Source organism: Ursus arctos, unplaced genomic scaffold (assembly GCF_023065955.2).
Source record: "Ursus arctos isolate Adak ecotype North America unplaced genomic scaffold, UrsArc2.0 scaffold_23, whole genome shotgun sequence".
NCBI classification, from domain to species: Eukaryota; Metazoa; Chordata; class Mammalia; order Carnivora; family Ursidae; genus Ursus; species Ursus arctos.
Genome location: NW_026622908.1, coordinates 34,730,493 through 34,874,671, shown reverse-complemented (window position 1 = coordinate 34,874,671; position 144,179 = coordinate 34,730,493). Strand labels below are relative to the sequence as shown.

Here is a 144,179-nt window from a genome sequence, read left to right as displayed (position 1 = left end):
CTCTGAATAGCAGCTGACTGAGTGTATTTATTAGTGTCTCTGTCCCAAAGGATCTTACCTCAAAGCACAATGCAAGTAAGATTACCAGAAAAATTATAATCCATGCTCAGCTGGGTTCTCAAGACAGGCTGAAGATCTACTGAGTGATTCCCTGTTTTTAAAGAAACGCATATCTATAGCTCTGCCTTTAGTATGATGTAATTGCTCTAAGGTTCTCCTAACTCTTAAAATAGTATTAGTTAATTTTTTGAAAAAAATTACTTTTTATAGTAGATTATGAGGGCCAATGTTTGAAATTGGCTTTTAAGGGCTGGTATGAATTACCTTTTTAAAATTCTTATAACTTCCTATGAAACCTTTATCTAGGGGCACCTGGGTGGCTCAGTCGTTGAGCGTCCGCCTTCGGCTCAGGGCGTGATCCCGGTGTTCTGGGATCGAGCCCTGCATTGGGCTCCTCTGCTGAGAGCCTGCTTCTTCCTCTCCCACCCCCCCTGCTTGTGTTCCCTCACTCGCTGGCTGTCTCTCTGTCAATTAAATAAATAAAATCTTAAAAAAAAAAAAAAAGAAACATTTATCTAATTCCTCAAAGGATCTACCCCTAAATACTATATACACAAGACATTTGGTAAAAGTTCTGGGCATTAGCTTGCATCCTAGTCACTCTGACCTAGATGATGAATAAGAAGTATATTTCCAATTTAGTGTGTGGGGAAAGACATATGGATATGTGAGTTTTATATACTGGCTATGAATTTAAAGTTTGCCCCTTACTTTTCCTTTAATGAAAATTTAACTATAACACTGAGTTATAATATAATGAAGAAGGGGATGGAATCTTACATTTCTTTTTCATGATGTGTAAACAGGACACTTTGACTGAAGGAGAAAATATAGCAAATGCTTAAAAATCACAACCTGCTTACATAGTGTAAAGATCAAGATAGGGGTCAAGATAGGGAATTATATATGTTTGAATTATATGTTCCAGATATTAAATAATTCTTTTTTGTATATTTAGTGTGTCCCTCCCCTCACTCCCCCCATTAGGGAACACATCTGGTACAATTGGCTAAATATCCTGTCTCTGCTTGTACCTTGTTATAAAATGCTATGACTTGTGGTTTGGTATTGAGATGCTTGACCATTAAGTACAGTACTATACTTAACACAAAAACAAACAAAATCCTTAGGAGTACCAGTAGTGATTCCGAACAAGCCATTCAACCCTAAATGTAATTAAAAGGAAACTCTTTTTTTTTTTTTTTAAGATTTTTATTTATTTATGTGACAGAGAGACAGCCAGCGAGAGAGGGTACACAGCAGGGGAGTGGGAGAGGAAGAAGCAGGCTCCCAGCGGAGGAGCCCGATGTGGGGCTTGATCCCAGGATTCCAGGATCACCCCCTGAGCCAAAAGCAGAGGCTTAACGACTGCGCTACCCAGGCGCCCCGAAAAGGAAACTCTTTCTAAATTAGTCAGAAATATTTAATGAGTCCAGAAATTACATTTGATTCCTCAATCCTTTTTTGTTTTCTTTCTTAAAGTATTGTATCAAGTTAATTAAATAAAATAGAACTGGTAGAAGACATTTTAAGGAGGGCCATAGAAAACCAACACTACATTTTCTATGGGAGTTTATAAACTTTATTCAGTGAATCCTGCATGTACTTCACATGATGGTCTTGTTTAATGTCGGTTCACAGCTTTCTATTCAGACTTGTAGGGACCACTGTAAGCATCTGTATGTAACTCACGGCTTTGTTCCTCCTGAATATCCATTTTCTCACTCATGTCTCATCACAACGAGATTTATAAGGCACAGTGTCTGTGAATAAATGGGTAATAAAGACCATGCACAGTGAACAGAGCTTGGCTGCTCAAACAAATGTAGTAAATTAAGGATTTCCATCTTGTAACATTAGACTCCATCAGTATACCAACATTTTTTTAATTTAATTTTTTTATTATATGTTCCTCACCATACAGTACATCATTAGTTTTTGATGTCGTGTTCCATGATTCATTGTTTGCGTGTAACACCCAGTGCTCCTTAATACTTAATACATGCCCTCCTTAATACCCATCACTGGACTAGCCCATCCCCCCACCCCCTTCCCCTCTAAAAGCCTCAGTTTGTTTCCTGGAGTCCATATTTTAACATTGATTAACAGTGGGCATGTACTAAAAGACTCTACATAGTTTTATTCTTTCCTATTATTTAGTGGATCTGTAAGTTCCCATACCTAAGTTCAGGGTAATAAGAAGATTCCAAAGGACTATGTGGCCTCCTTACTTACTAAAGCATCTACTCTAGCTGTCCATTCTAAAACTAGGACCATTCTTCAATAATTTTATAATAAACTAAAGGAAAGAAGAGACTATGTAAAGTATCAATTAACGGTTTTGTCGCAATATTAGTGCAATTGACAAAAGAAACATTTCTTTGGGATGCTTCGTATTTCTTCTCCTTAAGTTGGGGATTTTAGAACTAATTTGACTTGATTAGTAAGGAAATTAGTAGGGAATAGTTTAAAAAGGATTTGGGGGAGTAATCTAAGGATACCCCAACTACAATGTTTTCATGTCTATGAGTCTAATTTTGTTTTGTAGGATTACATTTCTTTTCTTATATCATAATTATTGTGACTAAAGATTTCACGCCTATACTTGAAGAGAGTCTTCAACACTGGAATTCATGTATAAGGAAAGTGAACATACCCATAGAATAGTAATATGATTTTCCAGATACAGACATATCCCAAAGATATTGAGGGTTAGGTTCCAGCCCAATATAATAAAAAGTATCACAATAAAGTAAATAAAATGAATTTTTTGGTTTCTCGAGGCAAGTAAAAGTTATGTTTACACTAGACTGTAGTCTATTAAGTGGGCAATAGTAGTACATCTAAAAAATGTACAAATCTTAATTTAAAAAGAAACAACTTTATTGCTAAAATATGCTAACCATCAACTGAGCTTCCAGTGAGTCATCATTATTGATCACAGATCACCATCACAAAAGTTTGAAGTATTGGGGCGCCTGGGTGGCACAGCGGTTAAGCGTCTGCCTTCGGCTCAGGGCATGATCCCGGCGTTCTGGGATCGAGCCCCACATCAGGCTCCTCCGCTATGAGCCTGCTTCTTCCTCTCCCACTCCCCCTGCTTGTGTTCCCTCTCTCGCTGGCTGTCTCTATCTCTGTCGAATAAATAAATAAAATCTTAAAAAAAAAAAAAAAGTTTGAAGTATTGCGAGAATGACCAAAATGTGCCAGAGACACAGAGTGAGTAAATGCTATTGGAAAAATGGTGCCCATAGACTTGCTCACGCAGGGTTGCCTCAGACTTTTTTAAAAACTGCAATATCTGCAAAGTGCAATAAAGCAAAGTGCAATGAAATGATGTATGCTGGCCTCTCTTCCAGTTTAGTTCTTTGATTATTTGTCAAGACATTCTTAAGTTTTGAATGTCAGATCACCCATAGAGCAGATTAAAATATGGGTTTATTGACCTTTATGTGGTGATGCTGATTTGGTAGTTCTGAGAGGCAGGCTGGGTACCTCTATTCAAATGTGTACAACAGATTTTGGTGTACACTCATAGATCAAGGACTATCAGAAGACAGAACAAAAATGTTTATAAAAACAATTTAAAAAAATAAAAAATAAAAAAAATAAATAATTAAAAAATTTTAAAAAGTTAAAAAATTAAAAAATTAAAAAAAATAAAATAAAAAAATTAAAATGTCCCTCTAATGATATAAGGAATTATCACAAACATGATTCCTGGAATGTCTGATGATATCACGATACAGTGCATATATTACACACAATAAAGAAGGCTGATATTTAGAGTAGGGAGAGAGGAAAATCTTACAGAATCTGTTTATGAATCAACATGAAAATATCAACGATTGTACTCTAGGTCTTTCACTAATAAGTTATATACATTATATTAATTGCATTAAAATAATTGCAATCATATTTGGTTAGCATTCAGAATGTTAATTTTATCAGTGGTATTTTTTTTAATCAAACAATATTAAGAAAGAGTTAGAGAGTTCTGTTTTATATATACTTTTCAGTTTAATTTTCCTAACTTGGCTGTGGAAAGGATTTTAGCCATCTGTAATTACAGTTCCTTAGATGGCGTGATCCACTCTACCCCAACATACCCAGTCAGAAAGCAAAAAGGAAGCCAAAGGATAAGAAAGATCAGCTTACTTCTCTCAGCCATGTTGTATTGCTCTGTTCAAACCTATTTAAATTTTTTTTTTTAACTTCTATCTCTCCTGACTCCTGAAAATATTTCTTTCAAATTGGGTACCTACGTATGAAGTTAGTGAATAATTCTTGTTTCTGTTTTAACCTCATATTTCCAAGAACTTCAGTTTACTTTTTAATTCAGTACTTCCCAAATCCCAGCAACTTTTAATTCCTGGAGTTACTTGTAAGCCTATGAGTCAGCCACCCAATGTTTGTTTTCTCTGACATGTGGTACCTTATCTTAACGATCTCATCATTTATCTATGGAGCTCTAAAATTACATTGATTTAAAAGAGCAGCATGAATTTGCCAGAAATCTCTGTAAGGCAGCCTTCACATCCTTATTCCGCAGGCTATAGATCATGGGATTCAACATGGGGATCACCAGTGTATAAAACACGGAAGCAATTTTATCAGTATCCAATGAGTAGTTAGTTTGAGGCTGCAAATACATGAATAGTAGTGTCCCGTAGAAAACCATGACTGCCATCATATGTGACGCACATGTGGAAAAGGCTTTCTTCCTTCCTTCTGATGAACGCATCCTTAGAATGGACAAAACGATGTTGAAATAAGACACTAGAACTATAATCAAGGATAAAACCAAATTTGTAGCTGCAGATATAAATACGATGGTCTCTGGAAGGTAAGTATCAGAACAGGACAACGTCAACAGAGGGACAATATCACAGAAAAAATGATTGATTACATTGGAAGAGCAATAAGACAGAGAAAATATACAAGATGAAACCACAAGAGCTGTGGAAAAGCTGTAGAGGTACGTGAGGGACACCAGCAGTATGCAGACCTGTGGAGAGACCACCACCATGTAGAGCAGGGGGTTGCAAATGGCCACATAGCGGTCGTAGGCCATCACAGCTAACGTGAACACCTCAGCCACAATGAAGACCAAGAACCCTCCCAGTTGCGTGGCACATTCATAGTAGGCAGTGGTTTTCTTCTTTACTAAAAAATTGATCAGCATTTTAGGGGCAATGACAGTAGAATCGCCAAGATTGATGATAGCCAAGTGCCGGAGGAAGAAGTACATGGGTGTTTGAAGTTGAGAGTCAATACTGGTGAGGATGATGATGCCCAGGTTCCCTGCCATAGTTATCCCATAGATCAGCAGGAAAACAAAGAAGAGTGGAATCTGGAGGTCTGGATGGTCTGAGACTCCTGTGAGAATAAACTCGGTGACCTGGGTGAGATTTCTAGGAGCCATGTAAGTGTTTTCATAGTCATCTGTTTTGAGAGGCAAAGGAGAATGGTTACAAACTTTAAGAAATTATTTTCGAGGATGGTCATTAGATGGTATATTCCTTAGGTGAGATTTCCTGGAATCATGTATTTATCCAACTCAGTTATTACAATCAAGGTGCAGGGACTAGGAAATAAATTTTGCAATCATTTGGAAGAGAGAAAAATCAAGTATAACAAACAGATGATCCAGGGTCATGCATTATTTGAGGATTTACTTCCTCACAATCTCATTAAATTGTGAGTATCTTATTAGCTTGCAAACATTGAAGATTCATATCTTCATATCATGTCTTTTGAGTGTGAGAAATGTCTTCTTGTGATTTCCTAATCTAGGACTTGCTTTTTCTGAAGATTGGATGATTCTAGTCTCTGTCCTGCCTCATTCTCTTCATCTTATTTTTCTATAATTTTTATTTGACAGACATTGAATTTGTAATTTCTACCATCCATGTTTGTCAATTGCTTTTTCTCATTTTCCATTTTGTTAACCCAGACAAAAATACATGGAGATATGTCTTTTATTTTTCTGATAACTGATTTTTTCCAGATTTCAGAAAATGAGATCTGTGAAAATTACAAATTTTTGTAAAACAACCAACTATGCTTTATTGGATACTACTTCCTTTGCCTTCCCTCTCATAGCTTTTCTTCTTCTTTTTTTTTTTAAGATTTTATTTATTTATTTGTCAGAAAGAGAGAGAGAGAGTGCGCAAGTGAGCACAAGCACGGAGAGTGGCAGGCAGAGGGAGAAGCAGGCTTCCTACTGAGCAAGGAGTCCATGTGGGACTAGATCCCAGGACCCTGGGATCATGAACTGAGCTGAAGGTAGATGCTTAACTGACTGAGCCATCCAGGTGTCTCATAACTTTTCCTTCTTGTCCCACAAGTTATAAAATTCCTTGTATTCTTTCCACTATGTTTATTTTTAAGTAATATTTTTAATTTATAGAATTTTGTAACATTATTTTTTTAAATGTCTAATATATCTAGACTTCTTTTTCTCAATATATTTTCCTAGTTTTGGCATTTTTCACTACTGTAATGATGATAAACCTCCTTACATTATAGAGCTTCTATGATGATTTCATTGCATATATTTGTCAAAGAATCAGCATGCTATTTTAACATGACTGAATATTCTCCTAGACATGTTTTTTTTAAAAAGATCATCATCTGTTCATAACTAAGCCAATTAGAATCCCTTCCCAATCACAACTGATAGTTCCCATGGTGGGCACCTGGCCCAAAGAAGTCCTATGATTGTGTCTTATCTGAAGACCTGGACTTAAAGTCCAGAGAGTCAAGACTATATCATCATTTAACCTAACATCTACACTTTAACAACAGTTTAAGTATGCATACACACAAAATAATAATAATAATAATAATGATAATAATAATAAAAGTGGGTGGAAGGAAACATTTGGAGATGATGGATATGGTTATGATACATTGTGGTGATGGTTTCACTGATGTATCTTCAAACTCATCACATTGTACCCATCAAACATGTACACAGTTTTTTGTATGTCAACCTCCACCCACCCCCAGGCCTCTTTCTGATCTTATCCTCTCTGTATTTACAATTTTTAATATTTTATCTGCAGCTTTCAGGCTTTCCATTGTCTTCCTTGGTGAACATATCAAAATGTTAAGCAAAATGATAAGCAAAAAAGAATGTCTCTAAATTATATCAGCTCTTCTATTTCTGCCGAAATCTAATGTGTTGCTGGTTAAATGCTCTATATTAAAGGGCAATAATAAATGTTAAAAAGCAACCATTTTAAAAGACAAACATCCTATTCATCCTCTAATTTTCTCTTTCTAAATTCCATATGTATTACTGGCCAATTTCCATAAATACTTTTCCATCCTAAACATTCTTCTCTTCATCTTCCTTGGATCAAGCTTTCATTAACACCATCATTGACTATCGCATCCTTCTTGCTTTCCATATCATAATTCTCTCAGATTAGCTGCTAGACAAATGGCAGTCATTAAAGCTTTTGAATCATTAAGGTATGCAATCTGAGCTATTTTTTAAAATAATAATTGCAAAGCACTTTAGCTTTATTTTCAGTGCATTCCACAATCAGGCCCATACCAACTTTCCAGTCATCCTATCCTATCAGCACACACTGAACATAAATTTTCACCTCTGGCCCTCTGTGTTGATTCTTCTGAGATTACTCCATTATTGTGTGTGAGAGGTGACATGTTACCGGAAAGAAGTTCGCTCATCCTTTGTAGCAGGGGCCCCATGTGATCAAAAAGTAGAAATGAATATAGTGTCAAATGAAGCTAGCAAACTTTGGATTTTGGAGTATTTAAGAATGTCATTTCTGATCATTCTCTAGATATTTCAAATCTTCTTATGAATACTAATGAGTAACAGGGAGGGTAAAAAAGCGATTTATCTTTAAATTAGTACCAATGTATAATGGCTAATGAGTAATAATAATAGTCTTAAAGTATATATGGAAATAGTTTTCATGCATTTGGAATTTTCTTGTATTATAAAATTATAAGGCAGAATTTTTTAAAAAGCAAATTTATTTTGGGGGCACCTGCATAGCTCAGTCAGTTAAGTGTCTGCCTCCTGATTTTAGCTCAGGTCATGATCTCAGGGTCATGAGATTGAGCCTCAGGTTGGGCTCCATGCTCAGCAGGGAGTCTGCTTGAGAATTTCCCTCTGTCCCTACCCCCACATGCTCACTCTCTCTCTCTTAAATAAATAAATCTTTAAAAGAAAGTAAATTTATTTTTAAATGTCTTATTTTGGGTCATGTGAATGAAGGACAACCCAGCAAATGAACATTTTCTTCCTGTGTTGTATTTTCTCCTTGAGAATGTTATAGAAGTTCTGTCCTATCAGACCAGGAATCGAGGTTTGTCTTAAGTCTCACTCCCACTTATGTGTGTCTTTCCTCAAATAGAAGGGTTTTTTTTTTTTTTTGAGATCTTTTTAAGTGAAATGTTGGCAGATTTATTTTACTATAAGATCGATGGCTTATCTAAATATGTTTTACTATTGCATTGATTACATATTATGCTTCTATACATATTTTTGCCTGGTATTATCAGATTTAATGGAAATTTTCTTGTGAAAATTTGTAATGTTATATTCTCAAAAATCATTTGGAGTTTGGGTAGTTGTGAATCTAGTTTCTTTTCACAGGCTGCCCTGTGAAACATGCAGTTTTCATTTTAGCTAATATTGCAGAAACAAAACTATGATATAAATAAACTCAGTGAGCAAAAATTCATTGTTTCCTCAGAGATATAATTTATTTAAGTACATAAGACATAAAGATTCCAGTTCTGATTTGGAAGCATAAATAGTTGGATCATATTTAACAACATGTATTCCCCCCATAGTTACAAATCTTGGAAACAGACTACTTTAAGTATTGTATTATTTGATTATACATAGTATCAAGTGCCTTCCAAAATGGAAGTGAAACAGTTCAGTGTGAGGGATAATTTTGGATCTTTCGAAGTCCATTATACAAAAATAAGATAAGTATTTTCTACCTACCTCTAACGGGGAATCTGCTTTAGGCTCTTCGTAGGAATCTCTAAATGGGGTTCAATAAAATACCTGAAGCACAGGTGATTCTAGGATCGACAAATTGCCTTTTATATCCTTGGAGCAGATGCCACTTGGGAATGGCTCCTTAACAAGATTTGCCCCTAGGAATTCAACCAGACCCCCCTTGAGTCATCGTAGTGTCAGTATAGACCTACATCACTGAAGTGAATTCAATTCCCTGACAGCTAAGGGACATGCTGATTAAGGTGTATCTGCCAAAATGACTCATTTGCATTCAGAGATTCATTATTACAAAATGCCAATATTAAAGAGGTAGAAGCCTATGGTCTAGCAGTGAACTTAGAACAAACTCTGTGTAGGGCACCTGGGTGGCTCAGTTGGTTAAGTGGCTGCCTTCAGCTCTGGTCATGATCACAAGGTCATGGGATCGAGTCCTGTGGCCGGTTCTCTGCTTGGCCGGAAGCCTGCTTCTCCCTCTTCCTGCAGCTCCCTCTGCTTATTCTTTCTCTCTCTGACAAAAAAACAAAAAAAAACCCTCTATGTATAAGTAGTATTTTTGTTATGCCACCATTTCTCTTTTTCCTTCATTTTTACTTCAAAGAATACAATGAGCATAGTCCTTATTTCAGGGAATAGAGTGGCGTGGATGTTCAAAGGAGTAAGTGTCCTACAAAAACAATCCAGAGGTAATAAGATTATTATTTGCATCTTTTACTAATGACTGTATTTCAGGTGAGAAGAGGTAGAACATAACTAGTAGAGAAGAGTCAAACACAGTATTTAAAATGGAAGCGCCTCAGTCATGTTCCTAAACTTCCTGTCACCACATAAATGTTTTAAGCACTGAATATTATATACATATGTTTATTATTATATATAATATTATATATAATATATACATGATATATATATAAATATATATAGTTATATACATATACATAGTTATATACATAAATATATATAGTATTCAGTATTTAAGTATATATTTATTATTATATATAACATTTATGTAACATAAATATATAAGTATATGTGTATATATAAATATATATCATATTCAGTGTTTAAATACATATGTTTATTATTATATATAAACATATAAATAAATATATGTGTATGTATAATATTTAGTGTTTTAATATATATTTATTATATACAACATATATACATATATAAATAAATGTGTGTATATATATAGTGTGTGTGTACATATATGTGTGTGTATAAAAAAAATATAATATATAATGCATGAATGACTAACAGGATTATGTAGAAAGGAAACTGTCCTATAAGAACACAAGAAAAACAGATTCACATGAAGTACGTCAAGATGGTTGCCTGGTGGTGGTAGAGGGAACTGAATAAAAAATAAAGATGAATGATGTAGAGTTTGCTAGAGCAGCATAACAAAATACCACAGACCAGGTGGCTTAAACAACAGAAATATATCTTTTCAGTTCTGGAGCCTAGAAGTCTAAGATCATGGGGTGAGCAAGTTTGGTTTCTTCTGAGGAGTCTCCTTGCTTGTAGATGGCCACTTTCTTGCTATGTCTTCACATGGTAGTTGTTGGGTCTGGGTGCATGTCTGGTTCTCTGGGTGTCCTAATCTCCTCTTCTTATAAGGACACCAGTCAATATTGGATCAGGGCCCACCTTCCCAAGCCATTTTAATCAAATTACCTAGTTAGAGATTCTATCTCCAAATATAGTTACATTCAGAAATAATGAGGATTAAGCCTTCAACAGGAATTTTGGTGTGACATAATTCAGCTCATAAAAAATTGGAATGAAAAATAAATTAAGAAAAGTAGGAAGTCTGCTTGGGATTCTCTCTCTCTCTCTGCACCCCTGCACTTGTGCTTTCTCTCTCAAATAAATAAATAAATCTTTTTTTAAAGGCCATATTAAAACAGCATAGATATGTCTCCAAAAGTTAAATATAGAACAACCCTATGATCCAGCAATTGCACTACGAGATGTTTACTTAAAGTATACAAAAATACTAGTTTGAAGGGATACATGCACCCTGATGTTTATAGCAGCATTATGAACAATAGCCAAATTATGGAATGAACCCAAATGTCCATTAACTGATGAATGGATTAAGAAGATGTGTGTGTGTGTATACACACACACACACATATAGACACATATATATGAATATTAGCCATCAAAAAGAAAGAAATTGTGCCATTTGCAATGACATGGATGGAGCTAGAGTGAAATAAGTCAGTCAGAGAAAGACAAATACCATATGATTTCACTTGTATATGGAATGTAAGAAACAAAACAAACAAATATGGTGGGGGTGGGGGAGAGAGGTAAACCAAGAGACAGACTCTTAACTATAGAGAATATACTGATGGTTACAGAGGGCAGGTCGGTGGGGGCATGGGCTAAATGAGTGATGGGGATTAAGGAAGGCACCTGTGATGAGCACTGGGTGTTATATGTAAGTGACGAATCACTAAATTCTACCCCTGAAACTAATACTACATTGTATGTTAACTAACAGGAATTTAAATAAAAATTTAAATTAAAAAAAGGCCATATTACACTGGTTTCTTTTAAAACAATATATTTTTAAAAATAAAATGAAAAATATAAATTAAACAGTATATTTTTAAGTTATAACTTAGGTAAAATCAAATGCCAAGTATGCATGGTTAGTACTTGAAAAATAACAAATCCTGAGTTACTACTGCTTCCAGTAAGAGAATATTTCAAGACCTTGAAATGCTCCTCAGCATCTCTTCGCAGCAAATTGTCTCACATTATATTCTAAGCCACAATTGCTATGATTTCTGTTACCGTAGATTCATTTTACCTGTTTTGGAACTTCATGTAAATGGAATGGTATAGTTTGCTTGTATCTGGTTTCTTTTGCTCCACGTAATGCTGTTGAACTACTTCCACTCTCTTGAATGCATGGATAACTTACTCCATTTTACTGCAGAGTCACAGTATACACTGCAATTTATCTTCGTGTCGATTGATGGACAGTTGAAATATTTCCATTCTACACTCTCATGAATACAGTTTCAGTAGCATTAATATACACATATCTTTCTGGACATCTTTTCATTCCCCTTGGGTAAACATACAGGAGGGCAATTCCTGGGACTTTGATAGTAACCTATTTCTAAAGTGAAGGACTTCTGTACACACCTATCGGCAACATGTGATAATTTTAGGAGCTAAACACAGCAGCTGATAGGATTCTTCGTACTTGGGAATCTAGTTTTTTCAATTTTATCCATGCCAGTGGGTGACAAGTGGTAGCTCATAGTTGTTTAATTTCATTTCTCTGGTGACGAAGGATGTTAGGGTTTTTGGACGTGTGCATTGACTTTTCACATTTCTTCTGCGAAGTGTCTTTTCTGATCCTTTTCTCCAGTTTTATTAGGTTGCCTTTTTATTGATTTGTATATATATATCAATATATATAGCATATATTTTATTGATTTGTATTTATATCTATATATCATGGATCTTATTAAATTATTTTGGCTTCTTAGCAGATAATTGAATATACATATGTGCTCATTTTTTGGGCTCTCTATTCTCCTGACTGATGTAGGTTTATTTATTTTTTTTTTTTTAAAGATTTTATTTATTTTTATGACAGAGAGACAGCCAGCGAGAGAGGGAACACAGCAGGGGAGTGGGAGAGGAAGAAGCAGGCTCCCAGCAGAGGAGCCCGATGTGGGACTCGATCCCGCAACGCCGGGATCACGCCCTGAGCCGAAGGCAGACGCTTAACGACTGCGCCACCCAGGTGCCCCCTGATGTAGGTTTATAGTTGGTCTTACAATCAGTATTGTAAGTTCTCTAACTTTGTTCTTTTTTCGAAAAATTGCTTTAGCTACTTTGGATCTTTTCTGTACTGTATAGAAGCAGGCTTTAAACCAGACATGAGGGACTTATTTATATATTATGAAGTTAGGTTTAAAATTTTCAGATCTGAAAAGGGTCACATTTAGTAGCAGTTATTAAATTATTTTCATATGAAAACTTGATCCTTAACTTAACATTGAGTCTTGTTAAAAGTTGTACTTTGGTCTCAAACCTATGGTGTTAAGGACTGAACCACTTGGATGCTTAGGATGACATATTCAGACATCATTTTTCTTTTTTGAGCCAAGCCTCTCCAGCTTCTTAAAGCCAGAATGGCTTTCTGTTCCACATGGGAAACTTGAAGTGTTTGAGAAAATCCCTTCCAGAAAGAGTATATCTTGCTCTTTTTTAAAAACAGATGTAATAGGAAAGGAATTCATGAAATCAATGCACAGTCCACGTAGGAAATCAATGTCAAGGACTTTTAGAAATAATTGGAGTGTGAGCTTTTTAATGGAGTCATTAGGGTCTTGAAATTATTGCCATTTAATAATTGATGCAAATATATTCCAATTTCCAAGTTAAGAGCTTGGATGTATGAAGCTATTAATTTGATATGCACTAAAAATACTTCAAGGAAAACTAAAGTTTCTAGCTCTGGGAAAAAGTTTAAGAGTGTACAAATACTAAAGGATTTTCACGTTAAGTTGATATCATTATTTCTAAACTATTTATCATTATAATTATGATAAGAATATGTACTTCATGGCCATTAAGGACAATGGCCTTATCCAATGAAATTGGAAATATGACACATTTCCTGTAGAAAAGAGGTAATATTTTAGAATCATTCATGTTGTATTTAGAATATCCAATAGCTCATGATATCATCACGTGATGATAATAATCACCCAATTATGCTAATAACCCCCTATTATTGACATTTTGCAATTTTATCATCATGCAATTGCACAATGAAAATGAGATGTCAGGAAATGTTAGTATCCCTTTTTAAGAAATAATAAAATAAAAATACTACTTGGAAAAAATCACAATGCATAGCACTTTTCTTCTGTATTTTCTTTTTTATTTCAAGTTATTATGCATATTTATGAAACATCTACCCAACATATCATTAGACTGTGAGAGAACTCTTACACATTTATTTTAGAAATAAAAAGCAATAGTATATCATGTCATAAGTACAAGGCTATTTATTATGGCTTTTTTTTTTTAATTAATGGTGAAAGAAATAAAAAGCTGCAAACAGTCAAGTGTCCATCAATCAAGGGAGGGCAAATACAGAGTGATTGATGGATACTCCACAGTTGTATGCTGATATTAAAAATTATATTTTATGTTTATTGACCAAGAAATGCTTATGATGAATTCTCAAGTAAGAAAAGTAAGTTCAGGGGAATGCTGCATTATGATTTTTTTAAAGCCCTTTTTGTAATGGGTGATATAGGAGAATGCTATGAATATTATTTGACTTTATTTTTAGTTCATGGATAGCAATGGAAAGGATAGAATTTGGGAAAGAAAAATGTATATGACTAAAAAGGACTGTGTAGTATAATATAAAATGTTACCCTAGAAAATAAAATGTATTCATAACAACATATATGCTTAAGGACAGGATCCAAAGCCAACATGGTAAACAAAATTGATATGATCAGAGAACAAAACTTTGTATTTCTTTTATTGTGTTCAATTTATGTTTTATTTTAGTCAGTTTTTTAATTTATAAAAATTTTAGAAATCCAGCTTTATTGAGGTTACAAGTGATAAATAAAAATTGCATATAATTAAGGTGTACAACAATGATGATTTGGTATATGCATATATTGCAAAATAATCACCACAACCAGGCTAATTAACATATCCATCACCTCGCATAGTTTTTCTATTTGTGATGAGAACACTTAAGATCAATTCTGTTAACAAACTACAATGCATTAAAGAAGGGAAAAATAAGCAAAATACATGGATTTGGGACAGGGAGGCCATGGTTCAGACTTGATTTAATTCCCCACAGTTTTAACTTTGAATACTAAGTAAGATTAAAGCGAACACTATTAGGATAGTGTATATATTTTAAAAACCTAAAAAGTGCCCAGTAAACACCAAGGAGTATACAAAGATATAAGGAATCTGTTCATTTGCTGAGTGAGGGCACAATGTGAATGAAGCCTTGTGTTAGCTTAAATCCAAGCAAAATATCATCACTGTATATACAGGCTGATGAAGGAGACAAAATAGACACGAATGTCTCATTTATCTTTAGTTTTTGCTATTACTGCTATAGATTTTTCAAAATGTTGATGTCATTCCGGTAGATGACCAGATAAGTCGTTTATGATGAGTTTGTCGATCCTAAATCAGTTTACCAGCAGGCTATCGTAATTCAAAGTTAGCTGTCTCGTGTGACGATCTGTCAGACTCAGCCAATATTTGTCTCATGCTCTTAATGAAAAAAATCTTCCCACAGGACCACTCTATCCATGAGATAGAAAATATGAACTCAATCCAGTTGAAAATTTCACTCTGAGGTCGTATACTTTATTTTCCATTTAGCCTAGATTCTTGAAACAATTTGTTCACGTTATGCTGTAATCATACATTTACTTACTTTCTTGCCTCCTGTCTAGCTTACACATTCCTCGTGATTCGATCTTACTTATTGTTAACACAAAGTGACCGCTATAAAATATACATTACTAATTTTCCGATTAATTTTATTCTACTTGGACTAAGGCTTTTTTTTTTTTTTTTTTTGATGTCTACAAACCTACTTTCAACGTGATTTGTCTATAAGCTCCAATATGACGTTGGACATCACTTGGGACTTAAATTATCTGACTATAATGTTTATTTATTCAGTTGGAGTGGAGAAGAATATACAAGAAGAAGTGTTTTATTTGGAAAAAGAGAAAAACATCGGGTAAAACGCTTCTACTTTCTGATGCAGTAATTGGACTGGCAGAGTATTAAACAAAGATTTTTGGACCCATCTTTGCAACTGCATAGTAAGACATTAAGTGGGAATTTTGCATCCATTGGTTAAAGTTCTCTTCAGAGCATTTTTTACTTCTTTGTTCCTTAAGCTGTAGATCAACGGATTCAGCATGGGGATCACCAGGGTGTAAAACACAGAGGCCATTTTATCAATATCAAAAGTATGGCTGGATTTGGGTTGCAGGTAAATAAATAGTAATGTCCCATAGAACACTACCACCACTGTCAGATGGGAGCTACAGGTGGAGAAGGCTTTGTATCTCCCCTCAGTTGAGTTCATCCTGAGAATGGCCACAAGAATAAACATGTAGGAGATAAGAACAATCAAGAGGGAAGAGAGCAAATTACAGCCTGAAAAAATTAAAATGATCAATTCTAATTCATTTGAGTCAGAACAGAGCAGGGATATGAGAGGAAGGCAGTCACAGTAAAAATAATTGATAATATTAGAGCCACAGAAGGACAATTTAAACAACTTTATTGTGAGAAAGAGTGACACAAATGTGCTGTAGAGATAGGGAGCAAGGACTAGCACCCAGCGTACTTTCTCTGCCATGATGACCGTGTAGAGGAGAGGCTTACAGATGGCTACGTAGCGATCATAGGCCATTGCTGAAAGAATAAACAGTTCAGTGATAATGAAAATCTCAAAGACTGCCAGTTGGATAGCACACCAATGGTAGGAAATTGTATTTTTGTGCACCACAAAGTTTACCATCATTTTTGGGCCAATGACGGTGGAGTAACCAAGATCAGTAATTGACAAATGCCTAAGGAAAAAGTACATGGGAGTATGTAGCTTCGAGTCCAAATGCGTCAAGATAACTATGCCCAGATTGCCTATCACTGTGACCAAGTATATGACGAGGAAGATTCCAAAGAGAGGTGCTTGCAGCCCAGGGTTGTTGGTGATCCCCATGAGAATAAATTCAGTCACCTCACTCACTGCAGTATGATTCTGTTTCTCCATATGGTTCATCTTGGTAACCTGTGTAAGGTATAAAATCACTATGTATTATATTTGAGATGCTATCTTCTAAGAGAGTTTAAAATATTATGCATGAGATACAGATATCCTTTTTTAAAAGATTTTATTTATTGATTGATTTGAGAGAGAGTGGGAGCAGGGGGCGGGAAAGAGGGAGAGGGAGAGAGAGAATCTCAAGCAGACTCTGTGCACTGAGCACGGAGCCCCATGCAGGGCTGCATCCCAGGTCCCTGAGATCATGACCTGAGCCGAAATCAAGAGTCAGATGCGTAGTGGACTGGGCCACCCAGGCACCCCAATTCAGACATAATTTCTTTATCATAAAACATAAATGGAGACTCCTCTTATCATCAGGCCCAAACTAAACACACCTTCACTCACATTGTAGGGTAAGTGCCTGACAGTCAGCTTTTTTGATTGTAATGTAAATCCCTGAGATTTAGCTTTTCAGCCATCAATTTCAAAAACACAACTAGGTAAAGAGCCAGGCCACCCCACCCATGAAGTCCCCCTTTTGGAAAGCCCTGGGTGACCTAGGGGGGCAACTGCTGGAGGGACCCTGCATTTCCCTTCCCAAGCTTTAATTCCTGCTTCTATGTTTTGACTTCACCAAAAAAGAGCAAACTCGTGAAACTCTAGACATTCCATCCTTGACCCCAATAAAGGTAGAACTCCAGGTCCTCCGAGCCCTCTGACGCCAAAAGTAGCATGGGCCCACTGGCATCCCTAGCTGATGGCACTCCTATGATAGACTGAGGTCTATCCACAACACATAGTGATGGAAACTTTGCTCAAGTATTCTTCAAAGGGGCCAAATACTTTGAAGTGGTTGTTTTGATACAATGATCTGCTCTTCTGATCCCAAAGTTGTTTTAAATATGTCAAAAGACCTATTATACATCAGTCTTTTAAAATTTTGAAGCAAAGAAAATAAATATCCACACCTAAACCATTAGCCTTTCCTTATTGACAATAATCATATCTGTTTAAAGTAGCAAGACATAAAAGAAACAAAAAAGCTTTTCTGCCTATTGAATCACTTTTTCTAATGATCTTCCAATAATACATTCTTCTTTCATAAAAAGGATTTGACCATTCTAATTACTTATGAATTCTTCATGGAGATTCATCTAAAGAGCCCCAGTGGGAAGAAGAATATGTACGGATATCAAGCACTGATAGAGAACTCATTATGTGCTGGACACTCTTCTGAGCACTTTACATATATTCACTTGTATGATGCACACAATACTTCTAGAAAGTAGAGAGTATGACCATATCCATTTGAAAGTCAAGAAAATGACTTAACCAAGGTCATTCAGGGAAGTGGTGGAGTCAAAATTCAAAAAGTTATTCTGTCTTCAGAATTTATTCTCGTAAATACAGTAACAGTCTTTCTCTTAAGGTCACCCTGAGTCATTCGATAGGAAATGAAAAGTGAGACAAGAGGACCATCAGGTTACACAATAAGGATACACAAAGATTCTTGTTAAAAAAGATGACAGAGGCAGTCAGTTAGGTGAAAATGAAGGTGGTCTAAAAAGCACAGCTCAGAGTACCAGAGAGTATAGAACAGGTCTCTCCAACACATCAATCGTCCGATCACAGAAAAGTATACTGCAAAGGAAGAAACAGTTTCGCAGAGCGTAATGCCTTTCGAGACTTTGGTGATGACCCAATTTAAGCTGTATGTCCTGACATTTTCGAAGACCAGTGTTTTGTACTCACCTTACTGGAGAATCTACTTTGACTTCTGCTTTAATCTTCACTGCTTGCTGCAGAATGTATTTAAACATTGTCCTACTCCCTTGAGACTCATTTTGTTGAAATTTTGATCTAACTCTAGGATAAAAAAAAATTGCATGTAATTACTTGAGGGAGAGTACCGTGGGTCTCTGTTTACTCTTGGAATGTCCCATTGAGAAAAATCAGAAAGTATTCTGTGCCTCTATCTAACTGAATAAATAAATTAGATACTATCAGGAACGCTGGAAATCATAAACATGCTTTTGTCAGCACCTCCGTTATGTACCATCATGCATGTATTAGGTATATTACACACACACAATGCATGAGTAAATGAAAGAATGACTTCCTAGAGAAATATTATTTAATATTTGATAATACAGCATCCATTATCCAAGATATTTCTACTGGATATATAATTATGGGTTTATATAAGATAATGCTTTATGACTTGTCTTGTTTTTGCCAATGTATCTGTGGTAAATCTTTTCTTCATCTGTTCATAAAGTATCTTTAATCTCTGTTTTTAAGGATTTCTCTTTATGATCGGTTTGTAGAAATTTGAATATAATGTTGGTATAATTTCCTTTCTATTTACCCTGCTTAGACTAATTTTAGCTTCTTATATCATATATATATATACACACACATATATATACATGTACATATATGTAAATGTATCATATAGTGGTTTTTTAATGAATTTGAAAAAAAAATTCTGGCCAACATTTCTCGCAGTGGCTTTTCTGGTCTACATACTCTTTTTTTCCCACTTGAACCTACATTTATTTATTTATTTATTTATTTATTTATTTATTTATTTATTTTTAAAGATTTTATTTATTTATTCGACAGAGATAGAGACAGCCAGCGAGAGAGGGAACACAAGCAGGGGGAGTGGGAGAGGAAGAAGCAGGCTCATAGCAGAGGAGCCTGATGTGGGGCTCGATCCCGGATCGCCGGGATCATGCCCTGAGCTGAAGGCAGATGCTTAACCGCTGTGCCACCCAGGTGCCCCTGAACCTACATTTAAATGTATAGTGTGCAGATTGTTATTGTTCTGCACTTAGTGTTTCTCCAATTTCTGTTTTCTCTCTGGCTTCATTGGGGGTAGCCTCTATTGTGACATGTGTAAGTGTAGTTGTCATTTCTTTTTCCGCTGCTTTACTCTCATCCCATATATATATTTGTTTGCATCTATTATTGTACCTTAATTTATAGAAATTCCATTAGGTCATTTTTTAATTTTTCATTCACATCCTCAAAAGGTGAGGGTTTTATTAAATCATTCTGTATATTGGACATATTTTTAATATATTTTAAAATCCTTGCTTGATAATTCTATAATCACTGTCATTTCAAGACCTGTTTTAATCATCTCCTGGTGGGTTCACACGTTTCTGCCTTCACATATGCACAGTATTTGTAATTGGATGCTAAATATGTGAATTTTATAGTAATGAGTACTATAATTTTTGTGTCTTCCTCAGATAATGTTAAGTTGTAAACCATGTTAAACGATGTTAAGAATGTTATGAACAAGGGTTACTTGGCTTTTTTTGAGACTTGTTTTCAAACTATATGAAGAGAACTTTTACCTCTGAGATTTCTTTGGATGCCCAGGGATTGAACATGGACTCTACACTCCAGCTTTCTGAGATTCTCGTGTCTTCCTGCCCTGTGTGATCTCTGGAATTGTTCAGCTTATATTTCCATGCTCATTCTTTTAATCACCAGCGGACCTTCTCTGTTGGCATGCCCGAGTTGGTGTTGAGCCACAAACCAAGAAGACCTTGTAATCTAATAACTTTAAATGTAAATAAATTAAATTCTCCCAAGACAGGGATTGAAAGAATGGATTAAAAAAATTATGATCCAACTATACATTATCTGCAGGAGACTCACTTTGTTTACACTTTGTTGTGGGTTCAGAAAATACAGTGAAAACAAGATTGAGAAGATACCTACCTACCCCCACCAAAAAAAAAAAAAAAAAAAAACCTGACAGAAACAAACACACACTTGGTTTACTGATGCAGTCTTTAATAAGGGTTTTCAGTGGGACAAATGTGAGGTTCTATGGGATAACTAAAAGAAACTTTGAATCAAAAGCAAGGAACGTTTTGGGCGGGTGCATTTTATCAAGATTCAAAATATCAACTGAATATATATAAATAAATTGACTGAATATAAGAGAAAGAATTTGTCTGTACCTTACAATTAGTTTCTGTTCTGGAGCCAAAAAGAATGTAATTATATCTATTAGATTATTAAGTGGCATTTGCCTTTATCATAGTTTATTAGAACAATATTCCATATTGAATGTTAGATACAAGTTTTGCTTGATTCTTAAAGACCCTGTGGAAGGCATTCTTTACCTCTTTGTTCCTTAAGCTGTAGATGAAGGGGTTAAGCATGGGGATCACTAACGTGTAAAACACGGAGGCCATTTTATCCGTATCAAAGGAATGGGCAGATTTGGGCTGCATGTACATAAATAGTAGAGACCCATAAAACACAACCACCACTGTCAGATGAGAACCGCATGTGGAGAAAGCTTTTTTCCTGCCCTCTGCAGAATGCATTCGAAATATAGATATCAGAATTAGTATATAGGACACTAGGACTACCAGCAGCGAAGAGATCAAATTAAATGCTGAAAATAGTATGATCAACAATTGTATTTCTTGTGCATTTGAGCAGAGCATAAGTAACAAGGGAACATCATCACAATAGAAATGACTGATAACATTAGAACCACAGAAGGTCAATGTAAAAATCTTAATAGTGAACATTAGAGCCTGAAAGGTGCTATAGAGGTAGGCAATGCCCACCAGCACATGGCAAAGTCTCTGGGACATAATAACATTGTAGAGCAGAGGGCTGCAGATGGCCAAATAGCAGTCGTAGGCCATAGCTGACAAGATGAAAAATTCACTGATAATGAACATAAGGAAGAAAGCCAACTGTGTGGCACATGCACAATAAGAAATGGTATTTTGATCCACAACAAAATTTACCAGCATCTTGGGACAAATGACAGTAGAATTACCAAGGTCAATGAAAGCCAGGTGCTGGATAAAAAAATACATAGGTGTGTGGAGGCGGGAGTCCACCTGGATCAAGGTGATCATTCCCAGGTTGCCCACCACTGTGATTGTGTAGATGACGAGGAAGACCCCAAACAGGGGAACCTGAAGCTCAGGCTGCCTTGTGATTCCCATCAGAATGAACCCAGTCAGGGATGTGAGATTCTGTTGGCCCATTTAGTCCAGTTAGCTCTTCTAGGAAGAAACAGAGAGGTTGCTATCAGCTTTCATGTAGTATCATTTAAACATATTATAATATTTGTAGACAGAGTATAGATTTTTCTGGGGGTAGAAAAACAATTCCCCCATCTGATTTTGAAACTAAAAGAAATGATAGAATCTTCTACTTCTCAACAGGAGGGATCCCTATGAAACACATGCACTGATATGGCTGATTAAACTCTAAATAGAGTCAACAATATTTGGAACATATCCACTGATTTTTAAAAAGTCACATAAGTATTGATATAGATTTATTAGGCTTTATTTCATCTACACAATGATATCACGATTTTTCTTTAGTATGCTTCCAATTTTGTATGAGAATTCCAGTGAAATTTTGATATTCTTAAAGAAAGAAGCGGAAGTAATATGGAGCTAATGAAGTTTGAGATTTAAATTCCCTCATTAGCATTTTCAAGGCCCTCGGTGGGGACTTAGCAATGATCTAACAAAGTGATATATCTTTGTAAAAGTTGAAAATGTAAAATATTTTAACCTTTTCGCCTTGATCAATTAAGGCCACTTTCTCTCTCCATTCCAGCTTCTGCTCCATCATGCTTCAGCTAATATCAAGATGCATTGGCATGTCTGCAGGCATTTGTGGGGTCCGGTAAAGGGAGATTGAGTAAATAATACTTTATTTGATGGTTAGTGAGTATATCTATATGTTTCAGAATCAGTGACATTTATCACTGAATAGTGCTATCCATTTTGGTGTAAGAACAGCTTTTAAGAACACTACCACCAATACGCTGAGATATATGTAGAATTTCATTAATAAAAACATATTTATAGATTTTATGATGCTTCGACTATTAGTTTGTTTACAAGTGAACTTTTAAGATTTTTTTTTACTTTAAATAAACATTGACATTTACGCCTCAATTTACATGTGTAATTTTTATTTCCCTTTTTTTTTTTAAAGAAAACTCTCAAATTAGTATAAGCTTCAAAATGCACAATATTTGGGTCCATTCCTGAGGTGCCTGGTGGCAAAGTTGGTTAAGGATCTGACTCTTGGCTTCAGTTCAGGTCGTGGTTTCAGGGTCCTGAGATCTAGTCTTGCATCAGGCTCCCTGCTCAGCAGGAGTCTGCTTAAGACTCTCTCTCCCTCTTACTCTGCCCATCTCCTCCACCAAATAAATATATCTTAAAAAAAAAAAAAAGATTTATCTATTCATTTGAGAGAGAGAGAGAGAGAGAGAGCATGAGCAGGGGAAGGGAGCAGGCAAAGGGAGCAGGGAGCCCAACATGGGATTGGATTCCAGGACTCTGGGATCATGACCTGAGCTGAAGGCAGATGCTTAACTGACTGAGCCACCCAGGTGCCCCAATAAATAAAACTTTCAAAAAAAAAAAAAAAAGATGTAGGTCCCTTTCTGCTAAAATATACAATTTAAATCAGTATTCAGGGATTTTCAACATTGAATTTTACATGCTATATTTCCTCTAATATGGTTATTTATATTCATGAATTAATTCTTCCACTGTGGATATAAGGTCTATAAAGCATTTTAACGTATTTATTTGAGCATTTATTATATCAACTTATTCCTTGAATTGTAGAATGGGATATACGTAGAGTATAACACTGTGATTTACAGGGGCGCCTGGGTGGCACAGCGGTTGAGCGTCTGCCTTCGACTCAGGGCGTGATCCCGGTGTTATGGGATCGAGCCCCACATCAGGCTCCTCCGCTATGAGCCTGCTTCTTCCTCTCCCACTCCCCCTGCTTGTGTTCCCTCTCTCGCTGGCTGACTCTATCTCTGTCGAATAAATAAATAAAATCTTTAAAAAAAAAAAACACTGTGATTTGCAAATATTTCAGTGATAAGTCTCTCCTTTTTCATTTCATAAAATTTACATGGAAAGTCAGTAAAGCAAAGTGATTGAAGACAGTGAACCTGCTTTAGCTTAATGTACCTGGATTCCCTTCCTTTCACACTCAGTTTCTCAGTGAACATGTAGAATTCTGTAAGCATGATTTTCAACTGAAGAAGTAATTGGAATTGAACATATTTAGTTAGTTAAATGGAGAATAGAATTACTATAATGTAACAAGATATGTAACTTTAGCTTGCCCAGCTATCAGTCTGAATGGGTCAAGTTAGACTCTTCTACTGATCCTATGGAACTCCTGGGGACCTACCTCAAGGTCAGCTGGAGTCTGAAGCTACTTGGTGGCAGTTGGCAGAGTTCTAAGAATCTGCTTATTTTTAGTGTTGATTTAGCCAGTTTCATCCCAGGAATGGGCACGGAGGAGTGAAGACATACTGGAGATTGGTGAACCACTTCTATCCCATTTGGCTTGATGATATTGTCTACTGTTCTTCCATTGGGTCTCACCGAGCTTTCAGGGCCCTTCCTCTTTCACAAACAAGCACCACGTGTTGCAGGACCTGCTATCATGGGTTTTCCCACAGAATGGAAAACGCACTGGGCTAACCAAGGAATTCAGAATTCCAGTACCAATCCTAACACTTTGAAGTCTTTAATGTGTTGCAAAGAATTATTCTAGTGAGTTTATTGAATTTATCTCCTTTTCCAGTGTCAGTTATTACCTCCCTCTGAAGACGTCTGGATTATTTTACCCTGCCCATTCTTTTTTTCATATTAATTCTTATTTTATTGTGGTAAGAATACTTAACGTGAGATCTACCTCATGAAAAGTTGTTTAAATGTGCAATACAGTATTGTAAACTATACGCACAATGTTGTATAACTCATCCCTAGATCTTCTTCATCTTGTGTTAACTGAAACATTATACCTGTTGATTGGCAATTTCCCATATGATCTAGAAACCCTACTTCTTTTTTTTTTTAAGATTTTATTTTTTTATTTGAGACAGAGAGAGAGAGAAGCACAAGCGAGGGGAATGGCAGACGGAGAAGGAGAAGCAGGCTTCCCACTGAGCAGGGAGCCCGACATAGGACTCGATCCCAGGACCCTGGGATCATGACCTGAGCCGAAGGCAGACGCTTAACCGCCTGAGCCACCCAGGTGCCCGAGAAACCCTACTTCTGAGTATTTATCAAAAAGAATTGCTATTAAGATCTTAAAGAGATAGTAATACCCTGTCCATTCTTCTTTGTTGAAAAGGATATCTGATCAGTTTTGAACACCATGATGGAAACATTTTAAATACTTCCATTTAGGGCTAACTAGTAGAGTACACAGGATATAAAAATATGCAAAGAGATGACTTATTAATCTTTAGGCATGGTAATATTAGTAAGGAGTTATTTGAAGTTCAGGGCTTTGTCCATAACTCTTAGAAGTTATTCTATTTTTTGCCAGTCTACTCAATCAGTTTGTAAAGCCCATTCTGCACAAATAAAACAAGTAGTAAGTAGCCCAGTTAGGAAAACAAAGGAATAACTAGAATATCTACACGCTCATGCCTGTGCGTCCTTAAATAACAACTATTTGTAGTTTATAAAATACTGCATGGGACCTATATATATCTTAAAATACTCTTTTTCAAATAATTTCACTGGATATATTTATAGGAAAGGATATTATTATTTTTTTTTTTAAAGATTTTTTATTTATTCATTCGACAGAGATAGAGACAGCCAGCGAGAGAGGGAACACAAACGGGGAGTGGGAGAGGAAGAAGCAGGCTCATAGCAGAGGAGCTTGACGCGGGGCTCGATCCCATAACGCCGGGATCATGCCCTGAGCCGAAGGCAGACGCTTAACCGCCGTGCCACCCAGGCGCCCCTAGGAAAGGATATTATTAAACATTATATAAGACATATACTAAAAATTATTTTCTGTTTATCTGAAATTCATACATAACCTTTTATTCTGTATTTTATCTAGGAATCCTAGCCTTAACAGTTTCCAGTTGATGAGACCAGTGATGATTTTCTTTAGATATTTCTAACTTCCTCTTCACTTGTTCCTCTTCCACTATTGATTCTCACTAATCAAATGGATCTATGATATCTAGTCAATTCATAGGATTTAGTGCCCTAAAAAGACCATTCCACCGCAGGAAACCACAGTTAACAAAAATGTAATACATTTTTGTGGTGTATTAGAAAGAATCAGCTGTCAGTGACCGTAAGAGTGTCCATGGTTGGAAGCCAGGAATCATGGGAAATTGCCAAGACCCTGGTGATAATCAAAATTAACAAGTCCTAACCACTCACCTTTAGTGAACTGGGTTTTCTTCTTCTAAATTACTTTTGCTTTTTCTTTGGGTAGGGAGAATTTATGCTTCTCTTCTCCTTGTGAGGCTCCCGGAGGAAGTAGCATGTAATTCATCCAGAGGATGATGCCCAAATCATCTGAGACATTTTTAAAAATTGTTATGTGTTACCTACCAATTATCCAGGACACCCTACATATTCCCTAGCGAAAAATGTAAATGCAAGGGACAACTTGAGGAGAAGAACAAACAACATAAATGATCTGGAGAGTTCCATGGAGACTTACATGATACAAATGCACTCATTTACACATTGTTGATGATTAAAGTAACAACGGAACATACTTTGACACCAGCTTTATCCCAGTAAAACTGGAACAGTTCCAAAAACCATGGATAAATTTGAAAATAACATCATAATCAAACAGGATTTTTTTTCTTTGAATTTATTATTCAAATACAAATATATCAGTGGCCACTGGGTTAAAATATGTCATTTAATGTCAGTAAGATAGATATTACTATTGCCATATTCAGAGGACACCAAGCTCAGATAATTTGCCCAAAGTCACATGGTTGACAACTAGAAGATTTGAAATTAAAGCCTCATCTTTACATGACTAATATACATACCTTGTCCTTTCATATGGCAAAGCTGTAATAATATTGTAATGCAGTGAGTTACTATAATGTTTACCTCAATGGTAGTGTCTCCTTAGCTGAGATCCCACCAGCTTTGGATGTTTAGTGCAACCTCATTAAGAGTAAAATCTATTGACTTGTTTTCAAATTCACTAATTCTTTTTCTGCAATGTCTAGTCTGCTGTTAAAAAGTGAATAATAAATGTTCATGTCTGATATTACCTCCTAATAACTCATTTGGGTTCTCTATCATAATTCCTGTTTCTCTTTTTAATATTTGTGTTTGCCTTTAAATTCTTGCAAACATTTGCAACTGTTTTAAAGCCCTTATCTGCTAATTCTATTATTTCTGTTATTCCTAGGTCTAGTACTGATGATTTGTTTTTACTGGGGTTATGGATACATTTTCCTGCTTCCTCAAAGTGCAGAGAAATATAACTTTGCATGCTAAACATTGCAAACATTCTGTAGTTGAGTAGGGAATTTTTAAATCTTTTTAAAACAGTGTTGAGTTTTATTTTGGCAAGGAGTTTGTTTACTTTTATTTACTTGCAAATAGACTTAATCCTTTTGAGAGTTAAAGTTGAGCTCTGTTAGAATGGAGTATAGTGAATCCTTTCCTCTGGGGCAAGTTCTCCCTTTCGGTGTCTCCACTGGAAGCCCTTAGATATTCAATGCTTCCTCACTAAGATTTGACAGAATTTGAATTTATCTCGCCCTGTGCGAATCACTCCTTTTCATCATACAGATCCCTGGTAGGTTCTTTCTTCCTGGTAGTTGCTCCTGATCTGGGCTTATGGGGTCTCACCTTAATATGTGCACTTTAGAAGTCATCCAAAGTCTCAAACTCCATGCTAACACCTTAATCACTTTGCTTAGGTCTTGCTACCCCGGTACTCAGCTCCCACATTCCAGCACCTCAACCCTTCCTGATGATTTTGTGCTTTCATTTCAACTTGACTACTGTCTTCTCCATGCGCCCCAACCACTGCCCCACGTCAGAAATCAGTTAATGCGCCCCTCTTCTCACAGATCACAGTCCTGAACCTCCATTCATCAAATATCTGAAAACATTTGTTATATGTGCATTGTCCAATTTTCCAGTTGTTTTCAGCAGCAGAGTTATTAAAATCCAAGATTCCAGTTACAGAGATTGACAAAAGCCCTGAGGAAACACATGCTACCAATTTTCCCTTATCAGTCTGATTTTTAGCATCCATCTTGATGTAGGAAAGACATTACGGTTCGAAGCCAACAGCCAAGGAAGAATTCTTGAGATGTGTTTGTTGCAAAAAGGTGGTTTTATTAAAGCACAGGGTAGGACCCATGGGCAGAAAGAGCTGCACTGGGGTCGTGAGGAGCAGCCCATAATATACTTTCGAGTTGGGAGCTGGTTAGGGATAGCATAAGCCTCCCAGATATTTTGGAAACAAGGTTTTTAGGACCTTAAGAGGGCAAGCTATTGTCAGGCAAGGTCATTTATTGCTGTTTAGTAAAAACTCAGTCCTGAGACCCTTCAGATGTAGATCAGTGGGTCATATGCTTGGAGGATGATGGTTAACATGCACCTTGGGGGGTTTAGAGATAAAGGAAGTTTCCAAAGGAATTTTTATACTTTAAAGTAGACTTTCAGGATCCTGGGGGGTTGGGATAATGCTAAGCTAAGATTGCCTTTTGCCCTTAGCAAAGTATTAACATCTAGGCAGCGGAGTTCCTAGAGGAATGTCCCTCTGCCTGTTTCAAGGACTTGTCAATGAGCTGTTAGATAGTAAGGAAATTTTATAATTTTTCTTCTGCCTTTGTTTCCCACGTCATTTCTCATTATGCCCCATGATCATTATCCACTCTTTTTCAGATCAGATTTCTACATATTCTGATGTAAGTGTCTTTGGGAAGATATTTATTCTTCAATCATTCTAGAAGTGAATATTCCATTATTTTTTATAACCCCTTATCTCCAGTGCACAACATAATGACTAGAGTCTATCATCCATCAGTGAATATTAGTTTGATGAGTGTAAGTGACTTGGAAAGCAAAGGCAAAAGAAAAAAAATAAATTTCCTTACTTCCTACAGCCCATTGACAAGCCCTTGAAACAAATATTGAGTAAACTTCCTCCGGGAGCTCAGCTGCCTCAATGTTAATACTTTGCTAAGGGCAAAAAGCAATCTTAGCTTAACATTATCCCAACCCCCCAGGATACTGTAAATCTACTTTAATGTATAAAAATTCCTTTGGAAACTTCTTTTATCTCTAAACCCCCCCAAGGTGCATGTTAACAATCACCCACCAAGGATGTGACCCACTGATCTACATCTGAAGGGTCTCAGGACTGAGTTTTTACTAAACAGTAATAAATGGCTTTTTCCTAACAATAGCTTGCCCTCTTAAGGTCCTAAAAACCTTGTTTCCAAAATACCTGGGAGGCTTATGCCCCCCCAACCCCCTCAACTTGAAAGTAAATAATGGGCTGCTCCTCACGACCCCAGTGCAGCTGTTTCTGCCCATGGGTCCTGTCCCTGTGCCTTAATAAAACCACCTTTTCGCACCAAAGATGTCTCAAGAATTCCATCCTGGCTCTCAGCTGCAAAACCCAACATCTTCCCTACATCATAAACACAGACTCTGAACAGGATTTCTAGCAAGGTTTCTTCCAACCCCTTCTGCATGTTAAACTGACAATAGAGATAGGTGTCCCAACCGTCAGAATTTGCTTGTTTACCGTGTGTGTCTGTGTTGCTCTAAAGTAGTAACATTTGTCAGTTTCCTTATCTTGAACATCTGCGTAAAGACAAAGTGTGTAACAACCCTAGGAACGTCTATTTATCATTTCAGTAATTTACTTTTCTATTGAACAGATTATCTTCATTGTTGTTCCTATTACATTTTACTGATTTCAAAAATCTCCCCATCTTTTGCTTGATATTTCCTTAAGTTCTTTCTAGCATTTTAGTTAATAACACACATTAGGGAGGTATATGAACCATGGGAAAATGTAAAGTCCCTTGAGAAGCAGTGCTTCCTAAGGTTTCATTAGTTACCCTATAACGTGGAAGTGGTACTAGAGGTCATTAGGGGCTCATGTAAAGGGTGTATTAATAAATAGCTGTCCCTTCTATCCAAATGTGTCCTCTTAGAGGAAAAAATTGAATATGTTAAAACTGTATTTATTAGTTTGTTATTCTGCTTGTCGTTCATTCATAGATAAGATTTGCCTTCAATTATTTTACCTGGGGTTATCTTCACATATATACTATTAATATAATAACTCTGTATATCATATAATCATTAACTTAAATTATTTTTGACTAAAGACTGAAAAACAGACAAAAGGGTATGAAGTTTCTAAAGTTGAAAGTTTAAAATATTTTTTGGTAAGTTCAATTTATTTTGTAATTTTTTTTTCTTTTTCCTTTGAATTTCCTCCTATGTAGTAGATCAATTAGAAAATTTGTTTTAAATCTGATAGAATCATATGAGTCTTAAAAATGTTAGAGGTCGTTTCATCTAACTCTGCAGCCTATCATTCAATTCTATTTCAATATCATCTTTAATTTTGCAGAGGACGGGCATCGCTGAAAAAGCAATGTAATCAAATTTCTAAATTCCTTTTGGAAGTGCCGTTTTTTAAAAATTATGCAAACTCTAACCAATACAACTTTCTGCAGCAATGGAAATGTCTATAATTTGTGCCGTTCAGGATAATGATTACTAGTCATATATGGATATTGAGCACTTGAATGGGGACTAGTTCACAGAATTGAAATTTGATTCAGTTTCAGTTTCTATGTAAATATTCACTTGAATAGCTACTGCATAAGATAGTTCAGATGTGATGGACAGATGTTATATTCAGTTTTGAAAATCTGAGATTAACATTATTTGCTGAAAGGACTCATACACTTGGCAAATGTTTAGGTAGTTTCTAAGCAGCATATGAGAAATTGTGAAAATTTATGGGCTAGTAATTTATCAAAGGAAATGTAAAATCATCCATATGCATACATTTAAATGCCATTTACATAAAATGGACCAGAGATTTAAAATTGGGGAAAGATAAATTGGCTGATTAAAGTATTTTTTTCATGATTTATATTCAACCACATCTTCCTTTTAAAAAAACCTCACATAGCAATTGCCTATCAATATATTGCGTACCTACCTACTTATCTATCATCTATTACCTATCTATCATCTATCCATCATCTATCTCTATGATCTTTCTCTTACATATCTATCTTACTATCTTATCTATAATTTGAGTACTTATACACTCAAAGCAACATTTAACATTTTGCTTGCAGTATCTCCTATTTTTCTTCAATAATCATGTAATGTAGGTGGAATTATATTCGGTCTGAGAGAAGATAAATGTATTTGCTAAAGTCAGTAAGTGATAGCAACATATTTGAATCATTGGGTTAATGTTAACCATTTCTTTTTCATGGCAAATAAAATATATTAATTAAAATAAGTCAAAAGAATATAAATAAGCCAAATTTTATTATTGTTTTCATTTCATTTCTAAAAACACACTTTTAACTTTTAAATGTAGAATATGGGAGAGTTCTATTCTATTATGGATCTATCAATTCTTACAGAAATAGAATACAAGTTGAATAAAACTAATGAAAATTGGATTTAGAAAACCAAAATTGTCATATATATTTATCATTGTATGAAGGATATGAGAAAAGTGTTCCAGAGCGATGATTGTGGCTACATGCATTTTAAATCTTATTTTTTCCATATATATATTGTGTGTGAGAGCTTGTATACACATAGACCTATATTTATATATACATGTACATAGCAAATAATTAAGTACATTAAATAGTATACACTTTATCTGTATAAACATTTATATAATGACAAGTTAACAGCAAAAGTAAATATATAATTTATTTATTCAAAGCCTCAGGTAACTTCTGAAATCTTCTAACTGTTCCATTTAGGCAAGACGTAGTTTTCAGTGCTCTGGATCTCAGAGAAACTGATTCCACTGAGGGTGTCTTTCCATGTCATGTGCTGTCACCTGCCCTATAGAGGCAGCACTTCAGAACAGACTGACATTTTGGAGAGCATAAAGGCTTTTGCACATATTTCCTTATGGGATAGAATCATAAGTAACACTGAAAAAAAATTGAGAATCTAATCAAGTCCCTACTGTTATAAATGAGAAGACTTCCGGGCTCCTGGGTGGCTCGTTGGTTAAGCATCTACCCTGGGCTCAGGTCATGATCTCAGGGTCCTGGGATCCCCAGAATCTGGTTCCCTCCTCAGCAGGGGTCTGCTTCTACCTCTTTCTCCCACTGCCCTTCCCCCCTATTCTTGCTCTCTCTCTTTCTCTCAAATAAATAAATAAATAAAATCTTTAGGGGAGCCTGGGAGGCTCAGTCGTTAAGCATCTGCCTTCGGCTCAGGGTGTGATCCCAGAGTCCCGGGATCCAGCCCCACATCGGGCTCCCTGCTCCACTGGGAGCCTGCTTCTTCCTCTCCCACTCCCCCTGCTTGTGTTCCCTCTCTCCCTGGCTGTCTCTCTCTGTCCAATAAATAAATAAAATCTTAAAATAAGTAAATAAATACATAAATAAATAAAATCTTTAAAAATAAATAAATGAAGAGACTTAGATTCAGCAAAATAATAATTTATTCAAGGACACACCTCTATGTATGTTTCTACTCGTCTTTAATAAATACCAGATTGTCCTGTTCCTTCTAATCCCTTGTTTTTTCATCCCAGATTTCAAGATAAGGAATTACCAAATGGCTGAAGAGAATTCCACAGCTGTTACTGAATTTATTCTTTTGGGACTGACAGACCGTGCTGACCTGAAAATTATATTTTTTGTGTTGTTCTTGGTGATTTACGTCATTACCTTGGTGGGGAATCTGGGCATGATTTTCTTAATCCAAACCACTCCCAAGCTCCACACACCCATGTACTGTTTCCTCAGCTGCCTTTCATTTGTAGATGCCTGCTATTCATCTGTTATTGCACCAAAAATGCTGATCAGCTTCTGGGTTGTGAGGGAAACCATCTCATTCTCTGGCTGCATAGTGCAGCATTTGTGTTTTGGGGTGTTTATCACCACAGAAGGCTTTTTGTTGTCGGTGATGGCGTACGACCGGTATGTGGCCATTGTCAACCCTTTGCTTTACAGTGTAGCCATGTCTAAGAGGAAGTGTGTAGGACTGGTCACTGGGTCCTTCGTAGGTGGAATGATTAACTCATTGACACACACGATAAGCTTGGGCAGACTGTCCTTTTGTGGGTCCAATGTTGTCAGCCACTTCTTCTGTGATGTTCCCCCACTGTTAAAGCTGTCATGTTCTGATACTTCCTTGAATGAGCTGTTGCTCTTAACCTTCTCTGGAGTCATTGCCATGGCCACCTTCTTGATTGTGATCATTTCCTATGTGTTCATTGTTTTCGCTATCCTGAGGATCCGCTCAGCGGCAGGCAGACAGAAAGCCTTCTCCACCTGTGCCTCCCACCTGACTGCGGTGACCATATTCTATGGTACCTTAAGCTTTAGTTACATCCAGCCAAGTTCCCAGTATTCTGTAGAACAGGAGAAGGTGGTTTCTGTGTTCTACACGCTAGTGATTCCCATGCTAAACCCACTGATTTACAGTCTGAGAAACAAAGAGGTAAAGGATGCTGTGGCAAGGGCCATAGAAACGAAACATTTCCCCTGTTAATTTCAACTCCCTGCTAATCCTACAACAGTCTATCAGTCCGTTCTTCACTTACTAACATTCCCATGAATTTAACTAAGTGTAGAGTTTCCAAGTATAGTACAAACCATTTTATTCTGCATGCTCATTTCCATGTGAGGAAACAAGAGTACAAAGTAGAAGTGATTTAATTCATAACTGTATTTGAGAATAGATAACTCAAATCTCAGCTCATGTGAGATACTAGACTATTGATAATCTGCATTGATTTTAGTAAGTTCAATAAACTATTTTTTCAATATATAGAATTATAAATTTTCTAATATCTGGAAACCTAAAAGAAAAAATATGCATATACTTTTGGAGATATGAAGAATTAGGGATTTTTCTAAGATATATAAAATTATTTGCTCAGAAAATTAAGATAGTTGTATATATTTTTCTTTTATTTTCAAAACTTGCTTTAAATTTTAAATATTGGTAAATCTCCATGTTAACAAAAAAGGTGTTATTCCAAATGATATTTTCAAACTAGTAGTTACTTGTCTATTCATCTTCAACTTGTGTATCAGTGACCTCAGCAACAAAGATGGGGAATGAGACAATTATAGTTACAATCCTCAGCTTACAATAATGAGCTTGCCCTCCCCTCCCAAAAAAATCCATCCAAAAAGATAGACACATGTATAAAATGATTCCATTTTAAAGTAGGAAAAATTCAGCACTCTTCCCGTCTGTATCTCCCTTCAAGGTTCTACTTCATGTTCTTTCCTGATTAAAAAAAAAAGTCCAGCATTCTGAAATGTCATGTGATGGATATTAATACCCGCCTAGAAGTTTAGTTCTACAATGATGAATTGCTTGATCATGTAACTTCATTACTTCCCTCCATTTTAGAAATGCTGATCTCTTACCAGAAAGTGCTGTAAATAATATTATAATACATTAAAAATAAAAAGTATTTCTGTTATGTACAGTGTTCTGTATGTGGAGCTCTATTACTATGGATATCAGAGGAGACAACCTGAGGTGTTTAAAACTAGTGAGGAAGTTTTTAAAGTAGCTAAACAGTTTTACATTTGTGAGTTCATACCTGACGGTGAAGACATTGCCAATATGCCAGAAGAGTGACAAGATCTAGAAAAGGAAAAGTGATTTTTGTCTTTCCTATGAACAATGACAATAACAAAGCTATTGTAAAAGTAGTTGTTTTTATATATTTGTGTTGTAAGACCTGGGGCAGGAAAGTAGGTTTATTTCAAAGAAATGTGCTGTTCATTCAAAGAAATGTGCTGGGATATAAGTCACATTCCATGTAGGTGTAGTCTCAAATAGAATAATCATCTTCATCATTGTAAAGCTAATAATACATCATAGAATAATGTGTTTTTTTTTTTTCCGAGAGAGAGCATAAGTGGGGTGGGGGGAGGGGGCAGAGAGAGAGGGAGAAGCAGGCTCCCTGCTGAGCAGGGAGACTGATTCTGGGCTCTATTCAGGACCCTGGGATCATGACCTGAGCCAAAGGCAGACTCTTAAACCAAATGAGCCACTTAGGTGCCCCTAAAATAATGTGTTTTATTGAAGTAACACCCTGATTTCTAGGACAAGCAAACATATATGCATACAGATCTCCATGTATATTCCTATAACCTAAAAAGAAGAATTAATATAAAAAAAAAGATCAGTGGAAGAAAATCAATTTTCCCATACTCTATTTTTTAAAAGATTTAAGAGAGAGAGCATGTGAGTAGGGGAGGGATAGAAAGGGAGGGAGGGAGGGAGAGAATCTTAAGCAGGCGCCATGGCCAGTGCAGAGCCTAACATGGGGCTCATCCGAAGACCCTGAAGTCATGATCTGAGCTGAAACTGAGTCAGAAGCTCAAGCGACTGAGGCAACCAGACAACCCTTCCTATGCTCTTTTTAGATAACCTCGTTTGTCATTCATATTTACAAAGAAATCTGGTACAGTCACTATTTTTAGTATATTCCTGAAAAGGGAAATTTACAGATCCCACTAATTAATTCAGATGCATCAAAATTTAAAATTTGAACATATGCCTAATAATTTTAACCTTTAGTTATTTTATTTTAATCATCTTTTAACATTTTTCTTGAGCCCTCTTTGTTGTTAATATAGGTATGCTATTTTTCTTCATTTAATATTTCTTAGTATGCATTTCTTATTCTTTATCTTTCAAATTGGTCATGTCATTAAATTTTAGTTTTTGCATTTATTCATGTATATTTTCTCATATGTATATGTTATTCAAATATCTGAAATTGTTTTTGACTGAAGTCCACTTTTTTTTTTCTTCAGGCACACGAAGGCTTGCTTCTATGCCTAGTTAATAATATTCATGCAAGTACATTTTTTTTCCCCTAAAATTCTGGGAATCCTATGGTCTTCAGAGTAACCAGCTTAATAGGTTTAATTTTTTAAGAATTATTAAATCTGCTTCTGCTGAGTGCCAGAAGTACTCCTATGTTTATCCTGGAGTCTCGCAGTCAACTCAGTCAGACATAATCTCATTCCCATGCTGATTCTGGTTTTATTGCTATGGCAATAACTCCCCGTTTCAGCTCAAAATGTTTTGTTTGCTTTATTCTTTTTGTTTGTTGGCTTTTTTTTTTAAAGATTTTATTTCTTTATTTGACAGAGATAGTGACAGCCAGCGAGAGAGGGAACACAAGCAGGGGGAGTGGGAGAGGAAGAAGCAGGCTCATAGCGGAGGAACCTGATGTGGGGCTCGATCCCATAACGCCGGGATCACGCCCTGAGCCGAAGGCAGAGGCTTAACCGCTGTGCCACCCAGGCGCCCCTGTCTGTTGGCTTTTGAGGGTCTTTGGCTTTCATTCAGCACAGCTATGTTTTGAAATCCATGGCTCATCCTGGATGCAGTTATAGTGTGACAAGGGTATCGTTTTGGAGAACTTGTCCAGTATACAGTTAGGAGGGTAAATCTTGTTACAAGTTACCGACATTCTCCTCTGATCTTTTTAAGGATGCGTAATACACATGTTAAGTTCCTGATTTGTTTCTTTGGTTATGTCAGGGTTTTTCTTTTTCTTTCTTTTTCTGTTAGAGGAAGTAGAATTAGAAATTTACCCTTTTCATTTTTATTTTTTAAAGATTTATTAATTATTTATTTCAGAGAGAGAGCACAAGCAGGGAGGGGGCAGAGGGAGAGGGAGAGAAGCAGACTCCTAGCTAAGCATGGACACTGATGTGGGGCTCAATCTCACGAACCTGAAATCAGGAACTGAGGTGAAATCAAGAGTTGAACACTTAACCAACTGAACCACCCAGGTGCCCCAGAAAGTTACCCTTTTTGAGATGCCTAGTTATTTCCCCTGTTGAATTCCTCTGGAGAATTCTTTTTCTGGAACCACCATCTTTATCTTGGAGAAAGGGGATCAAGTCCTAACTCAGTGTGCTATGAAGGGAAAGCTCTTCCTCCTGGCAAGAGAACCCCAGTTGTCATTTAACATCCCTCCCATAATGCCATCCATCTTATTACACTGACTGTCCCCCACCAAAAGACCTCCTTTTAAGTTTTCCCACTATACTTTTAAAAACCTTGTAGTCTTCAAGGTTAATGAGAGGACAGAAAGGACTATCAGAAAGGAGAAATATGCAGTGCTCCTCTACTGAGTCTTATATGTTACCCTTTTTGTCCACAACCTAAAGTTTGCTATGGATCCCAATGGCCAAACTGGGTTGGCCTTGCCTGATACCAGAGTCAATGGTGATAATCTAATAAATTCTGCCAGAACATTTTTGGAGGGGAGAAAATGAACAACTTCACATCTCTTCCTCAAACTAGTTTCTTGTTATGGTCTAATCCGTCTCACAACTCTGGGCCAGTGTATATTTCCCACACCAAGACACAACTTCTGTTTAGCTAGATTTTCTCACAGGTATCACTCATTTATTCTTTCTTCCTGATTTCTTCTTTAGTACATTGCCAGTCAACCTACAACCCTGGTCTTTTTGGAAGATGTTTTTTCCCCTTTGCTTTTTCCCTTTTAACAATTTGACAACTTTATTTTGTTTTTATTTTATTTATTTATTTATTTTTATTTTTTATTTTTTTAAAGATTTTATTTATTTATTCGACAGAGATAGAGACAGCCAGTGAGAGAGGGAACACAAGCAGGGGGAGTGGGAGAGGAAGAAGCAGGCTCATAGCAGAGGAGCCTGATGTGGGGTTCGATCCCAGATCGCCGGGATCACGCCCTGAGCCGAAGGCAGACGCTTAACCGCTGTGCCACCCAGGCGCCCCTTATTTTGTTTTTAAACATTTTAAATATATTTATTGTTTTCTAGACTCTTCATTTAGGAGGCTTTCTTTGTCATTGTGTTTTGCAGTTGAATGGTGAGTTCATGTTTAATAGGATCTTTGCTGGGTAATCCTGGGTGGCCGATTCCATCAGTGGTCCTGAGTGGTACGACTCAGACCACTGTATTTAATTTCTCAGCTAGAAGTTTCCTCACTTAGGCAGACAGCAAAATCCAAATGTCCACCCATATGAGAAAAGACTGTGGCTACTGATTCTCAGGTGAGATGTTTTTCCTACAAGATGCCAGATGATGGTAGGCAAGTTTATTTATAATTTGTTCTGATAAGCAGATTTATTTCGTTAGAATTTGAATGAAATGCCAGTCTTTCAAAGATAGTGGATTTATATTTGGGTTTTAGTGGAGTTCTGTGTTGTTCATGGACCCAAATTCTTACCATCTTTTTGAACAAACTGAATATTACTTATAAAGTTATAAAGTTTTGCAAATGTCCACAGGAGAGTCATGGTGTCAGTGTCTATGTTTACATTTGATTTTTTTTTACATTTTTTCCCTTTGAGCCCAAAACAATCCCATTTACTTATTTGTTATCTACAAATGTTATGGTATGTTTTATTTTTATATTCAGCATTTCAATGGATTCTCTTTCAAAGTATTTTTTGAGGATGGTAGAGTTATATCTAGTCTTCCATTTGCTAGAAGCAGAAGTACAACCATGTTTGCTTGTTTGTTTGTTTTCGATAATGCCAATCTTTCTAGCACCTAACACAATGTCTAGCTTTCCTTGGTCCTCAAGAAATAGTTGTGAAATAGGGGTGCCTGGGTGGTTATTTCTGTTAAGCATGACTCTTGACTTCAGCTCAAGTCATGATCTCAGGTCATGATCTCAGGGTTGTGAGATTGAGCCCTGCGTGGAACTCTGCTCAGTGCGGAGTCTGCTTGAGAGTCTCTCTCTCCCTCTTCCTCTGCTGCTCCTCTCCTACTCATACACACACACTCTCTAAAAAAAAAAAAAAAAAAAACAAACTAGAAAACAGCCCTCCAAAACCCCTCAAAAATTACAAAAAAAATCTTTAGAAAAAGAAGTATTGTTAAATGAATGAAAATATTGTTGAAGCTAAATATAATATCTTATAGGAATAAGACATGGCCTTCTTCCAATCCTTATATTCATTATATTCATTATATAGAATGAAGAATTAGACTCTGAACAGAATTGTGTGGATATGGGTGATGGGGTGCTGCTTCCTAACTTTTTAGAAATAATATCCATTATGAAGCAGGATTCTGCTTGTGCAATTTTTCCTTGCTAAGACTTGGCCCAGTCCATATGATATCTTAATGAAATGTTATCCATTTTATGCAAATTATTTATAATCAATATTTCTATTTTCTCACACTTGGTTCTCTGTTCCTTTCCACTCTTTTTAACATTTTTCATGTTACACATCTTAGAGAAACTAGTCTCATTGGAATACCTTGAGAGAGTCCCTGAGAAACCAGAATGCAATCAAAGGGTAATTTTGTTGTTGTTGCTTTAGAGTAATTGGTATCTGAACTATAGGGCTTCTGGCCTAATTAGAAAAACAACAAGAAAATACATATTTATATCCATATGTACTTGCCCCTTCTTTCAAATTTGTCCTCTATGAGGAAAGAATTAAAGATGTAAAACTATTGCTTCTTTTTTCCATTATGTTTGTTTTGTAATGTGTTACCTGATATATTTTTTAACCTGGAATTATCTTCAGTTATCTATCATTAAAATATTGATCATTCTGATTCTCAGAAAAAATATTCATTGATTTGATTTCTAAGAAAAGAGTAAGAAACAATGGAGATAGATCTGAGTATTCTAAATAAACTAATATCCTAAAATTTTCCATCTTTGGTAGGATAAATTCAATCCTTTTAATATCTTTCTTTTTAATTTCTTTCTTTTCTTCTCTTTTTTACTATTCATCATTCTTTCTGCAGATAATTGAAAATTTCAAATATGGTAGAATCATATCAATGTTTTGATTCTTAAAGTTTATGTAAGTCAAGTCCATATCATTTTATATAATTCAATTTACAATATTGCCATCACCTTTTGGTGCTAAAGTTATATAGTTTTATATTTGGGTAATTAATTTAATTTTTAATTACTTTTAAATATGCTTTTTCCTAAGTTATAGTTTATAACAAAATTCATATTTGTAAGTGATCCTTCTTTGTTAACAAAATCATTTCTTTTTTTTTTTTTAAGATTTTATTTATTTATTTGACAGAGACAGCCAGCGAGAGAGGGAACACAAGCAGGGGGAGTGGAAGAGGAAGAAGAAGGCTCATAGCGGAGGAGCCTGATGTGGGGCTTGATCCCATAACGCCAAGATCACCCCCTGAGCCGAAGGCAGACACTTAAAGACTGAACCACCCAGGAGCCCCAACAAAATCATTTCATTTAATACTCTAAGAGCAGCAGAAGAAAGAGCAGGTATAAGATCTATGAAAATGCAGTTTTGAAATACTCAGACGTCATTTGTTGTACATACTCTTCCATATTGTGATGGTAATCTTTAAAGAGCATGTCAGAGATCATGAATATATTTTCTATATAATATCTAGTATATATATTTACTATACTATATTAGATAGCATATAGTATATATAATATAGTATTATATATACTATAGTATATATAATATATACTCTATATATTTACATTATATAGTGTAAATTATATATATTTTATATAAAAATTATATATATTTATATATTATAATACAAATAAATATATATATATTTCCCTAATAAACTGTCATTCCTCTATCTTTTTTCACAGCAGCTTTAATGAGAAGAAACAAACAAATGGCTGAAGAGAATTATACATCTGTTACTGAGTTTATTCTTTTGGGACTGACAGACCGTGCTGACCTGAAAATTATGCTTTTTGTGTTGTTCTTGGTGATTTACGTCATTACCTTGGTGGGGAATCTGGGCATGATTTTCTTAATCCAAACCACTCCCAAGCTCCACACACCCATGTACTGTTTCCTCAGCTGCCTTTCATTTGTAGATGCCTGCTATTCATCTGCAATCGCTCCAAAAATGCTGATCAACCTTCTAGTTGTGAGGGGAACCATTACTTTCTCTGCTTGTATGGTACAACATTTGTGTTTTGGGGTGTTTGTCACCACAGAAGGCTTTTTGTTGTCGGTGATGGCATATGACCGGTATGTGGCCATTGTCAACCCTTTGCTTTACGGGTGAAAACCAGAGGTGTCAACAGAGACTAAGTGGGGAATCTGGCCTTCTTTTTTCCATCTGGCAGTCATAAGGCGGTTCCCTCCGTCCCCTGCTAGAGCATTGCCAGAGAAACTCAATTAAACAGGCAATGTAATATAAAATCCAATGTCTTATATAAAAATGTTCAAGTTTCAGATCTGTAAAAGATCCCAGACACAAAGGTACCAATATTGTGTAAGTACATGTCTATGAAATGCCCCGATGGGTGACATCATAGGGACAGGAAAGAGATTGTTGTTGCTTGAGGCTGGGGTTTGGAGGTGTTGACAGGAAGTGAGGACTAGCTACTAATAGGTACAAGGCCTCTTTCTGGGGTAATGAAAATGTCCTAAAATTGATTGTGGTATAGGTCATACAACTCTGTGAATATACTATAATCCTTGAATTGTACACTTAAAATGGGTATAGTGTGTGGCTTCTAAATTATATCTCAATTAAACTGCTATAAAAATAAAATTAGCAACAGGAAAAAAAATCAACTTATGTGACTATTACTAGATCTGAAATCAGGAGGTTAATCTATATAACCCACCCTGCAAGAGACAGAAACCACATTTATTTAATAAGTATTAAGTTCTTTATGGCTAGATGAAATATGCGAAGTTTGATAACTTCATAAAAAAATAAAACCTTGAAAGATATCTTCATATTCTTCTATTCCTAAATCATTTTTTTTAAAAATAAATCTATAATATCTATGGAATCAATGTGCACTGTGACGGCTGCGGAAAAATTCTATGAATAGGTAGTTTTTAAAAATGCCAACATTTTCTTTTTTTTTTTTTTAAAGATTTTATTTATTTATTCGACAGAGATAGAGACAGCCAGCGAGAGAGGGAACACAAGCAGGGGGAGTGGGAGAGGAAGAAGCAGGCTCATAGCAGAAGAGCCTGATGTGGGGCTCGATCCCAGATGGCCAGGATCACACCCTGAGCTGAAGGCAGACGCTTAACCGCTGTGCCACCCAGGCGCCCCCAAAATGCCAACATTTTCTATGACAGAATAAAAACTGAATTTTTCCTTTGTCTACTCTATGGTTGATCAATTTCTATTATTCTGAGTTATAAACAAGATATTGAGCTATGAATTATATAAATAGGCAGATCTCTCTGACCATACAGTTTGCTATTATTTCATGCATCCTGTCATGTAAGTTTGTTGGGATTTAAAGAATATCATACGATATATTTTAATCCTTATCATCAAGGAGACAATAAAGGTAAGACTGACTGTAAATATAAGATGAAATTCTTTTTTTTTTTAAAGATATTATTTATTTATTTGACAGAGATAGAGACAGCCAGCAAGAGAGGGAACACAAGCGGGGGGAGTGGGAGAGGAAGAAGCAGGCTCATAGCAGAAGAGCCTGATGTGGGGCTCGATCCCATAACGCCGGGATCACGCCCTGAGCCGAAGGCAGACGCTTAACTGCTGTGCCACCCAGGCGCCCCTAAGGTGAAATTCTGCTCAGATATGACACAGGAAGGATTGGGAAGGCATGCCCATATAGTTCCAGAATGTGTCATTCATACATACTAGAAATTCGAATAGAGTTCCTCCTGTAATATGACATCTAAGTCTTCTCTATCTCACTGCATTCCTATTCTGCTCTTCAGTGGTTCCTCTATCTCCAGGGAATTCTGAGATATATGTGGTACTGGTTGTCATTTCCCATAACCTTCTTTCCCAATGGTGCCCTTCTCCAATTAAGAAATCATATGCAGATGCAGCTTGACACCTGGGAATATTATGATTATAGTGGGTCATTAAATATTTAATGAATCACATATTATTCTTTATTCTAAATATAATAACATTTAACTTTCATACTCAAGCTTCTCAATTAGTAATCTCTCTCTGGTATTTTCAGGAGCTCTTTCAATACTGCCTGTATAGGTTGATTAAAAAACTTTTTTTGTTTTCACGAGGTTGTTAGAGCTATAGCTTATTCTTTTTATCTGTGTAATCACTGTGGTGGGAAGCCGTTGGATGCTTACATGAATCAGGGCAATATTCAAAATATTGTACTTCTTTGGGGAGGTACTTTTCACATCTTAGTCTATACGGATGGCACGCTCTAAAATAACATGGTGGCCAACCTTCACAACTGGATGTGATGGTCTGCCTTTCCCCACTGTTCAGAATGTTTATTTCCATGTGTGTAATGGGTCACTCCACACACACTGGCTCAAGATAGAGGGTTTCATTTAAAAAAGTGATGGACTGTTGAGCTCTGTGGCTTTCCCTAGCTCCATAGCACAACAGTGTCAGAGTCAATACATTCTTTCGTCCTTAAGTTGATTTCCCGAATGGCTGAAGCTCAGATAAAATTTCTGCAAAGCCTAAGGAGCAGAAGATGATAGAGAATAAATATTTCCCTACAGGCCTTTCTTTTCTTTGGGAAAGAATATCTATCTCTCATACTGCCCTGGTAGGATTCCTACTACAAATCATTAGCAATAGACTTTTTGGTGTTTTTTGGAATTCTGCTTCTTCTCCTTACCCTTCGTTTCTCGAAGGTAGCCGAACATCTTAGAACAGAAATCATTTCTTAACATAGAAACCGCCTTGTTTGTTTCTTTTTAGGAAGTTTCTGACAACCTAATGCTAATTCTTGTCCCTCTGATTTATTACAGATTGACTCAGGCTTTGTCCTGCATTCACTTTGCGATGGCTTTCTATCTGAGCAAAATCACTCATATGAAATGCCTGATTAATTACTGTGAGTCAATTTATTTCTTTTTAATTGACTAATTTTATGCTTCTTGAATTCTTTTTCTTTTTCTTTCTTTTTTTAAAAGATCTTAGTTATTTATTTGAGAGAGGGAGAGAGTGTGAGAGAGCTCAGGAGCAGTGGGGAGGAGCAGAGGGAGAAGCAGACTCCCCAGTGAGCAGGGAGCCCAGCGTGGGGCTCGATTCCAGGACCCTGAGATCATGACCTGAGCTGAAGACAGACACTTGACTGACTGAGCCACCCAGGCGCCTCTAGAATTCTTCTTCTATGCAGACATGGCTTTCACTATTTTATGAATTTCTTTGCTGTTCCTCCTCTTCTAATCTGACATCTGCCAAAGTGAAATGTTACTCTCTGTCATCTCTGGGATGACATAAGTGGAGCATAAAAAGGACATTAAGAGACAATATAGGATACTTCTTAAGGGCGAGAAGTCTCGAGTATGAACTAGACCACCTGGCTTTGAACCTAACACCTAATGCATTGTGTACTCTGAGAATTTACTTAACCTTTCTGAATCAACATTTCATAATATAAAAAATAAAAACTTTAATAGACTCTATCTCAGACAGTTGTCATGAGGAAAATTAATCCAGACGTGAAGGATGCCTGTCATATAGTACCCAAAGATGAAATGTTATTACCCAGTAGTCTTTATGACAATCACAAAGGTTCTTTTCAAGTACATCAACAGTTTGATAATATTTATCCTCACATGACACTGTTGATGCAATATTTTTTTTTTATCTTGAGACTTTATTTTTTAGAGAAGTTTTAGGTTCACTGCAAACTTAAGAAGAAGGTACAGTTTTCCCATATATTCCTTGCCCCCACAAACGCATAGCCTCCCATCCCATTATCCACATCCCCCACTAGAGCGGTACATTTGTTACAATCAATGAACCTACACTGTTATATCATTTTCATTGAAACTCCATCATTTACATCAGGGTTCCCCTTTGGGATTTCACCTTCTATTGCTTTGGACAAATATATAATGACTTGTCTCTACCATTGTTGCTTCAAACAAAGTATTTTTACTGCCCTAAAAATTTTCTTTGCTCCTCTATTCATCCTGTCCTCTGTTCTAACTCCTATCAGCCATTGATCTCTGTACTGTCTCCATAGTTTTGCCTTTTTCAGAGTGTTGTATAGTTGGAATCATACAGCATCCATTCACTTAAGGTTGTACCATATCTTTTCATGGCTTGGTAGCTCCTTTCTTTTTAGCGCTGAATACTATCCCATTGTCTGCATGTGTCCTAGTTTACTTACCCATACATCTACTGAAGGGCATCTTGGTTGCTTCATATCATGCACTTTTAAAATTTTATTCCAATGAATTCTTTTTATTAAATGGTCATTAAACAGAAAATTTTATTGCATCATGGTGAACAAAGCAAATATTACAAACTAATAACTACAGTAAAATCCCAGAACTATTAAGAAGAATAAAAATAAGCAAAAGGAAGATAAAAATAAAAATAAGTGCACAGGAAAATGTGGAATAATGTATAGCAACTGTGCACAAAAGTCAAGGTCAATATCTCTTTGCCATGTATCAGTCCTCATTTACCTTAGAAATGTGGCATAGTGCAAATGACAGGATTATTTTCCTCGGCTTCCCACAAGTAGGACAATCAATCAATGTAATTAAATGATGACAGCCAATTAAACTATAGTACACAATCAATATTGATAAATATTGGGAAACATCAATCCTAGGAAAGAGAGGCAATGCAATGAATGCACTGTAGAATAGTCCTCTTATGCAAGGATACAAAAACAACTGGGGCATACTTGTTAAACATGAATAATTACTCTTTTATAAAAAGGTAAGGAAATGTTACAATACTCTAGACCAAAGAGCCAGTTATTAAGAAAGAACAGGGACTCCTGGGTTAAGCATTGGATACTTGGTTTTGGCTCAAGTCATGATCTCATGGGTCATGAGATTGAGCCCCACATCTGGCTCCACACTTAGCGTGGAGTCTGCTTGAAGATTCTCTCCTTCTGCCCCTCCTCCCCATAAAGAAATAAATCTTAAAAAAATAAAAGAAAAAGAAACAACCATTGAGGGAAAAGCACAAACTGAGGAGCCCTCAAAATATGACCTTAATCTGAACATTCTCTGATATCAACATGGACTTTTTGAGACAAACCATGTGCCAATTAGATTGCTGGATTACAAAGTATGTTCCGCCAATAGACTTACACACTGATGAGGAAAAAGATGGGATCCCAATGCTTGTAGTAAGGGTGTTTGAACAAGCTAATATGAGTACCTCAAATCATTAGGTATCACAGAAACAACCAGTACTAACTCTAATTCTAAAACATACTTAGGGAAGAGTGTGGGTAAAACAGAAGGAAAGGACTTACACACACACACAGACACACATGCACACACACACATACATAGGGATGGCAATTTTATTCTAATAGGTGAGAAAAACACCAAAACCTTGACAGCTTTGTGTGTGCACGTGTGTACACCCATCTAACACATTCTACTGTACTGTAGTATTTACTTGATTAGCGTATAAAATCTACCTTTTGCTCTGAAGGAAGGCAATTTTATTTTAGGAAGGCAAAGCTTTCTACGTTGTTCACAAATCAATTTACAACAGTTAGAAGTGTCTAGCACATGTAAGACAATCTATAAATAGATAATATATCTTGAACTCATTTGTATTTGCTCTTTTCTTTGGAGGCACATAGAACACAATTTAAAGTCCACAACCGGGATGCCTGGGTGGCTCAGTCGGTTAAGCATCTGCCTTCAGCTCAGGTCATGATCCCAGGGTCCTGGGATCAAGTCCCCCATCAGGCTCCTTGCTCAGTGGGGAGCCTGCTTCTCCCTCTACCTGCCTCTCCCTATGCTTATGCTCTCTCTCTGTCTCTCTCTCTCTGACAAATAAATAAATAAAACCTTTACAAAATAAAGTCCATAACCTAGTTTATAGGAATCATATTAGATAGTGAATTTTAAGAAAAAATACTACATAGTTTTTTCCACATCCTCCGTCTTGCATATTTTACATCTTTGTTCCTCAGGCTATAGATCAAGGGATTCAGCATGGGGATAACGAGGGTGTAAAATACGGACGCCACTTTGTCAGTGTCAGAAAATGACTGGACTCGGGTTGCACATACATGAATATCAAAGTCCCGTAGAACACTGTGGCCACTGTCAGGTGGGACCCACAGGTGGAAAAGGCCTTGTGCCGCCCCTCAGCTGAGTTCATCCTGATGATGGCTACCAGGATCAGCAGGTAAGACACCAGAACTATCAGAAGGGATGAAATCAAATCAAAACCAGCTAAGATCAGAATAATCATTTCAGTTTCATGTGTATTTGAGCAGAGCAAAGTTAACAAGGGGACACAGTCACAGTAGAAATGACTGATGACATTGTAGCCACAGAAGGATAAACTAAAAATATTTATGGTGACTATGAGAGACACAAATGTGCTGTAGAGGTAGGGGATGGCCACCAGCACGTGACACACCCTTTGTGACATGATGACAGGGTAGAGCAGAGGGTTACAGATGGCCACGTAGCGGTCATAGGACATTGCGGTTAGAATAAAAAGTTCACTAACAATGAACATAAGAAAGAAAGCTAGTTGTATAGCACAAAAATAGTAAGAAATTGTATTTTGATCCACAACAAAATTTACTAACATTTTGGGTCCCACGGTTGTTGAATAACCAAGATCAGTGAAAGCCAGGTGTCTGAGGAAGAAGTACATGGGTGTTTGGAGCCTGGGGTCCACCTTGGTAAGGATGATCATGCCCAGGTTCCCCACCACTGAGACTGTGTAGATGATGAGGAAGAGCCCAAATAATGGAGCCTGCAGCTCAGGTTTGTCTGTGATCCCCATGAGAATGAACTCATTGAGCACTGTTAGATTTGGAGTTTCCATGCAGGCTTATCACGAAACCTATTCTGGATGGAGACATCAGCATGGTCAGTAGATTTCATGCATTATCACCTGAGTGATTTTTAGCATGCAAAACTAGCACAAATAAAATACATCCAAACTTTCCAATTTCAGATATTTGAAAATAAAACCATCTCCCACAAAGACTAATGTAGATAAACACAGATAGGCAATGGTTCTCAACTGAAGGTGATTTTGCTAACCAGGTGACATTTTATCAATGTCTAGAAGACATTTTGGTTGTCACACCTGGAAGGTGGGGTTCTACTGGCTAATGATGGTTAAAGGTCGGTTATGTTTCTAAACATCCTACTAGACCCAATATCCAGTCCAAAATATCAATAGTGCCAAGTTTGAGAAACCAAGATGGTATTGATAGTTAAATAATAAAGAGGAAGAGAGGGAGGGAGAAATAGAAACATAGGTAGATACAGACATGTATAGATATATAAATATAGAGACAGAGACATAGAAACATATAGGAATAATTAAAAACATCAAAACTATATTAAAATTTGGGTGTAACATATAAACTATATGGTGCTATATTTTAAAGTTTTCTATTAAAAATAAAGCTTTCTATTAGTCATTTATATATTTGCAATTACACAACAACTTTTATAAATTGCACTTAATAGTATGACTCTATACATATGTCAATATATAATAAATTATATTATACAATTACATAATGATTACAAATAAAAATTTAAAACCACAAATTCTAAAAATACACAGAACTCGCTACTCCAACACCTAAACCAATAAAATGCTTTAGCCCCACAGGTGATACGGGCTGAAACAGTTGACATCCTTGACAGATACTGGACAAGTGAGTAAATAAGAAAACTATAACAAATCGTAGTTGAGAATTGTCTTTATCGCATAAATATATGACATATATTTATGTAGATAGAGTGTGTGTTATGCCTCTACTTATGGCATACATGAAAGTTACTTTGGGCCAATAATTTAAACTTATTTAAAACTCCATTCTCATATACAAAACAATACTTCCTTACATAGGGCTATTGAGAGGGATGAATGAAGATGAAATGATTCAGTGTGCCTACATAGTGGTTCTTTGTTTTTGTTTTTTAAATGGTGACCATAACTTAGCTCAAAGCAGATTTCTTTACATAGTTGTATGTAAATCCTTCTGGGCTCTGAGATATCTTCTTTGCCTAGGCTATGATGATGAACAGGAAGAGGTCAAGTAAGATGGAATGTGACATAATGCAGGCCCTGCCCGATCCCTTCTCTGTAACTAAATGGAACCATCAAGGTGCTATTCTTTTAATTACTTATCTTCTAATTTTCTAACTATTTTAACAAAATGCCAATATAAGTTAATTTTGATAGAACTTTTCTTAAAACGTTAATCTTCCCCTAGGGGCCTTTTCATTATAATTGACATGTACTCACTTGTATGTGACAAATCAAAAACATTTCATCATACAAGAACCTAGGAGAAAATGAAGAAGTCATTTTCATGGGCAAATTGGGAGAATGAGGAGCACCTGGGTGGCTCAGTTGGTTAAGTGTCTGACTTTGGCTCAGGTCATGATCCCAGGGTTCTGGGATTGAGTCCCTGCTTCCTGGCTCCTGGCCCCCCTTCTCTCTGCCCCTCCCCCTGCTCCTGTTCTCTCTCTCTGTTTATTTTTTTATTTTTATTTATTTATTTATTTTAAAGATTTTATTTATTTGTTTATTTGACAGAGACAGCCAGCCAGTGAGAGAGGGAACACAGGCAGGGGGAGTGGGAGAGGAAGAAGCAGGCTCTTAGAGGAGGAGCCTGATGTGGGGCTCAATCCCAGAGCGCTGGGATCACGCCCTGAGCCGAAGGCAGACGCTTAAGGACTGCGCCACCCAGGCGCCCCTCTCTCTCTCTATTTAGTAAATAAATAAAATCTTTAAAAAAATTGGGTGAATGAGCAGACACTGGCATTGTTTTCATATGATAAAGATTCATAAAAAACTTCCTTTGGATAAAGAGATACTGTACTTTAAAAACTGAAGAAAGTCACTGTGTTATAGGATACCATAGAGGCAAAATAAAATACACTAAAGATGAGATATTCATGGATTCTTTGATATTACATTAAATTCTCCTATACCTTAGGGCCACAGGAACTTTTCCAAACTATAATACAAAACGCAGATATACACTGTAATCAAATAAAAATGTATCTATTCCTAATAATATACTGATTAAGAATATACCACTAAGAACTGAATGGCAGATTAAGATAAGAGAATTCTTAAGTTTAAAATATTGCAAGCATGAGTCCTTTCTTAAGAAAAAAATAAATAGAGGGGCACCTGGGTCAGTTAAAGCATCTGACTCTTGGTTTCCGCTGTCATGACCTTAGGGTTGTGGGATCAAGGCCAGAGTCAGGCTCCCTGCTGAGCGTGGAGTCTGCTTGTCCTTCTCTCTGTGCTCCTCCCCTACCCATGTGTTTCTCTCAAAACTTATTAATTAATTAATTAATCTTAAAAAAAGAAACAGCAATGTACTGGTTAAAATGAAAACTTACATTAGGAGATGTAGGGACATTATAATATAGTTGCATTGCATAATCACAGCAGTCTCTGCTCCACAAGAAAATAGAAATATACAATTTTAGGACATTAAATATAGAAGTGATTATATAAACTTTGCATTTAATTCACTTAAAATATTGCTTCTAATGTTATGAACTCCTGATCACGTATCCTGCCTTGATGTGTGCGACTTTCTTACATCAGAAAGATGGAAATGTGTATCAGTAGTTAGTAATTTCAGAAAAATCTCTTCAACAAATGCGGTAAGAAGTGGTATAAACCCTGTTTTTCCTTGTTTCATTTTGTTTTGCAAATATGAAAGGCTGAGAAAAATCAGACTTGGCAAGTTCCACTTTTTCTGTAACATAAAGAAAGATAAACATGTCTTTTTATTTTCCTTTCAGCTTTCGAGTTCTAGGAAAAGAACCAAATTGCTTTTTCATAGTTTGACATCTTTGTTGAAGACGGATTGTTACTTATTGTTTTTAAGGCTACATTCTTGGAGATAATTGTATCTGCTTCTTGTTGGATCCTACCTAAAACCGAAGCACATGCTGAACATTGTACCATTACCATAAAGCTGGGTACTTAAAAATCTGCTAACATCCAAAGAATGCTTTTCACATCCCAGTGGGAAGTTGAAATCCCCTTTTGTGTCATCAAGCAATCTGGAAAGCATCATATGTATATTTTATTTAAAAAATCGTTAAATCTTAAATTATGTTGAGAGGGTCACAAAAAAGAACCTGGGGCAACTAAATAATGAAGAATTTGGAAGGACATCAGAATGCAAGACTGAATACAGGCAGCTTCTTAATTTGCCAATTTTAAAAAATGAATCTCTCTAGTTATGCTTCATTCGCTCTCAATTTTGGCCTGCATTGGAGATGAAATTATTTATATAAAATGAATGGTTTATAAGCAATAGCATGATGTTGCTTCAGAGATGTTTTTGAATGGTTAGTCTGTCGATCCAGGCGAAAATAGTAAAAAAAAATAATGTGGATAGAAAAGGACAAGTGTCCTATTCCTGCTCAGGCATTATGGAGTTCTAGAAAGCAAAGCAAAGCAAAGCAAAAACAAACCCCAAAACTAAATCATAAATGGCAACTTTTTGCTAGAGCTTTGCTCTTGAACTAAAGCAGAACCTTGCTATGCCACTTGATCATTGTCGATCTTAGTGCATAAGACAGCCCATGCAATATTCTATCATTTTACCTGCAGTGAAGCCTCTGTCTTGACTCCCTCATGTGTTTCTTATGGGGCATAGTGAGAAGAATTTATGGATTTGTTTTTACCTTTTGAGACTCTCCCTGAGGAGATTCCAAGCAATTTGTTGATTATCCCTAAAGTATTTCAGAGCATAACAAAATGTCTGGAGGTTGTCCTTTAATTATCAGAGAAAATTTGTGTTCACTCTTGCTTTCTCTTTTTTTTTTCCTATTTCTTTCTTTTTGACTTCCTTCCTGACTTGCACCCTTCCTCCCTCCCTTCCTTCCTCTTTTCCTATTTTTCACTCATGGTTAACTTTCCTTTTGTAGCACATGGGACTCTTGATGAAAATATCACATCTATAGGACACGCCATCAAGAATCTGCATTTCCATGGTGGTCTCCTCAAATGAATGGCACAGTGTAGAAGAGTTTAAACACTGCCTTGTCACATTATGTTAAAGTTCATAGGGAATTAAAATAATACATTATGAAGATAGGAGCTGCCTTGATTTGTTGCTCAAGTTGTTTTCACTTTTCCTTTAGGGATAGAAATTAGTTACTGTTACTTCTCATTTCATTGTGAGTTTCCATCTGTCTGTTCACCATTTTTCTTTTTTTGTTTTTTGTTTTTCCTTTTACTGCATATTGTACCTAAAATTTCAGTGATTTCATTCTGTGCACCCCCCCTCCTTAAAAACGGATCTCTTCCCTTGACATAAAGTTCAATCCGGCTGCCCCTTTATAGGGACACCCCCTGACTCTGCCTCTGTCACTGTTCCTAACTCCTAGTAATCACTATTCTCTTTTCCATCATTCTATTTTTGTCATTTAAAGAATGCTTTATAAATAATACACTATTTGTAATCTTCTGAGATGGGATTTTTTTCATCCAACAGACTTCTCTTGAGATTCACTTGTGTTTTGTGTGTACACCTCATTTGTTCCTTTATTGTTGCTGAGTAGTATGCCATGATACTGAGGACAGAATTTGTTTAACCACTCACTCACTGAAAGGCATTTGGGTTCTTTCTAGTTTTCAACTATTATGAGTAAAACATCTCTAAACATTCACTTAAAGATGATTGCATGAAGATAACGTCTCATTCCCTTCAGGTAAGTATCCAAGAGGGTGACTGGTGGGTTGTTTTAATTCGGACCAAGTCCAGTTTACCAGCATTTACTTTAATAGATTATGGTTTTGATGTCATGTCTATAAACTCTTCACTAGTCCAAGGTGCTGAATACAGGCTTTCCCCTATGCTTTTATCTAAGTGTATTATATAGTTTGCCATTTTATACTTCAGTTGTCATTCAATCTTTGTATAAGGTTTAGCCTAGCATTGTTTGTTAAATTTCATCTCTGTATTCCCGATTACAATATCACTAATTTTTTAGAAGATTTTTATTTATTTATTTATTTATTTATTTAATTAATTTATTTATTTTAGTGCAAACATGGGGAGGGGCAGAGGGAGAGGGAGAGAATCTCAAGCAGATTCCATGCTGTACAAGAAGGCTGTCTGGAGGCTTGATCTCAAGGCCCTGAGATCATGACCTGAGCTGAAGTCAAGAATTATTTGCTCAACCAAATGAACCACCCAGACATCCCAACACCACTTTTTTTTCTTTTTTTTAAGGCTATTCTCCTGCTGTTGAATTATCTTTGCATCTTTTGGAAAACTGGTAGAAGTATTTCCAAAGGTCTATTTCTGTCTAGTCATGTGACATTGATTTATGTGTTTGTATCTCCACCAAGGTCACGTAGTCTCCATTATTGTGGCTACGTAGTGAACCTCAACACGGAGTAGATTTTCTTACTTGTTATGCTACACTTTAAAATGTGTTTTATCTCTGCTCATTCCCTGAACTTTCATGTATATTTCAGTATAAAAGTCTTGCCAGGTTTGCATTAAATCTATAGCTCAGCTTATAAAGAATTGATATTTTTAGCATATTGTCTTTTAATCTATGAACTCAATATGTCTACTAATTTGTCAGATCTTTTTCGATTTCTTTAATCACTATTTTGTACTTCTCTGCATTCAGATCCTGTACACAATTTGCTTGTTTCTATCTCCATATTTCAGGTGGGGGACTTTTATGTGCATATTTGCCATCTTTATGTATTTGGTGACATACTTTTCAAATGTTTTGCCCATTCTGGAGGTCTATTATTGTTATCATTGAGTTTTGAGACATCTGTGTATATTGTGGAACAAGCCCTTTATGAAATACACTACCTAAATACACTATTGTCTTCCAGAACGTAAACAGGTTTTACACCTTCTTAAGAGTATCTTTTGAAGAGTGAAATATATCATTTTGATGTCTTACAATGTAAGAAATTGTGTTGCGTTGGTTTTACTCTGGGTATCGTACTTAAGAAATCTTTCCTAACCTGAGATCATGAATATATTCTACTATGTTTCCTCCCGAAATTTTTAGATTTTTAGATATTACATTTACATCTAAGATCCATTGTTGGCGAATCTTTATATGAGTTATTTGTCAACATTCAATATTTTATATATACCCATCTAGTTAGTCCATCATCATTTGTTGAAAGGTCTAGTTTTTTTCAACAAATGACCTTTTTCTTTTGCCCTGTGGAAAATTTATTGTTCATACCTGTGGGGGTCTGTTTCTGGTCTATCAATTTTGTTTCATTGATCTATTTGTCAATTTTTATACCAGTGCCACACCCTTTTAACAACTGTAGCTTTGGATAGGGCTTGAAAGCAGTTAAGAGTTGCTGTAATGTTTTTATTACAACTCTGTTTCTCTTTTAAAGTTAATTCAGCTATTCTAGGTCTTTGCGTTTCTTTCTATTTTTTAGTTTCATACAATTTAGCATTAGCTAACATCTCCATCATGTTACTGACCTAAACATACCTACCAAAACATAATGCCTGCTTGAATTTTTATTTGAGTTACATTGAATCTCTAGGTACATTTGAGAAAGTTTGATATTTTAGCAATATTGAATATTCCAGAAACTAAACATCGTATATCTTTCACTTATTTACATCTTCTTTAGTGTCTAATAGCAATGTTTCTTAATGTTGTGTACATGTAATTTTCATATTTATCTTTAAGTAATTTCAGTTTTCCATACACTTTCAGCACATATTTTAAAATCTCATTTTCAGGGGTGCCTGGTTGGTTCAGTTGGCTAAGCACCTGACTCTTGACTTCTGGCTCAGGTTGTGATCTCAACGTTGTGAGATTGGGCCCTGTGTTTGGCTCCCTGTGGGCTCTGCTTGATATTCTCTCTCTCTCTGCCCCTGCCCTGCACTCTCTTTCTCTCTCTCTTTCAAATAAATAAATAAGAAAATAAATATTCCATTTCTAATTTGTCCTTGGTAGTGTAGAGAATTAAACATTATTTTGTATCCTGATCCTCCTTTTGAAACAACACTAAATTCACTAGTATGGTCAAAGTTTTTACCTTTAATGGACAGTGAAACTTTAAAATGTTTTGCTGCATTTATTGAGAGGTTAGCATTTTTTCCCCTGTTTCTTTTTTTTTTCTTTTTAAGATTCTATATATTTATTTGAGAAAGAGAGAGAGAGAGAACACAAGAGGGGGAGGGGCAAAGGGAGGGGGGACACTGAGTGGCTAGCCTGTTGGGGTCTTGATTCCAGCACCCTGGGATCATGACCTGAACAGAAGGCCTATGCTTAACCAACTGAGCCCGTCAGGTGCCCCTTTTTTTCTCTTTTTAGTTTTTAATATGGTGATTTTATTTTTAAATGTTAAATCATCTGTACATTTCTGGGGTAAGCCTAATATGGGGCATTATTGTTTTTACATACTGCTAGATTTCATTTGCTAAAACTCTTATTACAATTGTTGCATAAGTGATCATGACTGATATTGCTCTGTTGTTTTCTTTTCTTATGAAGCTTTTGTTTTTGATATCAGGGAAAAGTGTTCCTCAAAGAAAGCCGAGTTTTCACTTCAATTTTCTAGAAGAAAATGTATATAACTGGTTTCTTTATTTTCCCTAAGTACTTGGAGTTCCCCAGTTAAGACTCCTAGGCGTGATTTTAGATTAGTGAGAGTTATTTTTCATGTATATTTCCATATTGAGATCCTTTCCATCTTGGATTTTTTTGTACAGTGTTTCTTCGTGTCCGTATACAAATGTGCCCTTCTTAATACCTGACCTGAAACATGGATTTTTTTTTTACATGCATCCTTAGTGTCTCTAAATTTCTTGTACTTTTAGTATTCTAAATTTTGTTAATTTTTCTGAATCATCACTGCATATCTATAAAATTCTAATATTCTTCATAATTTCACATAAAAGTTTCAGTTACGTACCAATTCTTTATTTGTTTGAATTTTTCCATTTTATGGGAAAATACTAAACTTTCTGAAATGTAAATGTGATAAAATATGCCAAAAATAAGGAAGAAGGTCAAATTTTAGAAGGGTTAGGAGGAAGTCTTCCAGAAGATATAACATATACTATGTAAATTGTTGCATATCCTACCTAAATTCCGCTAGAAATATACTATAGACCAAATTATGGGATTATCTCCTATTGCTTCCTAAGGAGGGATTATCAAATTGATGCAGTGAAACAATGGACCCTAATGAAAATATTTTACACATTTATACGAACCAATATTGAGGAAAGTTATCCCGTGAAAAGGCGACAAACCTAATTCAACATAGAATAGACCTCTTATGCAAAGATACAAAACCAATTCAATAACTAATTTTAAACAAGAAGTATTCTTAAGTTTCAGAGATGAGAAAGTGTAACAATCCCATTAGACAAAAATAAGCAGTTAGAAATCAAGACCCCAATCAAACATAAAATTGAAAATCAAAAGTTGGAAGCTTCTATGGGAGACCTCAAGAAATTTGTTTTTTTCTCCAGCTTTATTGAGATATAAATGACATATAACAAGTGTAAGGTGTAAGAGGTGTTGATTTGATACACTTCTGTACTGCAATATGATTACAATTTAGCATTAGCTAACGTCTCCATCATGTTACATAAGTATGATTTTTTATTCTTGCATTGAGGACGTTTAAGATTTACTCTCTTAACAACTTTAAAGCATATAATGGTGTACTGTTAACTATAATCAAGAAAATTTATCTTCATTTGTATATGCACTGGTATAAAGAAATGGGTTGATTAAGACAAATGAGATGTTGCACTGATATTGTGAGTTCCTGAATTGCCAAGTATGTTGAGTTAATAGATTTCCTAGGGCTCATAAACAAATGCACTGATGAGGACAGCAGGACCCTGAGATCCCCCACATGGTACTGGAGTATTTGAGCAAATTCACATGACTGATGACTTCCAATCATAGTTCTACACTGAGCCTCCTTGAAATCCACAGTAAGTTTGATTTCAACACATGCCATAAAAAGAGTATAAAGACAGGTGCCTGGGAGGTTCAGGCAGTTAAGCATCTGCCTTCAGCTCAGCTATGATCCCAAGGTCATGGCATCAAGTCCCACATGGGGCGCCTTGCTCAGTGTGGAGTCTGCTTCTCCCTCTCCCTCTACCCCTCCCCACTGCTCATCCTCTTGCTTTTGCTCTCTCTTAAAAAAATAAAAAAATAAATAAATAAATAAAATAAATGAAATCTTTAAAAAATGAAGAGTATAAAGGCTAAAAGAGAAGAATGAACTTACACAAACACATGCACGTGCACAATGACACACGGTCACTGGGATATTTATTCTGTTAATTGGGAATAACACAAGAATCATCTGAACCCCCCTTTGTGCCTCCTATTCTTCCTCACCCCCACACAGCAGACCCACTCTCTTATCTGCTTTTATGGACTTTGGTGTCTTAACCAATTCAACTCTACTATAAATTGTACCTAATTATTATATTTATAATTTATCTCTCCCCCTCAAGGAAAGCAAGCGCTTTTCCTGTTTTATATACTAATGTATTTACAGCCCATAGAATGGTGACTGGCCCTTAGAAGATAACCTCTACATGTATGATGAACTCATTTGTGTTTCCTATTATTACTTCTAGAGACATACAGAACAATTTTGAAGTCCATAACCTAATTTATGGAGACTGTATCGTATATAAACTTAAAGAAAAAAGATTGCATAGTTTTTTCCACATCCTCCGTCTTGCATATTTTACATCTTTGTTCCTCAAGCTATAGATCAAGGGATTCAGCATGGGGATAACGAGGGTGTAAAATACGGACGCCACTTTGTCAGTGTCAAAGGAATGACTGGACTCGGGTTGCACATACATGAATATCAAAGTCCCGTAGAACACTGTGGCCACTGTCAGGTGGGACCCACAGGTGGAAAAAGCCTTGTGCCGCCCCTCAGCTGAGTTCATCCTGACGATGGCTACCAGGATCAGCAGGTAAGACACCAGAACTATCAGAAGGGAGAAAATCAAATTAAAGCCTGCTAAGATCAGAATAATCAGTTCAATTTCATGTGTATTTGAGCAAAGCAAAGCTAACAAGGGGAGACTGTCACAGTAGAAATGACTGATGACATTGTAACCACAGAAGAATGAACTAAAAATCTTGACGGTGACTAGAAGAGACACAAATGTGCTGTAGAGGTAGGGGATGACCACCAGCACATGACACACCCTTTGTGACATGATGACAGGGTAGAGCAGAGGGTTACAGATGGCCACGTAGCGGTCATAGGACATTGCCGACAGAATGAACAGCTCACTAATGATGAACACAAGAAAGCAAGCCAGTTGTATAGCACAAAAACAATAAGAGATTGTATTTTGGTCCACAACAAAATTTACTAACATTTTGGGTCCTATGGTTGTTGAATAACCAAGATCAGTGAAAGCCAGGTGTCTGAGGAAGAAGTACATGGGTGTTTGGAGCCTGGAGTCCACCTTGGTGAGGATGATCATGCCCAGGTTGCCCACCACTGAGATCAAATAGATGATGAGGAACAGCCCAAATAATGGAGCCTGCAGCTCAGGACGGTCTGTGATCCCCATGAGAATGAATTCATTCAGCACTGTCAGATTGTGTTTTTCCATCCAGGGTTATTAGAACATCTATTCTGGATAAATACATCATCATAGTCAGTAGATTTCACGCATTAACTCCTGGGAGATGTTTTAGTAGGGCAAACTGGTATAAATAATATACATCCAAACTTTCTAGTTTAGGATATTTGAAAACAAACCCATCCCCCACAAAGACTACTATCATAGGTAGAGAAAGAAAGAGAATGGAAATAGATGAGTAATTCTCAACTGGAGCCATTTTACTCCAAAAGAATATTTTCCAATGTGTGGAGATATTTTAGTTGTCACAACTGGGAGTTGGGATGCTACTGACTTCTAATGGTTAGACACCTGTTAAGCTGCTAAATATCTTATCCTATCAAATATCTAGGCCATAAAAATATTGAGCTAGGAATAACAACAGTAAGAGTTAAGACATTCTGATGATATAGTTAGATAGAAGATAGATAGATGATAGATCATAGATGGATTGATAAATATGGATTCTAAAGCAAAAATAACAAAAGTTAAAACTTCCAGGATTAGATAAATGGGTGATAGTTTTAGTATTCTTGAAAGTATTCTATCATTTATATGACACAATCACAAAATGACACTTATCAAATACATCAATCATATGACCTAATACATATGTCAATTATGTAATAAAAATTTTAAGTCACGAATTCCCTAAAGGCATAATACCCACTCCTCAAAACATAATTCTATGAAATATATGCCTACAGTTGAAATTGGCTGGAAAGTTGACATACTTGACAGATATTTGACAGGTGTATGAATAAGAAAAGCATAACAGATCATAGTGGGAATTACTTATACGGTAAAACATACCAGGAGATACAGTTTTTGCTGTACTCTATTTTATAGTATATACAAAGGGTTAATTGGGGCAAAACGTGTAAGTTCTCTAAAACTCTTCATTCTCATATATAAAACAGACATTTCCTTGAAGAGCTTTTTGGGTAGGATAAATGAAATTTCAATAGTTCCATATGTTCTATGTTACCTGGAAATAGTTCTCAAAAATCAAGTACACTGTGGGCTTTTGTTTGTTTCCTTGCTTGCTTGTTTAATAGTGACAGTAACTTACCAGAAATGCTTCTGTTCTCTTTACTTATATACCTGTACCTTCTCTGGACTGTGACTTCGGTTCCTTGTCAAGGCTCTCGTGTGAATCGGTGAGGGCCCGGTTAAGCAGGATGTGACACATGCAACTCGTCCCAGTCCTTACCTCACTCCCTATGACATGACTAACTGAACAATCATTTGCTACTTTTTGGATTACTTATCTTCTAATTTTCTTGTCTATTTTAATAATGTTTTAGTATAAGCTATGTTAATATAAATTTGCTTAAAATATTATTCTTGCCTTTGTGGCCTTTTCATTAAAATAGAGATAAACTAGCTTGTACATAACAAATCAGATGCAATTTATCGAGCAAGAAACTAAGGGAACATGGTGAAATTGGGAGGATAAAGAGGCTACTAGCAGAGGTTTCACATAATGAAGGTTCATAGACATTCCCTTTGAATTAAAAGATATGATACTTTAAAGAAAGAAAAAGTTGAAAGTCACTGTGATACACAATCCGATAGAGACACAATAAAATACACTAAAGGTGAGGTGTATGTGGATCCCTGGATGGGACTGAAATCGTTCTGTACATTAAGTCCACGGGAACCCCTTCAAACTACGAAATAGCGCATAATGGAGATAAACAAGTACATAATCACATACCATGTATCTAAATATCCTAAAAACACAGATAAAAACTATGCCAGAGTGGGAGGTGGATGGCATGCTAAGGTAAGAGAATTATTTTTGGTTTACAAAAATTGGGGGGGGGGCACCTGGGTGGCTCAGTTGGTTCAGCATCTGCCTTTGGCTCAGGTCAGGATCTCAGGGTCCTGGGATGGAGCTCAGCGGGGAGTCTGCAACTCCCTCTCCCTCTTCCTCTCCCTCTCCCTCTGCCTCTCTCCTGGCTTGTGCTCTCTCTCTTTCTCTCTCTCCCTCTCATTCTCTCTCTCAAAAAAATAAAGAAAGTCTTAAAAAAAGAATATCTGAAAAGATATTTAAAAAGTAAAAAATAAAAACTTGTGGGCATCAATGCTTTGGTTTACAGTAAAAGGAAATGCTACTGCCTGCAATCAAATTGCTAGACCGAAGTCTCTGAGCGAGCTGTATACAAGCAGACGGAAACATACAATTCCAGTTTAAATGTCAAGGTAATTATATGTACTTTCCACTTAAATTCACTTGTGAACTTACTTATAAGTTTGTGACCTCTTGCTATTCTGCACGCTCTGATGCACACACCTTTCTTATATTAGAAAGACGATCATGTGTGTCAGTAGATTATGTTAGAGAAACAGTAAGTGCAATGGAAAAGCAGTATGAATCTTGGGTTTTCCTTGTTTCTTTTCTTTCTGCTTTGTTTCATCTTCCTTTCCAATCGTGGAAAGCTAAAAAAATAAATATCATTTTTATAAGGATTACTAGTCATCCTTTTATTCATTTATTTAAATTTTTTAAACTAAGAACTTTGTTTTATTTTTTTTAAGTTATTAATTTTTTTATTATGTTATGTTAGTCACCGTACAGTACATCCTTAGTTTTTGATGTAGTGTTCCATGATTCATTGTTTGAGTATAACACCCAGTATTATTTGAATTCTTAAATTTTTAAATGATTTTTTTTTTTTTTTTAGGGGGATTCAGAGGGAGCGAGCAGGGGAGGGGCAGACAGAGAGGGAGAGAGAGATTTCTAAACTGTGAGCTGAGCCACATAACGGGGCTCGATCTCACTACCCTGAGATCATGACCTGAGCTGATTCAAGACTCAGAAGCTTAGCCTGAGCCACCCCTGTGCCCCTAAATAGCATTTTTTAAGTACCAATTTTTCTATGAGGTGAAGAAAGATAGAAAGATTTCCTCTCATCTTTTCTGTGAAAAGAATCACATTGCTTTTCCATAGTTTACTATCTCTGTTGAATATTAGATATTTATTTTTTTAAGATACATGCTTTGCGATAATTATACCTGCTATCTGTCAGAACCCACTGGAAAATAAAGAAAATTGTGACTATTGTTCCATTACCATAGAGCTTGATCCTGAAGTGTCTTCTAATAGTCAAATAGCGCTTTGCACACCTCAGCGGGAGGTTGCAACCCCTCTTCTCCTTATCAAGATATCAGGTGCTAATTATATGAATCCATTATGTAAATAGTCATTAAATATGAAGTTATTTTCAAGAGAACCACAAAAAGTGTCTGGAGTCACTGAATAAGCATTTGGAATGACCTAACAATGAGAGAAAACACCTGTCAGTTTTTAAATTTTGCCACTTAAAAAAATATCATTTTCTTTACCTGTGCATCCTTTGCTCTCAGTTTTGGCTTCTCTCTGAAACAAAATGATTGCTATTAAACAGAAGTATTTTAGAACAGTATGAAAACGAAGTTTCAAAGATGCACTGGAGTATTTAGCCTCTCATTCCACGTGAAAACGTTCCAAAAATTCACAAGAAAGGAAAAGGAGGTAAGTCCTACTCTTTCTCAGGCACCAGGGTGGCTGGAAAGCAGAGCCAACTGAACCAGAAGGGTCCCGTTTCGCCTGGGCTTTGCCGTGGAGTTCGGGCGGAACTTTACGAGCATCACTGAATCATTGTGGGCATTTCGTAGCTTCAGGCGCCACACAGGTATTCTCTCATTTTTACCTGTAATGAAGTCTCCGTCCTGACTCCCGAATGTGTTTCTTAACATGGCATATTGAGAACAATTTATGGATGTTTTTCACCTTTGAGACTCTCCCTCGGGAGATGCGAGCAATTTGTTTACTATTGTTAATGCGTATGAGAGCGTTAAAAAAATGCCTGGAGGTTGTCCATTCCTAAGCAGAGACAATTTGTACTTACCCGTGAATTAATTATCTCCCTACCTATCATCTATCACCTATTATCTATCCATCCATCATCTGTTGAAGTATTTATTTATTGTCTATGTCACTCCTATTTTTCACTCTAATTTAACTTTTCCTTGGCACCTCCCAGGACTCTTGATTGAAACGTCATATATTTCCAGCAGGCTCCTCCAGAGTCCCTATTTCCACACTGGTCTCCTCAAATGGGTGACGCGGCGGAGAAATGATAAATTCTGTGCTATAAGTTTACTTTAAAATTGTAAATGGAATAAAAATGATACGTTAGGCACATGTGACATGGTGTTTCCTTGATTTTCATTGTCGTTTTCAATATTTTTTCCCCGCCAAAGCAGAAACTAGCTAGGCATCCTCCTCACTGCGTCGTTGCCATGGCTGACTCGTTACTCCTGCTGCTTTGACTTTACTTTTTCTCCTCAATTTCACATTGCAGCACTTCAGTTATTTCCTTCTGTGCAACCCCATTCCAATGTTTTTTTTCCACCTTGAAATATGCTCTGTGGTACTTGATATATGCCTAGATTATCAATTTGTCCCTGCAACAATATAATATTTTACTTACATAGAACAATGTGTGTGTGTTATTTTTCTATAGATTTCATTCTGCATTGAAGTCACTTTTCTCACTTGCTGTGTATAGATGATAGGACACTTTTTGCTTCATTTTGTATTATAATCCCTGATATATATTTAACGAATTTCACTTAATATTTTATTGATAAATATTTTGTTTCCAACTCTTGCATATTGCCAACATTACAGTGTAGGGCCTCAATGAACACCCCTGAGTTTGTTCCATTAAAAATTGTATATAAAAATAAATAAGTAAATAAAAATTATATATGTGCATTCTTAATAAGAGAGAGTAAAATATATTCATTAATTTTCCAAAATATTTCAGATGTATTATCCCAATATACTCTTGTATTAATAAGCACAAGAGGGGTGCCTGGGTGGCTCAGTCAGTTAAGCATCCAACTTTTGATCTCAGCTCAGGTCTTGATCCTTTTATGCTAGTAGCAGTTCCTGATTTCCAATAATTATATTCTTTGAAAAATATAATACTTTTTGATTTGAACTATGTATCTACTTAATAATGAAATAGAGACCAATTTTTAAGTGAATGAACTATATTATCAAAATTTATAAATCTTAATACATATTTTTCTCTTTTTGGCTTATATCTGAGGGCTAATCAAAGACACTCGAATATTTATTTTAGGAGTGGGATATCGTGATCCTTTTATTCATGGTTTGGTTTTTGCAAATCCATATATTATTAACATTTCACTGTAACTCTGTCTAATGTATAGAATCTAAGAAAAAACATTTTCTTATATTTATATATGTATATGTCATACTTAGGTATATAATTTTTCTTAATAATTAAAAAATAAACCATAAAGGCCCTCTTAATATTTATGCTTACATGACGATATATACATGTGTGTGCGTGTGTGTGTGTGCGTGTATGTGTATTTTCTTATGAATTATTTTTATTTGAATTTTGTTGACTTTGCAGATAATTTCATTCCATAATGGTGGACTCAGAAAACAGTCCCTTCTCTCTGTGATGTAAATATGTCTACTGAATGTTAAAAAATAATAAAAATAAACAAAAAATAAGGGGATTTGGGAGGATTATGTAGGAAGTATGCCCCAAATGCACACTAAGTATATAAATGGCTATATATCATGCCACATGTTCACTGGCCAAGTCATGGACTCCTCTCCTTTTATTGTCTTCAGGCAGGATCATCAAATCAATGTAGTCAAACAATATATCCTAATAAAAATATAGTGCACACTCATTTGAACCAGATTTGTGGAAAAAGAGAGGATACACCCTCATTTATGATAGAGTAGACTTCATATGTAAGCATACAGAAACAACTAGAATATGAGTTATTTTTAAAAGATATTTATTTATTTATTTATTTATTTATTTATTCATTCATTCATTCATTTATTTGAGAGAGAGCACAGGAGCAGGAGGGGAGCTGCAGAGGGAGAGGTAGCAGCAGACTCTCTGCTGAGCAGGGAGCCAGACATGGGGCCGGATCCCAGCATGCCAGGATCATGATCATGACATGAGCCAAAGGCAGAAGCTTAACCAACTGAGCCACCCAGGAGCCCCTGGACTGTGCCTTTTACACAATAGTTATCCTTGTTTTTCAGAGAGATAAGAAGGAGTAACTCCATTGAACAAAAACAAGCATTTAAGAATCAAGATCAAGCTGGTAGGAAAAATAAGAAATCCTGTAGGGGTCTATGGCAGACTGCATGAAACTTAATTCAATTGTTCTACCTGCTGTTACATGCAACGGGAAGATTTAGACAAGATGAGATGTTGTGCGATCTTCTGGATTGCTGAAATGCCAAGTGTGGTAGTTGATAGGCTCTCTAGGGCTCCTTTGTGAAAGTCATGGGACTCAGGAGGAAAGAGCAGGGCACAAAGACCCCTTGTGGAATGGAGATATTTGAGCAAATTCAGATGACTGATGACTTCAAGTTAGTGCAATACCCTGAACCTCCTTAAAGCTACCAACAAGTGTGTTTTTGACACCCCACAGAAGCCACATCGGCTAATCAGAAAGGATGTACTTACAGAAAAAACACCTACATACACATCATACATGGACACTGGAACGTTTATTCTGATAGTTGATAACAATGCAAGTCATTTGAGCTCTCTTTCTCTACCAGCTATTCTTTACTCCCACACAGCGTACCCACACTCCTTGCTTGGTGTTACAGCCTTTAGTCTCCTCACTCACCCTACTGTGCTAACATGTTGCCCAGTTTTTATGCTTATCACGCATCTCTTTGCCTCAGGAAGGGAAAATATGTTTATTTTTTACTCACAATGTGAATAAAAATTTAGAGTACGTAGATGTCAATCTTTAGATACATGTTGAACTCATTTACGCTGGCTTTTCCCTCTGAAGGAACATATAGAAATGCTTATGTTGATAGTCTATTTCTTAGGAACCACGTAGTGTACAATAAAGTTAGGAAAGGTATTGCATAATTTCTTCCGTATCCTATGTAAAGCAGATTTCACATCTTTGTTCCTCAAGCTATAGATCAAGGGATTCAGCATGGGGATAACGAGGGTGTAAAATACGGACGCCACTTTGTCAGTGTCAAAGGAATGACTGGACTCAGGTTGCACATACATGAATATCAAAGTCCCATAGAACACTGTGACCACTGTCAGGTGGGACCCACAGGTGGAAAAAGCCTTGTGCAGACCCTCAGCTGAGTTCATCCTGATGATGGCTACCAGGATCAGCAGGTAAGACACCAGAACTATCAGAAGGGATGAAATCAAATTTAAAACAGAGAAAATCAAAATTGTCAATTCAACTTCATGAGCATTTGAGCAGAGCAAAGATAGCAAGGGGACACAATCACAGTAGAAATGATTGACAATATTGAAGCCACAGAAGAGCGAATTAAAAATCCTCACGGTGACTGTAAGAGACACAAATGTGCTGTAGAGGTAGGGGATGGCCACCAGCACATGACACACCCTTTGTGACATGATGACAGGGTAGAGCAGAGGGTTACAGATGGCCACGTAGCGGTCATAGGACATTGCTGACAGAATGAACAGCTCACTAACAATGAACATAATGTAGAAAGCTCCCTGTGTGGCACACAAATAATAGGAAATCGTGTTTTCTTCCACAATGAAACTTACTAACATTTTTGGTCCCACAGTTGTCGAATAACCAAGATCACTGAAAGCCAGGTGTCTGAGGAAGAAGTACATGGGTGTTTGGAGCCTGGGGTCCACCTTAGTGAGGATGATCATGCCCAGGTTGCCCACCACTGAGATCAAATAGATGATGAGGAAGAGCCCAAATAATGGAGCCTGCAGCTCAGGACGATGTGTGATCCCCATGAGAATGAATTCATTCAGCACTGTCAGATTGTGTTTTTCCATCCAGGGTTATTGGAAAACCTGTGGGTAATCAGATAGTAAATAGCTTTCATGTTACCTCATCTGGTAGTGTTTTATCTTGAATACAAGTTAAATAGAGGTGTCAGGAGTCTGTGAGTGAGCTATAAGAAAGCAACAGAAAAATACAGCATTGTAACATTAAATAATAAACACGTTTCTAGAAAATCCACATTGACCTCACATAAAACATTGCTGATAAGATTGTCAGCTTCTGATAAACTACCCCAGACCCAAGTACACACATTCTTATGTCAGAAATCCTGAGCTGTTAGGAAAAACTGTTTTAAATGAACAGAAGAAGAAACTATGTAAGTGTTGAGGTGCAAGGATGAGAGGTGAAAGAAAAAATGACATGACAAGTGCTGATTTTGTGTGAGATAAGGCGAGAGAGAAGGGGTTTCTCTCTCCAGTTTGAGACACCTAGGGAAAGCGTCAAATTGCTTTTTGATAGTTTACTATATGTTTCAATGATCAGATCATTGTTTTTTAAAGTTACACCCTTTAAGAAAAGTATCTGTGCTTCCTGTCAGATTCCACCGGAAATTGAACGTGCTGTACCTTGTACCGTCAACACAAAACTGGGCACTTAAAAGTATCCTAGCCTCCAAATATTGCTCTTCACATCTCAATGTGAGGTGGAATTTCTCCTTTTACTCCTTATGAATTAGAAAAAACCCCAGCTTTATAAATAAGTTGATTGAAATAACTCTCAATATTTTTGAGAAGGAAATAAGAAAAATATAGTCACTAAACGACTGAGGATTTAGGTATCAAACAAGCACCTGATTAGTTACAGTTTCATAATTCTGCCATAATTTCTCTTTTTTTGTTTTTTATTCCTGACTCTTTAGTTAGGGTTTATGGTCTCTCAGTTCTGACCTGTATTGTTTATATAATCAAGTATTTACATGAAACATACATTTACATAAGCAATATGTCCCCGACATTTCAAAAATGCCTATTAGCCCTTGTGAAAATACTTGGACAGTAATGTGAAGAGAACGGAGAGCACTCTTGCTCTGTCATGCATTAGCAATAGTAGGATGCAGAAGTGAATCAGAAATCCGAATATTTTGCTATGCTTTGACATGGAATAAAAGTGTGACCTTGCAAATGTCACCAAAACTATTTGGATATAGGCATAATACAGCAGCACATGAAATACTCTGTTTACCTGTGATGAGACCTCTGTCTTGGCTTCCCGTGTACTTCATAATATGAAGATGTGGGATCAATTTATGGATTCTTTTCGCCCTCTGAATCTCTCCCTGAGGATATGCCGAGCAATTTCTTAATCATCCCTAAAGCATTTGAAAGCTTAATAGAATGCAAGGAGGGTTTATTAATTGTCTAGAACAATTTATATTCACCAATGAATTAAGTTTTTTTGTTAGTGTACTACATTCATACATCTTACTTTTGAGTAACTCTTTCTTCCCCCTGCTTTGATGGTTAATTTTATGTATTCAGTTGGCTAGTCTAGGGTGCCCAGTTGTTTAGTCAAAAATTAGTTCAGATGTTGTTATAAAGATATTTTTTACATGTGATTAAAATTCAAATTAATGGACTTTGAGTATAGCCATGTACCTTCTGGAATGTAGGTGGGCCTCATTCAATCAGTTGAAAGCCTTATGGAACAAAAGATGAGGTCCCCCAAAGACAAACAAATTATGCTCTGACTGAAATATAGAAAATCTACCTTAGTTCCCCCCTTTTGTACTCAAGACTGCAGTGCCAACTCTTGTAATCCTAGGCTACTCCATAGATTTTGCCTTGCCAATCCCAACAATCGTATGTGTTAATTTCTTAAAATATCTCCCTCTCTCTCTCAAACCTATATTATCATATATTATATATAATTATATATGTATTAATACATTGTATAAAATATGTTACATATATAAAATATTATATATCCATACATATGCATATATATATATATATATATATATATATATATATAACCTCCTTTAGGTTTTATTCCTCTGAAGTACCTTAACCAAAACAAACATATAGGAAATGGATTAATTTATGTTATCTATACACCAAGCTTTCCAGTATTCCTGCAGTTCTACAACGGTCTCCTTAGATGGATGACACAATGGACGCCTCAGATGACACAGGGGGTCATATTCAAGCACTGTCTTTTTTTTTTTTTTTAAGATTTTATTTATTTATTTGACAGAGATAGAAACAGCGAGCGAGAGAGGGAACACAAGCAGGGGGAGTGGGAGAGGAAGAAGCAGGCTCACAGCGGAAGAGCCTGATGCGGGGCTCGATCCCATAACGCCGGGATCACGCCCTGAGCCGAAGGCAGGCGCTTAACCGCTGTGCCACCCAGGCGCCCCTCAAGCACTGTCTTATTGCATTATTCAATGATTAAATGAGGGGCCCCTGGGTGGTTCAGTCAGTTAAGCATCCAACTCTTGGTCTCAGATCAGGTCATGATTTCAGGGTCCTGAGATCGAGTCCCCCATGGCCTGGCGTGCCCTGCAGGGTCTGCTTGTCCCATTCCCTCTGCTCCTCCCACCCACACCCCTCTCAAATAAATAAATAAAATCTTAAAAAAATAAACATTTAAATGAACTAAAAGTAATAAGATACTGTGTATATAAGGTGCTGTGTCCTTTCTTTTTCTTTCTTTCTTTCTTTCTTTCTTTCTTTCTTTCTTTCTTTCTTTTCTTTTCTTTTTTTTCTTTCCTTTTTTTTTTTTTTGGCTATAGAGAATGAAATTAGTTACTCTTATTTCTCATTCTTTTTTCACAGTAACTTCTCCTTGTCTGTTTAGGTCTTCTTTTTTATTTTATTTGTCTGTATTAGAGCTCAATATTTCTTGTTTTTCCATCATGCCTAATATCCATTCCAATTATTTTTTTCTCCATCGTCACCTGCTCTACTGTACTTGATGTATATAGTACAAGATCAATATATTCTGCAAATATATAATATTTTATATGCATATGTTTTGCTATGTTATTTTGCTATAAATTGTGTAGCTGCATTTTACCTCACATCACCTATTTGTGATGTTCTCATGTTGTGATTTCTTTTTGCTTCTTTCTTCATTACAGTCAACAATATATAATGAATTTTATGGATCTATTCTTGGTATGTGCTTGTCTCCAACCTCAGTTATCAGCAATGCTAGTCCAACACAGAGTTCCATGAAAAGCCTTGACTCGCCATGTAAATATGTTGCAAACAAAATTATCCATGGTACACATTTCACATACCTGTCTCTGGATGTGTGTGTGTGTGTGTGTGTGTGTGTGTGTGTGTGTGTGTGTGTTGATATACATAGAGATCCATCTACATGTATGCATATGACCACACATAAACACCCACACAGCACAATGATCACTTGGAAAGAGAAAACAATTCATTTAATTTTGTTAAATATTCCAGATTGGTTGTACCAGTACCAATATCCTCTTGTACCAACAAATAGATGAGGTTCTTGGGTCTTCACATCTATGACAGGTGCCTGAATTATGTTCTCTCCTGTTAACTGAATACTACTTTTTAAAAAAGATTTAATTAATTAATTAATTTAGGGGGAGTGAGGGAACAAGGGACGGGGCAGAGGAGAAGAAGAGAGAGAATCTCAAGCAGACTCCATGTTGAATGCAGAGCCTGACAAAGGGCTTGATCTCACAACCCTGAGATCATGACCTGATCTAAAATCAAGAGCTGGTCACTTAACCAACAGCTACCCCAGCACCCCTCTTAACTGGATAATAGTTAAAATATGCTTGTATTACCAACTTTTCCCTTGGTTTTGGTTTGATCTCTTGGCATGGTTAGTAATGAAGTGAAACAACTTAGGTAGGTATCATTGAAAATAATACACTGCACATATATAAAGTATAAAATTTGATAAGTTTTAACATATGTATGTATGTATGTATCTCTCCATGTAATATTTCCATGCTACCTCATCCTACCCCATAATGTCTCAGACAGACTTGGATTTAATTTAACTTTTTATTTTGAAAAAGTTACAAAATTATAAGAAGCTGGAGCAAAGGAGTACAGAGCTCCTGCATCTCACTTAGTGTCCACTCGTGGTAACAACTTGCATCAATATCGTACAATACAGATTGTACCATGGAAATCATGAAATTAATATTGGTACAATACTCTGCCTATTCAGGTCACCAGTTTTTTTGTGTGTGATCATTTTTGTGTTTGCACTGAACTATATACGTGTGTATATATATATACATACACACACACACAGTATATATACACACACATATATACCTTCATACCTATACAGTTTTAATCAGACGTACACATGTGTAATCAGCATAACAATCAACAGACAGGCTTATTCCATCGCTACATGGGTCACTTATGCCATTCCTTCATAGCCACCCCTCTTCCCTTCCCTCCTTCCTTTGTCCTTAATCCCTGTCAACCACTAATCCATTTTTTATCACTATACTTTCTGGGTACAAAATTCTCAGTTGACAGTTATTTTGTTTCAATATTTTAATGATGATGCTCCATTGTCTTCTCACTTGCAGTGCTTCTGATGATAAATCCATTATCTTTATTCCTCTGTATATAAAGTGTCTTTGCTTTTTCACTGCTAAATGTTTTATTTATCACTGGCTTCGAGAAATTTGATGGTGAGGTGCCTTCAGGTAGTTGTCTATGTGTTTCTTGTATCGGGGGTTTGTTAATCTTCTTGAATCTGAGGTCTTTTAATTTTTATCATGTTTGATTATTTTTTACCTGTATTTTCTTCAATTAATTCTAATGACATTTTTCTTTGGGGAAATCAGTTGTATGCATACTTGGCTGCTTGAAACTGTCTCCCAGTTTATTATAATTCTTTTTATGTTTTTGGGTCATTTCACTCCCTGTGTTTCATTTTGATACTTTTTATTGCTGTCTCTATAGACTCACTAATCGTTATTTCTGTGATGTCTAATCTGCTGTAAATACAATCCCATTTATCTTTCACCTTGAACATGGTACTTTTTATCTCTAGAAGTTGAGATTCATTTTTTAATGCCTTCATGTCTCTAGTTACCTTTTTGAAAATATGATATACAATAACAGTTTTTTGCCCTTGTTTGCTATTTCAAACATATGTGCAAGTTCTTGATCAGTTTCCATTGATTGTCTATTCTATTCATTATAGATCATGTATTCCTGCTTCTTTGTATGCCTGATAACTATAGAATGTCTTTCATTTATTGTGAACCTTTCTTGATGGATACTGGATTAATTTATATTTAAAAAATATTCCTTGAATTTTGTTCTAGGATATAGTTATTTGGAAATAGTTTAATTCTTTCAGATACTGTTTTTATAACTTCTTAGGTGGGACCAGAGCAGCAAGCAATTTAGGGCTAATTATTCCACTTACTGAAGGAAGACCTCCTTGAGTACTCTACCGAAAGCCCTATAAACTATGAGGTTTTCTACTCCCTCTGCAATACATTGGCACAATTTCTACCTCTGTTTGAGTTCCGGAAACCGTTGCCTTTCATCTTCTTAGACGATTCTTTCTCTCACCTGGATGGTTTCCTCTTGCATGCACTGATCACTAATCTGCACAATAATTGAGGAAGACTTTCTGCAGAGATCCAGTGTTCGTTCTCTGTACAGCTCTCCTAGTGTTGGCACTATGTCTTGCAAAATTGAGCTACCATAGTCTTACTGGACTCTCAGATTTGTGTTTTCAACTCATCAGGCAGGTAAAGCAATCAATCATAGGATTCACCTCATTTGTTCCTCATCCATCAGGGAAACTAGACTTTGTTGCTTGATTTCAATGTTGTGACAACTTGTTTCATATATCTTGTCTCTGCTTTTGTTTGGTTTGGTGCTTTTTTTTCCTTCTTCTTGTTTTAATGGGAAGTTAAGGCCATATTAATTGAAAGCAGAAAACAGTATTCAGCATATCTTAAGATGAGCCCTGGAACTAGTCTTTTCATTCTTCTTAAATAATTATTTCCCTTTTTATGCCTCTTATACCCTACATAAATGCGAAGAAATAGAGATTTTCTTAAAAATATGTTAAGAATTTAATCACTTCTATCTTCTGACTGTTCTTGTCCTGGATTAAATCTCTATTCTCTCTCAAATGTATCATGATTAATCCCTAAGAATTTTCAATTTCTATTCTTTGAGTCTGCCATCCATTATTTCCACAGCAATCATAGCTGTCCCTTAATCAAAGATCGATCAAGCCACTCCTTAGCTCAAAATCCTCCAAAAGCTTTATTATCATTCAGAATACAAGGCAAGTTTTACAATGGTCTATATAGCCCTACAAGATCAAATTCTATGTTACAAGTTCATTATGTCTCTTTTATTTCCTAATCATGTTTACGCTCCCACCACCTTTGACTCTGGTGTTCTTCAGCACATGAGGCATGGAGAACTGCTGCTATGTCAGCTCTGTCCCCGTGGAACAGACTTCCACTAGGTAGCCAGAGTCTACTCACTCAGCTCCTCAAGTGTTTGTTTCAATGCCATCTTTGCAGAGTGCTCCCTGACAACCTTAATTGAAAGGTGACCCCCATCCTAGTTACTTGTTCGATCTCATTTTCATATTGCTCATTTCAATCCATCCCACTGTACAGACCACTTCTCCATTTTTTTTTAAAGGGTTACTTGATATTCTTGTCAACGTGAAGTCCAAAGCTTTACACTATAGCTCCCTTTGAGCAGAGCCCTGTAATTCATATAAAAACCTTCTAAGACATGGGTTGTAGATAATTTCAGTCAATATAGTTTAAGGAGTATGCAGTGTCATACAATGTGCAGACCACTTCTTACGCTATTTTCTGTAAGCCCCATAAAGGAAGGATTTTGGTTGTTCAACTTCATAATATATGTTTATTTCCTTGATCAATCCATTCATATAATATCTATCAGGTACCTTCTTTATGTGGGACTTTTACTATGCTAGACAGTTATAGATAAGGTTGTGAAAGGGATATACAGACTCCCAGGTTTTATAAAAAGAAGTGTTTAGTGGAAGAGACAGACAAATAGGGTAGTGCGAGAACATGTAGGAATGGCACTAGACCTGGAATTGAAACTAAATTAGGTTAGTATCTGAAGTGTGAGAAAGATGAAACAATCTGTTGGTGATTATCCTCATTTGAATTTGAAAATAATGAATAATTTTCTATACTTCTATGCTTATCAAACATTGATTCTTGCCCATCCCTTGGAAGCAAGACTACAGCAAAGTTAATTATAATATACATTGCCTAATACATAGTTATTTGTTTGTGTATCCTACAGTGAATTTTAAATAGAACATTTGCAAACATTCTGCAGGCCCTATACAGGGCATTTTTCACCTCTTTGTTCCTCAAGCTGTAGATCATGGGATTCAGCATGGGGATAACCAAAGTGTAGAATAAGGAGGCTATTTTATCAGTATCAAATGAATGACTCGATTTGGGCTGCACATACATAAAAAATAGAGTACCGTAAAATATGACTATCACTGTCAGATGGGATCCACAGGTGGAGAAAGCCTTGTGCCTGCCCTCTGTAGAGTTCATCCTGAGCACAGCAACAAGTATCAGAATGTAAGACACAAGGACTATCAGAAGAGATGACACCAAATTAAAAGCTGAAAAGATCAGAATTATCAACTTAATTTCATGTGTGCCTGAGCAGAGCAAAGCTATCAATGGGAGACTATCACAGTAGAAATGTCTGATGACATTATAGCCACCAAACGATGAAAGGAAAATTTTTATAATGGTCAGCAAAGACAAAAGGATGCTGTATAGATAGGGGATTGCCACCAGCAACTGACATAATCTATGTGACATGATGACTGTGTAGAGCAGAGGGTTACAGATGGCCACATAGCGGTCATAGGCCATTGCTGACAAAATGAAAATTTCACTAGTAATAAACATACTGAAGAAAGTGAGTTGGGTAGCACACCAGTTATAAGAGATGGTAGGCCGATCTACAGCAAAGTTTACCAGCATGTTGGGTCCCACAGCTGTTGAATAACCCAGATCAGTGAGAGCCAGGTGTCTGAGGAAGAAGTACATGGGTGTTTGTAGTCCAGAGTCTATCTTGGTGAGGATGATCAAGCTCAGGTTACCCACCACCGAGACCAGGTAAACAGTGAGGAAGAGTCCAAACAATGGAGCCTGAAGCTCAGGGGGTCCTGTGATTCCCAGTAGAATGAATTCTTTCCATCTCGTTAGGTTGTGTTTCTCTGTGCAGGCCATTTGGGAAACCTACACTGGGAATAAATATAAAAATAATCATTAACTTGCTTGACATATGACTAAGATGACCATTGTAGAAAGTGAATAAAGGCTGAAATCTTGCATTTATGGCCTGTTGTTTTACATTTGCTGTTCCAACACCTGGCAGCTCAATTCTCTCTCTCCCAGCTGAACTCCTTACAGCTTTCTTAGATATGACACCAAAAGCACAAACAGCAAAAGTAAAAATAGATAAATGGACATAATCAAAATTAAAAAAAAAAAAAAACAAAATGAAAAACAGACAAACTTTTGTGTATCAGAGAACACTACCAAAGAATGAAAAGATGACCCACACAATGGAGGAGATTGCAAATCACATATCCTGTAAAGCTCTATTATATAGAATATATAAAAGATTCTTCAATTCAATAGCAAAAAAACCAAACAACCCAAATTAGAAAACAGGCTAAAGGCTTGAACAGACATTTCTCACAGAAGATATACAAATGGCCAATAAGCACATGAAGAAAGGTTCAACACCATTAGTCATTAGAAAAATGCAGATCAAAACTACGAGACACCACCTCACACCCCATAGAATGGTTATTTTTTTAGATATTTTATTTATTTATTTATTTGAGAGAGTGAGAGAGAGCACAAGCCGGGGGGGAAAGGCAGAGGGAGAAGCAGACTCCCTGCTGAGCAGGGAGCCCAATGTGGGGCTCCATCCCAGGACCCTGGTATCATGATCTGAGCTGAAGGCAGATGCCTATGGACCGAGTCACCCAGACACCCCTAGGATGGTAATTTATTTATTTATAAAAGGAAAATTATAACTTGCTGCCTCATAACAAATGTCTAGCTTTCACCAAAAACTATAATAAAGATGTTTACAACCTTGTATTTACCCAGAAACCTCGGTTATCAAAGCAGATCGTTAAGGAGGTGGCTAAATCATTGAAGGAGGTATCAGATCCTAATGGGGTCCTGAAGAGTCACTGGTCTGAGTTAGTCACAGAGACAGGTGCAGTCCACTCACGTCTGAGGAGGCATCTCTCTGTGCTCCCATGCGTTCCTGACACAACCCAGTGAGAAGGATTTATGTGTATCTGTTTGCCTTTTAGGCTCTCCCTCAGGAGAAAAAATACAAGTTAATTAAGCCTGGAGGTTAAAAATGAACCGTGGTATATCTGCTAATTATACAGGGCATCTTTACATCCCCCTACAAATAAAGTTCTGTAGATAACTTTCCACACAGTATCTCTTTTTTTTTTTTTAAAGATTTTATTTATTTATTTGACAGAGATAGAGACAGCCAGCGAGAGGGGGAACACAAGCAGGGGGAGTGGGAGAGGAAGAAGCAGGCTCATAACGGAGGAGCCTGATGTGGGACTCGATCCCAGAACGCCGGGATCACGCCCTGAGCTGAAGGCAGACGCTTAACCGCTGTGCCACCCAGGCACCCCTCCACACAGTATCTCTTGATTGAGTCTTCCTACTCTAACCCAGAGATCTGGAATCAAAACACTATCTGTAGGATAGGTATTTTCATTTTTCTCCCAACCCGTAATTGTCTCCTGTTGATACAATGGCTTTTTAGGATTTCATGGCTGAAGACATAATGTAGGAATGTTTGAATGATGCTTATTGCATCCTTTTAAAAATTCACAAGGGGAAATAATATATGTGTAGCCATTTTCCCCTTATTTGTGGTGTTTTAAACTTATTATTGAGGTATAATATACATATTGATAAATGTATTCATCATAAATAAATTTAACAAATGTAACACATTGTGTAATTGGAATCCAGATTAAACAGCAATGACAATAGCAAAAATAGAATAAAACATTATCAGGACCCCAGAAGATCCTTCATTCTCCTTTCTACAGTGAACTGCCCCCCTTATAGACACACATGCAAGTACACACACACACACAGATAACTGTTATTCTGTTTTTTAACAGCATAAATTATTTTCACCATTTATGTTACTTTATATAAAAGAAATCTTATACATACTATTTTTTTGTGTCTGGGTTCTTTCAGTTAATATACTCTTATGGTCATTGTAGATTGCTCATTCTCATGTCTGTATACAACTGCATTTTATGAATATATCACAAATTAGTTATTCACTAATTTATTGTTAAATATCAGAACTGCTTTCAATTTTTAGGTTTTATGACTGGTGATATTACAAACATTCTATTTCATCTCATGTTTTGATAAACATAAAGTTTTCTTTTTCATATCCTGAATCCTTATGAAATAATAAAAATTGAATTTTATCATGTATTTATAAAAGAGAATCATTTACAGATTATAAAAAATATTATCCCGAGAAACGCAGAAGTCTCCTAACAATGGTAATTAAAGATGGCTACTCCCACACTCTTTGTGTCTACAGCAAGATTGACTTAATCTTGAATATGTTTCTATTTCTGTATATTTCTTACCCTGAAATAGCTGAGCCATAGGATATGCATTTTCAGCATTAATAAGTACTACCAAATGCATTTCCAGAATGGTTGTATCAATGTGCGTTCCTAGTAGCAGTGCACGGTTTTACAATTGCTCAACATTCTCATCAGGATTTGGTATTTTACATCACTTTCTTTCTGGCCTTCTAGATGGTGTGTATGCGTATCTAAGTGGTTTAGTTGGCATTATCCTTGGACTGAATGAAATCAAACACCTTTTCATTTGTTTCAGAAGTATTTATAAATTTGGTTTCAAAGGTATTTTTTTCATGTCTTTTGTCATCTTTGTATTGTATATCATGTCAACTATTTATTGATTCGTAAGAGTTATTTTTATATTTTGCATGAGTCCTTTTTCATTTATGTATGTCTGACTACATAGGTCTGATAAAAATATTCTCTCCTGCTATGAAACTTTCCTTTCCACGTTATTAATTTAATGAACGGAATTCTTAAAATAGTTCAATGAATCATTTTAATCTTACAAAATTATTGTTTTCTGTGTTTTGTTTAAAATTTACATATTCTAATCCACAAAGACGTCCCATTATGTTTCCATCTAAAATGTTTATTTGCATTTCACATTTAGATCTTTAAATCAAGTAGAAGCGATTCTGATAAGGTCTGCATAGGTGTCCAGATTCAGTTTTTCTCAAATAAATATACAAATAATTTAACAGCACTTATTGAAAAGATTGTTCTTTCTCTTTTGGGAAATAGTGATGTCTCTATCCTAAGTTAGGCAACAGTATATTGTGGGTCTGTTTCTGGAGTTACTATTCTATTCCATAAATTAGTCTATCTGTCCACAAGAAAATGTTTTCTTAATTACCATAGCTTTATAATAGCTCATGATATCTGGGATTACAACTCTTGCAACTTTATTCTCTTTCTTCAAGATTACCTTTGATATTTTTGGTATTTTGCCTTTTTCTTTCTTTCTTTCTTTCTTTCTTTCTTTCTTTCTTTCTTTCTTTCTTTCTTTCTTATTTAACTTCCAGTTATTTAGGGGCACCTGGGTGGCTCAGTTGTTTAAGCATCTGACTCTTGATTTCAAGTCAGGTCATGATCTCAGGGTCCTAAGATCTAGCTCTTGGTTGGGCTCCATGATCAGCAGGGAGTCTGCTCGAGATTCTCCCTCTTCTTCTCCCTTCCCCCCTACTCTCTTTCTCTCAAATAAACAAATAAAATCTTTTAGAAATTAAAAATTCCAGTTAGTTAACATACAGTGTAATATTAGTTTTAGGTCTACAATATAATGATTCAACACTTCCATACAACACCCAGGACTCATCCCAAGTGCTGTCTTAATCCCCATCACCTATTTATGTTGTTTTGCCCAACCCCAAAAACAAAAACTCCAGTCAAGAAATGGGCAGAAGACAAGAACAAACATTTCTCTGAAGAAGACATACAAATGCCACAGACAGGAGAAAAAATGTTCCACATCACCTGGCATTAGGGAAATAGAAATCAAAATGACAATGAGATACCACCTCACACCAGTCAAAATGGTTAAAATTAACAACTCAGGAAACAACAGATGTTGGCGAGGATATGGAAAAAGGGGAACCCTCTTACACTGTTGGTGGGAATGCAAACTGGTGCAGCCACTCTGGGAAACAGTATGGAGGTTCCTCAAAAAGTTAAAAATAGAGCTACCCTATGACCCAGCAATTGGACTATCAGGCATTTATCCAAAGGATACAAACATAGTGATCTGAAGGGGCACCTGCACCCAATGTTTATAGCAGCAATGTCCACAATCGCCAAAATATGGTAAGAGCCCAGATGTCCATCGACAGATAGTGGATAAAGAAGATGATATATATATTACTCAGCCATCAAAAAGAATGAAATCTTGCCATTGGCAATGACGTGGATGGAACTAGAAGGTATTATGCTAAGTGAAATAAGTCAGTCAGAGAAAGACAAATATTGCATGATTTCACTCATATGGGGAATTTAAGAAACAAAACAGATGAACATAGGAGAAGGGAAGGAAAGGGAGATAAACTGTAAGAGACTCTTAACTATTGGAAATAAAGTGAGGGTTGAACTGGGTGATGGGCATTAAGGAGGGCAATTGCTGGAATGAGCACTGGGTGTTATATACAACTGATGAATCACTAAACTCTATCCCTGAAACTAATAATACACTATATGTTAATTAAATTGAATTTAAATTAAAAAAAAAAGGATGCTGAATGGCTACCTATCTGATGGGTATAAAATGAATATGATTTAAAGTTGAAAAGTAAAATACCAGGCAAGGGAGATGCCCACTAAAAGAGAAAACCAAACAAACAAAATTTTACAATTGGCTTCTGAAGTTCTAAAAGGAAAGGGTAAAGATGGAAGGAGGAAGGAAGGAGGGAGGGAGGGCAGAAGAAGAAAGGATTCCTGTTGAGATTATATTGAAATATTGAATATTGAAAGATATTGCACATTGTCACAATAGTAAGTCTTCCATTCCATGGACATGTTTGGTATACATTTTTATTGATTTATCTTTTATAAATGTCTTATTAAAGTTTTGTACATATTATTACTGAGACCTTAGGAATTTTTTATTAGATTTATTCCAAAATTAAGTTTCTTTTTTTAATGGTTTCATAAATGTTACCTTTCCTTCAATTTTATTTTCTAATCATTGTGGGTGGCATGTGAAAATAAAGTTGATTTTACTAAATTTATTTGTATCCAGCAAATTTGCTAAATTCACTTATTATTTCTAATAAGTTATATATTTCCCTATGTATTTAATTATAACATTCATCAAAAAATAAAAATGGCTGTGTAGAATATATATTTTGAATATGCTATCACATATTCAACCATTCTACCCTTGATAAGCCTTTAACACCTATGATGATTACATCTGCCACAAACATTCTATTACTTATTCTCCAGTGGACATAATTACACAGGAATGGAATCACTGCATCATAGAATATACGCATATTAAACTTTAGTAATTATTCCCTTATTTTTCCTAAGTTTTTATAGCAATGTACTCTCCCTGATACAAGTAAAAGAATTATAGTGTTCCACATTCTTACCTATACTTTGAATTATTGTTCAAACAAACTTTGAATTTTAGCTATTCTGGTGAGTGTGTAATGATATCACAGTATATAGTCTTCACTTACATTTATCTAAAAAATTGTTCAATTTTTGGAACACATTTATGTACTTTTGGCTGTTTTGATATCTTCTTTTGTGAAGTGTTCCTTGAGGTGTTCTGCCCCTGCCCCCACCTTATTTTTTCCCTCCCAATAAATTGACTTTCTTGATCATCTTCATTCTAGGAGTTAGGCAGTTTGTTGTTTTGTTTTGTTTCATTTTGTTTTACAAATTACTTTGGAAGGGTGTGTGTATTTCAAATGTGGTCCCTCTGGATTTTTTCAAGTTCTTGTGGTGTTTTTTCATTAATACAAATTTTCATTGTAGAGAGTATTATTTCTCTATTATTATTATTATTATTATTATTATGCATCCTGCTTAAGGAATCTTTGTTGATCCCAAGTCATGAAAATATTTCACTTTAACAAACCTTTTGGTTTCAGCTTTCACATTCTCATTCATAACACATCTCAATTAATATTTACATGTAGTGTATAAATGACCAAGATTCATGTTTTATATAGGAACCTAATTGAACGAGGTTGATTTACTGAGAAAACCGATTTTCCCCACTATATTGCAGTAGGGTTTTTGTTTTAAAACAAGTGGAATTACACATGTGGGTCTATTTTGGACTTCATTTTTATATTCTTGATCTCTGTAAATATGTGCCCTAATGACGTATTTAAAAAAAAATAATCTCACTTCATTGAAGGAATTGATATCTGTTATTGGAAGTCCTCTGAAATCTTTCTTCCTCTAAGATATTGCCCTGGCTATAGCGAATCCTTTGCATTTCTGCATAACTTTTGGTATCAACTTAAGAATTAAAAAATACTCGCAAACAATGAATCATGGAACACTACATCAAAAACTAAGGATGTACTGTATGGTGACTAACATAACATAATAAAAAATTTTAAAAAATGATAAAAAAACAAACAAAAAGAATTAAAAAATACTATTGGAATTTTGATTGCTACTGCATTAAATCTACAGGAAAATTTAGGGAGAACTGGCCTCATCACGTTTGTATCTTCCAACCAATGACCTGGTATATTAACATTGATCTCTCCTTCAATAACTCAGTAATGTTTGTTGTTGTGTCTAGCAATGAAATCACGCAAATTGTTCATTAGATTTTTCCCTAAGTATTATATAGATATTATCTAGTATAATTGATAGTTTAAAATTTCAATTTTACCTATTTTTGTTGGTGGATAGCAAAATAACTGATCTTTAATATGCTGATACCATGTCCACTAATCTTGCAAAATTCACTTATTATTTCTAATGTTTCAGTGCAAAGTCTTTGGAATTTTTAGTGTACATATTTATGACACTTGAAAATAATCAAACTTTGTTCTCTGTTTTCCCATGCATATACATGTTCATATATCATAACATTACAAATCTGAAATGCCACCCACCAAAGGAGATACAGTTAAAGTGTCATTAAGACAGATATGGTTGATTATTTATTGATGTATATATGCCCAGCACACACAAAAAAACCCAATATGCTATCTTATATCAGTGTACCAATGTGATGGGCACTAGTCTTAAAATGGTGCCTAGTCCACAAAATACATTCAATGAAAGATACTAGGAAGACTTTAAAAATTATTTAATGGCAGATGTATTAGAACAGACTTCCCTTAGATTGTAACATAAGTATTGGAAATGTGAGAAAAGAAGTCTGGACTCCAGTCCCTTACAGTCACACTTAAGGACAAATAAAAATTGATACCAGGAAGATGATCACTACGGGAATACCTATAAGTTGAAAACAGGAAAAACATTTCTAGTTGCCCATGGCTTTTACATATTACTCCTCTCAAAGGCCTATGTCATATAATAAACAGTAGTCTATAACATAATTTATTGTATACACAGTCTATATTGAATTCTACATAGGCAGTTTCTGCCAATTTTCCCATAGTCTATGCAGGGCACCTTTTACCTCTTTGTTCCTCAAGCTGTAGATCACGGGATTCAGCATGGGGATGATCAAAGTGTAAAACGCAGAGGCAATTTTATCAGTATCAAAGGAATGACTGGATTTGGGCTGCACGTACATGAAGAATAGTGTTGTGTATAACACGACGACTACCGTCAGGTGGGATCCACAGGTGGAGAAGGCCTTGTGCCTGCCCTCTGCAGAATTCATCCTGAGGATGGCCATTAAGATCAGGATGTAGGACATAAGCACTATCATAAGGGAGGAAACCAAATTGAATGCTGAAAAGATCAGTATGATCAACTCAATATCACGTGAGCTTGAGCATAGCAAAGTTAACAAGGGAAGACTGTCACAGTAAAAATGTCTAATGACATTATGGCCACAGAAGGATGACATAAAAATCTTTATGGTGGTTGTCAGAGAAAGAAAGGCACTGTAGAGATAGGGGACTGTTACCAGCACCCAGCACACCCTTTGTGACATAACAATCGTGTGGAGCAGAGGGTTACAGATGGCCACATAGCGGTCATAGGCCATTGCCGACAGAACGAAAAGCTCACTGATGATGAACAAGATGAAGAAAGCCAGCTGTGTAGCACACCAGTTATAGGGGATTGTGTTTTGATTAGCTACAAAATTTACCAGCATTTTGGGTCCCACAGCTGATGAATAACCAAGATCAATGAAAGCCAGGTGTCTGAGGAAGAAGTACATGGGTGTTTGGAGCCTGGAGTCCACCTTGGTGAGGGTGATCATGCCCAGGTTGCCCACCACTGAGACTGTGTAGATGATGAGAAAGAGCCCGAAGAAGGGAGCCTGCAGCTCAAGACGGTCTGCGAGTCCCATTAGGATGAACTCTGTTAGCATTGTTAGATTTTGTTTGTTCATCCAGGCCGTTAAGGAAAATTGCTGTGGGAACAACCATCACAAGAGTCATTGGGTTTCAGGAGACAACATCTGCTGACATTTCAGGAGGCAAAGTCATTATGGATAAGATAAATCTAATGTTTTACATGGGTTAATTTAAAATAAGTCTCATCTCCATCACTGAACCTCAAACCAAATTTAAAAAGTGTTACAACCTACGGTACATGGTAGCCATTTTATTTTTTGTGCCAGACGCTGGCTTGGAATTTTGATATATTTTAAAATGCTGTTCCCTTAAAATACATATAATTGCTTAAATATATCATACTTTAGAAGGAATTATAATAAAAATAATAACCCTCTGCTTCTTGCCCTTGCAACTTTACTTCCAATCTCCATGTAAACCATGATTCACTCATTGAATAGACTTTGCTTTGCATTTTTCATTAGAACTCTCCATATCTAATGGTATTCCCAGTCCATTACCCATTTTGTTTATTAAATTTTGTTATCATTTCACTATGCTTTTATGAGTTTTAAATATTGTTTAATTTTTTTATGTTGACATAATAATTTAGCAATCTTGCAGACATCCCCAACATGCCTACTCTAATGCACATAAATAAATTTTATTTTCTCTAGAATAGTGTACCTGAATATTTAGCTCTTATATGTGGATTTTTTTCAGTTTCTGATTTTTGATACGTTGCACACCAAGTAAGGCCTGCATCTACAAGTTATTCAATATAAAAAGGAATTCATTACATTCTCACATTTGCTCTGACCTTAGTACTAATTATCTGAAATGCTGTGTTTAATGTTGTAGTTATACTTTCTGCCACATTCTAAGACAAGTAAAAATTAGACTGTATTTGTTAATGTATTATCTAAAATCATCCAGCATACAGCCATAAATACACTTATCCAACAAAGAGAAATATCACTCCAAAGTAGGGGATACTATCTCAAATGTCTTAAAGGCTGGCAAATAATATTGCATGAAGTGCAAGAATGAAAGACAGAGTAAAAGGGAACAAGGGAAAGGAGATGCAGCATGATTTAAAGTACTTAAATTTTATCTTTTTAAATGTACATGGACAGGACAAATGCTTATTTGATCCAGATAACACAAACTCGACATGGCATTGAGAGAAATGAAGTACATTTACCATATTTTAATTTGAATACTATTCTTACACCTTTATTTCATCTTCCATCAAGTATACATGAAATGTTTTCTGTTAACACATTTTATTTAAAGATTTCACTTTGTCGATCTTTACTTTTCCAACTCCTTTCTCCTTCAGATTGTTTTTAAAGGCAGGTGTCCCAAAATTTCATGGAAAAAGAAATTGTCCATATTTTTTTACTAACTATTTCAGACTGAAAAATTGAGAACCCCACTGTAACTCATGCTAGGAGACAAAATCATGATTTAAAAAAGAAAGATATAATAATAAAAGAAACGCACAATATATTCAGGCTTAATATATCCCCTACAAATATTACTATGTCACTGATATCAATTTAAAAAGTGTGTAAGAATTACAGCACAGTTGCCCAAGCTGCACTGATCCCATGTTTGGCTGGATGGTTTAATTTTGGAAATTCTGTAATTAGAATTGATCACATTATCCAACTGAATTAGAAAAAAAAATGGAGCATTTTAACAGACGAAGAATTAATACCATTTAAAATGGACAAAAGCTATAAAAAATTAAGAATAAAAGGGAAATGCCATAATGATAGAATATGTAATAAGAATTACAATGTACCTACTCTTAAAAGGTGAAAAGTTAAGACATTTGGAGCACTGGGTGTTATATGCAAGTAATGAATCATGGAACTTTACATCAAAAACCAGGGATGTACTGTACGGTGACTAACAATATAATAAAAAATATTAATATAAAAAAAAGACATAGAAACGTACACACACACACACACGCAGAGATTCACTGATAAATTTCTACCATAGAAACAGACTCAGATAAATAATCACACATAAATACCTGTTTTCAGATAAATTTGTTAAATTTGCTTCTTCATATAATTTCCTTTCAATATATTTCTAAAGCAGTGACTTCATGTGTACATCTTTTTAAAGCATTTACGTTTTTAGAATTTTTGTTTCAATGACTTTCCTGATCACAGTATTTACAGCAATATAGTAATGTATATTTATAAAATAAAATTATCTTATCCCCCCAAAAAATAAATAAAAAAATAAACAAAAAATGCAAATTATAAAGAATAACATAGACACTTTTGAAAAGAATAATGCTACCAGATAATGAAACTTAGAAAGCTGGAGTTACTGAGGCAATATGGTGTACATCAATGGAACGGAATAGGACCTCAAGAAAAGACCCACGAATGTATAGGACATAGTGTATGACAGAAATGGCATGCTAGGACAGGCATGCAAAAATGGCCTATTCAAGGTATCTAGAGATAGTGATTATGTACATAGTGGCTGATGAAATTGGATGTTTAGGTGATCCATATAAAAATCAACCCTAGACTGGTCAAGGATTTAATGTCATAGAAAGTTAAAATTATTTTTATTTTCTTGGGAGACAGAGAGGCTGTACATGCAGGAGTGTGAGGGGTGTGGCAGAGGGAGAGAGAGAATTTTAAGCAGCCTCCATGCCCAGTGCAGAGCCCCAGGTGGCTCTCAATCTCATGACTCTGGAGGTCATGAACTGAGCCGAAGTTGGAGGTCTAACCAACTGAGCCACCCAAGTGCCTCTGAACTTTTATAACCTTAAAATCTAGAACCTCTGGATGCCCTTAAATAAACAGAATTTTATGCCCTTAAATAAACAGATTTTATCTGCCAAAATAGTATTGAATTTTTGTTCTATTTTTTTGAGAATTTCCAAAAAAATAGAACAAAAATTCAATATTATTTTGGCAGATAAAATCACTTGACAAAACTTGCTCTACCCAAAAATCTATTCAAGATGTTTAAAGCAAAGCAATACCAAACATTCACTAGCAACAATCAACAAATGACAAAGCCTCATGTCTTAAGTCCAAAGAAAGGACTGTTTCATAGCAGTTTTTACAGTTTGGCAAACCTCTTCATCCCAACGTTCATTTTATTGTGATGTTACAAATCCCTGGAGTTCTTCTGAAACTCAATTGAGTGAATATTTGTGTGGCCCTCCTCCCACCAATCCTGCCCAAGCACTACCTGGAAAGAAACAAGGAAATTGAGCCTCAAACCTGACTCTTTTCAGATGGGAGCAGAAATTCCAGAGCTGCACCAGGACCTGGGGGATGGGCACAGAGCCCAAGGATGTCCTCTTGTGCAAATGCAAAAACTCAGTCTCAACTAAATATTCTATAAAATTTTGTAAATAGCCTCACCTGAGATAAACGGGTTGGTCATATTGAGAACATTGCCCACTTATTAAAAGGTGGGAGGGAAAGAGAGAGAGAGAGGGAAGGAGAGAGAAGGATTGTAAGTAGAGCTTGCAAAAATGCTAACTCCCCCTTCATGATTTTTTATTGTCTGCAATCTCAATATAAATGTAGAAATAACAAGAATAGAAACGAGGTCCCTTACCACCTTCAAAGAACATTCTCACAGTGGTAAACATATACCATTGCTCCAGAAAACCTAGTTACGAAAAGAGATGATTAATATGCATGATGTAATGTACTGAGTCTGGCTTTGGTGACTATACTCATAACTGTCATTTAAATGGAAGACAGGGATCCAAAATCATCCCTGCAGCTAATCTAGTAACCAATATAATCAGTGCCATCTATTCACCTTAAATGAAGACTGTCTTCTTGCTCTCTGTGTGATTACTAGACTGACTGCTGTCAGAAGAATTTATGAGCATCTCCTCCCTTTGAGACACTCCCCTGAGAGCTTGAATGCGATTCTTGGTTATTCCCAAAGCATCTGAGAGCAAGAAATGATGCCACTGGTCTTTGCTAATTATTCAGAGTAATTTTGATTTCCCTATTGAGGAAATCTTTTTTAAATAATTTATTTATTTATATGAGAGAGAGAAGGAGTTGGGTGGAGGGGCAGAGGAAGAGGGAGAAGCAGGGACCCTGAGATCATGACCTTTGGCAGACAGTTAATTAACAGAGCCACCCAAGCACCCCTGTTTTTTTATATATATGATTCACCAGATTTCCTTAGTTGTTATTCTTATTGTATTCACTCAAATGTCTGGATTTAAGTAGAGTATTTCTCAGATACATGCTTTCATCATCTATCAATTACATAAACTTTCAGCATTTCCCACAATGATTTCTTCCATGTTTTACATCTGAGGATAAAGACAAAGCTATTTATACAAGACCTATAGTGTGTTAAAAGCTCAGAAGGAATAAAAATTTATGAATATGTGTGTAAAGTTATTTATATTTAGTTTTTCAACCTAAGGAACTAAACTGAGTTAATGATATGTAATTTCACATCCCATGTGTATTCTCATTCTGATCCCGCTTCTACATCAGTTCCCTTTCCCTACACAAGTATCTCCTCCACAAAAGTTGATATATGTTCTTAATAAGAAATTCAGCTTTATGGGGCGCCTGGGTGGCTCAGTCAGTTAAGTGTCCAACTCTTAGTTTCAGTTCGGGTCATGATCTCAGGGTGGAGAGATTGAACCCTGCATTGGGCTCCACACTGAGTGGGCAGTCTGCTTGAGATTCTCTCCCTCTGCCCCTCCCCCTGCTCACACTCTCTCTCTCAAACTCTAAATTAAATAAATAAATCTTAAAAAAAAAAGAAATGCACCCTTATAAAGTGATTATAATGTGTGTGAAATAAGTCAAGCAGAGAAAGACAATTATCATATGGTTTCACTCATTTATGGAACATAAGAAATAGCAGGGAGATCGGTAGGAGAAGGAAGGGAAGAAGAAAGGGGGGTAAACAGAAGGGGGAATGAACCATGAGAGCCTATGGACTCTGGGAAACAAACTGAGGGCTTCAGAGGGGAGGGGGGGTGGGGGACTGGGACAGGCCGGTGATGGGTATTAAGGAGGGCACATATTGCATGGAGCACTGGGTGTTATATGCAAATCATGAATCATGGAACACTACATCAAAAACTAAGGATATACTGTATGGTGACTAACATAACATAATGAAAAAAATTATTATAAAAAAAATAAAGAACACATACAGGTTGTTATATAACTTATTTTGATACTTTAAGGTTCTCACTCAGCTATATGGCTTTGAATTTTATTCATTTTGTAAGTACACACCAGTATTTTTCTGGTCTCTGTTTCATAAAATTGCTACACTCTGTCTCTACCCCCATTTACTATAGATTTGCTGCATTTAGTAACATAACAAGCATTTAGTTAGTTCCCAACCTGTGACTTCTACATGCATCACCACAATTAACTATTTTGTGTGTGTGGTCCCCACTATCCATGAATGAACATGTCTGAAACATCACCTGAGACCCTGTTTTGGGGTAAATAGAGCACATTTAATTTACTTACATAAGAATGGAGTTACTCCAAGAGTTCTTTTGTCTGCATATATTCCACCACCAGTACACAGCATTTCATACTGTGGACGGCCACCTTGTGAATATGTACCTTTGAACAAATGGTAAAGGCTGCAGCAAATAATTAAATCAGACATGCTTTATAGAGCTAATATTGTTTTCCTAGATTTAATACATTATTTTTTTAAAAATCCAAATATTTGTCAAGATTTGAAATGGAAAAGTGTACTCACTATGATTCAGGTCAACAAAGAAGTTCAGAAATTATAACAGAGACAGATACACTTTAATTTTAATATAATGTTCCTATTTGAATGTCTATAACATTATAATGTTGATAAAGTAGTTGTTGAAGTGACAAAACACTGACACACACCTCATAGCAAATTGGGGGAGGAGACCTCCAAATCCTACTTTCCTCCTGGGCACCTGGCCAGCTGACTTCTCATCCTCCTGCCAGGTGTGGAGAAGTGGCTGAGCCCTAGCCTGACTCCCTATGGAGGCGCAGCCCCTCCCTGAGTACCACCATTCTCCGTCCCTGCTGTGCGCTGGTCCTGAGAGCCTCCCACACTGCCTTCTGTTTCAGAGTTTGTAGTTCTTTTTTGAATGGTTTCCTTGAAAGCATTTTTTCTTTTTCATTTCCATGGAGGTGGCTTGTGGAAAGAGCCATTTGGAAAGCAGAGATGATAGATGTGACCCATGGCAGGTAGACAGTTTGGTGAAGGCATATGAACTTGCAGGAAGATGGCATTAGCAGCTCAAACCAAAGTTCTCTAGACCTTAAGGAACAAGAAAATCTGCATTGGAACCCTTACAATTCATCAGTTTACCTTTTTAAAAGGATTTATTTATGTATTTGTCTGAGAGAGACTTCATGGGTGAACCAGGGGAGGAGGGGAAGGAGAGGGAGAGAATCTCAAGCAGATTCCATGCTATGTGCTGAGCCTGATGCAAGGCTTGATCACAAGACCCTGAGATCATGACCTGAGCTGAAATTAGGATTCTGATGCGTAGCTCACTAAGCCACCCAGATGGTCCCCTCAATTTAACTTTAATTAAACAAAATCAGAATCATGCCAATTTCTGTTGTCTTTTAGATTATCAATTTAGTAGGAAGCATTTAATACTAGACATATTTCTTGGATGTAAGTAAAATACTGGGATATAGGATCACGGTGCTTCAGAACAAAATGAGCTGCTGTGAAAATAGTCCTTCAGTAAATTTTTGGGTTTAAATTTATGAAGTAGTATTTACTATGCCGAATTTAGGGAAGTTTTATGTTTTTCTTATTTTCATGGTCTTGAAAGGATTCAGCGTGTGCCACACAAGATTTACACACTCGCGATGCTTTCTGCCTAGAGCATCCCCAGGTCAAAACTACTGCTTCTGTGGCAGGTGCAGAAGGAGGGGCCCTGTGGTGCTGTTTGAAGTGTGTCCTAACTTTTGCAGGTGTTGTCAGACCATGCTTTATGGCCGTGTCTTGCATCTTTTCTCTCCCCTCAGCACGAGGGGGATTTTGTTGTCACTGTTTGGACACAAATGTCATGGAACCTCCAGAGCAGTTAGTTAGGGATAAGCTGGAAGTAGAGGTGACTGAGCATCTGATCAATTGGAGATCAAAGCCGCCATATAAATTATTTTCCATACCTTACTACATGGAAAACCGGTACCAGGCTGATGTGCCTGTCTGGTTGCTTGATTGTGTTGATTCATCATTTCTGATAAATGCGTACAAGGGATATGTGAGTGCATGTGTATGTGTGCATACACTTAGGAACCTTAGAACCAAGTACTTTCTGCTTATCCTTCATTCAGAGATGGCTTTGCGTATAGCTTGCTCAGGGCGAATTTTGTAGCTAAGTAATGTAGAAAGGGTAAATAGTGGAAAGTTTATGAGACTAGCCCATTGAGTACTAGTGAATGAGACATGCAAGATGTTAGATTGCGCAGTTGCACAAAGTACGCCATATAGATATAGATATTTTAGGCAGAAATGGGTTCCACGCCCTGACAAAGATGACCAGAACTATGAACATGGTGCCCTTCACACAAAGATATTTGATGATGTGATTAAATTAAGGACCTCCAGAAGGGGAGGCTATCCTGAACTATCTGGGTGGGACCAATGTAATCCCAAGAAGGAGAGGGAAGCAGGAGAGTCTGAGTCAGAAGGAGATGTGGCAGTACAAGCAGAGGTCAGAGTGATGGGATCACCGCTTGGAAGGAATTGCCAAGCAAAGGATGAGGGCTGCCTCTAGAAGCTGGAAGAGGAAAGAAACAGACTCTTCCATGGCCGTCCAGGAAGGAACGCAGCCTGCGGACATCTCGATCGTAGCCCAGGGAGATTCATTTTGAGCTTCTGACCTCCAGAACTGTGGGGTAATAAGCTGCTGTTGTTTCAAGACACTGGCTCAGTGGTGATATGTTACAGTAGCACTAGGAAACTAATACAAGTGACAATGTAATTATGTTTAGAAAACACATATATGTAAATCAAGTTAAAAGGTAGAAAACACTACAGCTTTCATTCTTGACTTTAATTCATTTAATAAAATACATAAGATTGATAGATGTGTAAGTGTGAGTTTAGCCCTGTTATTCTAATTCTGTTCACAGAACTAGACTCAAAGACAAAGGCTTTCTGCTGGGAATGTACTTCCCCAACTGTACATATGTAGGCTGTTGTAGACCAATACAGCCATAGAAAGGTTAGACAAATGGACAAACTGAAGATAAATTATCTATATTATATACTTTTATATATTTATAAAGAATGAAACTTAAAAATCTTAAAGGCTAATGCTCTCAAGTTATGGCCAATTTTGTCTGTGGAGACCAGTGATATTCACTATACATTGTGACTTTTCTGTTTTCAGCCAGCTATTCTGCTTATTTAAACAGATCTATGGCAAGGAAGACGACCTGACTCTTGACCACCTTCCAAGAATTGGTTCTCACGTAATTTCTCCAGTGCTCAGACATTCTCTTCTTTGATTAGAAATTATAAAAACCCAGTAACAAGTTGTGTGTCATTGTAAAATGTGGTAACTCTGAAATTATTGTTCCCTACCTAAATAAGTGTACTTCCTTTGGTCAACTAATACATCTTTGTATTAGCAAAAGTTAGGTATTTGAGGTGAGAATAGAAAGGGTTAAGATTTTCCCGTTGAAATCCATGGAATTTTTTAAAAAAGATTTTATTTTTTTATTTGAGAGAAAGCATGAGAGGGGAGAGGGTCAGAGGGAGAAGCAGACTCCCTGCTGAGCAGGAAGCCTGATGTGGGACTTGATCCTGGGACTCTGGGATCATGACCTGAGCTGAAGGTAGTCAACTAACCAACTGAGCCACCCAGGTGCCCAGGAAGAAGCAGGCTCAGGGAACCCCACTCGGGACCTGAGATCCTGACCTGAGCCAAAGGCAGATGCTTAACCAACTGAGCCACCCAGGGACCCCCATCGAATTTTTAACTATTTATTATCTTTGCATTTAACAGAGATTAGTTTTTTAGGAGCAAATGAAAACCCTTTTATGAAGACAATTGTAGTTTTAAATTTACATTAATTTGAAAGACTGACAAGGGTTACTTAGGAATCTCTTGAATGCATCCTTCACATCCCTGTTCCTTAGGCTGTAAATGAGGGGATTCAGCATTGGTATCACCAGGGTGTAGAAGACAGAGGCCATTTTATCAGTATCTAATGAGTGGTTGGTCCTTGGCTGCAAATACATGAAGAGAATGGTCCCGTAGAACACAGTGACAGCTGTCATGTGAGAGGCACAGGTGGAAAAGGCTTTCCTTCGGCCCTCTGAGGAGCGTATCCTCAAAATGGCAAGGACGATGTTGAAGTAAGATGTTAGAACAATAATCATAGAGAAGAACAAATTGGTCCCTGCAGAGATAAACACCGCTGTTTCTGGAATGTAGGTATCAGAGCAGGACAATGCCAACAAAGGGACAGTATCACAGTAAAAATGATTGATTACATTGGAAGAGCAGTATGACATGGAGAACACACAGGAGGAGACAGTCAGTGCTGTGGTCAGACTGTAGAGGTACGTGAGGGACACCAGCAGTATGCAGACCTGTGGAGAGACCACCGCCATGTAGAGCAGGGGGCTGCAAATAGCCACGTAGCGGTCATAGGCCATTGCAGCCAGCATGAAAATCTCACCAATGATAAAAACCAGGAACCCACCCAGCTGGGATGCACATCCATAGTAGGATACGGTTTTCTTTGTAACCAAGAAGTTTACGAGCATTTTGGGGGCAATGACAGTAGAGTCACCGAGATTGATGATAGCCAAGTGCCTGAGGAAGAAGTACATGGGCGTTTGAAGCTGAGAGTCAACACTGGTGAGGGTGATGATGCCCAGGTTCCCTGCCATGGTCAGCCCATAAATCAGCAGGAAAACAAAGAAGAGAGGAATCTGAAGCTCTGGGCGATCTGAGACTCCCATGAGAATGAACTCAGTCACCCGGGTGAGATTTCCTGAGGCCATTTATTTTGTTGCTTTCATCTTTTAAGGGGGAAAATGAGAGGAGATTAATAGATGGTCAAGTTGATTTTTCTGGGAGATGCTAGATTTTAGACTGTTTCATTTAAATTGGATAATTTCTGTTCACAGGTAAAAGTGTCAGATTTTAATTTTATTTCTCATAGTCTTTTAACAAAATTCAAAAATACATACTTTCTAGAGACCAATATCATGTTGTTAGAAGCGTTGCACAAGGGGCACCTGGGTGGCACAGTCGTTAAGCGTCTGCCTTCGGCCCAGGGCGTGATCCCAGCATTCTGAGATTTAGCCCCACATCGGGCTCCCCCGCTGGGAGCCTGCTTCTTCCTCTCCCACTCCCCCTGCTTGTGTTCCCTCTCTCTATCTCTGTCAAATAAATAAATAAATAAAATCTTAAAAAAAAAGAAGTGTTGCACAAAGCTATTAATTTTTCAGTTGTGTTAGATATAATTCATATTAGTTATATATACAAAATAGATGATATGTTTTGGTATTTATTTGCATATCTTAATACATTAATTATACTATTGCATGAATACATATTTGCATATGCACACGTCTCTCTGTATGTTTCCAATGATAAAAGATAGTTATGTATGAGCCAGAGTGAATTCCAGTGACTTTGTTATTTTTTCCTTAGGCACCACTGGCTTTCTCTTCAGCGCATACCTTGTCACCAACCTTGGGAATTCTTTATTTCTGTGTGAAATACTTTGAGTATGCTGGTTTTTTTCTTATCAGTTTCTACCACACCATGCTGATTCAGCTGCCCACTGACAGACTATATCTCAGTAGTCTTCCTGCTTTGTGTTAGCCAGAAACTGATTTTTTAACATAATCACATTTTTTTGGCCAAATAAACGAGTCCTTTCTATCACTCTAATCTTTACCTACTCAGACATGTCTCTATTGTTATGTTCTGGCAGCCATTTGTTGTTGTTGTTTTGTCTTTTTTTCCTGTCATATACTTCTTTCCTTTAAATTGTTTAAAGCATGTTCGGATGTTTTAAAAAAATCTTGTAGTTTTAATTTGCTCAGATTTGATTGCTTTGTGTTCCTTTACAGAGAAATGAATGGAGAGAAGTACTAACATTCATTATGTACTATACTCTAGGCCCAGAACAATGTTAGCCATTTTAAAATAATGATCTCATTATTCTGTAGGAATGTCCAAGAAGACATACGGAATTTTTTCTATGTCTGAGGAGACACTGGGGCTCAATGAGATTAAGTCATGCAAAGAATCTGTGTACAATATTGATTAATGCTATGGTTTTATGGTTTTGCTTTATGTGTTTTGTTTGCTTGTTTGTTTGGTCGCTTGGTTGGTTGGATGTTAGGCCACCAATTACTAGCTGTGGGATTTTTATCAAGTGTTTAAATTCTTGTCTTGTGTGAATATAGTGAGATACTACACAAACTCGGGTTAGTACAGAGGCTGTTAACAATAAGATATTTGGTGCCAGCTGTTCTTGTTATTAGCATGTTTTGAAAAATTTTTTTTTCTTTTTTAAAGATTTTATTTATTTATTTGACAGAGAGAGACAGCCAGCGAGAGAGGGAACACAGCAGGGGGAGTGGGAGAGGAAGAAGCAGGCTCATAGCAGAGGAGCCCGATGTGGGACTCGATCCCCGTACTCCAGGATCACGCCCTGAGCCGAAGGCAGACGCTTTAACGACTGCGCTACCCAGGCGCCCCTGAATAATTTTCTAATATGGTTTCCTATTTGTGTCCCAGTAATTCATTCTACCTCACTGAGGAGTTTCATAGTTAAAATGGGAATAACAAGTAAATTAAAATTTTGCATATCCAAGCAACTGGGACACGTGATATCTAGCTATATATTTAACAAACAAATCACGTTGTGTTCTCCCACAACCTGGTTCTTTCTTAAATCTGTGGTGTTTATTGAATCGATGATGCTTTATTCCATACATCAAATATATGTCTGATGAGGTTATATGACAGTGTAGCACTAGATAGTCTGTATGTCTTTTCTCCTACCATCATATCTGTGAAGAAATACAAAGGTGAGTTTAAGGTGGAAAATACAGTGGCAACACTCCCTTTAAATAAAACATTTCCTGTTTATTTGCTGCATGTAAAGCAGCTGAGTACATGTTTCTTTCACTCTAAGATATAATACTCTCAATAACTATATCCTTAATTTAGCAAAAAAAAAAAAATTCAACAAGAGTAATTATGGATTGTGTACTATAAATTTGTGCCATTAGCTTTTAAAAATACATCTGCATATATCATGACCACTTACTAATTCATTTTTCTAAGTAAATATTACTAACGGCAAAGTTAGGATTGTTTTTATTTTGGTAAGTATATATCACTGAAATGAAGTATTTTTCTCCTGTTTCTTCAGAAGTTTTCTGATTTAATCATTTCTGATAAAGCTATGTTAGTTTTTGATTCATACTGTTTTAAGTTTGTTGTTGAAAAGAAATATTTTATAAGTCTGCCAAAATAACATGTCAGGAAAAGAACTTTAAAAATGTACCCAATTTTGATCATTTATACTACAATTTGGCCGAGAAATCATACTGCAAATGTTTTAAATAGCTACTGAAATAATTTCAAGAGATATTCGATTGGTCTACAATTTGTCTTGAACTTATTTAAACCTGAGTTGTGTTAGGGACAAACTGCATCTTGACACAAGCTGTCCATGTTCACCAGCAACTGAAAGCCTGCCAGTTGACATCAGGGAAGCTTTCCATCATAGGGTTTGTCACCGTGGGCAATGGGAAAATCAGGGAGGGGAGAAACTTACTTTTCTTGATGTTTAGCAATTTAGTAGGTCTTCTTGGAGAAAAAATCTGATATTTCAAAGACACTTAAGAAGTTTCCTGTCTGATATAGAATGCTTTCTAAAGCATCAGTTCTGCCAGCTCTAAGGCAGAAACATTCCTCTTTATCCTAAGGTGAAATAGAATCCTCATAATGACTCTTCATCACTCTGTAGAAACGCTCACACTCTAAGTTATCAGCAGTGGTGCTGGGCACCGTGGTGTGAGTCATTTCCCTGTCCCTTCCACTTACCCATCAGAGAACAGAGATGTAAGCCCCCAGAAGAGAACGGAAAAGGTATTTCAGTCCTGAGTCTGATTTGAATCCATAAAGCTCCCTAGATACATGGTCTTCACATCCAGGATGAGTACTGAGTAAACCATTGGGGTGAACCTACCTGAACCAGAGATCACCTGAGACCGACTGCAAAGGTTCTGCAGGAGGCACGCTGAACAGATTTACAAGTGTCTGAAGTCCCTGAAGACACACACACTGAAATCAGCTTGTTTATGGGTTCAGTCCCTACCCATGAAAATAGGAATTCCCAGATAAAGTTCTGATTCCCCAGGGAAAGAAAGACCAATTAATCAAATCTCCACACAATTACACCCAGAGAGTGAAAATGTGGGGATAGCCTAGGGATGTTCTTAGATGATACTACTGCGTAACAGTCCTCTGCAACAATTCACCCTTTGTGTGTTTGTTTCTTTTGAATTGTCCCCTGTGATGCTTGAGAAGTGTGGCTGCTGGCCCTGGGGTGGAGAAAATCCAACAGTTAGAAAACCCAGGATTCTGGCCCCAGTCTTCCATTTTACTGTGAATGTTGGGAATAGAACTGAATGCAAAGCCTCCATTCTGGTCAAGAACCAGACCAGTTGTATTTGGCATAAAAATCAGATGACATACAGCATAAATTCAAAACATGACTAAATGTCAGTTATTTTAGAGACTTTTAGAAGGAACCCATCGTATGTCTGGTCCTATTGCTGTTTTTTAATTAAAATTATTTGATGCAGAATACATTTTTTCATATAATCTTATGATCTTTCTTCAAGCGTATGTAAGTATTTTAACTAAATATTGATAACATTTTTATTGTACTTGTGTAGAATTTTCTAATCTGTAAGCTTTACAAGTCCAAAGGTTTTGTCCAAATGTTTGCCTTTGTATTAATAACTCCTAACATAACACCCAGGGAAGAGTAGGTGTTCAAAAGATATTTGCTGACCTTCTGACTGATGCAATGAATGAGGAATAAGTGAATGAGGGACTCTAATATCCATCTTAAAATTCTGAAATAAAATATGAGGTTTTGTTTTCACTTCTGCCATCTATCTTTAATATGGTTTTAACTTTGATAAAGAAACAGTGACAACTTGCTCATCATTCTCTAGAATATTCACTACTTTAGGGCAGGACACACTGTTCCTTTTTCATCCTGGTGTTCTTAATATCTAATACGGGTGTGGCACATTCTAGGCTCTACCATTTTTTAAGTAAAAGACAAATTGTGGACCATAAGAAGAAATAACAGAGACTTTTACGTAGCTCATGTTGCTCATGACAATGAATTGAAATCCTGTGGTTTCTATCCACAGGAAGGGTTGTGTTGTTGCCTCCTCTGTCATGTCATTTGTAGATTGTCTGTCTTGTGACCAAAGTTAGTCTGTGCCCTGGTCAGTCTCTATACAGGACTATATTCCCTCATCAGTAATGATATATTCCCTCATCAGCTCTGCTAATTTCTCTTAAAACTTTTACTTTTCTTCAAGGAACTTTGTGGGTTTTAGCTCACATTTATACTTACGATACATCTCAATTAATGTTTGCATCTGATGCAAACAAGTTTTGTGTTTTACAAAGGAACTTAACTGAACACCGTCAGTTTGCTGAGAAGTGTTCCTTTCCCCATGACACTGCAGCAGGACTTTTGTTTTAAATCAAGTGAAATTCCACATGTGAGTCTATCTGGGGGCTTTATTTTTATGTGCTTTATTGGCTTCTCTATCCACATGTGCATTAATGACATGATTGAAAAGATAACCTGGCTTTATGAAAGCAATTTATGCCTGTTACTAAATTCTTCTAAGATATTGTCCCGGCTATTTTAAATCCTTTGCATCTCCATATAAATTCTGATATCAACTTAAATATTTAAAAATACTATTGGGATTGTTACTGTGTTCAATCTGTAAGATAATTTAGAAACAACTGCCTTTGTCATAGCATTTATTTCTTCCAACAAATGGAGATGGTATAATGCTACATCTCTGTTTTCTTTATAACTCAGTAATGTTTTTGTGGTTTCTAGCAACAAATTCATGCAAATCATTTATTAGATTTTCCCTGAATTTTCCCCTGTCATATGGATTTTTTCCCTGGTTTTATTGGTAGTTTAGAATTTTATTTTTACTTATGTTTTGCTAGTATATGGCAAAATAATTGATCTTTTATATGGAAACCTTATTTATACAAGCCTTGAAAATTTTCCTTATTATTCTTAATATTTCAGCTTGAAGATTCTTTTGAATTTTTAATGTATACCCAATTATGCCACTTAAAATCATAATACTTTAATTTATGCTTTCCTAAGCATGCACATATTCACCTATGATAATTTCACAGAATACTGCCCATCCCATGCAAGCCCCAGTACAAGGCTAAAACAATGTTAGTTATAGTATACTTTGGGTAATACATCATTTACTGAATTTTACTTATTTTTATTTTTTAAAAGGTTTTTTATTTATTCATTTCAGAGAGAGAGCAAAAGTGAGAGCAAGAGTAAGTGAGAGCAGGGGGGGAGGTCACAGGGAGAAGGAGAAGACGACTCCCTGCTGAGCAGGGTGCTGGGGCCATGGGGCTCCATCCCCGGACTCCAGGCTGGGGTCATGACCTGAGCCAAAGACAGACACTTAACCAACTGAACCCCTCATTTACTGAATTTTAAATAGAATACAGGCGTACCTCTTTTATTGTGCTTCCCTTTGTTGCACTTTGCAAATAGTGTGCTTTGTTGTTGTTGTTGGTTTTTTTTTTTTTTTTTTTTGCTTTTATTTGTTTTATTTGAGTAAGTTGGAGGCTCTGAACTTCAGTGGAGGAAGTAATTGCAGATGTGGTAGAAATAGCAAGAGAACTAGAATCCGATGTAGGCCCTGAAGGTGGCTGAATTGCTGTCATCTCCTGAGAAAATGTTAATGGATGGGGAATGGCTTCGGATGGATGAGGATGAGCAAAGACAATGGTTTCTTGAGATGGAATCTACTCCTGCTGAAGGTACTGTGAGTTTCTTGCAATGACAGCAATGGATTTAGAGTATTCCGTACACTTAGAGGATAAAGCAGCAGCAGGGTTTGAGAGGACTGACTCCAATTTTGAAAGAAGTCCTACTCTGGTTGAAATGCTATCAAACAGCATCACCTGCTACGGAGAAATCGTACATGAAAGGAAGAGTTAGTCGATGCAGCAAACTTCACTGTTGTCTTACTTTAAGGAATTGCCACGGCCGCCCCCACAATCTGCAATCACCGTTCTGACCAGTGAGCAGCCACGGACTGCTCATGCCAGGGCAGAAAGGTTATGAGTGGCTAAAGGCTCCGATGACTGTTGGCATTTTTAAGCAGTAAAGTTTGGTTGTTTTTTTTTTAAAGTATAATACATACTATGTTTTTAAGCATAACACTATATCACACTTAACAGATTAAAGTATGAACATAACTTTTAAACACGTTGGGAAACCAAAAATTCATTTAACTTGCTTTATTGCGATATTTGCTTCATTGTGGTGGTCTGGAACCAAACCTGTGATATCTCTGAGGCATGCTTGCATTGCTTTTTTTTTTTTTTTTTAAGACTTTCTTTATTTGACAGAGAGAGCATGAGAGACAGCACAAGCAGGCGAAGCAGCAGAGGGAGAGGGAGACTTGGGGCTTGATCCCAGGACCCTGGGATCGTGACCTGAGCCAAAGGCAGATGCTTAACCAACCGAGCCACCTAGGCATTCCTGTATGCCTGTGTTTGTATACATTCTCCACTCACTGTGAAGGGCATTTCTCACCTCTTTGTTCCTCAAGCTGTAGATCCTGGGATTCAGCATGGGGATACCAAAGTGTAGAATAAAGAGACCGTTTTACCAGTATCAAAGGAATCACTAGATTTGGGCTCCACATACATAAAGAATAGAGTGCCAGAGAATACGGCCATCACTGTCAGGTGTCATCCATAGGTGGAGAAAGCCCTGGGCCTGCCCTCTGCAGAGTTCATCCCGATCACAGCAACAGGGACCCGCATGTAAGACACGGGACTATCAGAAGAGATGACACCAAATTTAAAGCTGAAAAGATCAGAATTATCAATTTAATTTCATGTGTGCCTGAGCAGAGCAAAGCTATCAATGGTAGACCATTACGGTCAAAATGCCCTAATGATGTTCTGGCTACCAAATGATGGACAGCAAAGTTCTGCCCCCTCCTGCTACCTAACACCGCTTTCTACACTGAACTAAGTGACAATGAGCATATTCTGCAATGAAAGATCACTAAAATATGCATTTAAATACATGTACTTAAATATCAATGTAATTTTCAAGGGGTAATAAAGAGAGTTTTAGAAAAAGCTATTAAAGAAGTGGAAAAGACACCTTAATTTTAAGCAAAATACATTTTACTTCATAATTTTGCAATTCTTTTTGACTAAGTTTGTATTTGTACATATTTTAATCTTAGTTCCAATCTCCATTAGATGTGCATTTAGTCATTCAAGGGACAATCTGATGTCATTTCAGAGACTCTTCCAAGGCTTGTAGGTAAGGAAATGGGCAGTCCTCTTAAGGCAGACCTCATGGTGTGGTGGAGACATAGCAAAGCTGTGATCGTTTGTTTTTGCCTGACCTACAACTAAAAGTGGTGATTGCAAAGGACATTGGTACATTTGGAAACACAGGCATATTTGAAACAGAGAAATTGTGTTATAAACATATTGAGATAATTCTTTTACTTGAGAAGAGGCTGGAAAACATTATGGAAATGTTATTCTTGAGGTTAATAATTCCAAAAAACATCCAATTAACTACATATAACAATATCCTATTGGACATTTTGTAAAGGTCCAAATGAAATAAAATAATCATCGAACACTTAACGTCTTGGGTGAGAATTTTCTTAACAAAACTCCCTTTTCAGTGATTGCATTTTTTGTATTATTCAAAGAGTATAAGCTTGCTGCATCATAGCAGATGTCTGTAATTATAGATATTTTAATTAATTTATACTAAAAATCTTTACAACCTTGTATTCACCCAGAAAATTCAGTTATCAAAGCAGATAATTGAAGAGTTGGCTAAATCTCCAAGGGGGTATCAGATCCTAATGGGGTCCTGAAGAGTCACTGGTCTGAGTTAGTCACAGAGACAGGTGCAGTCCCCTCACTTCTGAGGGGGGTATCTCTCTGTGCTCCCATGTGTTCCTGACACAAACCAGTTAAAAGGATTTATTGGTGTCTTTTTTCCTTTGAGGCTCTCTCTGAGGAGAAATGATACAAATCCATTATGCCTAAAGCATTCAAAAGCGTCAAAGGCAGTCGTGGTATATCTGCTAATTATGCAGGACATCCTTATATTCCACTACAAATAATGTTCTGTTTGATACCTTCCCACCGGTGTCTCCTCGTTAAGTCTTTCTACTCTAACCAGAGATCTGGAATCAAAACATAGTATCTGTAGGAAAGGTATTTGCATTATTCTCACAACCCTTGACTGTCTCCTTGTAATACAGTGGCTTTTTTAGGACTTTATTCCTGCGGATATAATGCTGTTTGAATGATGCTTACTGCATCATTAAAAAATGTACAAGTAATAATAGTATATATGTACAGCTGTTTTCCCCTTTTTTGTGGTGTTTTAAACTTATTATTGAAGTAAAATATACATACTGACAAATGCATACATCAGACATTTTTACAAATCCAACACAGCTATGGAATCGGAATCAAGATTAAACTGCTACGACAATAACAAAAATAAAACATTATCAGGACCCTGGAAGAGTCCTTCATTCTCCTATCACACACACAAACACACACACACACACACACACACACATTATTCTGCCTTCTAACAGCATAAATTATTTTCACCTAGTTTTGTTATTTCATATGAAGAAATACTGTGAATGTTTTTGTTTGTTTGTTTGTTGTCTTTGGTGTTTTTTGGTCTGGCTTCTTTCAGTTAATATTTGTTATAGGTAGTTCTAGACTGCTCATTCTCATGTCTGTGTACAATGCCATTTTATGAATAGACCACAAATTAGTTATTCATTGTGCTATCATTGAATGTTAGAATTGGCTTATGACCAGTGATATAAACATTGCATTCCATCTGATGTTTTGATGAACATATAACTTTCTTTTTCACACCTTTGGGTTTTTAAGAAACAATAAAATTTGGATTTTTGCCATGTATTTATGAAAGAGAATCGTTTATACTTTATAAAAAAATTGTCCTAATACACAGAAACATTTCCTGAAAATGGTTATTAAAAATAGTTCATCCCACATGCTTCACAACCACAGCAATATTTAACCTAGATTGGCTCCACCTGGAATGTATTTCCATCGGGCACATCCTTCAACTGAAATTGTTGAGTCGTAGGATATACATACTCAGCATTAGGAAATAGTGCATAGTGAGTTTCCAGAGTGCTCGTATCAATGCACACTCCTACCAGCAGTGCAAATAGTTATGGTTGCTCAACATCCTTGCCAAGACTTAGTATTTTCCATCATTTTCTTTCCACCTTTATATATAAGGTGTATAGGGATCATCATGGTTTTAGCTTGTATTATTCTAATGCTGAATGAAATTGAGAACCTTTTCATATGTTTAAAGCCCATTTAGATATTTTCTTTTGAAACATGGTGTTAATGTCTGTTGTCACTTTTGTATTGTATTTCATGTCAACTATTTATGGATTTGTAAGAGTTACTTTTGTATTTTGCACGAGTCCCTTGTCAGTTCTTCCTCTGATTCTGTAGGTCTGATTAAAGTATCCTCTCCCACTATGAGAGTTTCCTTTTCACACTATTAATTTTGATGAACAGAATTTCCATATAAAGTTCAATTAATCATTTCAAATCTTAGATCGCTATTGTTTTGTGTGTTCTGTTTAAAATGTTGTACATATTTCTATATCACAAAGGTGTCCCAAGAATGATTTCCTTTCAATTGTCATTTGCTTTCACATTTAGATCTTTAATCCAAGTAGAAATGATTCAGTCTAGGGCCTGAGTATGTGTCCAGATTCTTTTTTTTTCTCAAAATAAATATATAGATTACCTAAGAGCATTTATCGAAAAGATCATTCTTTCTCTTTTCAGAAAATTCTGATGCATCTATCATATGCTAGGTGACAATGAATGTGTGGATTGTTTCTGAAGTCACCATTCCATTCCATTGATCAGTTAGTCTGATTTCTGGAAAATGTTTTTGTTCTTTTTTTTTTTTTTTAATTGAAGTGCAGTTGACACACTATTACGTTAGCTTTATATGTACAACATAGTAAATCAACATGTTTATATCCTAGGTTAGGCTCAGTGCAAATGTAGCTGTCACCTGTCACCGTACAATGCTATTAAAATACCATCAACTATATTACCTATGCTGTGCCTTTTATTCCTATAACTTACTCATTACAAAACGGGAAGTCTGTATCTTGCACTCCCCCTCACCCATTTTTTTTCCATCCCTGTATTCCCCTCCCCACCGGCAACCATCAGTTTGTTCTCAGTATTTATGGGTCTGTTTCTGCTTTTTCTTTGTTTGTTTGATTTGTTTTTACATTTCATATATAAGTGAATTCATATAGTATTTGCATTTCTCTGATTTGTTTCACTTTCCATGATAACCTCTGTGCCCATCCATGTTGTCACAAATGACAAGAGGTCTTTCTTTTTTATGGCCGAGTAATATTCCATTGTATATATACATTCTACATTTTTATCCACTCATCTATCAATGGCTACTTGGGCTGCTTCTATATCTTAGCTACCGTAAATAATCTTGCAATGAACATAAAAGTTCATATATCTTTTTGAATTCGTGTTTTTATGTTCTTTGGGAAAACACCCAGTAGTGAAATTACTGGACCCTATGGTATTTCTATCTTTAATTTTTAGAGGAACCTCCATACTAGTTTGACAGTGGCTATGCCAGTTAGGGCAATGTTTTCTTAATTACTATAGCTTGTAATAGGTCACGAAACCTGGTGGTGTAACTCCTGAAACTTTATTCTCTTTCTACAAGACTGTTTTTGATTTTTTGGATTTTGCCTTTCCTACTAAATTTTACAATCAGCTTCCATCATTCTAAAAGATAGAAGAAAAAAAAGGAATGAAGAAAGGGAGAAAGTTATTTACAAAAAATTAAAATAATTTTAAAAATAATTTTTTAAAAAATCTAGCTTTATTAAAGAATTGGTATCTGTTTTAGAATATGTCTGTGTTCTTTCTTCTAAGATATTCTGGATCCTTTGACAAAGCATTTGTATGGCATATGACACATTTATGTCTTCCATTCAACAATGTTTTTACAGTTTCTAGCAAGAAAATTATGCAAATCCTTCATTACAATTTTCTCTAAGTATTATACAGTTTTTATTTCCAGTATGATAGATAGCTTAAAATTATATTTTTACCTGGTTTTGCTAGCATAGAGGAAAAAAACTGATCTTTTCTATGCTGAACTTACACGCATTAATTTTGCTAAAAACACTTACTGTTTCTAATGTTTCAGCATAAAGAGTTGTTTTGAATATTTAATGTGCACAATCAGGCTTTCTGAATTTAATCACACATCTATTTCTGCCTTCCCAAGTATATACAGGTATACATATTATTACTTAACGGAATCTGAGATGCCAACACCACAAGGGGATAAAGTTAAAGTATCATTAAGGCAGATATTGTTGATTATTTATTGATGTGTATATTCCCCCCACAAAAAAACAATAAGTGCCATCTTACCTATGACATATGCCAGTGGGATGGGCATATTTATTTAATATTAAATGAAAGGCACAAAAACACCTTTAAAAAAAGATTAAGAGGAGATGTGTTTTAAACAAAACAAAACAAAACTTGTCTTCAATTGTCACCCAAGTACTTGGCAATGTGAGAACAGTGGTCTGGATATCAGTCTCTTGAACTGAAACCAAAGTTGATAACAGAAGAATGGTCACTATTGAAATACCTGTAAGTTGAAAACAGGGAAAACATTTCTAGTTTTCTATGACTTTTACACATTGCTGCTTTCTAAGCCCTGTGACATAAACTAAACAATAATCTATTACCTAATTTATTGTTTACATAGTCTATATTGAATTCTACATGGGCAGTTTGGGTAGGTTTTCCCATAGTCTATGCAGGGCACCTTTTACCTCTTTGTTCCTCAAGCTGTAGATCATGGGATTCAGCATGGGGATAATCAAAGTGTAAAATACAGAGGCAATTTTATCAGTATCAAAGGAATGATTGGTTTGGGGTTGCAAATACATGAAGAATAGTGTAGTGTATAATACAAGGACCACTGTCAGGTGGGATCCACAGGTGGAGAAGGCCTTGTGCCTGCCCTCTGCAGAATTCATCCTGAGGATGGCCATTAAGATCAGGATGTAGGACACAAGCACTATCACAAGGGAGGAAACCAAATTAAACGCTGAAAAGATCAGTATGATCAACTCAATGTCACGTGAACTTGAGCATAGCAAATTTAATAAGGGAAGACTGTCACAGTAAAAATGTCTAATGACATTATGGCCACAGAAGGATGACATAAAAATCTTTATGGTAATTATCAGAGAAAGAAAAGCACTGTAGACATAAGGGACTGCTACCAACACCCAGCACACCCTCTGTGACATAACAATCATGTAGAGCAGAGGGTTACAGATGGCCACATAGCGGTCATAGGCCATTGCCGACAGAATGAAAAGCTCACTGATGATGAACAAGATGAAGAAAGCCAGCTGTGTAGCACACCAGTTATAGGGGATTGTGTTTTGGTTAGTTACTAAATTTACCAGCGTTTTGGGTCCCACAGCTGTTGAATAACCAAGATCAGTGAAAGCCAGGTGTCTGAGGAAGAAGTACATGGGTGTTTGGAGCCTGGGGTCCACCTTGGTGAGGATGATCACGCCCAGGTTGCCCACCACTGAGACCGTGTAGATGATGAGGAAGAGCCCGAAGAAGGGAGACTGCAACTCAGGACGGTCTGTGAGTCCCATTAGGATGAACTCTGTTAGCACTGTTAGATTTTGTTCATTCATCCAGGCTGTTAAGGAAAATTGCTGTGGGAACAACCATCACAAGAGTCATTGGAATTCAGGAAACAACATCTGCTGACATTTTAGAAGGCAAAGCCATTATGGGTAAGAAAATCCAATTTTTTAGATAAGTTATTTTAAAATAAAACTGACCTACATCATTGAACGTGGAACCAAATTTAAAAAAGTGTTACAACTTTAGGTATATGGTAGCCATTTTATTTTTTGTGCCAGATGCTGGCTGGGAATTTTGATATATTTTTAAATGTTTTACACTTAAAATACCTATAGTTGGTTAAACGTATCATAATTTAGAAGGAATTAGATTAAAATAACAATCTTATGCTTCTTGCTTTTTCAACTTTAGTCCCAACCACCAAGTGAACCATGATTAACTCATTTAATAGACTTTGATTTGCATTTCTCATTATAATTGCGTGTAACTAATGGTCTTCCCATTGCACTACCCATTTATTTAAGTGTATTCTCATTCCACTATGCTTTCATGAGTTTAAATATTATTTAATTATTTTTATGATGATATACAATTCCGCTACCTTGCAGACATTCCCAACATGCCCACTCCAATGCACATAACTCAATTTTATTTTTTCTAGACTAGTGTATCTAAGTATTTACCACTTTGCTGTAGATTTTTTATTTTTTATTTTTCCTAGAATAGTGTATCTGAGTATTCACCACTTTGCTGTGGATTTTTTCAGTTTCTGATCTGTGATATGCGGCACACTAAGTAAGGTCTGCGTCTACAATTATTCAATATGAAAAAGAAGAATTATCTAACATTCCTCCCTTTGCTTTGACCTTAGCACTAATATTTCTGAAATGATGGGTTTAATTGCATAGTTGTATTTTCTAACACATTTTAAGACAAGTAAAAATTATTAGAATGTACTTGTTAATGTACCACCTAAAATCATCCAATAAACTCTATAAATACATTTATTTAACCAAAAAAAAAATATCAGTGTAAAGTAGGGGATCCTATCTCAAATGTCTTAGATGCTGGCAAATTATATTGCATGGTGTACATAAATGAAAGACAGAGTAATAGAGAACAAGGGGAAAGAGATATGGCATGATTCATTATAAGAACATTTTATTTGTTTAAATGACATGGACCAAGACAAATGATTATTTGATCTAAATAAAACCAACTGGATATGGCATGGAGAGAAACGGAGTACATTTACTATACTTTACTTTGATTACTATTCTTACACCTTAGTATCATATTCCATCAAGTCTACATAAATGTTTTGTGTTAACACATTTTATTTAAGGTTTGCCCCTCATTGACCTCTACTTTTCTAATCCTTTCTCCTTCAGATTTTTTTTTAAAGGCAGGTGCTTCCAAACTTTCATAGAAAATAAAAATCAGGGCTGTCTGGGTGGCTCAGTTGGTCAAGCAGCTGCCTTTCGCTCAAGTCATAATCCCAGGGTCCTGGAATCAAGTCCCACATCAAGATCCTTGCTCAGTGGGGAGCTTGCTTCTCCCTCTGCCTGCCTACTGTTTCCCCTGCTTGTGTTCTCTTTCTGACAAATAAATAAATAAAATCTTAAAAAAAAATCATCCATATATTTTACTAACTATTCCAGAGTAAAAAAATGTGAACCCCACTGCAACTCCTCCTTAGAAGAGAAAATCATGATTTAAAAAAGAAGGATATAAGCCTGGGTGGCTCAGCCTCAGGTCCTGGGATCAAGCCCCACGTCAGGATCCCTGCTTAGCAGAGTTGCTTCTCCATCTCCCTCTGCCTGCTGCTCTGCCTACTTGTGCTCTCTCCCTAGCTCTCTGTCAAATAAATAAATAAATAAATAAATAAATAAATAAATAAATTTTAAAAAAATTAAAATAAAAAGGTTATAATAATAAAACAGATCCACAATATATTCAGGCTTATAATTTCATATATATATATATTTTTCATATATATATGTATCCCATAAACAATATTAATATCTCATTGACATCAAATTTAAAAGAGTATGAGAATTACAGGACAGTTGTCTAAGCTGTGTTGATCACTTGTTTATCTGGATGGTTTAATTTTGGAAAATCTATAATTAGAATTCATATTATCACAGTGAATTAGAAAAAAATGAGCATTTGAACAGATGAAAAATTAATACCATTTAGAAAGGACAATAGCTATAAACATTAAGAATAAAAGGGAAATGACATGATAGTAGAATATCTAATAAAAACTACACTGTACCTACTTTCAAAAAGTGTAAAGTCAAAACTTTTTTGGGAAATTTTATAGAAGTCCTTAACAAATTGGTAGAAATATTGTGTTCCCAGATACCACTATTTAGTGTTATAAAAATGTCAATTTGTTCAAATTAGTCTTAATTGCACAATACTTTTATAGTCAAAATCTCATTAAGGGAATGTGTAGAAATTCACACTGATTAAAAATGTATTTTAAAAATGCAAATTATAGTTAGGAGACTTCTAACTATATATAGGAAACAAACTGTGGGTTGCTGGAATGGAGGTGGGTGAGGGGATGGTGTCACTGGGTGATGGACATTAAGGGGGGCATGTGATATAATGAGCACTGGGTATTACATGCAACTGATGGACCACTAAACTCTACCTCTGAAACTAATAATATACCATATGTTCATCAATTGAATTTAAGTAAAATATTTTTAAAAAAAGAAAAGAAAAAAATGCAAATTATAAAAAATTACATAGACACTTTTGAAAAGACCAATGCTACCAGATAATAAGATGTAGAAAGCTGTAATTATTGAGACGATATGGAAGACTTACATCAATGGAACAGAACAGAGACCTCAGGAAAAGACCCATGAATGTATAGAGCTGTGGTGTATGACAGAAGTGGCATGTTAAGACAGGCATGCAAAAATGGTCAATTCAGTGGAGCTGGGGAAAGAGATTATCACTATAGAGGGTGATGAAATTGGATGTTTAGTTCACATATAAAACTCAACCATAGAGTAATGAAGGACTTGATATCATAACAAAATATTAAACTGTTTTAACCATAAAAACTAGAACCTCTGGATGCTCTTAAATGAACAGAAATTTCCAAAAAATGGAATAGAAATTCAATATTAATTTAACAGATAAAACTACTTCATAGAATTTGCTCTACCCAAAAATCTATTTGAATTAACAAAATGTTTACAGCAAAGCAATAACAAACATTCATTAGCAGCAACCAAACAAATGACAAAGTCTAATGCCTTAAACTACAAAAATTATATCCAAAGAAAGGACTATTCCATGGCAGTTTGTACAGTTTGGCAAACCTCTTCATCCCAACATCCATTTTACTGTGATTTTACAAATACCTGGAGTTCTTCTGAAACTCAATTGAGTGAATATTTATGTGGTCCTCCTCTCACCAGTGCTACCCAAGCACTGCCTAGAAAGAAACAAGGAAATTGAGCGTCAAACCTGACACTTTTCAGATGGAAGGAGAAATTCCAGAGCTGTACCAGGACCTGAGGGATGGACATGGTGCCCCACGATGTCCTCTTGTGCAAATGCAAACACTCGATCTCAACTCAATGTTCTATAACATTTTGTAAATAACCTCCACTGAGGTAAATGGGTTGGTCAAATCGAGAACATTGCACTCCATTAAAAAAAGGGAGAAAGACAGAGAGGGAAAGGAAGGAGAGAGGACGATTCTAAATTGAGTTTACCAAAATGCTTACTCCCCCTTCACCATGTTTATTGTCTAGAATCTCAATATAAATGTAGAAATGACAACAATAGAAATGAGGACCCTTACCACCTTCAAGGAACATACTCATAGTGGTAAACATATATCATTACTCCAGAAAACCTAGTTATGAAAAGAGATGATTAATATGCATGATGTAATGTACTGAGTCTGGCTTTGGTGACTATAGTCTTAACTGTCATTTAATTGGAAGACAGGTGTCAAAAATCATCACTGCAGCTAATCTAGTAATAAATATAATCAGTGCCATCTATTCACCTTAAATGAAGACTGCCTCTTGCTCTCCTGTGTGATTACTAGACTGACTGCTGTCAGAAGAATTTATGAGCATCTCCTCCCTTTGAGACAATCCCCTGGGAGCTTGAATGGTTATTCCCAAAGCATCTGAGAACAGAAAATGATGCCACTGGTCTTTGCTAATTATTCAGAGTAACTTTGATTCCCCTGTTGAGGAAATGTTTTTTTATATATACAAGTCAACTGCTTTCTTTAGTTATTTTTGTTGCATTCACTCAAAATCTGGATTTAAATAGATCATTTCTCTGTTATACAGTATAATCATCTATAAATTACATAAAATTTCAGCATTTTCCACAACGGTCTCTTCCATGTTTTATATCTGAGGATTAAGACAAAAAAACTATTTGCACGTGACCTATAGTGCATTAAAAATTTAGGAATATTTTCATTAACTGCAAAAATATACCCTCAAGAAAACCAGTTATTTTCAAGTAAACATTTTCATTAACTGCAAAAAAAGTTCAGACGGAATAAAAATTAATAATACGTGTGTAACCTTCTTCTTCTTCTTCTTCTCCTTCCTTGAGGGACTAAAGTGAGTTAATGAACTCTAACACGGCATCCCATTTGCCTGCTCATCCAAATTCACTGCTATTTCAGTTTCCTTTCCCTACAGTTACCTCCTCCACCAAAGTTGATAAATGTTCTTAAAAAGAATTGCAGCTTTAAAAAAGTGAATATAATGTATATTTTAAGGTGCACACACGTGTTGTTATATAACGTATTTTACTTCAAGATTCTTTTTTTTTTTTTTAAAGATTTGATTTTATTATTCGACAGAGATAGAGACAGCCAGCGAGAGAGGGAAACAAGCAGGGGAAGTGGGAGAGGAAGAAGCAGGCTCATAGCGGAGGAGTCTGATGTGGGGCTCGATCCCATTTCCCCGGGATCACGCCCTGAGCCGAAGGCAGACGCTTAACCGCTGTGCCACCCAGGCGCCCCTTTACTTCAAGATCCTCACTCAACTATATGTTTTTGAATTTTATTGATTTTCTACTTATATGCCAATATTTTGCTGGCCTCTGTTTAAAAAAATTGCTGCAATCTCTCTCTACCCCCAATCACTATAGGTTTGCTGCCATAGTAACAGGCATTTAGTTAGCTCTAACTTCTGACTTCTACATGCATCACCATAATTAACTACTTTGTGTGTGTGGTTCCCACATGTATGAACATGTCATTAAATCTCCTGGGACCCTGTTTTGGGATAAAATTAGCACATTTACTTTATTTCCATAAGAATGGATCTATACCAAGATTTCTTTTATCCACATACATTCCGCAATCCGTACACAGCATTTCATACCCTCGACATCCAACTTACGAATATGTGCCACTTGAACGAATGGTAAAATTTGCTGCAAATAATTAAATCAGATGAACTTTATAGAGTTAATATTGTTTTCCTTGATTTAACACATTATTTTTAAAAGAAATCCAAATATTCGTCTGGATTTGAAATGGAAAAATGCACTAAGGATAATCCATGTCAACAAAGAAGTTCAGAAATAATAACAGAGACAGATACAGACTAATTTTAATGTAATGTTACTACTTGAATATCTATGACAGTGATAATGTTGATGAAGTAGTTGTTGAAGTGACAAAACACTGACACATGCCTCCTAGCCAAGTGGGGGCAGGGAGACCTCCAAATCCTGCTTTTCCTCCTGGGCACCTGGCCAGCTGACTTCTCATCCTCCTGGCAGGTGTGGAGAAGTGGCTGAGCTGCAGCTTGACTCCCCTATGGAGGGGCAGCCCCTCCCTGAGTACCACCAATCTCCATCCCTGCTGTGCACTGGTCCCGAGAGCCTCCCACTCTCCCTTCTGTTTCAGAGTTTATGGTTCCCTATGGTTGGAACATGAAGTGCAGACAAAATGCTGAAAAATTATGAGAGAGGAAGCAAAGAGAAAATGATTACAATATAAGAGAAGATGCCACAGCTATTAAGTGTTGTCTGCACCCTTATTGACTATCCATCGATCTCAAGGCAATATTTTAAGCAACCATATCTTAACATGGAAGTTTTTTACTTAAATATTTCATAAGGATTTTAAATTGATATCATATAGTCTGAGTCCATGTCTTAAATTACTTACTTTGTGATTGGGTAAACATTAATCTTCATCATTCAGTAATCTATTAGTTTTTTGAAATATGAATTTTAGTTTGTTTTTTTTTAATCGTTACTTACTTCTTCTGACACCTATAGCTCAAATTGTATTTGCGACTTGGTGTTAAGAAGTAGATGTTTTGATATTTAGATTTTAGTTAACCCAAGGTCATGTACATTTTGTGAGATGAGGTAAGAGTTTGTTATCAGAGCTTGACAACAACTTTTTTGTTAACAAAATTTCTCCAACCTGGACAATGGTTGTGCTTTATAAAAGTACCTTTATGTATTGAAAGAGTCAAAACTGATTCTGGACAGGTGCATAAAATATAGGGTGACAACTTGTGGCATTATTTATGGAATGGTCTTGGGCTTTATAAATAATTGTTCTGTTTAATAAAAGGGAAAAAATTCTGTAGCACTTAACTGGGATGCAGAGAGAAAAGTAAGGAGGGACAGAGAGAATGAGTAAGAGAAAGACACCAGTATTAGGTCAAGACCCAATTACATAGAGGATTTAAGAAGTATGGTGGAGAATTATTTTGTGGTGTAGTAGTTAAGTTTCTCTAAGCATAAAGAGACCTGGCGTATCATAGAAACCTCTATCTTATCTCCTGTCTCCATATCTGCAGTGATTTCTACTTCTTTTTTGAATGGTTCCTTTGAAAGAACTTTTTCATTTCCATGGAGGTGACTTGCAGAAATAGCCATCTGGAAAGCAGAGATGATAGATGTGACCTAGGGACTCTAGACATCTGGTGAAGGCTTATGGGCTTGCAGGGAGACGGCATTGTCAGCTCAAACCAAAGTTATATAGACCATAAGGTGTGGGGAATGGCCAGCTGTCCCTGTAGGATGGATGAAAGATGACTCCAGACTTTGCTGTGAAAGAGAGGAGAAGGCAAGGGGGTCAACGCTCAGAGACGAAGACCCTTTGCTCTTCTCTGCTCTCACCTTTATTTGTGTTTCAGGATAATCATGAATGTTTGTTATTCTGTTTCTCAAGCAAGTGATATGTGGCAAGGGGTCTTACAGAAAATAGAAGAGTCTGATGGCGGGAAGGATACAATGTGCTGATCAGCTTGTTCGAGTTCTGCTAAACACAGCCTAGGGGACAATGCAAACATCTCTTAGACCACACGCAGTTGTTTGGGCTAAGAAAGCATCAGGGAAGGTAAGTCCCTGCGGCATTCCTATGGCAGAGTGGTCACCCAAGCCTCAGCATTCCAAAGGCCTACGCCCGTCTCTGAAACCTTTCATTGCCCCCAGCGGCCTCCCTGTTACATTTTAGCAAGCCAGGAAGTATGGATGATTTCATGCTCTACACTAACCCCAACATTAAGGGACAAGGAAATCTTCATTGGAAGCCTTACAATTCCTAATTGTGTACAAGGGATATGCGAGTCCATGTGTATATGTGTGCATACACTTTGGAACCTTTGAACCAAATACTTTCTACTAATCCTTCAAAGGGGCTTTGTGTGTGGATTGTTTAGGAAAAAATTTGTAGCAAATGTGGAAAGTATAACTAGTGTAAGCTTTTTTGACACTATCCCAATGAGTGAATGAGACATGCAAGACTTTAGATTGCCCAGTTGCACAAAATATGCCAATATGGATATAAATATCTGAGGCAGAAAATGGGTCCCCTACCCTGCCAAAGAGGCCCAGAGTCGTGAACATGCTGTCCTCCACAGAAAGAGATTTGCTGATGGGATTAAGTGAAGGACCTCCAGAAGGGGAGGCTATCCTGGACTATGTGGGTGGGACCGATGTAATCCCAGGAAAGAGAGGGAGGCAGGAGAGTCCGAGTCAGAAGGAGATGTGGCAGTGCAAGCAGAGGTCAGAGTGATGGAATCACTGCTTGGAAGGGGTTGCCAAGCAAGGGATGAGGGCTGCCTCTAGAAGCCGGAAGAGGAAAAGAAACAGACTCTTCCATGGCCGTCCAGGAAGGAACGCAGCCTGCGGACATCTCGATTGTAGCCCAGGGAGACTCATTTTGAGCTTCTGACCTCCAGAACTGTGGGGTAATAAGCTTCTGTTGTTTCAAGCCTCTGACTCAGTGGTGATATGTTACAGTAGCACTAGGAAACTAACACAAATGGCAACGTGATTATGTTTAGAAAACACATATATGTAAATCAAGTTAATAAGTATACAGCACCACAGCTTTCATTCTTGACTTTAGTTCATTTAATAAAATACACAGGATTGGTAAACGTGCAAGTGTGAGTTTAGCCCTGTTGCTCCAATTCTGTTCACCAAACTAGACTCAGACAAAGGCTTTCTGTTGGGAATGTACTTCCCCAGTTGTGAGTATGTAGGCTGTTGTAGACCAATACATCCATAGAAACGTTAGACAAATGGGCAAACAGAAAATAAATTATCTATATTATATACTTTTGTATATTTATAAAGAATAAAACTTAAAAATGTTAAAGGCTAATGCTCTCAGGTTATGGCCAATTTTGTCTGTGGAGACCAGGGATAGCCACCAAACAGTGTAACTCTTCTGTTTTCAGCCAGCTATTCCACTTATTTAAAACTAAAGTTAGGAATTAGCTTATTAAACCTAGTGTCACAGTTCCTGTGTTTGGCTTGTTTCTGACTTCCCTGAAAATGTCATAAATCTAATTTATTTCTAGTCATTGCCTTACCTAGTGTGGCGTGCCCCATCTCCCTTATGACATTGTATGTTAGAAGCATTTTGCATGCGCAGACAGAAATAGAGCACAGAATGACAATTGACACTTATTTATTTATTGGCCATAGTGCCTTTGAGACTTGGTGTCATTTTAAGAACAATGAATTTTTTCTTTAATTTATTAATACTTTATTCTGAAACACTAAACAAAAATGTTAAAAGAAGTGATGTTTGCTGCTGTTAAATGTTACACCACAGATGATTAACTCCACACAATGTTAAGGAGGAAAAGAGGACTGGAGAAAATTAATTTTGCATCATATTGGGATAAATATCAACATTTGCTTTGTGCACGTGCAGACGTGAGTGGAATGAAACAATGGAATCCCCTTTCATACATTTTCTTCTGTTTTGCCACATGACCTATTTCCATGTATATCTAAGCATTTTTTGGTTTAGTTTTTATTTTCTCCTGAACATTTCTATGATATAAGTATGTGTTATGTACCAGGTAAAAAAGGACTCTAAATGGTTAAGAAATTGAAAGATACAATGCAGCAAAAAGTAAAATAAAACTTTTATTAGTCGAACAAAACAGATTTGTGGTAAGATGACCTGACTCAACCATATTCCCAAAAAATGTTTCTCTCATACCTTTTTCAGCTCTCAGACTTCCTCTTCCTTAGCCAGCAATTACAAAAACCCAGTAACAAGTTGTGTTGCACTTTAAAATGTATTTATTTTGAAAGTATTGTTTACTACATAAATAAGTATACTTTCTTTGGTCAACTATACTTCTTTGTATTAGGGAAAGTTGCATATTTGAGGTTGGAATAGAAAGGGTTAAGATCTTCCCATTGAAATCCATTGAATTTTTTTTTATTTTTTTTTATTTTTATTTTTTAAAGGTCTTTTTTTTTTTTTAATTTTATTTATTTATGTGACAGAGAGACAGCCAGTGAGAGAGGGAACACAGCAGGGGAGTGAGAGAGGAAGAAGCAGGCTCCCAGCGGAGGAGCCCGATGTGGGACTTGATCCCGGAACGCCGGGATCACGCCCTGAGCCTAAGGCAGACGCTTTAACGACTGCGCTACCCAGGCCCCCCGAAATCCATTGAATTTTTAACTTTTATTGCCTCTGCATTTAACAGAGATTAGCTTTTCAGGAGCAAATGAAAACTCTTTTATGAAGACAATTGTAGTTTTAAATTTACATTAATTTGAAAGACTGACAAGGGTTACTTAGGAATCTCTTGAATGCATCCTTCACATCCTTGTTCCTTAGGCTGTAAATGAGGGGATTCAGCATTGGTATCACCAGGGTGTAGAAGACAGAGGCCATTTTATCAGTACCTAATGAGTGGTTGGACCTTGGTTGCAAATACATGAAGAAAAGGGTCCCGTAGAACACAGTGACAGCCATCATGTGAGAGGCACAGGTGGAAAAGGCTTTTCGTCGGCCCTCTGAGGAGCTTATCCTCAAAATGGCAAGGACAATGTGGAGGTAGGATGTTAGAACAATAATCATAGAGAAAAACAAATTGGTCCCTGCAGAGGTGAACACTATTGTTTCTGGAATGTAGGTATCAGAGCAGGACAATGCCAACAAAGGGACAGTATCACAGTAAAAATGATTGATTACATTGGAAGAGCAGTATGACATGGAGAACACACAGGAGGAGACAGTCAGTGCTGTGGTCAGACTGTAGAGGTACGTGAGGGACACCAGCAGTATGCAGACCCGTGAAGAGACCACCACCATGTAGAGCAGGGGGTTGCAAATAGCCACGTAGCGGTCATAGGCCATTACACCCAGCATGAAAGTCTCAGCCACAATGAATACTAAGAACCCACCCAGTTGTGCTGCACATCCATAGTAGGATATGGTTTTCTTTGAAACCAAGAAGTTTACCAGCATTTTGGGGGCAATGACAGTAGAGTCTCCAAGATTGATGATAGCCAAGTGCCTGAGGAAGAAGTACATGGGTGTTTGAAGCTGAGAGTCAGCACTGGTGAGGGTGATGATGCCCAGGTTCCCTGCCATGGTCAGCCCATAGATCAGCAGGAAAACAAAGAAGAGTGGAATCCGGAGGTCTGGGCGATCTGAGACTCCCATGAGAATGAACTCAATCACCTGGGTGAGATTTCCTGAGGCCATTTATTTTGTTGTTTTTATCTTTTAATGGGGAAAATGGAAGGAGAGTAATAGATGGTTAGGTTGATTTTTCTGGCAGATGTAAGACTGTAGACTGTTTTATTTAAACGGGATTATTTTTGTTCATAATTAAAAGTGTCATACTTTATTTGTATTTCTCCCAGTCTTCTAAAAAATTCAGAAATATGATCTTTGTAGCTACCATTTTCAGATTGTTAGAACTGCTGTGCCAAGCTATTTATTTTCACTTGTGTTGGATAAAATGTTTATTCATTGAATATATGTTAATCTACTATATTGTATGTATTACTATTTATATGTATATTTTAAACATATTAATTATAATATTGCATGAATATGTATTTACATATACACACATCTCTGTGTATGTTTCCAATGATAAAAGATAGCGATGTGTAAGAAGTTGTTGAGCCAGGGTGACTTCCAGGGACTTTCAGGTATTTTTTCCTTAGCTGCCACTGGCTTTTTCTTTGGCCTATTCCTTTTCATCAGCCTTGGGAATTTAATTTTCTGCAGGAAATACTTTGTGTATGGTGGGTTTTCCTTATCACTTTCTACTATCACTTCCTGTTTAATTATACCAATACTGCTTCAGCTGCCCACCAACCGACTACACTTCAGTAGTCTTCTTTCTTAGTGTCATTCAGAAACTGATTTTTTTTTTTTTTTTTTACTTAATCACATTTCCTTTCTTCTGCCAAATAAACTAGTCCTTTCTATCTCTCCACTGTCTACTTGCTCAGATGCTGGTTTATCGTGGTTTTCTGGCAGCCCTTTCTTCCTCCCTCCCTCCCTCCTTTCCTTCCTTCCTTCCTGCCTTCCTTCCCTCCTTCTTCCCTCCTTTCTTCCTTCCTTCCTTTCTTCTTTCTTTCTTTCTTTCTTTCTTTCTTTCTTTCTTTCTTTCTTTCTTTCTTTCTTTCTTTCTTTCTTCTTTCCTTTCTGTCTTTCCCAGTTTGTACTTCATCCTTTTAAATTGTTTAACGCCTGTTTTGATGTTTTAAAAAATGTTACTTGTAGGTTTGATTTGCTCAGGTTTGATCACTTTGTTTTCCTCGTGCAGAGAAATATATGGAGAAGAGTGCTGACATTATTCAATATATACTGTATTCTGGGCCCAGAACTATGCTAGCCATTTCAAAATAATGATCTCATTATTCTGCAAGAGTGCTCTAGAAGATGGATGTAATTATTTCTTGGACAGTAATTATTGGACAGTTGAGGCTCAATGAGCCTAGGTCATGCAAAGAATCTATATAGGATATTGGTGAATGGTATGATTGCTTTGCTTTATGTGTTTGTTTGCTTGTTTGTTTGGTCACTTGGTTGGCTGGATGTTAGGCCACCAATTACTAGCTGTGTGATTTTTATCAAGTATTTACATTCTTGTGGTATGTGAATGTAATGTGATACTACGCAAACATGGGTTAGCACAGAGTCTGTTAACAATGAATGCAAAATAAGTAGTACCAGCAGTTCTTGTTATTAGCATGTTTTAAATGATTTTCTAATGTGGCTTCCTTTTTGTGTCTCAGTAACTCATTCTACCTCATTGAAGAGTTTTGTAGTTGAAATAGGAATAGTAAGTGAATTATAATTTTGCGTATCTAGGCAACTGAGACATGTGATTTCTAGCTATATATTTAACAAAGAAATCAGGTTGTGTTCTCCTGCAACCTAATTCTTTCTTAAATCTGTGATGTTTGTTTAATGAAAGATATTTTAATACGTACATTGAGTATGTCTAGTCAGGTTATACAACTGTGTTGTGTTAGATATCTCATAGCTCTTTTCACCTACCACCACATCTGAAAAGAAATGCACAGATAAGCTTCTGGTGGAAAACACAGTGGCGACACTCACTGTAAACAAAACATTTCCTGTTTGTTTGCTTCATGTAGAGCAGCTCAGTGCATGTTTTACTCTGAGATATAATACACTCAATAACTGTATCCTTAATTTAGCAAAGCAAAAAACGAAACAAAACAAAACAAAAACAAACAAACAAAAAAGCACACCAACAACTGTAATCTTGGATTCTGTATATGAACTTATGCAATTAGCATTTAAGGAGATATATTTGTATATATAATTACCTGTTATTAATTCCTTTCTCTAAAGACATATTACTAATGTCAAAGGTAGGATTGTTTTTTGTTTTTTGGTAAGTATATATCATTGAAATAAAGTATTTTTCTTTTGTTTCTTCAGAAGGGTTTTTGATTTGTTTCTGATGAAGTTATGTTAGGTTTTTACATATATTTTTTCAAGTTTGTTTTTGAAAAGAAATATTTTGTAAGCCTAACAAAATACTAACATGTCAGGAAAAGAACTTTAAAAATGTTCCCAATTTTGATCATTTATACTACAATTTGGCTGAGAAATCATACTGCAAATGTTTTAAATAGCTACTGAAATGATTTCAAGAGATATTCTATTGGTCTCTTACTGTACAATTTGTCTTAAACTTATTTAAACCAGAGTTGTGTTAGAGACAAACTGCATTTTGACATGAGCTGTCAGTGTGCACCTGCATCGGAAAGCCTGCCAGCTGACATCAGGGAATCTTTCCATCATAGGGTTTGTCACCTTGGGCAATGAGAAAATCAGGGAGGGGAGAAACTTCTTTTTCTTGATGTTTAGCAATTTAGTAGGTCTTCTTGGAGAAGAAATCTGATATTTCAAATCACTTAACAAGTTTCCTGTCTGGTGTAGAGGGCCTCCTAAAGCATCAGTTCTGCCAACTCTATAGCAGAAACGTTCCTCTTTTCCTAAGGTGAAATAAAATTTTCATTATTCTGTAGAAACGCTCACACTCTAAGTTATCAGCAGTGGTGCTGGGCACCGTGGTGTGAGTCATTTCCCTGTCCCTTCCACTTACCCGTCAGAGAACAGAGATTTAAGTCCCCAGAAGAGAACGGAAAAGGTATTTCAGTCCTGAGTCTGATTTGAATCCATAAAGCTCCCTAGATACATGGTCTTCACATCCAGGATGAGTACTGAGTAAACCATTGGGGTGAGCCTACCTGAACCAGAGATCACCTGAGACCGACTGCAAAGGTTCTGCAGGAGGCACGCTGAATAGATTTACAAGTGTCTGAAGTCCCTGAAGACACACACACTGAAATCAGCTTGTTTATGGGTTCAGTCCCTACCCATGAAAACAGGAATTCCCAGATAAAGTTCTGATTCCTCAGGGAAAGAAAGACCAATTATTCAAGTCTCTACACAACAATTGCACCCACAGAGTGAAAATGTGAGGATAGCCTAGGAATGTTCTTAGATGGTCCTACTGAGTAACAATGCTCTGCAATGATTCACCATCTGTGTGTTCGTTTCTTTTGAATTGTCCCCATAATGGTTGAGAAGTGTGGCTGCTGGCCCTGGGGTGGAGAAAATCCAACAGTTAGAAAGCCCAGGATTCTGGCCCCAGTCTTCCATTTTCCTGGGAATATTGGGAATAGAATTGCATGCAAAGCCTCCATTCTGGTCAAGAACAAACCCTGGTGTATTTGGCATAAAAATCACTCAAATTGTGCATGGTTGTAAGAAGACTAAATTTCAATCATTTTGGAGACTTCTATAAGGCACCCATCATTTGCCTCGTCCCAATGCTGGTTTTTAATTAAAATTATTTGATGGCAAATGCATTTTTCGTATAATTTTGTGATCTTTCTTCTTGCATGTATAAGTATTATAATTAAATATTGATAACATTTTATTTTACTTCTTCTGTTGGATTTTCTAGTCTGTAAGCTTTATAAGTAAAAAGGTTTTGTCTAAATAGTTTGTCTTCATATTAGAACTTCTAAAATAATACCCAGGGAAGAGTAGGCTTTCCAAAGATATTTGGTGACTTGCTGACTGATGCAATGAATGAGGAATAAGTGAATGAGTGAATATAATATCCATCTTAAAATTCTGAAATAAAATATGAGCTTTGGGGGCACCTGGGTGGCTCAGTCATTAAGCATCTGCCTTTGGCTCATGTCATTTTCCCAGTGTCCTGGGATGGAGCCCCTCATTGGGCTCCCTGCTCAGCGGGGGGCCTGCTTCTCCCTCTCCTGCTCCCTCTGCTTGTGTTCCCTCTCTCGCTGTCTTTCTCTGTCAAATAAATAAACAAAATATTTAAATATATATATATATACACATATATGTGTATATATATATATATATAAGGTTTTGTCTTCAGCTGTGCCATCTATCTTTAATGTGATTCTAACTTTGATAAAGAAACAATGACAACTTGCTTATCATTCTCTAGAATATTCAGTATTTTGAGCCAAGACACACTGTTCTTTTTGCATCTTGGAGTTCTTAATATGTAACACGGGTGCGGCACATTCTAGGCTCTACCATTTTTAAAGTAACAGACAAATTGTGGACCATACAGAGGAAGTAACAAAGATATTTACACATCTTAAGTTACTCATGAGAATGAATTGAAATCCTTGAGGTCCTTTCCAAATTCCAAGTATCCACAGGAAGTTTGTATTGTTGATTCCTCTGTAATGTCTAGTAGATTGTCCGTCATGTTACCAATTTAGTCTGTACCTTGCTCAGTTAACAGGACTTTATTCCCTCAGCAGTTCTGCTAACTTTCCCATCTATTTCGTGTTCCCACAATGTCATAATTTTTTTTAAATGTGTTACCTTTACACTTTCCATTTTTATTGGTGCTTTATATTATAAAAAAATTTGGACTCTCTCTTTATTGCATGGGAGGTATTGTTCATTTCTTAAGTTGTGAATATGTTATAAAATAAACTTACTTTGGTTAAACATATAAAATTCTAAGACAGGACAGGACTATCCCAAATCACAAAATTTTACCTTTCAAAGTACTTGTAAGAAACACACACATGTCTACATACATATACACACACACACATATATATGTGCTGGTAATAATATTACAGATACCATATTATTTCCAGCCCCCACCTTAAAAATAGATCTGTCTTATATGATTCTTTATTTTAAAGTAATACTTTAATTACATATAAGCTGAAATGTCCTAATCCATTTTCCTCATTCCCATTCCCTCCACCCCTTCCAGAGGCAACAGGTATTAACTATATACAACCTTTTTCAGTTTTTCCAAATCTTTCTATTCATTTTTTACTGTGATAAGAAATCTTAATATGAGATCTACACTCTTGACCAATATTTAAGTATACAATACAGTACTGATGATTATAGACACAATGTTTTATGACAATAAATCTCTAGAACTTAATCCTCTTGCAGAAGTGAGATTTTTTTTTTATGTTTTTATTTATTTGAGAGAGAGATCAGGGGAAGCACAAAGGAAGAGGGAGAAGCAGACTCCCCACTGAGCAGGGAGCCTGACAGGATGTGGGACTTGATCTCAGGCAGGACCCCTAGATCATGACCTGAAGTAAAGGCAGATGCTTAACCCACTGAGCCACTCAGGCACCTCATAAGTGAAGATTTATACCTATTGCTTACCAACTATTTCCCTCTTCTCCTAGTCGCTGAAAACCACCATTCTACTCTCTGATTCTACATGTTTGATGATTTTTTTATACATCAAACAGAAGACATCATGCAGTATTCGGCCCTCTGTGACCAGCTTATTTCATCTAGTATAATGTCTTCAAGGTTCATCCATACTGTCTTTTTTAAAAAATAAAATGTATTTATTGCTATATTTTTGCATACATGAATTATACATACTATCACTAATTGTGTGGTTTTAAAATTGTACATGTATATGTAATTTAATTTATATGTATTCTCAATAATAAATTTTGTCTATTATATGCAATAAAATAATCGCCTTTTCAATTTGCTTATAACAACCTGCTGGGAATGGCCAGCAATCCCTGTACTGATGGATGAAAGATTACTCCAGACTTTGCTGTGAAAGAGAGGAGAAAGGCAAGGGAGTCAACTCTCAGAGAGAAAGACACTTTGCTCTTCTTCTTTCCTGCCTTTATTGGGTGCTTCAGGATAATCGCAAATCTTTATTACTCTCTTTCTCAAACAAGTGACGTGTGACAAGGGGTCTTACTGGAACTAGGAGGGTCTGATTATAGGAACTACACAATATGCTAATCAGTGTGTTCTAGGAGCTCTGCTAAACACAGCCTAGGAGACAGTGCATACATTTTTAGATCACGGGATGGCTGTTTGGGCTAAGAAAGCATCAGGGAAGGCAATTCCCTGTGCCATTCCTACCTCAGCGTGGTCATACAGGCCTTGGCATTCCAAAGACCTATGCCCTCCTCCAAAACCTTCCATAGCCCCCAGCATCATCGTTGTAACATTTTAGCAAGCCAGGTATTATGGATGATTTCATGCTCTACATTAACCCCAACAACATCCTTTATTTTAGAAAGTTTTAAATTTGGTGTACTCACATTAGTTTGTATTTATTTGCAAATTACCTAACTGTAAAAAAAAAAAAAAAATTAACTATGGGGATTCTTCTAATTTAAATGCTCTGAAAATATTAACAATGTAATTATGTGTTTTCCTAAATTAAAACATATTTTTTCATAATAAATATTACATAGGAATACAATTGATTTCACATAGAATAGCCAGTTTTTAACTGACTTTTGCCATAAAATGTCTTTTCTTATAAAATTGAATCTCCTTTTATACCCTTTCATCTTTCTATTAGTCCTGGCCTGATCCTATCTCATTATCTGTTTTGCCACATGTAAATCTTCTCTACATTGTGTTATTTATATGCAAGTCATTACTGGTTAACTATACATGAATGTAACTCAACAAAATGCTATAATTCTGCAGGTAATTAAATTATTGTATATTATAACCCAAATGTCTCTTTCTGTAAGTTCACTTAGAAATACGACTGATACATAGAGGTCAGTCTCTAAATATATGTTGATCTCATCTATCTTTACTTTTCCCTCCCAAAGAACACAACAATGCTTAATGTTGATAGCCTATTCATAGAAACCACATAGTATAATCAATTGAGAAGTGTTTAGTCCTGCCTATTTTATATCTTTGTTCCTCAAGGTTGTTAATATCTTTTATCACCTTTGTATTGTGTTTCATGTCAACTATTTATGGATTTGCATGAGTTACTTTTATATTTTGCACATGAGTCCCTTGTCAACTCTTCTCTGATTCTGTAGGTCTGATTAAAGTATCCTCTCCCACTATGAGAGTTTCCTTTTCACACTATTAATTTTGATGAACAGAATTTCCATGTAAAGTTCAATTAATCATTTCAAATCTTAGATAGCTATTGTTTTGTGTGTTCTGTTTAAAATGTTGTACATATTTCTATATCACAAAGATGTCCCACTATGATCTCCATTCAACTGTTGTTGCATTTCACATTTAATCTTTAATCCAAGTAGAATTGAGTCTGTATAGGTCATGGGTATGTGTCCAGATTTTGTTTTTCAAATAATATATAAATTACTTAATAATATTTATTGAAAAGATCATTCTTTCTCTTTTGGAAAATAGTGATGCCTCTATCATATGCTAGGTGAAAATATATGTGTGGATCTGTTTCTGAAGCCACCATTCTATTCCATTGATCAATTAGTCTGATTCTGGAAAATGTTTTCTTTTGTTTTTGAAGTGCAACTGACACACAATGTTACGTTAGTTTCATATGTGCAACATAGTGAATCAACATGTTTATACGTTATGTTACGCTCAGCGCAAGTGTAGCTGCCACCTGCCACCATATAATGTTATTACAATATGATCAGCTGTATTTCCTATGCTGTACCTTTTATTCCCATAACTTATTCATTCCATAACTGGAAGTCTGTATCTTCCACTCCCCCTCACCCATTTTTCCCATCCCTGTATCCCTTCCCCTCCGGCAACCATCAATTTGTTCTCAGTATTTATGGGTCTGTTTCTGCTTTTTGTTTGTTTGCTTGATTGTTTTGTTTCCTATATTCCATATATAAGTGAATTCATATAGTATTTGTAATTCTCTGCCTGATTGGTTTCACTTTCCATGATTCCCTCTATGCCCATCCATGTTGTCACGAATGGCAAGAGTTCATTCTTTTTTTATGGCCAGGTAATATATACATTCATCTATCAAGGGCTACTTGGGCTGCTTCTATATCTCAGCTACTGTAAATAATGTTGCAATGAACATAAGGGTGCATATATATTTCTGAAGTCCTGTTTTGTCTTCTTTGGGTAAATACCCAATAGCGAAATTACTGGATCATATGGTATTCCTATTTCTAATTTTCAGTGGAACCTCCATACTATCTTGACAGTGTCTATGCCAATGTTTTCTTAAATACTATAGCTTTGTAATAGGTCATGAAATCTAGTGGTGTAACTCCTACAAATTTGTTCTCTTTCTCCAAGACTGTCTTTAACTTTTTGGCATTTTGTCTTTCCTAATAAATTTTACAATCAGCTTCCATCTTTCTAAAAGAAGAAAAAACAAAGAAGGAAGGAAGAAAAGAAGGGAGAATTCATTATAAAAAATTAAAATAGTTTTAGAAATAATTTTTTTAAAAATCTAGCTTTATTAAAAGAATTGATATCTGTTTTAGAATATGTATGTATTCTTTCTTCTTCTAAGATATTCTGGATCCTTTGCCAAAGCATTTGTATGGCATATGCCACATTTATGTCTTCCTCAATAATTCAACAATGTTTTTAAAGTTTCTAGCAAGAAAATCATGCAAATCCTTCATTACAATTTCCCTAGGTATTATAGAGTTGTTATTTCCAGCATAAAAGATGGTTCAAAATTATATTTTTACCTGTTTTTTGCAAGCGTATAGGGGAAAAAACCCTCATCCTTCATATGCTGAACTTACATGCACCAATCTTATAAAATTCACTTATTATTTTAATGTTTCAGCGTGAAGAGTAGTTTTGAATTTTTAATGTACACAATTATACCTTCTGAAAATAATCACACTTCTACTTCTGTTTTCCCAAGTATATGTAGGTATATAACAGAATCTGAGATGCCAACACCATGAGGGGATAAAGTTAAAGTATCATTAAGGCAGATATTGTTGATTATTCATTGATGTGTATATTCTACCCACAAAGAACAATAAATGCCATCTTATCTATGTCATATGCCAGTGGGATAGGCATGTTTATTTAATATTAAATGAAAGACACAAAACACCTTTTAAATAAAGAATATCTAAGGGGAGATGCATTTTAAACAAAACAAAACTTGTCTTCAATTGTCACCCAAGTACTTGGCAATGTGAGAACAGTGGTCTGGATATCAGTCTCTTGAACTGAAACCAAAGTTGATAACAGAAGGATGGTCACTATTGAAACACCTATAAGTTGAAAACAGGGAAAACATTTCTAGTTTTCTATGACTTTTACACATTATTGCTTTCTAAGCCCTGTGACATAAACTAAACTGTAGTCTATAACCTAATTTATTGTATACACAGTCTATATTGAAATCTACATAGACAGTTTGTGCCAATTTTTCCATATTCTATGCAGGGCACCTTTTACCTCTTTGTTCCTCAAGCTGTAGATCATGGGATTCAGCATGGGGATAATCAAAGTGTAAAATACAGAGGCAATTTTATCAGTATCAAAGGAATGATTGGTTTGGGGTTGCAAATACATGAAGACTAGAGTAGTGTATAATACAAGGACCACTGTCAGGTGGGATCCACAGGTGGAGAAGGTCTTGTGCCTGCCCTCTGCAGAATTCATCCTGAGGATGGCCATAAGGATGAGGATGTAGGACACAAGCACTATCACAAGGGAGGAAACCAAATTGAATGCTGAAAAGATCAGTATGATCAACTCAATGTCACGTGAACTTGAGCACAGCAAATTTAATAAGGGAAGACTGTCACAGTAAAAATGTCTAATGACATTATGGCCACAGAAGGATGACATAAACATCTTTTTGGTGATTATCACAGAGAGAAAAGCACTGTAGACATAAGGGACTGCTACCAACACCCAGCACACCCTCTGTGACATAACAATCATGTAGAGCAGAGGGTTACAGATGGCCACATAGCGGTCATAGGCCATTGCCGACAGAATGAAAAATTCACTGATGATGAACAAGAGGAAGAAAGCCAGCTGTGTAGCACACCAGTTATAGGGGATTGTATTTTGGTTAGCTACAAAATTTACTAACATTTTGGGTCCCACAGCTGTTGAATAACCAAGATCAATGAAAGCCAGGTGTCTGAGGAAGAAGTACATGGGTGTTTGAAGCCTGGAGTCCACCTTGGTGAGGATGATCACGCCCAGGTTGCCCACCACTGAGACTGTGTAGATGATGAGGAAGAGCCCGAAGAAGGGAGCCTGCAGCTCAGGACGGTCTGTGAGTCCCATTAGGATGAACTCTGTTAGCACTGTTAGATTTTGTTCATTCATCCTAGCCGTTAAGGAAAATTGCTGTGGGAACAACCATCAGAAGAGTCATTGGATTTCAGTAAAAAACATCTGTTGACATTTTAGAAGGCAAAGCCATTATGGGTAAAAGAAATCTAATTTTTAGATAAGTTAATTTAAAAAAAGACCCACCTCCATCGCTGAACCTGGAACAAAATTTAAAAAGTGTTACAACCTAAGGTATATGGTAGCCATTTTATTTTTTGTGCCAGATGCTGGCTGGGAATTTTGATATTTTTTAAAATGCTTTTCACTTAAAATACTTATAATTGGTCAAATATATCATACTTTAGAAAGAATTATAATAAACGTCATAACCCTCTGCTTTTTGCCTTTGCCACTTTTGTCCCAACCTCCAAGTAAACCATGAATAGACTTTGATTGACATTTCTCATTAGAACTCTGCATATCTAGTGATATTCCCATTCCATTACCCATTTGATTTATTAAATTGTGTTCTCATTCCACTATGCTTTTATGAGTTTTAAATATTGTTTAATGATTTTTATGGTGTTAGACAACAATTTAGCTACCCTGCAAAATCCTTAAAATGCCCACTTTAATGCACATAAATAAATTGTATTTTCTCTAGAATAGTGTATCTGAATATTTAGCACTTGCATGTGGTTTTTTTAAGTTTCTGATTTTTGTTATGTTGCACAGAAAGTAAGGCCTGCATATACGTTATTAATATAAAAAAAGGAGAATATAGCTAACATTCCCACATTTGCTTTGACCTTAGCACTAGTATTTCTGAAATGACGAGTTTAACAGTGTAGTTATATTTTTTAGCACATCTTAAGACAAGTACAAATTATTAGAATGTATTTGTTAATGCATCACCTGAAATCATCCAGTAAACTGCTATAAATACACTTATCCAAAAAAGAGAGCTATCACTCCAATGTAGGGGCTGCACTCTCAAATGTCTTAGAGGCTGGCAAATAACATTGCATGAACTACATGAATGAAAGACAAAGTAATAGGGAACAAGGGGAAATAGATATGGCATGATTTAAAGTACTCAAATTTTATCTGTTTAAATGTACATGGACAGGACAAATGATCATTTGATCCAGAGAAAGCAAACTGGGCATGGCATGGAGAGAAATGGAGTACATTTACCATATTTTGATTTGAATACTATTCTTACACCTTTATTTCATCTTCCATCAAGTAAGCCTGAAATGTTTTGTGTTAACATATTTTATTTAAAGATTGAAATGTATCTACCTCTACTTTTCCACTCCTTTCTCTTTCAGACAGTTTTTAAAGGCAAATGTTCCAAAATTTCATGGGAAAAAATTATCCATATTTTTGTACTGACTATTCCAGAGTGAAAAAATGAGAACCCCACTGTAACTCATCCTAGGAGACAAAATAATGATTTAAAAATTAAGATGTAATAATAAAAGAAACCCACAATATATGTATACACATATACATATACATACATATATATATATTTCTCCAATAAACAATATTAATATGTCATTGATATCAATTTAAAGAATATATAAGAATTTAAGAATTATAGGACAGCTTTCCAAGATGCATTGATCTCATGTTTGGCTGGATGGTTTAATTTTAGAAAATACATAATTAGAACTCATCACATTATCAGATTGAATTAGAAAAAAAAAAGAGCATTTGAATGGATGAAGAATTAATACCATTTAGAATGGACAAAAGCAATAAAAATTCCAAATAAAAGGAAAATACCATAATGACAGAATATCGTATTAAAACTACACTAAACCTACTCTTAAAAGATGAAAAGTTTAAACATTTTTGGGAAAAATTACAGAGGTCCTAAACAGATTGGTAGAAATACTATGTTCCTGGATTGCACAACTTCGTGTTATGAAAATGTCAATTGTGCTCAAATTAATCTTATTTGTATGATGCCTTTGCAATCAAAATCTCACTAAGGGAATGTGTAGAATTTGACACTGATTTAAAAATGTATTTTAAAAATGCAAATTATAAAGAATAACATAGAAAATTCTAAAAAGACCTACACTACCAGATGATGAAACTTAGAAAGCTGGAGTTATTGAGGCAATATGGTGTACACGAATGGAACAGAATAGAAACCACGAATGGAACAGAATAGAAACAGAAAAGACCCATGAATGTATAGAACTGTAGAGTATGACAGAAATGGCATGCTAGGACAGGCACGCAAAAACGGCCTATTCAATGTATCTGGAGATTGTGATTATGTATATAGCAGATGATGAAATTGGATGTTTAGGTGATCCATATAAAAATCAACCCTAGACTGGTCAAGGACTTAATGTCATAGAAAATGTTAAACTTATTATTTTTTTTCTTGAGAGAGAGAGAGAGAGAGAGAGCCTGTACATGCAGGAGGAAGATCATGAACTGAGCCCAAGTTGGAGGCTTAACCCTGAGCCACCCAAGTGCCTCTAAACTTTTATAACCATAAAAACTAGAACCTCTGGATGCACTTAATTAAACAGAAGTTTACAAGGAGGGCACGTATTGCATGGTGCACTGGGTGTTATACGCAAGTAATGAATCATGGAACTTTACATCAAAAACTGGGGTGTACTGTATGGTGACTAACGTAATATAACAAAAAATATTATTAAAAAAAGTTTACAAAAAATGGAATAAAAATTCAATATTACTTTGGCAGATAAAACTACTTCACAGAATTTGCTCTACCCAAAAATCTATTCAAATTAACAAAATACTTATAGCAAAGCAATAACAAACATTCATTAGCAGCAACCAAACAAATGACTAAGTCTAATGTCTTAAGGTACAAGAATTATACCCAAAGAAGGACTATTTCACAGCAATTTGTACAGTTTGGTAAACCTCTTCATCCCAACATCCATTTTATGGTGATTTTAAAATGCGTGGAATTCTGGGGATGCCTGGGTGGCTCAGATGGTTGAGCACCTGCCTTTGGCACAGGTCATAATATCAGGGTCCTAGGATCCAGCCCCACATCGGGCTCCCTGCTCACTGGGGAGTCTGCTTCTCTCTTTCCCCCTACCTCTCTCCTCTGCTCCTGATCTCTCTCTCTCAGATGAATAAATAAAATCTTTAAAACAAATAAACAATCTTCCCACCCAAGAAATCCTCACAAATTCCTGGAGGTCTTCTGAAACTCGATTGATTGAATATCTATGTGGCCCTCCTCCCACTGGTCCTACCCAAGCACTGCCTGGAAAGAAACAAGAAAATTGAGCATCAAACCTGACACTTTTCAGATGGAAGCAGAAATTCCAGAGCTGTACCAGGACGTGAAGAATGGACATGGAGCCCAAGGATGTCCTCTTGTGCAAATGCAAACAATCTCAGCTCAATATTCTATAACATTTTGTAAATGGTCTCAACTGAGGTAAATGGGATGGTCCAATTGAGAACGTTGCACTTCCATTACAAGGGAGGAGGGAAAGAGAGAGGGAAAGGAAGGAGAGAGGAAGATTCTAAATTGAGTTTACCAAAATGCTTACTCCCTCTTCACCATGTTTATTGTCTAGAATCTCAATATAAATGTAGAAATAACAAGAATAGAAACAAGGTCCCTTACCACCTTCAAAGAACATACTCACAGTGGTAAATATATCTCATTGCTCCAGAAAATCTAGTTATGAGAAGAGATGATTAATATGCATGATGTAATGTACTGAGTCTGGCTTTGGTGACTATACTCATAACTGTCATTTAAATGGAAGACAGGGATCCAAAATCATCCCTGCAGCTAATCTAGTAACCAATATAATCAGTGCCATCTATTCACCTTAAATGAAGACTATCTTCTTGCTCTCCGTGTGATTACTAGACTGACTGCTGTCAGAAGAATTTATGAGCATCTCCTCCCTTTGAGACACTTGCCTAGGAGCTTGAATGCAATTCTTGATTATTCCCAAAGCATCTGAGAGCAGAAAATGACGCCATTGGCCTTTGCTAATTATTCAGGGTAACTTTGATTTCCCTATAGAGGAATTTTTTAAAAGATTTTATTTATTTATATGAGAGAGAAGGAGTTGGGGGGAGGGGCAGAGGAAGTGGGAGAAGCAGACTCCCCGCTGAGCAGGGAGCCCCACACAGGGCTCTATCCCAGGACCCTGAGATCATGACCTAAGCCAAAGGCAGATGCTTAACTAACTGAGCCACTCAGGCACCCCTGTTTTTTTATATGGACAATTTACCTGCTTTCCTTAGTTGTTATTTTTATTGTATTCACTCAAATATCTGGATTTAAGTAGAGTATTTCTCAGATACATGCTCTAATCATCTATCAATTACATAAACATTTAGCATTTTCCACAATGGCTTCTTCTATGTTTTATATCTGAGGATAGAGATGAAGCTATTTATACATGACGTATAGTGTGTTAAAAGGTCAGAGAGAATAAAAATTATGAATATGTGTGTAAAGTTATTTATATTTAATTTTTCAACCTAAGGGACTAAACTGAGTTACTGATATGTAATCCACCTCCCATGTGTATCCTCATTCTGATTCCCACTCCTTCATCAGTTTCCTTTCCCTACACAAGTATCTCCTCCACAAAAGTTGATACATGTTCTTAATAAGAAATTCAGCTTTATGGGGCGCCTGGGTGGCTCAGTCAGTTAAGTGCCTGACTCTTAGTTTCAGTTCAGGTCATGATCTCAGGTTGGAGAGATTGAGCCCCGCACTGGGCTCCACACTGAGTGGGCAGTCTGCTTAGATTCTCTCCCTCTGCCCCTCCCCCTGCTCACACTCTCTCTCTCAAACTCTAAATTAAATAAATAAATCTTGAAGAAAAAAAGAAATGCAGCCTTATAAAGTGATTATAATGTGTGTTTTAAAGTGCATGTACAGATTGTTATATAACTTATTTCAATACTTCCAGGTTTCCACTCAGCTATATGGCTTTGAATTTTACTCATTTTGTACATACACACCAGTATTTTTCTGGTCTCTGTTTCATAAAATCGCTACACTCTGTCTCTACCCCCATTTACTATAGGTTTGCTGCCACAGTAACAGGCATTTAGTTAGTTCCCAATTTGTGACTTCCACACCACAATTAACTACTTTGTGTGTGTGGTCCCCACTGATCCATGAACGAACATGTCTGAAACATCACCTGAGACCCTGTTTTGGGGTAAATAGAGCACATTTAATTTACTTACATAAGGATGGAGTTATTCCAAGAGTTCTTTTATCTACATATATTCCACCATCGGTACACAGCATTTCATACGGCCAACTTGTGAATACGTATCTCTTGAACAAAGGAGTTTGCAACAAATAATTAAATCAGATATACTTTATAGAGCTGATATTGTTTTCCTTGATTTAATACATTATTATTATTTTTTTAAATCCAAGTATCTTTCAAGGTAAGAAATGGAAAAGTGTACTCACTATGCTTCATGTCAACGAAGAAGTTCAGAAATTGTAATAGAGACAGACACACGTTAATTTTAATATAACGATTTGAATGTCTGTAACTGTGACAATGCTGATAAAGTAGTTGTTGAAGTGACAAAACACTGACACATGCCTCCTAGCCGAGTGGGGGCAGGGAGACCTCCAAATCCTGCTTTTCCTCCTGGGCACCTGGCCAGCTGACTTCTCATCCTCCTGGCAGGTGTGGAGAAGTGGCTGAGCCCTAGCCTGACTCCCTCTGGAGGCGCAGCCCCTCCCTGAGTACCACCATTCTCCATCCCTGCTGTGTCCTGAGTGCCTCACACAGTGCCTTTCTCTTTCAGAGTTTTCCCAATGGTCAAGACATGAACTGCAGATAGAATTCTAAAAAATTGTGAGAGAGAAGCAAACAAAGAGAAAATGATTACAATGTAAGAGAAGAAGCCACAGCTATTAAGTGTTGTTTGCATCCTTATTGACTATCCATCGATCTCAAGGCAATATTTTAAGCAACCATATCTTAACATGGAAGATTTTACTTAAATATTTCATAAGGGTTTTAAACTGATATCATATAGTCTGAGTCCATGTTTTAAATTACTTACTTTGTGATTGGGTAAACATTAATCTTTATCATTCAGTAATCTATTAGTTCTTTGAAATACGAATTTTAGTTGTTGTTTTTTTTTAATCATTACTTACCTCTTCTGACACCTATAGCTCAAATTATTTTTGTGGCTTGGTGTTAAGAAGTAGATATTTTGATATTTAGATTTTGTTAACCCAAGGTCATGTACATTATGTCAGATGAGGTAAGAGTTTGTTATCAGAGCTTGACAACAACTTTCTTGTCAACAAAATTTCTCCAACCTAGACAATGGTTGTTGTTTTTAAAAGTACCTTTATGTATTGAAAGAGTCAAAACCAATTCTGGACAGGAGCATAGAATAGAGGATGATAACTTGTGGCATTACTTATGGAATGGTCTTAGGCTTTATAATAATAGTTCCGTTTAATAAAAGGGAAAAAAATTCTGTAGCATTTAACTGGCATGCAGAGAGAAAAGTAGGGAGAGACAGGAGAATGAATAAGAAAAAGGCACCCGTATTACGTTAAGGCTCAATATATATGGGGGATATAAGAAATAGGGTGGAAAATTACTTTGTGGTGTTGTAGTTAAGTTCCTCTAAGCATATGTAAACCTGACCTGGTAGAAAACTCTATTTTGTTTCCTATAACTCATATCTGCAGTGATTTCTGCTTCTTTTTTGAATGGTTTTCTTGAAAGGATTTTTTCCTTTCCATGGAGGTGGCTTGTGGAAATAGCCATTTGGAAAGCAGAGATGATAGATGTGACCTAGGGAATCTAAACATCTGGTGAAGGCTTATGGGCTTGCAGGGAGATGGCATTCACAGCTCAAACCAAACTTATGTAGACCTTAAAGGACAAGAAAATCTCCATTGGAATCCTTACAATTCCTAATTGTGTACAAGTGATATGTGAGCCCATGTGTTTGTGTGCATACACTTTGGAACCTTTGAACCAAATACTTTCTACTAATCCTTCAAAGGGGCTTTGTGTGTGGATTGTTTAGGAAAAAATTTGTAGCAAATGTGGAAAGTATAACTAGTGTAAGCTTTTTTGACACTATCCCAATGAGTGAATGAGACATGAAAGACTTTAGGTTGCCCAGTTGCACAAAATATGCCAATATGGATATAAATATCTGAGGCAGAAAATGGGTCCCCTACCCTGCCAAAGAGGCCCAGAGTCGTGAACATGCTGTCCTCCACAGAAAGAGATTTGCTGATGGGATTAAGTGAAGGACCTCCAGAAGGGGAGGCTATCCTGGACTATGTGGGTGGGACCGATGTAATCCCAGGAAAGAGAGGGAGGCAGGAGAGTCCAAGTCAGAAGGAGATGTGGCAGTGCAAGCAGAGGTCAGAGTGATGGGATCACCGCTTGGAAGGGGTTGCCAAGCAAGGGATGAGGGCTGCCTCTAGAAGCCGGAAGAGGAAAAGAAACAGACTCTTCCATGGCCGTCCAGGAAGGAACGCAGCCTGCGGACATCTCGATTGTAGCCCAGGGAGACTCATTTAGAACTTCTCACCTCCAGAACTGTGGGGTAATAAGCTGCTGTTGTTTCAAGCCGCTGGCTCAGTGGTGATTTGTTTCAGTAGCACTAGGAAACTAATACAAATGGCAACGTAATTATGCTTAGAAAACACATATATGTAAATCAAGTTAGTAAGTATACAACACCACAGCTTTCATTCTTGACTTTAGTTCATTTAATAAAATACATAACATTGGTAGACGTGCAAGTGTGAGTTTAGCCCTGTTGCTCCAATTCTGTTCACGGAACTAGACTCAAGGAGAATGTCTTTCTGCCAGGAAATATACTTCCCCAATTGTAGCCTGTTTCAGCCAAATACAGCCATAGTAAAGTAAAACAATAGATAAACATATAATAAATTATATTATATACTTCTATATACTTATAAGGAATAAAACATAAAATCTTTAAGGCCACTGCTACAAGTTATTGCTAATTTTGCCTATGTGACTTTTCTGTTTTTAGCTAGCTGTTCTGCTTATTAAAACTGTATCAAGGAATTTGCTAATGAAACTGAGTGTTGCAGTTCCTGTATTTGCCTTATTTCTGACTTCCTTGAAATAAATCCTGAAAGAAATCTACTTTATTTCCAGGCATTGCCTTACCTGGCGTGCCATGCCCTGACCCCCTGATGACATTGTGTGTTAGCACAATTTTGCATGTACAGACCAAAACAGGGCACAGAACGACAATGAACATTTATCTATCTATCTATCTATCTATCTATCTATCTATCATCTATCTATCTATCTATTTATCTATTTATTTGCCATGGTGTCTTTGAGACTTGGTATCACCGTAAGGGCAAACAATTTTTTTTTCTTTTTATCTACTAACATTTTACTCTAAAACATTAAACAAAAATCTTAAAAGAAGTGATGTTTGCTGTTATGATTTTAAAATACAGATAATGAACTCTACACAGTAGTGTTTCCAGGGAAAATACGATATGGAGAAAATTAATTTTATACCACATTGGGATAAATATCAACATTTTGCTTTTGTGTACACGTACCAGGTGAAAGGGCTGAAACAGTGGAATCCCCATTCATACATTTTCTTCTGTTTTGCCACATGGTATGTTTCCATGTATATCTAAGCATTTTTGGGTTAGTTTTCATTTTCACCTAAAGTTTTCTCTGTGATATAAATGTATGTAAGTACAAGATAAAAAATGGATTCTGAAAGGTTGAGAAATTGAAAGATAAAATACAGGAAAAAGTAAAAGTGAAACTTTCAATAGTTGAACTCAATGATCTAGAGCAAGTCCGATGACCTGACTCAACTGCTTTCCTAGAAATGGTTCTCACGAAACTTCTTCAGCTCTCAGATGTTCTCATCCTAGGCTAGAAATTAAAAAAACCCAGTAACAAGTTGTGTTGCACTTTAAATGTATTTATTTTGAAAGTATTGTTTAGTACTTAAATAAGTGTAGTTTCTTTGGTCAACTAATACATCTTTGCATTAAGGAAAGTTGGGTATTTGAGGTTGAAATAGAAAGGGTTAAGATCTTCCTATTGAAATCCATTGAATTTTTAACTTTTATTGCCTCTGCATTTAACAGAGATTAGCTTTTCAGAAGTAAGTACAAATCCTTAAATGAAGACAATTAGTTTTAAATTTACATTAATTTGAAAGCCTGCCATGGGTTCTTGAGGAATCTCTTCAATGCATCCTTCACATCCCTGTTCCTTAGACTGTAAATGAGGGGATTCAGCATTGGTATCACCAGGGTGTAGAAGACAGAGGCCATTTTATCAGTATCTAATGAGTGGTTGGACCTTGGCTGCAAATACATGAAGAGAAGGGTCCCGTAGAACACAGTGACAGCCGTCATGTGAGAGGCACAGGTGGAAAAGGCTTTCCTTCGGCCCTCTGAGGAGCGTATCCTCAAAATGGCAAGGACAATGTGAAAGTAGGATGTTAGAACAATGATCATTGAGAAGAACAAATTGGTCCCTGCAGAGGTAAACACTACTGTTTCTGGAATGTAGGTATCAGAGCAGGACAATGCCAACAAAGGGACATTATCACAGTAAAAATGGTTGATTACATTGGAAGAGCAGTATGACATGGAGAACACACAGGAGGAGACAGTCAGTGCTGTGGTCAGACTGTAGAGGTACGTGAGGGACACCAGCAGTATGCAGACCTGTGGAGAGACCACCGCCATGTAGAGCAGGGGGTTGCAAATAGCCACGTAGCGGTCATAGGCCATTGCAGCCAGCATGAAAATCTCACCAACAATAAAAACCAGGAACCCACCCAGCTGGGCTGCACATCCATAGTAGGATATGGTTTTCTTTGAAACCAAGAAGTTTACCAGCATTTTGGGGGCAATGACAGTAGAGTCGCCGAGATTGATGATAGCCAAGTGCCGGAGGAAGAAGTACATGGGCGTTTGAAGCTGAGAGTCAACACTGGTGAGGGTGATGATGCCCAGGTTCCCTGCCATGGTCAGCCCGTAGATCAGCAGGAAAACAAAGAAGAGAGGAATCTGGAGGTCTGGGCGATCTGAGACTCCCATGAGAATGAACTCAGTCACCTGGGTGAGATTTCCTGAGGCCATTTATTCTGTTGCTTTCATCTTTTAAGGGGGAAAGTGAGAGGAGATTAATAGATGGTCTAATTGATTTTTCTCATAGATGCTATATTATAGACTGTTTCATTTAAATTGGATAATTTCTCTTCACAGGTAGAAGTGTCAGATTTTAATTGTATTTTTCCCAATCTTTTAACAAAATTCAGAAATAAAAACTCTCTGGACACCAATTTCAGATTGTTAGAACTGTTAGACCAAGCTATTAATTTTTCACTTCAGTGTTGGATACAATTTATATTTGTTGAATATATATTAATCTACTATATTAAATGCATTAATATTTATATGTATATTTAAACCTATTGATTGTAATGTTGCATGACTATATATTTACATATACATGTACATGCTCCCAATGATAAAAGATAGCTCTGTATAAGAAGTTGGTGACCGAGAGTGACGTTCAGTCACTTTTTCCTTAGATACCACAGGCTTTCTCTGCAGCCTGTACCTTGTCTTCATCCTTGGGTATTTCAATATTTCTGCAGGAAATACTTTAAGTATGTCGGTTTGTTATTTTTTTTTAAGATTTTATTTATTTATTTGACAGAGAGACAGTGAGAGAGGGAACACAAGCAGGGGCAGTGGGAGAGGAATAAGCAGGCTCCCAGAGGAGTAGGGAGCCCGATGCGGGGCTTGATCCCAGGACTCTGGGATCATGCCCTGAGCCGAAGGCAGATGCCTAAGGACTGAGCCACCCTGGCGCCCCTGAGTTTTCTTTATCAGCTTCTATCATACCATGCTCCTTCTGCTGCCCAGCAACAGACTACATCTCAGTAGTCTTATTAGTGTCATTCAGAAACTGATTTTTTTTTAACATAATCACATTTCCTTTCTTTTGCCAAATAATCTAGTCTTTTCTGTCACTCCAACTTCTACCTTCTCAGATGCTGCTTTATCATGGTCTCCTGGCAGCCCTTTCTTTTCTTCTCCCCCCCCCCCCAGCTTGTACTTCTTTCCTTTAAATTGTTTAAATCTGTTTTGATGTTTTAAAAAATATTACTTGTAGGTTTGATTTGCTCAAGTTTGATCACTTCGTTTTCCTTGTACAGGGAAATATATGGAGAAGAGTGCTGACATTATTCAATATATACTGGACTCTGGGCCCAGAACTATGCTAGCCATTTCAAAATAATGATCTCATTATTCTGCTGGAGTATCCTAGACGATGAATGTAATTATTTCTATGTCTGATTGGACAATTGTGGCTCAATGAGATTAAGTCATGCAAAAAGTCTGCACACAATATTGATTAACGTTATGGTTTATGTTTTGCTTTATGTGTTTTGTTTGCTTCTTTGTTTGGTCACTTGGTTGGTTGGATGTTTGGTCACCAATTACTAGCTGTGGGATTTTTATCAAGTGTTTATATTCTTGTGCTGTGTGAATGTAATGAAATACTACGTAAACACGGGTTTGTACGGAGTCTGTTAACAATGAATGCAAAATAATTGGTATCAGCAGTTCTGGTTATTAGCATTTTTTGATTAATTTTCTAATGTGGTTTCCTGTGTGTGTCCAGAAACTCAACTATGTCACTTAGGAGTTTCATAGCTGAAATGGGAGTAGCAGTAAATTATAATTTTACTTATTCGAGCAACTGGGGCACATGATATCTAGCTATATATTTAACAAACAAATCAGGCTGCATTCTCCCACAAATTGATTGCTTCTTAGATCTGTGGTTTTAAATTTTCATACATCAAATATATATCTGATGAGCTTATCTGAGTGTGTTGTGCTAGATAGCTTGTGTCTCTTGTCCTTTCGCTGCATCTGAAAGGAAATGCACAGGTAAGCTTATGATAAAAATCATTGTAGCTTTGGACTCTGGGAAACAAACTGAGGGCTTCGGGGGGGGGGGTTGGGGATTGGTATAGGCTGGTGATGGGTGGTAAGGAGGGCACATATTGCATGGTGCTCTGGGTGTTATACACAAATAATGAATCATGGAACATTGCATCAAAAACTAAGGATGTACTGTATGGTGACTAACATAACAAAATAAAAATTATTATAAAAAAAAAATCATTGTAGCAACACTCACTTTAGAGCAAAGCATTTCCCGAACAAAGCAACTCAGGGCATGTCTACTCTGAGATACCATATTTTCAATAAATGTATCCTTAATTTAACAAAAGCAAAACACACACCAACAGTAATTATGTATTGTGTACTCTGAACTTGTGCAATTAAGTTTTGAAAAGAACACTTGCATATATCCTTACTTATTATTAACTCCTTTTTCTATTGAAGTATTACTATTGACAAAGGTAAGATTATCCTTCATTTTGCTAAACATATGTCACAAAAAGTTATTTTGATTTTTATCTGTAGTTTTTTTCAAGTCTTTTTTTCTGAAAAGAAATATTTTATAGCTCTACCAAAATAAACAATTCTCAGTTAAAAAAAAAAAAAACCAACTTCAGAGGTGCCTGGGTGGCTCAGCTGTTAAGTGTCTGCCTTTGCCTTAGGTAATGATCCCAGGGTCCTGGGATAGAGGCCCGCATCAGGCTCCCTGCTTGGCAGGAAGCCTGCTTCTCCGTCTCCGACCACCCTGCTTGTGTTCCCTCTCTCACTACCTCTCTCTGTCAAATAAATAAATAAAATCTTAAAAAAAAAGAAAACTTCTAAAGATACACTTAATATTAATCATTTCATGGTACAATTTGGCTAAAACCAATATGCATATTAGTTTTTAAATATCTTCTGAAATGATTTCAAGAGTATATTTCATTGTTCTCTAACAATAGAATTTTGTCTTAAATTTATTTAAAAACGGGTTATGTTAGGGACAAAATGCATCTTCTTCTGAGCTCTCAGCATCCAGTGCAACATACAGACTGTTGGCTCCATGGAACCTTTCCATCATAAGTTTTGGCCCCCTGGACAATGTGAATATTAGGAAGGGGAGAAACTTATTTTTCTTTATGTTAAGCAATTTAGTCGGTCTTTCTTGGAGAAGACCTCTCGTATTTCAAAGACATTTAAGAAGCTTCCTGTTTCTTAGATTCCATGAACTCTACCTCTGAAACTATTAATACACTATATGTTAATTAATTGAATTAGAATAAAATATATTTTAAAAAAGAAGCTTCCTGTCTGGTACAGAGTGCCTTCTGAAACATCAATTCTGTCAGGAAGGCAAAATGCATTTCCTTTATCCCAAGGTGAAATAGAATCGTCATAATGACCCTTTGTTATTTTGTAGAAATGCTCACACAGTTGAATTTATCAGCAGACAGCATTGTTTGAGTCATTTCCCTGTCTCTTCCACGTAGCCATCATTGGGCAGAGTTTTGAGTCCCCAAGAAAAAAGAATAGAACAGATATCATGTCAGTCCTGAGTCTGATTTGAATCCATAAAGCTCCCCAGATACTTGGTTTTCACATCCAGAATGACTACTAAGTAAATTGTTGGGGTGAACCTACCTGTCCCAGGGATCTGCTGAGACCTACTGCGAGGATTCTGCAGGAGGCATGTTGAACAGATTTACAAGTGTCTCAAGTCCCTGAAGACACACACACTGAAATAAGCTTGTTAATGGGTTCAGTTCCTACCCATGAAAACAGGAATTCCCAGATAAAGTTCTGATTCCCTGGGGAAAGAAAGACCAATTATTCAAGTCTCCACACAACAATTGCACCCAGAGAGGGAAAGTGTGGGGATAGCCTAGGGATGCTCTTAGATGGTCCTACTGAGTAACATTCCTCTGCAATGATTCCATCTTGTGTGTTTGTTTCTTTCGAATTGTCCCCTGTAATGATTGAAAAGTGTGGCTGCTGGACCTGGGGTGGAGAAAATCCAACAGTTAGAAAGCCCAGGATTCTGACCCCCGCGTTCCATTTTCCTGCGAATATTGGAAATAGAACTGAATGCAAAGCCTCCATTCAGGTCAAGATCAAGCCCTGTGTATCTGCCATAAGATTCAGATGATATACAGCATAAATTCAAAATGTGCACGGTTGTAAAAAGACTAAATTTCAATCATTTTAGAGACTCTTATAGGGTACCCATCATATGCTTGGTCCTTTTGCTGTTTTTAATTAAAATTATTTGATGGAAAATGCATTTTTCATATGATCTTTTGATCTTCCCTCCCACATGTGTATTATAATTAAATATTGATAACATTTTATTTTACTTCTTGTGTGGGATTTTCTAGTCTGTAAGCGTTATAAATGAAAAGGGTTTGTCTAAATAGTTTGTCTTTGTATTAATAGCTTCTGAAATAATACCCAAGAAAAAGTAGGTGTTCAAAAGATATTTACTGACTTGCTGACTGATGTAATGAATGAGGAATAAGTGAATGAGTGACTATAATATCCATCTTAAAATTCTGAAATAAAATATGAGGTATTGTCTTCAGCTGTGCCATCTATCTTTAATATGACTCTAACTTTGATAAAGAAACAGTGAGAACTTGCATATCATTCTCTAGAATATTCACTATGTTAGGGCAAGACACACTGTTTCTTCTTCATCTTGGTGTCCCTAATATCTAACAAGGGGTTGGCATATTCCAGGTTCTACCATTTTTGAAGTAACAGGCAAATTGTGGACCATAAAGTGGAAACAATGAAAATTTTTACACATCTTAACGTACTCATCTCAATGAATTGAAATCCTTGAGGTCCTTTCCAAAGTCCAAGTATCCACAGGAAATTGGTGTTGTTGCTTCCTCTGTAAAGTTATTTGCCAATTGTCAGTCATGTGACCAACGATAGTCTGTACCCCGGTCAGTCAACAAGACTTTATTCCCTCATCAGCTCTGCCAACTTCCCCAACAATTTAACATTCCCACAATGTCACAAGAATTTTTTTAAAAAGTATTACTTTTACAGGTTCCATTCTTATTGATGCCTTATATTACGGTTTGATCTCTCATTTAAAGCGTATTATTTATTGCACAAAAGTTATTGTTCATTTCCTAAGTTGTGATTACAATATATAACAAACTTACTGAGGTCCAAAGATGAAATTCTAATACAGGACAGGACCATCCTGAATCACAAAATTTCACTTCTCAAAATACTTTTAAGAAACACACATACATGTCACCTACGTATGCATGCACACAAGTATATATATGTGCAGGAATTGATATTATAAACCCCATATAATTTCCATCTCCCACCTGAAAAAATAGTTCTATCTTACGTTATTCATTATTTTAAGTTAATAATTTAATTACATATAAGCTGAATAAGCACTAATCCATTTTCCCCATTCCCATTTTCTCTACCTCATCTAGTTAATAGCTATATATAACCTTTTTCTGTTTTTCCAAATCTTTTTATTTTTTATTGTGATAAGAAAACATATGATGAAATCAACACTCTTTACTAATATTTAAGTAAATAGAGTAGTGGTGATTATAGCACAATGCTTTAGAACAAATCTGTACAACTTAATCATCTTGTATAAGTGAAGCTTCATACTTATTGAATACAATGGACTTTACATAGTCCCATTAGCCAGTTTTTGATTGACTTTTACCATAAAAATACCTTTTCTTATAAAATTGAATCTACTTTATACCCCTTCATCTTTCTCTTAATCCTAGTCTGATTTTATCTCATTGTCTGTTTCACTACATATAAATCTTATCTACACTGTGTCATTCATATGCAGGGGTTTACTGGTTAACTATATATGAATGTACTTCTTAACAAAATGCTATAATTTTACAGGTATTTAAATTAATGTATATTATATACTAAATGTTTCTTTTTTTTTTTTTTTAAGATTTTGTTTATTCATTCGACAGAGATAGAGACAGCCAGCGAGAGAGGGAACACAGCAGGGGGAGTGGGAGAAGAAGAAGCAGGCTCCTAGCGGAAGAGCCTGATGTGGGGCTCGGTCCCATAACGCCGGGATCACACCCTGAGCCGAAGGCAGACGCTTAACCGCTGTGCCACCCAGGCGCCCCTATACTAAATGTTTCTTTCTTCAAGTTCACTTAGAAGTATGACAGGTAAATAGAAGTCAGTCTCTAAATATATTTTGAGCTCATTATCTTTGCTTTTCTCTCTGAAGGAACACATAACAAAGTTTAATGTTGATAGGAACCACATAGTACAATCAATTAAGAAAATATATTGCAAATTTTTCCCACATCCTTTGTTCTGCATATTTTACATCTTTTTCCCTCAAACTATAGATCAATGGATTCAGCATGGGGATAACAAGGGTGCAAAATATGGATGCCTCCTTATCAGTGTCAAAGGAATGAAGGACTCAGGTTGTACATTAATAAATATCAAAGTCCCATAGAACACTGTGGTCACTGTTGGGTGGGACCTACAGGTGGAAAAAGCCTTGTGCTGACCCTCAGCTTAGTTCATCCTAACGATGGCTACCAGGATCAGCAGGTAAGACACGAGAACTATCAGAAGCAGTACAATCAAATTAAAAACTGAGAAAATAAAAATCATCAATCAATTTTATGCATATTTGAGCAGAACAAAGATAACACGGGGAGACTGTCACAGTAGAAATG

At 36.4% G+C, this 144,179-nt stretch overlaps 14 protein-coding genes and 1 pseudogene across 15 annotated transcripts; 1 reads left to right on the top strand and 14 right to left on the bottom strand.

Annotated features, from left to right (window-relative positions):
• Positions 1-4,537: 4,537 nt before the first annotated feature.
• Positions 4,538-5,485, bottom strand: LOC113246556 (olfactory receptor 8J3-like). Its single transcript, XM_026487166.4, has one exon. The coding sequence runs from the start codon at positions 5,483-5,485 to the stop codon at positions 4,538-4,540; it is 948 nt and encodes a 315-aa protein (XP_026342951.4).
• Positions 5,486-15,950: 10,465 nt separating this feature from the next.
• Positions 15,951-16,910, bottom strand: LOC113246402 (olfactory receptor 8K1). The gene has a single exon (XM_026487011.4). The coding sequence runs from the start codon at positions 16,908-16,910 to the stop codon at positions 15,951-15,953; it is 960 nt and encodes a 319-aa protein (XP_026342796.2).
• A 4,055-nt stretch (positions 16,911-20,965) lies between these two features.
• On the bottom strand, positions 20,966-21,934 carry LOC113246498 (olfactory receptor 8K5). Its single transcript, XM_026487093.3, has one exon. It carries the CDS (start codon positions 21,929-21,931, stop codon positions 20,966-20,968), a length of 966 nt encoding a protein of 321 aa, XP_026342878.2. The 5' UTR covers positions 21,932-21,934.
• A 10,599-nt stretch (positions 21,935-32,533) lies between these two features.
• Positions 32,534-33,481, top strand: LOC113246538 (olfactory receptor 1052). The gene has a single exon (XM_026487141.3). The coding sequence runs from the start codon at positions 32,543-32,545 to the stop codon at positions 33,479-33,481; it is 939 nt and encodes a 312-aa protein (XP_026342926.3). The 5' UTR covers positions 32,534-32,542.
• A 13,287-nt stretch (positions 33,482-46,768) lies between these two features.
• Positions 46,769-47,709, bottom strand: LOC113246369 (olfactory receptor 8K3-like). Its single transcript, XM_026486972.3, is given in 2 exon segments — positions 46,769-46,911; positions 46,914-47,709. Coding segments are annotated over 2 exon segments (939 nt in total).
• Positions 47,710-57,544: 9,835 nt separating this feature from the next.
• On the bottom strand, positions 57,545-58,513 carry LOC113246497 (olfactory receptor 8K3-like). The gene has a single exon (XM_026487092.3). It carries the CDS (start codon positions 58,511-58,513, stop codon positions 57,545-57,547), a length of 969 nt encoding a protein of 322 aa, XP_026342877.1.
• A 6,905-nt stretch (positions 58,514-65,418) lies between these two features.
• Positions 65,419-66,393, bottom strand: LOC113246495 (olfactory receptor 8K3-like). Its single transcript, XM_026487091.4, has one exon. It carries the CDS (start codon positions 66,391-66,393, stop codon positions 65,419-65,421), a length of 975 nt encoding a protein of 324 aa, XP_026342876.3.
• A 4,512-nt stretch (positions 66,394-70,905) lies between these two features.
• LOC113246494 (olfactory receptor 8K3-like) lies at positions 70,906-74,639 on the bottom strand. The gene is made up of 2 exons (XM_026487090.4): positions 73,711-74,639; positions 70,906-71,110 (listed from the first exon to the last, which is right to left on the bottom strand). The coding sequence occupies exons 1-2, from the start codon at positions 74,637-74,639 to the stop codon at positions 70,906-70,908; spliced, it is 1,134 nt and encodes a 377-aa protein (XP_026342875.4).
• A 7,500-nt stretch (positions 74,640-82,139) lies between these two features.
• On the bottom strand, positions 82,140-83,081 carry LOC113246368 (olfactory receptor 8K3-like). Its single transcript, XM_026486970.3, has one exon. The coding sequence runs from the start codon at positions 83,079-83,081 to the stop codon at positions 82,140-82,142; it is 942 nt and encodes a 313-aa protein (XP_026342755.3).
• Positions 83,082-92,109: 9,028 nt separating this feature from the next.
• Positions 92,110-93,057, bottom strand: LOC113246366 (olfactory receptor 8J2). The gene has a single exon (XM_026486968.3). It carries the CDS (start codon positions 93,055-93,057, stop codon positions 92,110-92,112), a length of 948 nt encoding a protein of 315 aa, XP_026342753.3.
• Positions 93,058-103,873: 10,816 nt separating this feature from the next.
• Positions 103,874-106,191, bottom strand: LOC113246367 (olfactory receptor 8K3-like). 2 transcript variants are annotated; one of them, XM_044379797.3, is made up of 2 exons: positions 105,297-106,191; positions 103,874-103,902 (listed from the first exon to the last, which is right to left on the bottom strand). In XM_044379797.3, exons 1-2 carry the CDS (start codon positions 106,189-106,191, stop codon positions 103,874-103,876), a joined length of 924 nt encoding a protein of 307 aa, XP_044235732.3. The 2 variants fall into 2 exon arrangements, with proteins under 2 accessions (XP_044235732.3, XP_026342754.3); XM_026486969.3 differs by lacking the exon at positions 103,874-103,902 and having other exon boundaries at positions 105,250-106,191.
• Positions 106,192-116,198: 10,007 nt separating this feature from the next.
• LOC125282280 (olfactory receptor 8J2-like) lies at positions 116,199-117,146 on the bottom strand. Its single transcript, XM_048216627.2, has one exon. The coding sequence runs from the start codon at positions 117,144-117,146 to the stop codon at positions 116,199-116,201; it is 948 nt and encodes a 315-aa protein (XP_048072584.2).
• A 9,447-nt stretch (positions 117,147-126,593) lies between these two features.
• Positions 126,594-127,535, bottom strand: LOC113249434 (olfactory receptor 8K3-like). Its single transcript, XM_026490941.3, has one exon. The coding sequence runs from the start codon at positions 127,533-127,535 to the stop codon at positions 126,594-126,596; it is 942 nt and encodes a 313-aa protein (XP_026346726.3).
• A 9,160-nt stretch (positions 127,536-136,695) lies between these two features.
• On the bottom strand, positions 136,696-137,643 carry LOC113249433 (olfactory receptor 8J2-like). Its single transcript, XM_026490943.3, has one exon. It carries the CDS (start codon positions 137,641-137,643, stop codon positions 136,696-136,698), a length of 948 nt encoding a protein of 315 aa, XP_026346728.2.
• A 6,122-nt stretch (positions 137,644-143,765) lies between these two features.
• LOC113249431 (olfactory receptor 8K3-like) overlaps positions 143,766-144,179 on the bottom strand; it is a 921-nt pseudogene continuing 507 nt past the window's right edge.

Bases quoted from the DNA above. Each gene is read 5' to 3' on its own strand.
- LOC113246368 (XM_026486970.3), bottom strand. From the start codon at position 83,081: ATGAACAAACAAAATCTAACAATGCTAACAGAGTTCATCCTAATGGGA.
- LOC113246366 (XM_026486968.3), bottom strand. From the start codon at position 93,057: ATGGCCTCAGGAAATCTCACCCGGGTGACTGAGTTCATTCTCATGGGA.
- LOC113246402 (XM_026487011.4), bottom strand. From the start codon at position 16,910: ATGAACCATATGGAGAAACAGAATCATACTGCAGTGAGTGAGGTGACT.
- LOC113246497 (XM_026487092.3), bottom strand. From the start codon at position 58,513: ATGGAAAAACACAATCTGACAGTGCTGAATGAATTCATTCTCATGGGG.
- LOC113246495 (XM_026487091.4), bottom strand. From the start codon at position 66,393: ATGGAAAAACACAATCTGACAGTGCTGAATGAATTCATTCTCATGGGG.
- LOC113249434 (XM_026490941.3), bottom strand. From the start codon at position 127,535: ATGAATGAACAAAATCTAACAGTGCTAACAGAGTTCATCCTAATGGGA.
- LOC113246494 (XM_026487090.4), bottom strand. From the start codon at position 74,639: ATGGCCTGCACAGAGAAACACAACCTAACGAGATGGAAAGAATTCATT. The intron at 71,111-73,710 runs GTTTGCAAATGT...AAAAGACCTCAG, and splicing joins CTGTATAGGGCCTGCAGAAT to ATTCAAGAAGATTAACAAAC.
- LOC125282280 (XM_048216627.2), bottom strand. From the start codon at position 117,146: ATGGCCTCAGGAAATCTCACCCAGGTGATTGAGTTCATTCTCATGGGA.
- LOC113249433 (XM_026490943.3), bottom strand. From the start codon at position 137,643: ATGGCCTCAGGAAATCTCACCCAGGTGACTGAGTTCATTCTCATGGGA.
- LOC113246367 (XM_026486969.3), bottom strand. From the start codon at position 106,191: ATGAATGAACAAAATCTAACAGTGCTAACAGAGTTCATCCTAATGGGA.
- LOC113246538 (XM_026487141.3), top strand. From the start codon at position 32,543: ATGGCTGAAGAGAATTCCACAGCTGTTACTGAATTTATTCTTTTGGGA.
- LOC113246498 (XM_026487093.3), bottom strand. From the start codon at position 21,931: ATGGGCCAACAGAATCTCACATCCCTGACTGGGTTCATTCTGATGGGA.
- LOC113246556 (XM_026487166.4), bottom strand. From the start codon at position 5,485: ATGGCTCCTAGAAATCTCACCCAGGTCACCGAGTTTATTCTCACAGGA.